The sequence below is a fragment of the Phoenix dactylifera genome, chromosome 3, assembly GCF_051530095.1.
Source record: "Phoenix dactylifera cultivar Ajwa chromosome 3, Ajwa_hap1_PhDact_Kaust_v1.1, whole genome shotgun sequence".
NCBI lineage: Eukaryota > Viridiplantae > Streptophyta > Magnoliopsida > Arecales > Arecaceae > Phoenix > Phoenix dactylifera.
In genome coordinates this window covers 16082298-16226476 of record NC_143192.1, presented here as the reverse complement: position 1 = coordinate 16226476, position 144179 = coordinate 16082298, and the positions used below count along the sequence as shown (strand labels likewise).

At 38.4% G+C, this 144179-nt stretch overlaps 4 protein-coding genes, 1 long non-coding RNA gene and 1 pseudogene across 13 annotated transcripts; all 6 read left to right on the top strand.

Annotated features, from left to right (window-relative positions):
* Positions 1 to 8542: 8542 nt before the first annotated feature.
* LOC120104453 (transcription elongation factor 1 homolog) lies at positions 8543 to 10144 on the top strand. 2 transcript variants are annotated; one of them, XM_089929494.1, is made up of 5 exons: positions 8543 to 9117; positions 9186 to 9352; positions 9472 to 9542; positions 9655 to 9676; positions 9779 to 10144. In XM_089929494.1, exons 2-5 carry the CDS (start codon positions 9240 to 9242, stop codon positions 9855 to 9857), a joined length of 285 nt encoding a protein of 94 aa, XP_089785620.1. In that variant the 5' UTR covers positions 8543 to 9117; positions 9186 to 9239; the 3' UTR covers positions 9858 to 10144. The 2 variants fall into 2 exon arrangements, with proteins under 2 accessions (XP_089785620.1, XP_089785619.1); XM_089929493.1 differs by having other exon boundaries at positions 9206 to 9352; positions 9779 to 10143.
* A 17477-nt stretch (positions 10145 to 27621) lies between these two features.
* On the top strand, positions 27622 to 31085 carry LOC149767931 (transcription elongation factor 1 homolog). 3 transcript variants are annotated; one of them, XM_089929490.1, is made up of 6 exons: positions 27622 to 28498; positions 28826 to 30054; positions 30157 to 30289; positions 30409 to 30479; positions 30592 to 30613; positions 30716 to 31085. In XM_089929490.1, the coding sequence occupies exons 2-6, from the start codon at positions 29820 to 29822 to the stop codon at positions 30792 to 30794; spliced, it is 540 nt and encodes a 179-aa protein (XP_089785616.1). In that variant the 5' UTR covers positions 27622 to 28498; positions 28826 to 29819; the 3' UTR covers positions 30795 to 31085. The 3 variants fall into 3 exon arrangements, with proteins under 3 accessions (XP_089785616.1, XP_089785618.1, XP_089785617.1); XM_089929492.1 differs by lacking the exon at positions 27622 to 28498 and having other exon boundaries at positions 28822 to 30054; positions 30123 to 30289; positions 30716 to 31005; XM_089929491.1 differs by lacking the exon at positions 27622 to 28498 and having other exon boundaries at positions 30143 to 30289; positions 30716 to 30979.
* A 33954-nt stretch (positions 31086 to 65039) lies between these two features.
* On the top strand, positions 65040 to 66652 carry LOC149767930 (transcription elongation factor 1 homolog). Of its 3 annotated transcripts, none has more exons than XM_089929489.1 (5): positions 65040 to 65601; positions 65704 to 65836; positions 65956 to 66026; positions 66139 to 66160; positions 66263 to 66652. In XM_089929489.1, exons 2-5 carry the CDS (start codon positions 65724 to 65726, stop codon positions 66339 to 66341), a joined length of 285 nt encoding a protein of 94 aa, XP_089785615.1. In that variant the 5' UTR covers positions 65040 to 65601; positions 65704 to 65723; the 3' UTR covers positions 66342 to 66652. The 3 variants fall into 3 exon arrangements, with proteins under 3 accessions (XP_089785615.1, XP_089785614.1, XP_089785613.1); XM_089929488.1 differs by having other exon boundaries at positions 65670 to 65836; positions 66263 to 66650; XM_089929487.1 differs by having other exon boundaries at positions 65690 to 65836; positions 66263 to 66649.
* A 14149-nt stretch (positions 66653 to 80801) lies between these two features.
* LOC103724380 (transcription elongation factor 1 homolog) lies at positions 80802 to 83131 on the top strand. 3 transcript variants are annotated; one of them, XM_026800525.4, is made up of 5 exons: positions 80802 to 82126; positions 82229 to 82361; positions 82481 to 82551; positions 82664 to 82685; positions 82788 to 83131. In XM_026800525.4, the coding sequence occupies exons 2-5, from the start codon at positions 82249 to 82251 to the stop codon at positions 82864 to 82866; spliced, it is 285 nt and encodes a 94-aa protein (XP_026656326.4). In that variant the 5' UTR covers positions 80802 to 82126; positions 82229 to 82248; the 3' UTR covers positions 82867 to 83131. The 3 variants fall into 3 exon arrangements, with proteins under 3 accessions (XP_026656326.4, XP_008813834.3, XP_008813833.3); XM_008815612.6 differs by having other exon boundaries at positions 80830 to 82126; positions 82195 to 82361; XM_008815611.6 differs by having other exon boundaries at positions 80831 to 82126; positions 82215 to 82361.
* Positions 83132 to 85187: 2056 nt separating this feature from the next.
* Positions 85188 to 88184, top strand: LOC149767929 (uncharacterized). The gene is made up of 3 exons (XR_016399790.1): positions 85188 to 86926; positions 87582 to 87906; positions 88039 to 88184. It is a non-coding gene; the product is annotated as an uncharacterized LOC149767929 (long non-coding RNA).
* A 19099-nt stretch (positions 88185 to 107283) lies between these two features.
* Positions 107284 to 128637, top strand: LOC103696787 (cysteine-rich receptor-like protein kinase 2; annotated as a pseudogene). The gene is made up of 8 exons (XR_016399789.1): positions 107284 to 108360; positions 108582 to 108707; positions 111818 to 111945; position 113884; positions 114318 to 114530; positions 117223 to 117453; positions 117611 to 117761; positions 128171 to 128637. The product of XR_016399789.1 is annotated as a cysteine-rich receptor-like protein kinase 2 (transcript).
* Positions 128638 to 144179: the final 15542 nt, after the last annotated feature.

Here is a 144179-nt window from a genome sequence, read left to right as displayed (position 1 = left end):
ATATTTTCTTAATAGCTATTTTGTCCATAGGCTTGTAGATTTTAGGATTACAAGATATGTATTTCTGCATATTCTTGTTAAATTTAACAGTCATAGATTTAACATAAGTAGATGATGAATTTTTAATTTTCTGATTTTGTTCATTAGGTTCATTGAATTTATGAAAAACTATTTTAGGATGAGCAAAAGGGATTTTAATTAACTTTTGTTCATCATATTTATAAGAATCTGTTTTAGGATAGGCAACGGAGGATTTAACAACTATATTCTTGAAAGATTTTTGGATGTACCATGGTTGATATCCCAATCCAACTTTGTCAAATTCAGCTCTTTGATTATTTATCATTAGATTCAATTTTTCAGAGCTGAAAGTAAATCTTTCAACAACAGATTTTAATTTGTCAACTTCTTTAGTTAATCTTCTGTTATCTTCTGAAAGTAATTCATTGTTTTTCTTAAATTTATCATGGCTTTCGGTGAGAAGTTGATTTCTTTGATTTAGTTCTTTATTTTCTTTAAATTAAGATTTCAGTTTTATTAGTTAGTTTCAGTTGTTTATCTATTAGGATTTGATTTTCATTCTTTAAGTTCTTGTTCTTACAAATAAGTTTCTTATATTCTAAATACAAATCAGAAAAGGCATCGTGAAGTTCATCAAATGTAAATTTGCTTTCAATTTCAGCATGTACCTCATGTGCCATGAAGCATGAATTTGCAATATGATACTGCTCTTCTTCTACACATGATGTTTCAAATTTGTTAGTGCATTCATATTTGACTTCAAGCATATTCCATATATCTTTAGCAGTTATGCAAGAAGATATGTAATTAAACTCATTTCTATCTAATGCACAATATAATAGGTTCATGGCTTTTGAATTTTGTTGAGCCATTTTCTCATTATGATTAGTGTTTGTGTGTGTTCCATTGACTATAATGCTCCATAAATTATAATCAAGTGATTGTATGAAAACGCGCATGCGTGCTTTCCAATGTGTATAGTTTATGCCATTAAATAGTGGAGGTCTATCAATTAATTGTCCCTCTCCTAGAAAACTATCTATTTGAGTTGTCATGATCTTTGGCTCTTTGACGGTTAGGTCAAAAACACAAGGCAAGAAATTATAGAGCACCTGCTCTGATACCACTTGTTGCCCAGTAGATACAACCCAAGAGGTGTTGGGAACCCGCCCACGCCGCTGATATTTCAAAAATTTTTCAGATGGCAGCGGAATCGGCATGTGCGGGATCGACGTTCATCGCATGAACGTTGTTTCGAGACCTTTCGTAATTAGGTAAGAATTAAAACTTTTAAAACTATTAGAAAGATCAGATCTTCACCTTGCGCGGGTAGATGATCACCGCAAATCTGAATTCGTGGTTTTTGGAAGAGGGTTCGCTTGAAGCCGTTCAGACGTCCGGCCTCTACGGGTATCCACACGAAGCAGGATCCGATCCAAGCTTTCTATCTCACCGGGGTGCTAGCTCCCTTGCAGAGATAACTTTTGATGGCTGATCTCCTCTCTTTCTTTCAACTCATGAATGTACTTGAGAGGAGGAAGAAGAAGGAAGAAGAAGAGGAAGAAGCAAGGCCCCTGCAGCCTACTTTCTTTTCCCTGCGTTGGAAGGAGGAAAGGAGGAAGAGGAGGGCGCCATGGCTTCTTTTTCCCTTCTTCTTGCTGGCGGCTGAACCAAGGGAGGGAGAGGGTGGCCACGTGATGGAGAGGAGGGGGATTCCTATTTCCATTAGGTCAGCCCCCAAGAGTCCTCCTTTTATAACATCTAGGGCTCCTACAAGTTAGGAGCCCTTGATGTATTACCAAGAGGGGCGCCGGCCCCTCTTGTTGCCGCACCAAGAGATCCAAGGAGGAGGGGCGTGAGCCCCTCCCTCTCATGTTGCCCTAATCCTCATCTAATGAGGATTGGGAGGCCCTAATGTGGTTTAGCCTTAATCCAATTAGGCTTAGCCCAAGGGTGAACCAATTTGGATCCAATCTAGGCTAGTCCTAATCCAATTAGGACTTGAATGAACCATGACTCAATTGAACTCTTCAATCCTAATCCAATTAGGAGTCATGTTGATTCATTAGATTAATAATTAATTTAGACTTAAGGAATCCTAATCCAATTAGGATGTATTTAATTTTAGTCCTAATCCAATTAGGACTCTATTTGAATCCGAAGTCCTAATCCAATTAGGATTTCTAGGAATCCTACTCCAAGTAGGAATCCAATTTTAATTCAAAATTCGTAATCTCATTAGGATTGTAGGAATCCTATTCCAAGTAGGAATCCCAGTCCTACTCCAACTAGGATTCCCAGTCCTAATCCAATTAGGACTCCAGGTATCCTACTCGAAGTAGGACTCTTGTTTCAAGTCCAATTAATTAATTCCCTTTGTTCCTTCTTCAACTTCTTATCAATCAAATTGATTACTTGTGATTTCTAATCACGATTTCAACCATCGGATCGGTCAATACTTCTAGTGTGTGTGACCCTATAGGTTCTATTCTGACTGGTAGTGAGATATATTGTGATCTCTATCTCAATATCATTGAAAACTCCTTTCAATGGGTTGGAACGATTCCAACTCAACTCATTAGGGTTTATCGATCATCAAGATAATCCCTATGAGTCCCACCATCCACCAGTGACACCTAGCAGCATGTAGTGGCTACCCAGCAGAATGGAATGATGAACCTCTAGGTGCAGTTAATGTGTGATACAGTCCTACTATCGTGGATCCCTACAGGGCGGAGGTCATGGACAATTCGTCAAACCCCATCGTCTGTCATATGTCAAGATTTATTCGACTTGAGTTCGCTAATGGAAAACTCTTTTTCCACTTTATATTACTGCCCTGGCCAAGGTCTTAGAACTCAGTCTAACAAATCACATAGGATCACTCCTCTTCTATCAAGGTCGATAGATTCCTTATAGGTGCATACCCTACTCCTACAGTGAACTTACTGCAGCCAATCTACACTGCATGGACCCATATGGCTAGAGACCATGTATGTGTGCAGTCAAACTACAATAACCTCACTGTGAGTAGCCGAAGCACCGCAGGTCAAAGGACCAGTCACACTACTGCAACATCAAGCAAGTCACTGACGAGTGGATAGACATCCAAGTGACTTCTTGTCTTGGTCACGCTCAGTACCCTTGTTCTCTAACAAGCACCTGCACTATCACTTCAGTGTCCCTACACTGTGGACTCAAGTCTCGTCCATCCAGAAGGAAAGTGATCTGTGCACTGATCGGATCGATCACCGTCCTCGTGATGATCCATTGATCAGGAGCATTTAGAAATTAATCACCAATGATACATGCCTTAAATTCTCAACTCTTGAGAATATGTATCATCATCTTATTAATTCCTTGGACGATTCATAGACACATAAATAATATGAATGAAAAGATGCCTTTTATTTATTCAATAATAAATAGTCAAGTACAAAATTATGTCCCTAGAATCAACAATGTGTCAGCCAAATTGGCTTCTAGGGCATACATCTAACAAGAGGGGGGGTGAATTGGGTCTTTTAAATACTTTTATACTACTTCTGAAACTTTTTAATTAATTATGCTAAGTTGTATAGATGCACAGTGAAATTTAAACTTAGCAACAGTTTGATGTATTGAATGAGACTTGATTAAGTAAATTGAATATGCTTGCAACTAAAGGATGCGCGGATAAGAGTTAAGCAAGCAATTTATCTAAGTAAGTAAGTGAGTAAGTTAGACAATGACAAGAAGCATTACAAACACAACAAACATATAGTGGTTCGGTGCACCCCAGCACCTACATCCACTCCCCAAGACCTCTTGTAAATTTCACTATAATCTTATAGATTACAGCCGGTTGTTTTACAAGCTCACAACCCAACTTGTTGTTTTGCGAGATTACAACGAACTCGGTCGGTTTTCATAGGCTCACCGACTAGAACCAACCGATTGTTTTTTCGGGTTCACAATCAAACCCAGTTGGTTTTTCCAAAGGCTCACCAACCACAACCTTACAACGATTGTTTTCCGAGTTCACAATCAACCCAGTTGGTTTTTCCAAAGGCTCACTAACCACAACCTTACACCGTTGGTTTTTCTTTTGGCTCACCAACAAACCTTAACCTCTTGATTCAATCCCTTGATTGAATCAAGCTACAAGATATTAGACTAAGAATTTAAAGCAAATACAAGCTTCTTAACTAAACAAATATAGCAAATATAAACAAATAGAGTAAAGAGAAGCCCTCAAACGAGTTTTGAAGATGAAGGAGCTCGGCTTCTTCTTTACTTGACCCTCTTCTGATTTGGCACGAAGTAGAGGATCACCGAGGCAGCACACGGATGGAGAGGAAGCTTTGGGATTCACTCGGATGCTCTTCTTCTCTCTATTTTGCTTTGAATGGCCCTTTTGTGCTCTTGGGAGATTTTTCTTTGAGATCTCTTTTCTAAGTGTTCTCTCCCACTTCCATACCTTCTTTCCTAGCTCTCCTCTTGATTTTATAGCTTTAGATGGCGTGGAAACAAGAATCTAGCCGTTAGAGACAAAAATAGAGCCGTTGGACACAGTCTGTACCTCCTGACAATATTTCCGTTGGGATCGGAGTCGACTCGCACGATCTGGAGTCGACTCGCCTGTTACAGGAGTCGACTTATGCTTGACTGGAGATGACTCGGCCACTGTTCTAAATTTGAATTAATGTGCATGCCTTGTCCTAGAGTCGACTCAGACCAAACTGGAGTCGACTCGCCAATAGCTGGAGACGACTCGGGCACTTGGGGGTCGGCTCATTCTCAGGAATTCAGAGGACATATTTTCTGATTTTCTTCCTCGAGTCGACTCGGATTCTCTTGGAGTCGACTCGGCTCTCAGAGCCCGAAAACTGATCCTCTGTATTTTGGGGTCGCGCTGCCTTGGAGTCGACTCGAACTGTCTTGGATTCGACTCGCCTCTCAGAGACGAAAACACCGTCTTCTGTCTTTGGGGTTGCGCTGTCTTGGAGTCGACTCGGACTTTGCGGGAGTCGACTCGGCTCACAGTGTCCGAAATTTGCTCTCTGACTTTTGCCTTGTTTTTCTCTGGGAGTCGACTCTTGCACAATTAGGAGTCGGCTCGCCTGACTTCGGAGTCGACTCGTGGTCCTCTGGAGTCGGCTCGGTTACAGGGTCTAAAATTCATTGTTCTGTCTGTCCTCTATTACTCTTTTGAGTCGACTCGGAAACGTTGGGAGTCGACTCGGCATGTATCGGGGTCGACTCGAATTTTCGAGGAGTCGACTCGAGAACTATTCTTTTGAATTTTTCTTTAGAATTTGTTCCTCCAACTTGAATACTTTAAACTTGAAACTTGGGCCAATAAATTGTAGCTTTCTTCTAACTTTTCTTGAGAGCTTTGGAGGCCTTCTTGTGCTCTTCCAACTTGCTATGTTCCTTGCAAAATAAATATCTTTCTCCTTGCAACACAAACATTAGTATTTATACTTCAAGGTTTTGTGATCATCAAAATCAATCTTTAAATCAATCTTTGGGTCATCAAGCTTAGGTTAAACCAAATTGAATAAAATTCAATTTGGGCTACATCAGGGTTTGACCTAATTGGATTGGGTTCGATCCGAGTTAATTAAGCTCGACCCAATTAATCAGACTTGACCCAATTGGATTGGGCTTGACCCGGGCCTATTAAAAGTTCTTATTTGATAAGAATTTTAAGTTCAAAAATTCAAAAATTGATAGGAAAAAGAATCCCTAAATTTTAGGACCCTAGCTTTCTTTCTTGGAGAAGAAAGACACCTCATCCTTATCCCTAAAAGCAATGGTGCCTATCCTCTTTATTTTTAGCTAATTTTTGGTGTGAGGAAAGAGAAGGTGTGGGGATATTTTTTAGAAAAATATAACATCTCAAATCTTCCTAAAAAGGTAGGAATTAAATTCCTAATTTGTAGGGACTGTATGGCACATCAAGCAGGGTAGCGTGCAGCTGAAGTTTGAGGTGCAATAACTCCCTAATTTTTAGGGATTCATGGCACAAGATTAAAAGAAAATTTGTTCATCTCTTAGCTACCGATTCACCAGCATTTTTTTGGGAATTTTATCAGCTAAATTCATTGGCCAAAAAAGGTGTGAGGAGTGGGGAGTCTTTTGGCTATAAAATGACCCCCACGCCTAGGGTTTGCATGAGATGGTCTTTAGAAAGGGTTCTAAATTCTAAAAAAAAATTGAAAGATAGCTGCCCTCTCTCCTCCTTCTTCTCCTTCATCTCCATCCTTCATCCTCTCGAAGAAGAATCAAAAGTTGAGTGCTTCGAGGGAGAAAAGTTCAGCCACTGCAGCACCTCTGCACGAGCTAGCATTCCTACAGTTGTGGATCTTTCTAGAGCTTCGTGTGGACTATCCGTAGAGGTCGGACGCGTGTGCGGCTACACAAGGTGATCAAGGCATCATCAAAGTTCTCAAAGCAAAAAGGTATGAGATCTGATCTGATTAGAAATTAGGATTAGAAATCAACTAGGTTGCTGAAATTCTGCATGATTACATGTTAGACATAGAATCATGCATACTTATTTAGGATAAATGTTTAAAGTCCTGAATCTATTTTTGTTGTAGAGATATGATCTCTAGCATGCATAGAAATTAAATAGTTTAATTCATGCTTCCACTGTAAAATCTTTAAAAATATATGCATGCGACCACTAGAGTTTCCAACAGTAGTATCAGAGCTATAGGTTCAAAGATGTTTAAACATTTATGCCTAAAATAAGTTTTCTAATCCTAGTAGTCAAGTAATCCGATTGGAATGATCACCAGGCCGTCCGGTCATAGGAGAAAGAAGGGTTCATAACCCTCTTTTTTCATTCAATGGGATCTCTTATGGTGTGTAGGGGTGCCACTGTGATTCAATCCTTAAAGATGAACCACGAAAAGAAGATTAAAAGTAGTTTTAATCTTTGTAATTAAATCTAAAATCATAGATATGTTTAGATCAGATCTAAAAGAGATTTATGATTGATTTAATTGCTGTTTTTATATGATTAAATAGATCTGAAAAATAGGATGCATGTGATGTATATTCATGTTAGTATATGTGACATAGAGAACATGAATAAATCTGAAATCATAAACTTGATTAGATTAGATCTAAATGAAATTTATGACTTATTTATTTTCTGATTTTGAATAACAAATCAGATCTAAAAACAAATGCATATGATGTATGTTGTTTAAGTTAATCATATTAGTTTGTATATGTGATATATGAACATAAATCATCTAAGATTTAAACATGAATTAAATCTAAATTTTAACATGATTAATTGCAAATCTCATATCTGAAAAATAAATTTTAAGAACTGTAACTTTGTAATTAGTATGTAATTAAAAGAATATACAATGATCTGAAATTTTCATAAGCTTACACTTAATTAAGAATTAAGTGATATGAAAACCTAGATCTAGAATTGTGAACTCAATTAAATGACATTGCATAATTCTTGGGATTTTGGGTTAGCTCAAGTCAAGTTCTATAATTGGGTTAGACCTAGGGTTAGAATCAAACATGGTCTAATAAGAGTTAATTGATCAAATCTAATTAAGTAATAACTAGATTAGGTCAAGGAAACTCTAGGTCAAATACAATAGTTGTAGTTGATCAAATTCCATATCTTTGACTAGACCAAGATGGAACTTGATTGAGACTCAGAGGTTGAGCTCAAGTCATTTGAGTAATCAAATCGAAATTGATTAACCAGTCGGTGTCTAAGATAAGTTTGGCAGACTTGACCGGTGGTTTTAATTGGGAGCTACTGGCACTGATTCGTTTTTGTCGAGTTAATGACATATCCCTTCCACTGATCTCACTTAGTTGATATAGTCAATCACATTTTGATTGGATCTTTAATGATTCGAGTTGTCCCAATCGGCCCAAACTCCAATTGGCCTCCGTGGGCCGTGTTAAGGGCATGTATACCTGTCATATTGGTTTAACAAAATTGCATACTCCAAGGTCTGATTTACAATGCTGGTTGAGCCACAACTCAAATAGAATTTATTATCAATTTCTCAACTCACATTCCAGAATAATTTTTATGTTGAATTCTTTCTTTGCGGATTTTGTAGTAAGGAATTAAGTGACATTGATGAGAAGAAAATCGAGCTGGCCTCTTAGGGTCGGCCTACGGGCCCAAATCATGTGCTAGCTAGTCAATAGACTAGGCTTTCACATTCTTTTCCCCTTAAAAATGTTTCGTCCTCAAAACTTAACCCATTGTCATTCTTAAACAAATATGGATACTTAGTCTACTTCTACTCCACCAAACTTCCATTGCGTAACTCTGATCTAACTCAACTCTTTTATACTTGTCCTATGCCTGACTTTACGAATCATAAGCCAAGCTTATGCTTTACACCGTTACTAGATTTTTAAGCTGTTTTCACTTTCACCAACTTGTTTAACAAGGCCCAGAGTTCATGCACATTAAAACCATCTGAAACCAAGGAAAAGCAAATACTGGGGCTTGACCCAACACTAGCCAAACCAAGGAATCAAGAGAAACAAGAAAACCTTTAGGGAGCACTCAACGGCCCCTGTTATGGTTACAGTAGGGGCAGATGAATTAAGCTTACATCCAGCTTATGTTTTGTCACTTCCATGGAGCTGGCATTGGCTTTGGCTTTGCCCTCATCTTTTCCAGAACCATCCTGAAGAAAGAGAGAGCCTAGATTCACAGAAACAAGCCTGTGAAGTAGCAACCTAGATGAAGGAAAAGAGAGAAGGATGATAGCTTCAGGGTTTTCGGACTCCACTTAACGAGCAGAAGGATGATCGCCCTTGGCTGACATTGACAAGAAGAAAACAGAGGAGTCAGAGTCCTACTAGGGAGACTGGATGCTGGCATTCCATCTCAACCGTCAAATACTACAACTAGCCGGTTTCTCCGGCGGGCCGTTGTACCTTTACGCGTATCTTACCGAGTCTCCAGCGGTCATCCCAGTTCTCCGAGTCAGAATCGAAGTCCTCCTTTTCCTTCTTATAGAGAGAGAGAGAGTGCCGAGAGCAGCGAAGCAATCATCCTTCTCTCCCTGGGCTCAAGACCAACAATCCTTGGCTTCTTGAAAGGTAAAGAATTCTACTCCTCTCATCGTCTCCTTCTCCACTTTATGATTCTTGTCTCTTTAATTTACCAGGCTCTCTTTCTTGAGCGTAGTTTCTGATCTCCTGAAACCCTACGTGTTGAGAAGATGGGTAAGAGGAAGACAAGGCCAAAGGTAGTTCCCAAGAAGCCCCAGCCTAAGCTGGACGTGAGCTTCACCTGCCCTTTCTGCAACCATGACAAGAGCATCGACTGCTCCATGTAAGTGACCTGTCTTGCAGCTCTCCTCATTCCTGGGTTCAGTTTAAATTAATATTGCGGAGGAACTTGGTATCCATATTGAAACTAGAAGAAGCTGATGGGTTTTCTTCGTCGCTCAGGGACATGAAACTGAAGACTGGGGAGGCCTACTGCAGGGCCTGCAAAGCAATCTATATCACCTCCATCAACCGTAAGTTAATCCTGATCACTTTTTCTTCATTCGTTCATTGATCTCAACCACATGTATTGATCCGCATGTAATTCTAACATTATTTAATTTCTTGCCTTGATTTGATTGGCAGATTTAACAGAGCCCATCGATATGTATGTTTTCATGGCACAATTCTTTTCCGATGATTCCATTGTCAATATATTCTTGAAGTTTTCCTAATTTTTGCGGTGGTTTTGTGAATCTTGGCATGACAGATATAGTGAATGGCTCGATGAATGCGAACGGGTCAACGGCAGTGAAGATAACTCGAGAAAGAGGCCTCGCATTGCTTAACTTCACAAGATTTCTATGTTGTCTCTGAATTTGTCAATTATTGAAGCAACCTCGTCTTCTTTTGGTTGATAACCATGTAATTTTTAGATATTTTCTTTCTATTTGTCAGCAACCGGTAAAAGTGCTCGAGATGATCAATTTGGAATACAAAGTGGAAAAGATAGGAATAATTTAACTCAAAAAAAACTCAATGTTGTTGCTGTTTGGAGTCACATAAAGTATATGCTGAATTGATCTCCTTTTTTTTTTTTTGGATGATTTTAACAGCATCCAAGAGGTTGGCAAATTTTATTGCAACATTGTTGTTGGATCAACGTGTTATCTGGGATCTACTGTTGGGATCAACTATATTTGCTAGAATACACAGTGACTTTGAGAACTTATGCAGTACCACTGTTGAATCCTTAATCGTCGGCATCCATGGCTGGTTGAGATGAATCCGGTCACTTTGTAATCAGTCCATCTTTGGAATGAATTTGAAAGCACAAAGCTTAAATCAGGATAATTTCCAGCCGATTTTTGTAATTTTGTAAATCCAGTCACATTCTCCCAAGAATTTCAATCCAGCTGAAATACATCACCAACCCACCTGGAGCTCGGTGCTCTACAGATTCCCATGCTTTGGATCATTCCAATCATATATACATGGAATCAGTTTAAAATCACGGATCCTGTGAAACCATTATAGATGATCTAGGTTTGCATTGGTTTCCAAATAAAACCATGGTGGAAACTTTGTTTGATCTCATCAGAAAAACTTTAGCAACATAAAAAACTTGGTTTCTACTAAGCTCCCAATACATGTTTAGTAATGACCTAATACACACCTCTAGGTAAATCCAGCACACATCTACATAAATTGATAAGTAGTTTTCAGAATATGGTATCCATATTGAAACTGAACTGAAAGAAGCTGACGGGTTTTCCTTGTCGCTTAGGGGCATGAAACTATTATAGAGTCTGCAGAGCAAGCTATACCACCTCCATCAATCGTAAGTTAATCCTGATCACTTTTTTTTTGTTCATTCATTAATGTCAAACTATATGCATTGATCCGCATGTAATCCTGACATTATTTTCTTGACTTGATTTGGTTGGCAGATTTAACAGAGCCCATTGACATGTACATTCTCACAGCACAAGTCTCTTCTAGCCATTGTATTGTTAATAATTCTTGTAATTTTAATAATCTATCATGTCCTAGATCCAGAGCATGACATGGCCGTGCTACCGAGGGGCACAACTTACGATAACATGAAGCCCACATTACATTAGCTTTCAAATCCATCTCAAAAATAATAGAATAAATAGGAATTCAATTTCATTATCCATCAAATAAAACCAATAGTAATTCGAAGCATCTAAATCCAAACATAAATACCAAATCCATAATCCTTACTATTCAGAAATCACCAACTACAATTTTGTAATCAACTGAAGAATTAAAGTTCTACTCTGCTATATAGATAGATCGCCAGGCTTGCTAGTACGAACTCCATGCCTGAACTATCCTTAGTTCCTATCGACCCTATTTGTCTAAAGAGTGAAAAAGAAATAGAGGTATATGAGCGACGCAGCTTAGAAAGTAACCCTTTTACCACCTTACCAGATCAAGCATAAGTATTTTCATGTCAGTGCATCATTTAAGAAAAATAACAGATATTCTAAAATAAGCATTTCATAGTACCATATATTAAAATAAATCATAAGGCAAAACATGCATGCACAAATCATCCATATTTTATAAATATAGTTCCAAGCTCATTCTTCAAATAAATAAATAAATCATTTCTTTGCCATTTAGCCATATCATAGTTCAAACTTTGTTTATAGATATTCGTGCTATAGTCATTTTATACCCATGACAAGGCACATAGATTCATATTTCGTATGCTAACTTTTTCATTGGTGGGGCTAGCATTTATATGGATGCTACCTTTGGGTGTCGATTTTCTCAATGTTAAGAATCATACATAGCTATATGAAAGCATTTAGAAAGCTTATATATTTTTCGTAAACATACATATAAATAGATAAAAAATACTAAATGACATGATCAGACTCAAATTTAATGACAAATCTATTTTTATTAAAACATTCATAGAACTAATTTTCTTAATAAAGCATGATTTTCATAATACATATACTAATCTATAATTCTAATAAAAGCATGATATTTCCACAAGCAAATTTTAGCACGAAAAACATGATCATATGAAAAATAGTAAGTAGTGTAAGGTTGACTTCTAAGTTCATAAAATCAGTAAGGAATATCGGATTTACTTACCTCTTTTATCTTAGACCATCAAACTTTACTAGGCAATTCATTAAACCCTATTAAAAACATTAAAAACAAAATTAATTTCTATTTAATGATTTTAATCGAATTAAATAATAAGTAATTGGGATGCTTAGCCGGATGATAGCGTTTGACCTTTTTGGATGGGTCAGACCTAAGCAATTCGATTAGTAAATCATAGGGCATGGTCTCGATCAGGACCAAAGTCATTTAACGTAGTTCATTATCAGTGAGTTGCATGGACACTTGACACGGCTGAGTAATCAGTCCAGTAGGCGGCCCGGGCACCAAGACAATTTGGGGCCTCCTTTCAGGGTTCAATAAGGGTTCATAGATCAGATCGATGGGACTCAATTCATGGATCCATGGGTCTTCTTTGAGAGAGAAATAGAAAGATGAGAGAGAAGAAAGAGAGAAAATCAGAGAAACAAGAGAGGGATGGCACTCTCTCTCTCTCCTCCTCTTCTTCTTATTCTCCACTTCTTTCTTTCTTTCTTTCTCGGTAAACAGGGGAGGAGGTGGGCTCGTGGCCACCATGGTCATGGTCCAGCAATGTAGAACCAGACGGTGGTGGTGGTCACCAGAGGGTGGCCGGCGATGGCGGGTGGCCGGTCAAATTCAGCCCAAAAATAGAGCCGAACAAGGGGTCATGGCTTGGTCAATCTCGGGTCCCAATTCACTCGCTAGCAGCTGGGGCTCCGGCATTGGCCAGAGGTCAACGAAGGGAAGAGGTCGAGAGTTTCGGCGACGAGTGCCGGCGGCGGCAGTGGTCAAAAAATAGGAGAAAGAGAACTGAAACAGGGGTACCCTATTTTGGATGCAAATTCGGCAATTGACGGTTCCAACTGTGGGATCGGAAGCCCAAAACACAAAGAAAATGAGAGAAAAAGATGGAGAGCTCGTACGTTAGTTCAGTTTGGCTACCCGGTAACTCTTTTGGCGATGAATTGAGGAGGAGACTCAGAGAAGAAAAGCTTGAATAAGAGGATTTCTAGCCTATTCCTCGATGCATGTCAAGGAGGAAGATGGGGGATCTTAAATAGGAAAGAGTCCCTGTTTGATTCGCCTCATGGCGTCAGTTTATCAGGAGCGATAAGGCTCTGCAATTGGAAGGATCGCAATCGGATGAGGGAGGAAGCATACTCTCAACCAAAGTCCACCTCCCCATTTCCCTCACGTGCAGCGCATGTGAGAAATCGGGCTGGCCTCTTAGGGTCGGCCTACGGGCCCAAATCACTTCTGTTGCCCAAGGTGACAACCCAAGAGGGGGGGTGAATTGGGTTTTCTAAAAATTATGTTCCCTAATTTTTACTTTGAATAGAATGCAGCGGAATAATAAGATGTTATTTACTTAAGCTCTAGGCAATTACAAGTAAAGCAGTGGAAGATTAAGCTAGAGCAATTATACTATGGCTTTAGGGTGCAATTGATCTAAAAACAACTTATAGTTGTATGATCAATTTTAATCTATGTGTATGGTAAGAATGGAGTGGAAGCTAAGCAAATCACTTATAACTCTATAGAAATCAAAGCTAGAGATATTACACAATCAAGCATGAATGGAAGGCATGAAATACAAGAGATAAGGCATCACAAACACAAAGATGTATAGTGGTTCGGTGCACCCCAGCACCTACATCCACTCCCCAAGACCTCTTGGGAATTTCACTATAATCCCTTAGATTACAGTCGGTTGTTTTACAAGTTCACAACCCAACTTGTTGTTTTGCGAGATCACAACGAACTCGGTCGGTTTTCACAGGCTCACCAACTAGAACCTACCGATTGTTTTCACGGGCTCACAATCCAACCCAGTTGGTTTTCCCAAAGGCTCACCAACCACAACCTTACAATGATTGTTTTCCGGGTTCACAATCAACCCAGTTGGTTTTTCCCCAAAGGCTCACCAACCACAACCTTACAACGTTGGTTTTCCCTTTGGCTCACCAACAAACCTTAACACCGTTGGTTTTTCCTTTGGCTCACCAACAAACCTTAACACCGTTGGTTTTTCCTTTGGCTCACCAACAAACCTTAACCCCTTGATTCAATCCCTTGATTGAATCAAGTTACAAGATATTAGAACAAGAGTTTAAATCAAATACAAGCTTCTCAAATAAGCAAATATAGCAAATGTAAATAAGTAAAGAAAAGAGAAGAAGCCCTCAAACTAATTTGTAGATGGAGGAACTCGGCTTCTTCTTCACTTGCCCCTCTTCTGATTTTGCACGAAGTAGAGGATCCCCGAGGCAGCACACGGATGGAGAGGAAGCTTTGGGATTCACTTGGATGCTCTTCTTCTCTCTATTTTACTTTGAATGGCCCTTTTGTGCTTATGGGAGATTTTCCTTGTAATCTCTTTCAAATCTCTTCCCTAAATATTTTCTCCCACTTCCATGAGTTCTCCCCTAGCTCTCTTCTTGTTTTTATAGCTTTAGATGGCGTGGAAACAAGAATATAGCCGTTAGAGACAAGAAAAAGAGCCGTTGGACACAGTCTGCATTTCCTGACAATGTTACCGTTGGGATCGGAGTCGACTCGCGCGATCAGGAGTCGGCTCGCCTGTTGCAGGAGTCGGCTCGTGTTTTACCGGAGACGACTCGCCCACTGTTCCAAATTTGAATTAATGTGCTTGCCTCGACTGGGAGTCGACTCGTCTTAACCTGGAGTCGACTCGCCAACTTCTGGAGCTGACTTGGCAATTTCGGAGTCGGCTCATCCACTGAAGTCCGTGGATCCAATTTTGAATTTTGTCCTCTCGAGTCGACTCGACTGTCCTGGGAGTCGACTCGAATCTCAGAGCCCGAACTCTCGATCCTCTGTCTTTTGGCTCGTCCAGTCTTGGAGTCGACTCGAACTTCCTCGGAGTCGACTCGGCTCTCAGTTTCTGAAAGTTGGTCTTCTGCCTTTTGACGTGAAGCTATCGTGGAGTCGACTCGAGCTGTCTGGGAGTCGACTCGAATCTCAGAGGCAGTAACTTGATCTTCTGTCTGTTGATGGTCGCGCAGTCTCAGAGTCGACTCGTGTATTGCGGGAGTCGACTCGAATCTCAGAGTCCATGAAATGCTCTCTGACTTTTTCTTTATGTACCGCTGAGAGTCGACTCTTGCTTTCTTTGGAGTCGACCTGCCAACCATCGGAGTCGACTCGCGTTCCACTGGAGTCGACTCGAATTTCAGACCCGAAAACTGCTCTCTGACTTTTCTGCCTGTGACTCCTAGGAGTCGACTCATACTTCCCCGGAGTCGACTCGGTAAACATTGGAGTCGACTCGAATTCCTCAGGAGTCGACTCGAAGACTATTCTTTCGAATTTTTCCTTTGATTTTACTCCTCCAAATATTTCTTTCCCTTATTGTACTCTGATTTGAATGTTAAATTATTGCAAGGATATGAATCATATAACTTAAGGCAATAATATTGGAATCAGATTAGTGAGCACAGATCAGAGCCAATTAAGATAGTTTTCAAGAAGTTTTCTAAGTTAATACCACAGATAGTTTTCTAATCAAGTGTAGGTGGAATCTTCCTTTGGTTAATTCAAGAAGTACCACAAATGATATTCAAGGAAAAATATGAGTGGAAATCTAACCTCTCTTCACTAAGTATGAAAGCTTGTTCATTTAAGACCTTTTGCCCAATCTATTAAGTATTTTATCAACATGAGAGCAATTTAATTAATTTTCAGAGTAAAAGATCAAAACTTATATATTTGGAAAAATATATCATCATGTTGGATCATTAATTCTTAATGACTTCAAAGTTCTTATATGATAATAAGAGCATTGGGGCACAAATACCAAAATATGAGTTTATGCAATTTTTGATACATCTTTGAGCTCTTTTAAAGACTTTCTTTTATTCCTTTAGAAAATAAGCACAATTTGATACATAAAATAATGAATTTGCACAAAATTGAAGTTCCAAAAAGCAAGCCAATTAGAGCTCATTAGTGAAGTTCCAAAAATAGATTTTCTAAGAGATACTCAAGAAAATTTAACACATTATTCTCCCCCTTTTTCATTAAATTAGAGGCTCTTAAGATTTGCAATTTGGTTCAAGAGTGATGCATGAGATATACTAACCAAATAACACGCCTCAAGGTGTATCATACAGATTTTCAGATTTAAATTTCAGATGATACATATTGGAGAGTATTAGAATCACTTTTCATTTAGTGTTCTTTCTCTCTCATTTAGTTATAGATTTATGCGATTAAGTTCCATAAGACCTCTCCTTCTGAAATTTTCTTTCTCCCCCTCAATTGATCATTCCATTTAAGAGTTTAGAATCCTAAGATAATGTTCAATAAGATTGTCAATCTCAAAAATATATTTCAGCTTATTTTCATAAGACTCAAGGTTTGAGATAAGACAACCTTTATAGAACTCATCTCAAGGAAATTAAAGCATGTCTTGCAATATAAGGAGGTTCATCAAAATCAATCCATAAAATTCAAAGTATGCATCAAAATAAAGTGTCTTTGGGATAGGATACTGAATATCTAAAGCTCCCCCTCAAAAGATGCATTCTTCTTTAATCATTTTAAATTGTTGAATTTCAGATTTTAGTGATAAACGTGAATAACACTGAAATTCTGTAATATCGAGAATGTAGAGTAATCTAGTATTATTCCAAAATTTGTAGTAATTACTCTTTCTAATCCTTTACGAACAAGTTATGCTTTCTCTTAATCTTAGAGAAAATGTATAGAAATATTAATCAGAAAATGATTCATTTGAAGCTCAATTTCTTTCAAAAGCATTTACATTTTCTTTCTTTTAGAGTCATTTGAGTGAACTGAAATATTTCTAGTTTTAAGATCATTCACTCTATTGATGGAAGTCTTTAATAATGTAGGAGAGAAAAACATATAGATGATCATTGAAGTATATCTATTTATAGAACTCAATTTCTTAATTATAGTTTTTCTGCAATGGATACATGAAGCATAATAAATCTTTTTAATATCAAAATAAACTCATATATTTAAAAATATTTGTTTGCAATTAAGATCATTGAAAGACATATCATTTAGACCAATATTAGTATACTTTGAAGATAAGAAATGATATGTTTCGGATGCGTATCGGAGCAATCAACCAAGGCATCAAAATTAATTCTGTTTTTCTTAAATTAAGATTTTATTTAGAAATCATATTGAGTTTAAGCTTTTATACAAAATCAGATTCTGAATTTCATAAAGATTTTCAATAGAGGCTTTTAAAGTCATAATTTGAGATATGGATCTTCCACATTGTAGCTCATCTTAAATCATTATGATTGAAGACACATATTTCACACATATAAGAGGATATTCAGAATATTTGTATTTATGTTTAGCACATTATATACCAAGGTTTGAAGGATAGAACAAACTCAATTCATTTTGCCTAAATAGAAATATCCTTCTCTTCTCCTTTTTACAAATTTATTCACCTTTCAGATTTTAACGATGATTGTGAATGACAAATCTGAAATTTCTTTTTAACAATACAAAAAAAAAAATTATATAGTATTCCAAATATTCAATCAAATTATCCAAGCATGAAGCATTGTAAAACATTGAGAACCCATAAATCAAGACATCATACCATATGCACACTATATTAAGTGTTAAGTCATACATTAAAATAATAAGAACAAGCATGTCAAGGATCAAAATCAATTCTTTTCAAATAAACTCCTTCTATTTCAATATTATCTTGCATTGATTTCATCCTTAAATTATGTTTTCAAGTGATAAAAAAAAACTTGATTCTTCTTATATACTTTCATTTACTTTGTCTTTCATTTTTACTTTCTTATGCTCTATACTCTATTTGCTCCCTATCCGGTGGAGTTGGGAAGGGGCACGAGGTACTACCACTAGCCTCCCTCTTGTGCCGTCCCTAATATGCCCTACACCGAATAGTTGGGTCAAATAGTGCCGGGTACTACCACTAGCCTCCCCATTGGCACCATCCCTATGATGAGCAATATAGAAAGGTTAAAATGTTTACTTCAAAACCTCCCTGTTTAAGTGTAATTAATTATGGATTTTATCCCTTCCAAAAGAATGCTCACACAAGTCTCACAAATGTGTCGAATATATTAAGTTTGTTTTGCTTTTCCTTAAGGTTGAAGTGTTTGCCTCTACTTGAATTTTACTTCTCTTGAATAGTATCCATTTTCTTTTCTTTATCTCTCTCTCTATTTGTTATCAATAAAATATGATTAATTAAAGTTAGATTGAAGTCTTGCACACGGTCACATAATGAGCATACAATCTGGTCTACTAGCTGTATGATAAAATAATTATTCTATCATGCTTCAATACAGCTTTAACACAATAGATCTACTTTGCTCATCTTTTTCAAATTCTACAAGATGGGGTCATAGATATACCTTCTTCATGCCAATCTTCTATAAGAGTTTTCTTGTGGACTAATGTTGGTCAATGAAGATCCCCTTTCCTATTTGTCTTAATTTGGAGTTTGAGAGAAGATGTTAATTCATTCATCATACATATTTCAAACTCACCTTGTATGAGCTTAGTAAAAATATAAATCTTCATTAGTAGAACCAAAAATAATGTCACAAATTCTTCCTTTTGATACATAGATTTATCATTATTACTTTCTATCAAAAAGGTTGCTTAAGCTTTTATATCATGCTTTTGATGCTTGTTTCAAATCATATAATGCTTTATCATATTTGTAATGAGTGTTTTCAAATATGGTGGTTACCTAACATATATAAAGTAAGCACATAGAAGTCCATTCAACACACTCATTTGATAGGATATAACGTTTATAAAGCAAACAAATGATAAAGGTGATTTTTACTTCTAATCATGCAAGAATCTTATCAAGATCTATTTCATCTTTTCTTGATTTAATCTTTTAGTAGTCATCATTAAGTGTATATCTGAAAAATCCAATTTGGTTCTAATTAACAAGTTTTTCAGATTGTTATATGTAAAAGATTTAACCATATAATTTGATTTTAGTATTTTGATAATAGATCATTAGTCTCATAAAGAATAAAATGAATTGATACTTCTACAACTAGAATTTTTCATGAATGTTCTATATGCATTGCTTGATGAATGATATCCAAGGATAGAAATATCTTTATTAAATTTGGCATTATTTTTCAAGAGAACATATCAAGCATAACATGTACGACTGAAAAATATGAAAGATATGCAATGGTTCATTTTCCATTTTTCAGAAGATCAAAAGGAGTTTTCATCAAAAATAGAAATCATATGTATGACAAGCAGTGATGATAGCTTCTAAAAATCATTTGAGTAGATGACTATCATACACAATTGTCTTTTTCATTTCTTCAAGAATTCTATTAACCCTATTTTACTTAAGATGTCCTTGGTGCTGAAATAATTAATTTCTGTATAAACTTTATCAGGATTTTGGTTTTCAACACTGTGCCATTATACTCTTTATCTTCACAATTTGGAAACCTTTATCATTTGAAACACTTTTACAAGATTTAGCAAATACAGAAAATATTTCAATTTTATTTGCCAAGAACAAATCCAATGTAAGCTTTTGAAAACTTAGTGATGGAAACAACATCTTTAGATTTAGAAATTGATTTTTGTTTGTTTTCTTAGTTAGCATGCATAGCAAACTTTGACCTTTCAGAAGATAATCTAAGTAAGCCAATGGCAAGGTCTTTTGAGATTAAGTACATACAAGCATGAGTTGATTTTATATGCCAAAGATGGTTTCTTTAATCTTGGTATTCATAGTGCATATATTCAAAAGCACACCAAGTACACATTATCATATCTATGATTAATAAACAATAATGCCATGGATAAAAACTCTCAATCAAGCATATAGAGAATTCATAGAGTTATTCTTAATAAATTGATTAATCATTTAGCAACTTATCCAATAGTGAGTAAAGTATACTATAAAATGAAATGATTTGATTATATTTCCAAAAGTATTTTCTATATCACAAAATTGATCAATACTTGCAATTCATATCAAATACTAAAGCAAAAATAATGATGAGATGCAAGGATTATTGATTTCATTATTATTATTTTTGTTAATTACTTTTCATAAGTATATTTTAAGTTTCTTTTGTTCCATGGATATCTTGGCACACCTATGTCTACATCCTCATATTTTCATTTTGGGTACCCAAGCTTGCTTGGGTCCTTGAGAGTTAGGACATATGGTTCCTTTTGGAACCCAAATCTGTTTAATAGTAATAACTTTACCATTTGATTTAATTGTGTTAGAACGATGGGAAAAGTTGTTATGCCCATTCTTTTCATGTTTGAAATAAGTTATCTTATTTAATGGTTTGCTTGGTGAATTGATAACCTTTTTCTCTAGAGATTTATTGTTAAGTAAAGGAGTCAAGCCAAGTTTTGATTTATCATAAGCAACATATTGGCTTTCAAACATCATTTTTAATCGTTCTGAACTTACGGTGAATTTGTTAATAAAAGATTTTAATTGATTAATTTCTTTACTTAAGTTTTGATTTTCTTTAATTAAACTCTGATTTTTTTGAATCAATTGTTCTAAATTTAACCTTAAGCTTTCATTTTCAGAATTTAGTTTATCTTGTATCTCATCACTAGAATTTCTTTCTTTTAAAATTTTCAGATTTAGTTTCTTAAGATTTTTATTCTTTATAGCTAATTTTCTACATTCACCATACAAATCATGAAAAGCATTTAATAATTCATCATAAGGGAATTCTTCTTGAGAATCATTTGATGTAAAAGTAGATTCAGATTTTACCTTATCTTCTTGTGCCATAAAGCACAAGTTAGTTACCTTTTGTAGTTTTTTGGAGCTGAACTGCCTCGGAGTCGACTCGGCAAACTTCGGAGTCGACTCGTAACCTTCTGGAGTCGACTCGGTTGCAGGGTCTGAAATACATCGTTCTGTCTTTCTTCTGTTACCCTTAGGAGTCGACTCGAAAATGTCGGGAGTCGACTCGGCAACCATCGGAGTCGACTCGAACCTTTCTGGAGTCGACTCGCTGACAGGGTCTGAAAATCTGAGTCTCTGCCTTTCAGACTGTTTTCCTCTAGGAGTCGACTCGGACAAACTGGGAGTCGACTTGGCTGATAAGGGAGACTCTGCAGTTTCACTGTTAGTATGTAATTGAAGCACATGTGAGCTAATTTGAGATTTATCATAAATAATTTCTAAAGTATTCCAGATTTCTTTAGCAGATAAGCATGCAGAAATCTTATTAAATATAGTTTCATGGATAGCACAATATAGTATGTTCATAGCATTAGCATTCAATTGTGCTAAGTCTTTTTCATTAATAGTTTGAGAGAGTGTGTGAAGGTCATTTATTATGATATTCCATAAGTAATAGTTTTGTGATTGAATAAAAATGCGCATGCGTGCTTTCCAATATATGTAGTCTATGCCATTAAATAGTGGAGGCCTATCAATTAATTGTCCCTCTTCTAGAAGACTATCTATTTGAGTTGTCATGATCTTTGGCTTTTGATCGTGAGATCAATAATTAATCTTAGAGCACCTGCTCTGATACCACTTATTGCCCAAGGTGACAACCCAAGAGGGGGGGTGAATTGGGTTTTCTAAAAATTATGTTCCCTAATTTTTACTTTGAATAGAATGCAGCGGAATAATAAGATGTTATTTACTTAAGCTCTAGGCAATTACAAGTAAAGCAGTGGAAGATTAAGCTAGAGCAATTATACTATGGCTTTAGGGTGCAATTGATCTAAAAACAACTTATAGTTGTATGATCAATTTTAATCTATGTGTATGGTAAGAATGGAGTGGAAGCTAAGCAAATCACTTATAACTCTATAGAAATCAAAGCTAGAGATATTACACAATCAAGCATGAATGGAAGGCATGAAATACAAGAGATAAGGCATCACAAACACAAAGATGTATAGTGGTTCGGTGCACCCCAGCACCTACATCCACTCCCCAAGACCTCTTGGGAATTTCACTATAATCCCTTAGATTACAGTCGGTTGTTTTACAAGTTCACAACCCAACTTGTTGTTTTGCGAGATCACAACGAACTCGGTCGGTTTTCACAGGCTCACCGACTAGAACCTACCGATTGTTTTCACGGGCTCACAATCCAACCCAGTTGGTTTTCCCAAAGGCTCACCAACCACAACCTTACAACGATTGTTTTCCGGGTTCACAATCAACCCAGTTGGTTTTTCCCCAAAGGCTCACCAACCACAACCTTACAACGTTGGTTTTCCCTTTGGCTCACCAACAAACCTTAACACCGTTGGTTTTTCCTTTGGCTCACCAACAAACCTTAACACCGTTGGTTTTTCCTTTGGCTCACCAACAAACCTTAACCCCTTGATTCAATCCCTTGATTGAATCAAGTTACAAGATATTAGAACAAGAGTTTAAATCAAATACAAGCTTCTCAAATAAGCAAATATAGCAAATGTAAATAAGTAAAGAAAAGAGAAGAAGCCCTCAAACTAATTTGTAGATGGAGGAACTCGGCTTCTTCTTCACTTGCCCCTCTTCTGATTTTGCACGAAGTAGAGGATCCCCGAGGCAGCACACGGATGGAGAGGAAGCTTTGGGATTCACTTGGATGCTCTTCTTCTCTCTATTTTACTTTGAATGGCCCTTTTGTGCTTATGGGAGATTTTCCTTGTAATCTCTTTCAAATCTCTTCCCTAAATGTTTTCTCCCACTTCCATGAGTTCTCCCCTAGCTCTCTTCTTGTTTTTATAGCTTTAGATGGCGTGGAAACAAGAATATAGCCGTTAGAGATAAGAAAAAGAGCCGTTGGACACAGTCTGCATTTCCTGACAATGTTACCGTTGGGATCGGAGTCGACTCGCGCGATCAGGAGTCGGCTCGCCTGTTGCAGGAGTCGGCTCGTGTTTTACCGGAGACGACTCGCCCACTGTTCCAAATTTGAATTAATGTGCTTGCCTCGACTGGGAGTCGACTCGTCTTAACCTGGAGTCGACTCGCCAACTTCTGGAGCTGACTTGGCAATTTCGGAGTCGGCTCATCCACTGAAGTCCGTGGATCCAATTTTGAATTTTGTCCTCTCGAGTCGACTCGACTGTCCTGGGAGTCGACTCGAATCTCAGAGCCCGAACTCCCGATCCTCTGTCTTTTGGCTCGTCCAGTCTTGGAGTCGACTCGAACTTCCTCGGAGTCGACTCGGCTCTCAGTTTCTGAAAGTTGGTCTTCTGCCTTTTGACGTGAAGCTATCGTGGAGTCGACTCGAGCTGTCTGGGAGTCGACTCGAATCTCAGAGGCAGTAACTTGATCTTCTGTCTGTTGATGGTCGCGCAGTCTCGGAGTCGACTCGTGTATTGCGGGAGTCGACTCGAATCTCAGAGTCCATGAAATGCTCTCTGACTTTTTCTTTATGTACCGCTGAGAGTCGACTCTTGCTTTCTTTGGAGTCGACCTGCCAACCATCGGAGTCGACTCGCGTTCCACTGGAGTCGACTCGAATTTCAGACCCGAAAACTGCTCTCTGACTTTTCTGCCTGTGACTCCTAGGAGTCGACTCATACTTCCCCGGAGTCGACTCGGTAAACATTGGAGTCGACTCGAATTCCTCAGGAGTCGACTCGAAGACTATTCTTTCGAATTTTTCCTTTGATTTTACTCCTCCAATTTGAACCTTTTGAACTTTAAACTTGGGCCAATGAATTGTAGCTTTCTTCTAACTTTTCTTGAGAGCTTTTGGAGGCCTTCTTGTGTTCTTCCAACTTGCTATGTTCCTTGCAAAATAAATATCTTTCTCCTTGCAACATAAACATTAGTATCTATACTTCAAGGTTTTGTGATCATCAAAATCAATCTATGAATCAATCTTTGGGTCATCAACTTCCTCTCAAAATAATGTGAACCAATATTTGAGTCATTTTTATATGAATGCTGAGGGAAATTAATTGTTTTCCTTTCATAGTCTCGACAGAAAGAATATATATATATATATATATATATTAATTTCAATCTAATTTTCAGTTTCTTCACTAAACACATTCTAAATATGTTTCATTCAGGTCACAGTTAATTGAGGAGCAGGCCATGCAATCAATAAAGCATCCATGAAATCTTTTAGATGCCCCTACCCTAAATTTCTTCTTGTTCTATCTGAAGGTATAGCAGTCAAAGCCAATGCCTGGCTAGAAGAGAGAACTCCCATACTGCTGATTGCTTGGAATATGGATCACTGACTGGTGATCTAATATAATCGCCATTCCAACTCAGATCGTCAAAGTCTGATGATCAGTACCCTGTAACCTTGTCTAACAGAACTCATTAGCCCTCTCACAAGTACTCCAGTTCCAAAGGCTGCATTATAAGATATTCTAGGATGCTATAAAACTATGGATGATCTTCTTTCCTAGGACGTATGGTTATTGGATTCTCTCACACGTAGGCCCACCATATTTGTAGCCTTGAAATGTTTCCTGTAAATCCAATTAGAGCAATTTATCATTCCTGAAGATATAAAGATCAACAAATTCACCATTATCTCAACTTCACTCGATCATCACCTCCTTCATTGATTGGCGAGTTCCAAATTCAAAATGTTCATGACAAATATAAGGCCTGTGATTAGATAAATGTAGTTCTTTAGTTAAAAATCTTATCAAGTGAGAATAAAGCAAATTGAAGTCTGTCTCCAATGTATAGGCCTAATGACTGCTTTTTTTGAACTAATGAACACTTGGAAAGCTTGTCTCCTACGCATACAATTGCTTGGATTCTGAAATCACAGTTCTCAGGCTGGGGCTATTAGAGTGCTATCTAAATGTACAATTGATTGTGATCATGAGGTAAAATGCATAACTAGTAAATGTCTTGTTGTTGTCTGCAGATCACTCTCTGCAATCTGACTCACTCTTCATGAGCTGCCAGCATAGTTATTGCTCCCATTCAATATGCTAATCTAAAATATGGGCGAACAAAAGATTTATTGATCACTCCAAAAAATCTTACATATGGCCATCTATTCTTGCTCATCTATTCTACTATATAATGCTAATTTTGGAGTTTGCATGCATGAAGAACTCGCATTTTCAGCATCTCAACTTTTGCTAGCTGTGACGGTTCCACTTTTTCTCAACTATATCGCATATCTATGTATAGAATCCTTTCCCAACATGAATTCATTTCAGTACTTACCAATGATTCTGCTGTTTACATTCCACCATTTATGTTTTTCAGGTCACACGCATTGAACATGCCATACTCTAGTATTCATAAATTATGGCCTTTGCACTTCATGGACATACTATACTCATGTCCTCTATACAGCCTTTTTATATATTTTTAGATTTGTTTACACTTGGATGGACTGGAATAAGGAATGCTTGATTTTTTCCCCCCTAATTCAAACCTCATACTTGAAAAGATCTCACAAGTCCTAAAACAATAACAGTTGGTTGAGTGCCTAGTTGTTTTTTTTTTCTTGTTGGGTGGGGGGGTGGAGGTGTTGCAATCACTCTTTTCAAATGGATCTAAGCTTACTACCCTTAGGAGAAAACAAAGGGCTCACAGATCTTAAAATGATAGAATTGAGATATGTTGAGAACTTAACTTCTCCCACATGAATAGTAGTTTAAAAGGATGCAAAATCTGGTAGGGTTTTCCTGATTTTTCTTAAGAAAGCATTTCATGATCTTTGTAGGATTTTGATGATTTAGCGGACCATTTCAGCATTTCACTTCTCTTTTGTCTAAAAACAAATGAATGGGACTTGTGTTTTATTTTATTTTATTTTATTTTACTCTTTTTTCTCTCTCTTACCTCATTTCTGGAGTGATTTATGGGTTAAATCTCTAATGTTGATACAAGGTACCTAGAATTGATATTGCTCTTGGTCCAATTTTGATGGGGCTTCAATTCATGTTGATACAAGGTCTATCTAGACTTGGCAAGCCATACCGGATCTTGTTCATTCATAGTTTGAATGGAAAGTGTATTGAGGCAGCTCTTTGGACTACATGTGGGCTTTAAAATTTAGCATTAAATATGTAAAGCACCATTGGCCTTTTAATAAGTGGTACTGTTTAGGAATAAAAGCACCATTGGCCTTTTAATAAGTGGTTGGACAAAGCATTGTAACTATTTTTTGGGTTATTATTTACATTACAATCACGATGAACATAATAATACATCTTGGAGCATAATTAGAAATGTTCTTTTAGATTTTTCCTTTGAAACGATCTATAGCTACACATTTCTTTGTTTAATTGGGATTAGAAACAAAAAGAGTGCACTTTCATCTCTGATAGTCTTTTGCCCATAAGGATTATTCATTCTTTTTCTCATTTTCATCTTCATTTGAGTCATTGAAAATGTCTTTTTCCATCAGGATTCAACAAAATATCATGAGAATGAACAAAATAATATGAACTCTGAAGTTGATTAAACGGTTATTAGAACTGTGGTAAGCAATACAAGAATCAAAAACAAAGTCTATATTTCTCACCCGGCTACTTTATAAGCTGAAAAAAGTTATATTTTGATAAGAAACTGTGTAGAATAAGAAAGGGAATATAGTATATTGCTATGGCACATGAACAAAGCATGGTGAACAAGGAAACATACATGACTATGGGTTGTGATTTGTGAATAATCAAAAGCAACATCGATGGCCATTTGTCCTCCTATCAGTCCTTCACTGATTCTGCAAAATATGCAGAACAAGTTGTTGCTAGATGCCTGCATATAATTCGTACAGAAACCATATCAAAATGGAATGCAAATCATATTCTGTAATACAAAATTCTTCTCTGAAATCTTTTCTGGTATCTCAGTCATTGCTCTTGATATCCATTTAGACATCTTCTTTTCCTACTTCAATCTTTATCAATGACTTTCTGTTCATCATCCATTGTCTTGTCCCTTTCAATCAGCAACATTCCAAATTTTGTTACAATCAAGTTGGAGGAATCCAACTATCTTATGTGGCGATTAATCGAGTTTATTCTTATTAGCACCGACTAGATGGGCTATGTTGATGGGCCAATTACAATACCTCCAAAAACACTCCAGCCTTCAAATCCATCTGAATCAAAGGGAAAAAAAATCCAGAAGCATCGCATGGAGAAGAAATCATCAATTTATGAAAAGCGGCGGCAATGCAAAATTGATGGAAAGTCTTTCTTCTCAACTACTTAGTCTCAAGATTGTGAAAGAAGCTTGTGACACTCTTGGAGAACTTTTCAAACAACAATCAATGATTAGGAAGCCTCTTCTCCCGGAACAGCCGCAAAAAGTCAGCAAGGGCTCTTTATCTGCTATCGACCATACAACAGATCAAATACCCATCAAACTCTCTTGCTGCCATTGAAGAAAAAGTGTCAGATTTTCATCTTGTGACTATGAATGGATTAGGATCAGATGATGCACACTTTGTTACTGTCATTGAAAACTGAGCAAATTCACCCACATTAATGAGCTTGATGCTCCATTACTTACATATAGGCAATGGCTCAATCAGTATCCATCTTCAGTTTGGTCATTCCATGATCTAGCTAACCGCTCTACACTATAATTCTAAATCAAATCAAGCTCAAAAGAGGTCGAAATAGTCACAAAAACAATATCATAATATACTATGTGATGAGCAATGATCATTCAAATCAGTAAAATAGCATGGGTTATCAAGGTGACTGAAGTCGATCTTCCCCAACTTGGACTCCATCATCCAACAATCAGATGAGCAACTAGTGATCTAACACTAATGTGGCAAACAATATTTCTAGTGGAAGTCAAAATCAGTAGTCTGTTCATTGTCTGATCTTTAAAAGGAATGGAGACTCCACAGACAAGATTATTTTAGATATAGTCAAAGTCCCAACAATTTACAGCCAGCATTTGTAGGCATGCAACTCAGTCCTCAACATGTCTCTTATATATATATAGTTAACAACCACCAGACAATCAATCAATGGGTAACTAACTCTGGAGCCACCTGCCACATGACTTTAGGTTCTAGCTTTGCTGCAACAGTCTCAAATTTATACAAGAACGGATCGGGTCTCTATGGGCAGTGTTAAGGGCATGTATACCTCTCATATTGGTTGAATAAAATTGCATACTCCAAGGTCTGATTTAAATTTATTCAATGTGCTGGTTGAGCCACAACTCAAATAGAATTTATTATCAATTTCCCAACTCACATTCGAGAATAATTTTTCTGTTGAATTTTTTTCTTTGGGGACTTTGTAGTAAGGAATTACAGATCAAGGCATCGCTTCTGAAGGGACCAATTGATGAAGATCGGTGCACTCTTCCAATGCAACAAGACATTAGTAAGTGCAAAGAAGATCCACGTAGGAGGCGAAGCACCAGGTGAATCGAAAACATTTTTCTTTAAAGCACAATGAGGCATTAGATTACTCTGAGTTTTTTGATGTTAATAAAGTTTGTGAATCTTGTCAACTTAGAGTATGAAACTTCCTTTGAATGTTTCTATGAGACAATCTCTCTCTCCATTATATTTAGTTCATCGTGATGTGTGGGTGACAGCACCTATACCTTCATTTGGAGGCTTCAAACGTTATGTCCTATTTGTTGATGATTTTGTAGATTTGCATGGAATTATCCAGTGGATTAATTCCAAAATAGATACCTTATCATGTTTTTGACATTTCAAGACATGGCTGAAATATATTACAGGGTAGTCCTTTCCAAGATCTCCTCTTGGCTCTGGCGTTTCATCCCTGAATATAGTTCTCTAGAGGAGATGTAATCTGGATGTGCCTGGCTGCCATCATAAAAGAGAGAACAGAGCCCGTCGTTGCATCGGGGGATTTAAATATCCAACAAGTACTAGATTTGCGATGCTTCAAGCAGTTGTTTAGCATGCTTTGTAGACTGACTGGTTATGGGTGGGAGTCTGTTGCTTTTGGGGTTTTGGATGGCCATCTTTAATCATGGGTCTGTGGATGCCTTCTCAGTGGCTGATTCGTTGATTGTGTTAGTGAGTTTACACTGCCAAGCAGAATGGCAACCACCTTTGTTTTCGGCAAAAAAAAGAGGAAAAAATGAATACAGGCTATTCAGGCTACTTCATTCTCTTAGTTGAGTCTGAGGTCATAATGAGCAAGAATTTGATCAGTTATTTTGAGATAAAAATTATGCCAAGCTCTACTTATTGGCCAGGTATTGGCAGTTGTTAATCCCATTTTTTTAAAATTTATTTTGAACTAGCTGTTTTCACTTCCACCAACTTGTTTAACAAGTCCCAGAGTACATACACATTAAAACCATTTGAAACCAAGGAAAACCAAATACTGGGTTTTGATCCAACATTAGCCAAACCAAGGAATCAAGAGAAACAAGAAAACCTTTAGGGAGCACTCAACGGCCCCTGTTATGGTTACAGTAGGGGCAGATGAATTAAGCTTACATCCAGCTTATGTTTGTCACTTCCATGGAGCTGGCTTTGGCTTTGGCTTTGCCCTCAGCTTTTCCAGAACCATCCTGAAGAAAGAGAGAGCCTAGATTCACAGAAACAAGCCTGTGAAGTAGCAACCCAGATGAAGGAAAAGAGAGAAGGATGATAGCTTCAGGGTTTTCGGACTCCACGTAACGAGCAGAAGGATGATCGCCCTTGGCTGACATTGACAAGAAGAAAACAGAGGAGTCAGAATCCTACTGGGAATACTGGATGCTGGCATTCCATCTCAACCGTCAAATACTACAACTAGCCAGTTTCTCCGGCGGGCCGTTGCACCTTTACGCGTATCTTACCGAGTCTCCAGCGGTCATCCCAGTTCTCCGAGTCAGAATCGAAGTCCTCCTTTTCCTTCTTATAGAGAGAGAGAGAGAGAGTGCCGAGAGCAGCGAAGCAATCATCCTTCTCTCCCTGGGCTCAAGACGAACAATCCTTGGCTTCTTGAAAGGTAAAGAATTCTACTCTTTTCATCGTCTCCTTCTCCACTTTATGATTCTTGTCTCTTTAATTTACCAGGCTCTCTTTCTTGAGCGTAGTTTCTGATCTCCAGAAACCCTACGTGTTGAGAAGATGGGTAAGAGGAAGACAAGGCCAAAGGTAGTTCCCAAGAAGCCCCAGCCTAAGCTGGACGTGAGCTTCACCTGCCCTTTCTGCAACCATGACAAGAGCATCGACTGCTCCATGTAAGTGACCTGTCTTGCAGCTCTCCTCATTCTTGGGTTCAGTTTAAATTAATATTGCGGAGGAACTTGGTATCCATATTGAAACTAGAAGAAGCTGATGGGTTTTCTTCGTCGCTCAGGGACATGAAACTGAAGACTGGGGAGGCCTACTGCAGGGCCTGCAAAGCAATCTATATCACCTCCATCAACCGTAAGTTAATCCTGATCACTTTTTCTTCATTCGTTCATTGATCTCAACTACATGTATTGATCTGCATGTAATTCTAACATTATTTAATTTCTTGTCTTGGTTTGATTGGCAGATTTAACAGAGCCCATCGATATGTATGTTCTCATGGCACAATTCTTTTCCAATGATTCTATTGTCAATATATTCTTGAAGTTTTACTAATTTTTGCAGTGGTTTTGTGAATCTTGGCATGACAGATATAGTGAATGGCTCGATGAATGCGAACGGGTCAACGGCAGTGAAGATAACTCGAGAAAGAGGCCTCGCATTGCTTAAGTTCACAAGATTTCTATGTTGTCTCTGATGGAGCATTTGTCAATTATTGAAACAACCTCGTCTTCTTTTGGTTGATAAGCATGCAATTTTTTGATATTTTCTTTCTATTTGTCAGCAACTGGTAGAAGTGTTCGAGATGATCAATTTGGAATACAAGGTGGAAAGATGGCAATAATTTAACTCAAAAGAAACTCAATGTTGTTGCTGTTTGGAGTCTGCATAAATGTGACTGTGGAAATAGGAAAGTATGCAGAATTAATATCGTTTTTATTTCATTTTCTTTGGGGCGGGGGGAGGATGATTTTAACAGCATCCAAGAAGTTTATCTGGGATCCACTGTTCTGATCAACCATATTTGCTAAAACTCACAGTGAGATTGAGAGCTTATGCAGTATCACTGTTGAATACTTCATTGTCAACAACCATGGGTTAGTCTAGTCCGATCACTTGGTAATCAGTTCATCTATGGAATGAATTTGAAAGCACAGGGTTTGAATCAGGACAATTTCCAGCACGTTTTTGTTGTAATTTTGTAAATCGAGTCACGTTCACCACGAATTTTGAATCCAGCTGAAATACATCACCTATCCAACCAGAGCTTGGTGCTCTACAGATTCCCTTGTGTTGGTTTAAAACCACGGATGCTGTAAAACCATTATAGATGTTCTATGTTTGCTTACTTAGGCATCTAATCTAATGGCTTAGAAATTGAGCAGGTTCATTGATTAAGCTTCCTCACGAGCTATGCCACACTGTATTTCAGCTATGTCTTAGTCGGTCGCAGATTGTGGTGGATTAATGAACATCTTTCTTCTTTTATTCTCTGCTACCTAATAAACACAAACTTCTTTCTATGTCAAAGCATATCCTAGGGATTGCTCAAGATTCAACTATGTTTTAAATTTTCTTGTTATTTATAGCAACCAAATGGAATGGGCTGCTCCAGTATAAAATATACCATTGGTGCTAATAATTGCACATGAATTATATCCTTGGTTGCCTCAGTGCATGCAAATGGGCAGAGGTTCTGATTTCAGACGTAGAAAGTAGTACTTTCACCATATCTTTTTCTTTAAAACAAATTATCATTTTTGTTCTGGATGTAAACTTTGAATTGATCACTGCTCTAGCTTTTAACCTCTTGAAAAGCTACATAGCGTTTACCAGGATGTAAACTGGACATGCCTGCAGATAAAATCAGCTTAAGAACTAAACTATCCATCACTTACCTTAGACTGCCATTTGTAGAAGGTAAATTTAAAAAAAAAACAGAACATTGGTGGTCTGATTGAAAAAGTTGATAAGAAATCATGTGGTTGGAAAGGAAGGACAACTGAAATTGTTAAACTCTGTAATCTCGGCACTACCTACTTATTTACAAAATGATTTATTATTATCGTGGAGCCTTTTATTATAGAATGGAATAAAAGAGGTTGCAGGATTATCATTGCTTATGGACTGAAGGAAGGTTTGTAAATCGAAGGATGAAGGGGGTCAAGGGATCAAAGATATTACTAATATCAAATTGGGATGGCGCTATCTCTAAAGAAAGGATGTTTTAAAAGAAGTGGCATGCTATTATCACAGAAATATATAGCTAAAGCCTTTTGGTAGAAGATAGGCTAACAAGGTCTCCTTCATCTGCAGAGGAATGTGCAAAACACTACCTCCACTTTGGAACAGATTGTGATTTGAAATAGAAAATGTTAAAACCACCAGATTTTGGGAAGATGCATGGCTCAGCGACACTTTATTAGCAACTAATGGACCCAATATCCATATGGCAGTGTAGAAGAGTCAACCCCCTAAAGGATGAAGCTACAAAGCAACAAGGAGTACGAAAGCTCTGCCCTAGGTCATGAGAACTCACACCATGTGGCCGAGCTTGAGAATCTAGGCGGGGCACCCAAACCCGGGACATAAAACCCTGACAACCTCAGGACATGTGATTAGTAAGAATTATAACAATAGGTTATTCTTGACTAGGAAGCAGCACAAACAAGGTTCACCATTTTAGTATCGGATCCGGTACCGGTGCCACACTAGTATAGTATCAGCATGGTACGGTACGCGGTACTTTTGGCATACCGAATGTTGGTACGCCACCGGTACTGGTACATAAAGGTTCGCCGTCTCGGTACTGGATCCCGTACCGGTGCCACACTAGCATAGTATTGGTATGGTACGATATGCGATTCTTTTGGTGTACCAAGTGTTGGTACGCCACTAATACCTACTCGGTACGCCACCGATACCGGTTTTGAACCGATACAGTATCGTATGTTCGGTACCGTCCATTTCAGTACGGTACGGTACGGTATACTATGAGCACAAGTCATGGTTGCTTCAGATGGGTCTTCAAGAGTCGCTATGATGCACTTCATGGATATCTGACTAGGGACACAGCACTGCATCTGATATCTCTGTTAAGTCAATACCCTTTGAACTAAAAGCTGCAAAAGTTGGGAGCCAAAAGGCTTGACATAGTGTTGGGTGGAAGGCTTTACTTTATTCATTTTTATTTAGAAAAAGAGAGAATCCTAGTGCAGGAGGCTCCTGTTATATTCTTTCCTTTGCATGTGAGAGACTGTGTTTAATTAGAACCTATGACATTTTGATCATATAAGCTTTAGACTAACTTTGGAGTAAAGCAGATGCTTTTGTTGTATTTTATTTTATTTGTGTTCAATAGAAAAAGTCATCAATTTATACCATTTAAACTGATATGACCAAAAATTATTTCTCAAATTCAGTTTTCCATGCAATCTCTTATTACAAGAATGCCTCATTGTTGTACCAGGAGATTGTTATTCAGTATAAATTTGTTTAATCAGTTATTTCTTGGCACAGGAGTGTGGTGGATTTGATGAACATATGCTTCCTCCATTATCATCCTTTTAATATTTCTTCTTGTTCATTTGAGTCCTTTGTGGGTTTATGCATCATTTTTTGAAGGATTTATTCTTGCAAACTGCACTATAATTCTAAGTAAGAATTCCAGGTGGGTATGGTTTCTAATAGAATAACCATTTATTCTAATTAAAGGTAAGACCTAAGAAATCCTTAAGGACATAAGAAGATTTAGCCTGTCAACATCGTCTTGAAGTGGAAACACAGTGTAATGGAAGACATAGCGAGCAACTAAATTTAGCAGCTAATTGTTCACTGCTTTATCACAGTTGGGCGCAAAAAGTTGTTTGTGATGACCATGTCAGCATGTTTTGCTCAAAAAAAAAGAAAAAGAATAAAAAAAGAAAAGCTGTTGCCAACAAAGGAATGCAGTTTTTTTTAAAAAAAAAACTTTTTTATTTAACAAGCTGAAAAGAGGGACAAAATAACATTGCACTCAAGTTCTCTCAAAACAAATGCACTCTAACATGTTACCCCTCAAAAACAACGGGATCTTAGATTAAGCCTCAATAGATCACTAGGTTTTATAATCAGAGGTGCCCCTATTTAATTGCTCTCATCAAGCCCAAGGGGATTGTGTTTGTGATTTTTTAATGTCTCTCATTGTCAAAATTTGTGTCTTCTCATTGTCTATGAAGGTTGTGAGGTAGCAATTTCTGAAGGATGATGAGTATGTTTCTTTGATCCATTCCATGGCTAACAGGCTTTTGCCAAATATATCATCATGACCATGCAAGTGATGAAACTTCTCTCAAATCACATCTCTTCTGACCTTGTAAAAGATTGCAGTCAGTCAGTTAAAGTTGTTAGATAACAATAGCTTCTGGTCCCAAACTGAGTATGAGATTGACCATGTCCCTGGAGCTATCACATAATTATCTCCAATTTGAAGATATTTATTAATTACTCAACAATTTTTTGTCAGTTGAATGGTTTGGCAGATCTTTCACCTGAATGATAAAATAAGTGGCAAATCATTCAATGATACCTCCCATTATTCATGGCTTATTCATGAAAAGTATATAATGATTGTTGTTATTTGTTTATGTTATGTTTGTTTCTTTCATACTACGATAATTTTCCAAGAATTTGACATGGATATCTTTTTTTTTTTTTGAGCTATGACATAGTTATCAATATTATTTTCATCCTTTCTTAAAGTTTAGCTGAGTTCTTTAGAAATATAATTATACGTACCTCTCCTTGTAGGAAATGCGAGACATGTTCGACTCCTAGGATTCACATGAGTGCTGGATTAGCACAAATATCTGTTGGGTCTGCTGCTGGTGCTCAGTATGTTATCTCCTATCTGAAGCATTTCTAGGTTATATAGCTTTTCTCAAATCTTTCACAAAATCTAAGGAAACGTATGAAACAAGAATAATATTACTGATGATGATACAAACAAGAAATCACCAAATTAAAAATAAAACATAAAAAAAATGATGGAATCATTAATGTCTTCTTATTCTTTTTTTTTTTTTTTTATGGAAGCTGTTCAGAAGCATCAATCAGAATTCCTAAAATCCGGGTTTCTGCTACATATAAATACAAATGTATCCTAAGAAATGGGTATTCTATTCTTTCTATTATCCCTTCTCATTCCTTTTTCTTCCTCTTGTGCAACAAACACTGAAGATTAGGGTACAAGCGGCAGGTTACTGTCTGTATAGAAAGAAATAAGCTATAGGAGGAATCTTGGAAGGCTTACTTTTTGTTCACATCTTTTGACATCCTGTTGCACTTGCTTCCTGGGTTCTCCAAAGGTGAAGCTCTTGTGGAAGGAGGGTTCCTTGCAGCTCCCTATGGTCGAATCATATGATGGGCAGAGGAAGTAGGCTATGGAATACCACTCCATCTTCCCATTGGTCATTACGTTGTTCTCCATGCTTTTGAAAATGTCATTGCCAAGGTACACCGTACCGGCCCTAGCCGGGCGGTACAGGACGTATCATACCATACCGGTTCGGTACCAGTGCCCGATATGGGTGGCGAACCGATACTCGGTATGTCAAACAAACCCTATACTGTATTGTACCGACAATGTGCTAATGTGGCACCGGTGCGGGGTCTAGTACCGAGACGTCGAATGTTGGTCATTACTCCATGCCTACATTAATCACCAAATTAGACAATAAGTCAACTTCTAATAAAATAAAGCTAGGAATAAAAGAACTAAATGTTTGTGACTTGGTTCCCCCCTCTTAGTGGAAGCTTAATACACATAGCTATCCTTTGATGCGATATATATGGCAAGTCTTTTGTTTGAAACAATGATGCTAGGCATGGGTTCGCTAAGGGTGTTTGCAGGAGAATGAATCAATTGGTTGCACTATTAGCTATGGTAATGCAGCTTGAGTCGGCTCATAATTCATATGGAGAAGGTAAGGTTAGATAATCATGCTTTAATCATGTTCACAAAAGACTAACAACTGGATCTTATGGTGCCTATATATATTAAATCTTTAAAAGTGCAAATGGTGATGTTGTGAGGCTATGATAACCTGAAAGAGGTCTCCAATGTTGACAATGAGTGCATCTGGATTTGGTCTGAGGGCGACCCAGTCAGAATCCTTCATCAATTGCAGTCTGCCAACCTGATCTTGATAGAGGATGGTGAGGAAGTTGCTGTCATTGTGAGGCATCAAACCAAAGGCTTTTGGCGAGAAGGGACATGGGGGTTTATCGATTCAGGCGAAGGTAGCATGTGCTCTTGTTGCAGTTCTCTGGAAGTCCATGTCTGTTTTACCCCAAATTCTGGGCTAGCACACCAGCTAGTGCATGAGCAAGCTCCGACATTGTAGCAGCAAGCTTCTCAATGACCTCCCTAGTAGTAAGCAAGTATACCAGTTTTAATATCGCTACTAGTTTAAAAAGAACTTGAGGGTGGGAAAAAGTAAAATGTTTAAAGTTCCAATAACAACCTTAGAAAAATGACTTGTGTGAGATACGGGGCTGAAGTCGGCAGCCCCAGCCGACTTCAGCCCCGATCCTGATATGGGAGGAACCGGAGAGGATCGCCATCCTCTCCGGCTCCTCCGAGGGACCAAAAGGGGCAAGGACGCCGCGGGTATTCCGCGGCGCCCCCCCTAGCCAATCCGCGGCCAATTCACGGCCGCAGATCTCGCCCGGCCGCCGCGATTTTCGCGGCGGAGGGCCGTTATGGTGGGGACGATAAAAACCCCACCCTTTCTTCCCTAGGGCACCACCAAACCCCCCTCCTCTCCTCCTCCTCCCTCTTCTTCCTATGCTCTTGCCTCCCAAGTGGCTGGCGGGCCGCCGGATCCACCACCATCACCACCCGTGCCCTCCCCTGTTTTGGGATCCACTTCCCTTTCGGAAAGCGTCGTCGTTGCCGTCGCCGCCGCTTGACATCGGACCGAGCCTCCCTCGGCTGAGATCCGCCACCTCCGTCGACCGTCGGTAAGCATCCCTCCTCCTTGCTTTCATGGATTTTGTTCTCCCTGTTTCAGCCCCAAGCAACCGAGTCGGTTGCTTCTCCTTCCCGTCGGCCACAGCAACAGTCGCCGGCTGCCATGGCGGCCGGCTGGCCGTCGACCGAGAGGTGCCCTCCGGCCACCTAGGCCGGCCACCCAGCCAGCCCTTTCCCCTCTCCCCTCTTCCTTCTCTTGCTATCCAACTCCCCTGTCCATGGGGAGTTTGGGGAAGATGAAGGCCCATCGTGGGCCGAACTGGGCCAACTTGGGCCTGGTTCACTAGGGGCCCAACTTGGGCCCAGTTCAATAGTGTTGGGCCCAGATGGGCCATAAACTTTTGTGGGCCCAATTTGCGCCCAGTTCAGCCTAGTTTGGGCCCTATTTGGGTCGTACCCTTTTGTGGGCCCAATCCAAATCCGAAATCCAGTCCAAACCCGAAACCCGTTTCGAACCCGAACCCGAACCCGAAACCCAATAGTATTATTTTTGATTTTTGCTTAGCTCTAAAATTAACAAAGAAATTAATTAAATGTTAACAGGTGAACCTGATCCGCCTACCTGAAGTAGGAATTAAGCGAGAAGAGGTAAGTAACTTAATACTTCAAGTGTGATTTTCAAATAAATAGATTAAATTCTGAAATATGTTTTGTATTTAGTAAAATGGGTCTGGCATGTTAAATTTCATTTGAAAATTATGCTCTGAAATCCGTAAACTATGACTGAAAAATTTATGAAATCTGTTTATATATATATATATATTCTCAGCATGGCTATGATCTGTTCTGTTTTGTTCTGGCCCCGCCAATGGGGATTATACGTTGGACCTGTCGACTTGTAAGCTGTGAGGAACCGGTTTCGACACTGAGGATGATAGTGTTATTTTGATGATTAACAAGCTATTATCTAGAGTATGTTATAAGTTAAATCGATACTACATTCTTAAGTATGTTACTCTCAGTATATTTGTTTAAATTGATATAGATACATTTCATTGTTTATTTAAATGAATCTAACCTTGAGATGCAGCAAAGTGTAGATTGAGTCGACCCAAAGGATGATTGGGTCGACCCCGGCACATCAAGAAATCATTTGGCACACTTCTGCAAAAATGGCACAGATGAACAGTGTGTTGGATCGACCCAAGGAAAGCATGAGTCGACCCAAACATCAAGATCCTCAAAACAACTCAGAAAATGGTTCTCTGGATTTACTGAGAGGGTCGACCCAAGATATAGTTGAGTCGACCCAAGCTTGAGTCGACCCAAACCCTGAGAGGGTCGACCCAAAGGCAAGACAGAACAGAAGACAGAAAAGGTTCTCTGGAAACCCTGTTAGGGTCGACCCAAGAAGAAGTTGAGTCGACCCAACTGAACCTTGAGTCGACCCAAAGAAAAGTTGGGTCGACCCAAGTGAAGGAAGGCTGAATTTCAAAGTTTCTGTGGATTCTGAGAGGGTCGACCCAAGGAATGTTTGAGTCGACCCAAGTGAAAGTTGGGTCGACCTAAGGACAGGTTGAGCCGACCCAAACACGGGCAGAAGCATAACGACTAGTTCTGCAGATGTACTTTTTGTCCTTCCAACAGTGAGTAACGGCTAGTTTTTGAATTCTAACCATTGGGGCTTGTCCAATGGAGGTTGGAAACTATTTAAAGGGGCACTATTCATCAGATAGAACATCTTTTCCAAAGAATATCAAAGAGTACACAAGAAAGAGAAAGTGCCCTAATCTTCTTCATCCAAGTGCTTCATTCAAGAATCAAAGAAAGGGGTTGAGCAGATTCAAAGAGTCATCAAGAGCTCCATCCTCCCTTGAAGAGTGAAGCATCCTTGACAAAGAAGAGAGAAGTCACTACAAGCGATAAATACTTTCTAAACTCTTCTTTGTTGATTATATTGTTTTATTTGCTCATCTAGGAGTTTAAATCTTCCTTCTTTATTTGTTAAACTACTTGTAAAGGTTGGTTGGTTAGCCCGCAAAACCAACGGAATAGGTTGATTGGTAAACCCGGAAAACCAATTGTAAAGGTTCGTTGGTGAGCCCGTAAAACCAACATAGGTTCGTTGGTGAGCCCGTAAAACCAACATAGGTTTTTGGTGAACCCGGAAAACCAAGGTGTAAAGATTTTTGGATTGTGAGCCCGGAAAACAATCCAACTGTAATCCGCGGGATTATAGTGAATTTCCGAGGGGTCGCTTGGGGAGTGGACGTAGGTGCTAAGGAGAGCACCGAACCACTATACTTCTTGTTGTTTGCATTGTGATTTGTTTAAGTTCACTAACACATCATTTAACACAAGTAAGATAGTTAAAATTAAAAGAAACCAATTCACCCCCCTCCTCTTGGCTTGTCACCTTGGGCAACAAGTGGTATCAGAGCAAGGTGCTCCAATAGTACTCATTGATCTCACAATCAAGAGTTAAAGATCATGACAACCCAAGTGGGATGTTCTATGAGTGAGGGGCAATCTACAAATAGACCACCTCTATTTAATGGCACAAACTACACATATTGGAAAGCTAGGATGAGGATATTCATTCAAGCTTCAGATTATGAATTATGGTACATCATTACTAGAGGACCTCACACACCCACACTTAATATAGAGGGCACTATCATACCCAAACCAGAAATGGATTGGAATGAAAGTGATAGACGATTGGCACAGTTAAATGCTAAAGCTATAAATGTATTTTATTGCTCATTAGATGTAAGTGAATTCAATAGAATATCTACTTGCATCTCTGCTAAAGAAATTTGGGACAAACTTGAGGTCACTCATGAAGGGACCAATCAAGTTAAGGAGTCAAAGATAAACATATTAGTACACAAGTATGAATTGTTTAAAATGGAATCTACTGAGTCCATAACTGATATGTTTACTCGTTTTACTGACATTATAAATAGGCTTAAGAGTTTAGGAAAGTCTTACACTAACTCTGAATTGGTGCGAAAAATTCTCAGGTCTCTACCAAGAATTTGGGAGGCCAAGGTAACCGCAATTCAAGAAGCTAAGGACCTCAACACACTGCAATTAGAGGAGCTTCTAGGATCACTCATGACCCATGAGTTGACAATGAGGCAAAATTCAGAAGATGAGGTCAAGAGAAGAAAGCCCATTGCCCTAAAGACTACCACCCCTAAACAACAAACTGAATCGGAAGATTCAGATGATGATGAAGAATTTGATGAAGAAGGGATGGCTATGCTTGGAAGAAAATTCAAAAAATTTATGAGAGGTAAGAATAGATTCTATAAAAAAAAACCCTTCCTCAAAGGTAACTCAAGCAAAGAAAAGGGTAAGGACAAAGAAAAGGAAAAAGAAACTCCCATTTGCTATGAGTGTAACAAACCCGGGCATTATAAGATAGATTGCCCGGATTTGAAATGGATGGCAAGAAAACTGAAAAAGAAGAACTTCATGGCTGAATGGAGTGAAAGTGAGGAATCAAGTTCGGAGGAGGAAGATCATCAAGAGACGGTCCAAATGTGTCATATGGCCAATGACGATGAGGTAGATTCTGAACTTGACTGTGATTTTACTGTTGATGAATTACATGATGCATTCTTAGAACTCATGGAAGAACATAAGAAACTAATTAATAAAAATAAAGTTCTAAAAGAAGAAAATCAATCTCTTATCAAAGATAAGTTAAAATTGTCTCATAACTGTGAAACATTAAGTAGGAAACTTATAAATGAAACCAAGAATCTAATTGCTGAAAATATCAAGCTAAAAGAAGATGCTGAAAAATATAAATCCTTGGTAGATAAATTTACACTTAGTTCTACCAAATTAAATATGATTCTTGATAGTCAAAAAGCTGTATAAGATAAGGCTGGATTAGGATATAAAACAAATAGGAAACAAAAATTCTTAAAGAATATTTTTGTAAAAGCTAAAAGTGAAAATATTACTTGTCATTGCTGCAATAAATTAGGACATAGAGCATATGAATGTAACTATAGAAAGTCCAGTCAAAACAAATTAAGTAATAATCAAAAGATTAAATTCAAGAAAGTTTGGGTTCCAAAAGGAACATCAAGTACTAACCCTAAAGGACCCAACATAGTTTGGGTACCTAAAGCTCTTTCTTGATCTTGATTGCAGGGGTGTCTTGCAGCTGATAAAGTGAAAAAACGATGGTATCTAGATAGCGGCTGTTCAAGACACATGACCGGTGACGTAGATCAATTTGTCACCTTGGAATCAAAGAAGGGTGGAGTAGTAACCTATGGAGACAATGGTAAAGGGCATATCATTGGAAAGGGTAAAATTTTCATTACTCCGTCTATTTTTATAGAAAATGTCTTATTAGTTAAGGGATTGAAACATAACCTGCTTAGCATAAGTCAATTTTGTGATAAAGAGTTTAAAGTCACATTTGAAGCATCTGTATGCATAATCACAAATCCTAAAGATAATAGCATTGTACTTGTAGGACAAAGGCAAAGAAATATTTACTTGGTAGATTTTCATGATTTAGGCAAGAAAAATGGATTATGCTTAATTACTAATGAAGAAAAGAAAAATGAAACAAGTTGGCTTTGGCATCGTAGACTAGGACATGCTAGTATGGAATTAATCTCAAAACTAGTCAAGAAGGAATTAATAAAGGATGTGCCAAAATTGATTTTTGAAAAGGATAAAATCTGTGGACCATGTTCTTTGGGAAAACAAACTAGATCATTTTTCAAATCAAAGAATATAGTATCAACAACTAGGCCTTTTGAACTTATACACATGGATTTATTTGGACCCACTAGAACTGCGAGTCTAGGAGGGAAGAAGTATGGACTAGTTATTGTTGATGATTTTTCAAGATATACATGGGTTTCATTTTTGGCACATAAGAATGAAGCATTTTCAGAATTCTTGAAACTATATAATAATATCATAAATGAAAAGAAACTCACCTTAGTAGCAATTCGAAGTGATCATGGTACTGAATTTGAAAATCAACACTTTGAAGAATTTTGTACTAAAAATGGAATTTCACATCAATTTTCAGCACCTAAAACGCTTCAACAAAATGGGGTTGTTGAAAGAAAAAATAGGACATTGGCAGAAATGGCACGCACGATGTTGTGTGAGTCAAATCTTCCAAAGTACTTTTGGGCTGAAGCTATAAGCACTGCTTGCCATATTCTAAATCGAGTTTTAATATGACCAATAACCAAGAAAACTCCTTTTGAACTTTGGAAGAATAAGAAACCAACAGCTAAATATCTTAAAGTATTTGGATGTAGATGTTTCATCTTAAACAATGGCAAGGAGGATCTAAGTAAATTTGATGCCAAGTCAGATGAAGGTATCTTCTTAGGATACTGCACATCTAGCAGGGCATACAGAGTATTCAATAAAAGAACTCTAGTAGTGGAAGAGTCAGTCAATATTATATTTGATGAGTCTGATAGTGAGTCTGCTAGGAAAGAAAATATTGTTGATGATGATACAGGAATTATTGACTTTGAAAAGTTGAATATTAATGACGTGCCAATTCAAGATAAGGAAGATGATTGCGTGCCACCACAATCTCAAAACTTGCCAAAGGAATGGAGGTATGCATATGGACACCCTAAAGACTTAATCATTGGTGATCCATCTCAAGGGGTAAGAACTCGATCATCTTTTAGAAATTTAAATGATTATCTTGCTTTTGTTTCACAATTAGAACCTAAGACTTATGAAGAAGCTGAAAAAGATACTAATTGGATAAATGCCCATGCAAGAAGAATTAAATCAATTTAAAAGAAATAATGTATGGACATTAACTGAAAGACCAAAGCATAACTCAGTAATTGGAACAAAATGGATATTTAGAAATAAATTAGATGAAAATGGATTAGTTATAAGAAATAAAGCTAGACTTGTAGCTAAGGGATACAATCAAGAAGAAGGAATAGATTTTGATGAAACATTTGCTCCTGTAGCTAGATTAGAGGCTATTAGATTACTTCTAGCATTTGCATGTTTCATGGATTTCAAATTGTATCAAATGGATGTGAAGAGTGCATTCTTAAATGGTTTTATTGAGGAGGAAGTATATGTAGAACAACCTCCTGGTTTTGAGAATCATGAATTGCCAAATCATGTGTTTAAACTACATAAGGCATTATATGGATTAAAGCAAGCTCCTAGGGCTTGGTATGATCGATTAAGCAAATTTCTGCTTAATAATGACTTTAGTAGAGGAAATGTAGACAAAACACTATTTCTCAAAAGAAAGGACAAAAATCTATTAGTGGTTCAAATATATGTAGATGACATAATCTTTGGTGCCACAAATGATACTCTTTGTAAAGAATTTGCTGATTTAATGCATGGAGAATTCGAAATGAGTTTGATGGGAGAACTAAGCTTCTTCCTAGGATTACAAATCAAACAAACTAAGGAAGGCATTTTCATTCATCAAACTAAGTACACAAAGGAAATACTAAAGAAGTTTGGGAATGAAAATCATAAGGGAGTAGGCACTCCAATGAATCCTACTAGTAAGCTAGACAAAGATGAAAAAGGGAAGAGTATTGATATTAAGCTTTATAGAGGACTAATTGGATCCTTGCTCTACCTTACTGCTAGTAGACCAGACATCGTATTTAGTGTAAGAATATGTGCTAGATACCAATCAGATCCTAAGGAGTCACATTTAAGTGCTATTAAAAGAATCCTTAGATATTTAAGAGGAACTACCAATATAGGATTATGGTACTCAAGAGACTCCTGTCTAGATTTACTTGCATATTCAGATGCTAATTTTGCCGGATGCAAATTAGATAGGAAGAGCACAAGTGGCACATGTCAATTCTTAGGAAATAACTTAGTATCATGGTTTAGCAAAAAGCAGAATTCAGTGGCACTGTCCACAGCTGAAGCTGAATATATAGCTGCTGGTAGTTGTTGTGCTCAAGTACTATGGCTTAAGCAACAACTAGAGGACTATGGAGTTAAGCTAGATAATATTCCTGTTAAGTGTGATAATACCAGTGCCATCAATCTTACTAAAAATCCGGTTCAGCACTCTAAAGCCAAACACATAGAAATACGATATCATTTTATTAGGGATCATGTGCAAAATGGAAACATATGTATTGAGCATATATGCACTGAAAAATAATTAGCCGACATATTCACAAAACCATTGAGTGAAGATAGATTCTGCACGCTAAGGAGGGAATTAGGCATATGTGATCCTTTTTATTGAAGAAATATAAAAGGGAGCAAGTAGTCTCATGATACATTCCTCCAATTTCTAAAAACTCATGAAATATGAGTCAAACTTGTTATCTATAGATTCCTTACTCATGTATCATTGTCCCAGAAAGAATTTATAAGGATTGGAAGCAAAGAAAATTTTTAGAAGCAAAAAGGAAGAGAAAAGAAAAATTCTGCACTTGGGTCGACCCAACCCAGAATAGGGTCGACCCAACATTGAGTCGACCCAACGTCGGGACCCCACTGTTAAAGGGGGACCCGAGAGCACTATTAGGGCACTGTTTGCCCTTGTCCTCTTCTGAATACTCTAATCCCCACTCTCCAAACTCCTCCAAACTCCTCCAAACAGTAGATTACCTTAAGATCTTGGAGAAATGGGACCCAAAAGAGCCGTAGCCAAGAGATCTGGAAGAGTCTCACAGATCCAACGTGAGGAAAGGCAACCTACGGAGCCATCTACCGTGTCTCCACAACGTGAGGCACGTGCGGAGCCACCTCCTCCTCCTTCTCCCTCAGTTATACTTGCAAGATTTGCGGGGAGACCGGTTACAATGGGGAGAAGGATCCATTGCGAGTTCTTTGATCAAGAAGGGTTTAGGTTGAGGGAATGGATCCAAAGGCAAGGTTGGGAGTATCTTTGCTCCCTAGATGTGATGATCTACCCCGGATTAGTTCGGAAGTTCTATGCCTTCCTTAAAACTGGAATGGGAGGGCTTGTTTCGGAAGTTCGAGGAGTTAGGGTTCGAGTTTCCGAGGAAAGTTTGAGTGAGCTACTTCATCTACCCTGCGAAGGAGCCACTCCGGAAAAACCAGAAAACAAGATGAGAGCTCTGCAGTTGATTATGGAAAATGAGGGCTTTGACTTCTCAGAAAAGGTAATAGCAAGCTCTTTATCTGCTGAAATGAGATTATTGCTTAGTATCATAAATAGAATTTTATTTCCAAAGAGCGGGAGATTCGATCGCATCACAAAGCAAGATTTAGTAGTGATGGAGTATATTATTCAGGGTATTCCCCTGAATCTCCCGGCCATGATACTGAAGCAGATGAGGAAAGTGATCTGCAACTCCAGAGTATCCCTACCTTATGGTATGATACTCACTTTGGTTTTTCGACAGCACGGCATATCTGTCGAGGGGGAGGTATCCAGGCATCTGCTTCATACTGACACATACACTGCACGGACACTTATACGTATGGGTTATGAGAAACTGAACGGGCAGTGGATTCATACTGGAGCAGGGATTCAGGGTGAGGCACCAGAGGGTGAGGCAGAGGATGATGCACCAGATATTGGAGACCCTATCCCTGAGGATGAGGAGCATATGGATCATCCTACTGTACCTTCCGAGGCTGGACCATCGTCATCTGCTCCTCCGAGAAATACAGATGAGTTCTGGAGTAGGATGACTGAGATTATGACAGCTCAGGCCAGGACCATCACTGACGGGCTGACGAGCAGATTGGATATTATGTCAGCTCAGGCGAGGACTGTCACTGATGGGCTGACGAGCCGACTGGACATCATGACTGCGGAGATCAGTGATCTGAGGCAGCAGATAGGAGCACTCCGGAGAGAGAGAGAGACCCATGGACCATCTGTGCCACAGGCTGCTGAGTCAGAGATATCGGCACAGAGTCATCCAGCTCGTCGTGCTCCACGCCAGACACAGTCTCACCAGGCTCGACCTCCCCTCGCCACATACACTAGGAGGATGAGGACTAGATCCCAGCCATTAGATACTCCCTAGGCTGATATTAGCATTTCTGTTTAGAGCCTAGGCTAGATATCTAGTTCTCATATGTATTTTGCCTTTATCATGTATCTTTAAACTTTGATTAAGGAACATTGTATTTGTTTTTGTTTTTGGGCATGAATGTACTAAAATGTTCCTATTTTGATCAATGAAGTTTGAATGTTTGTTATTTATTGTGTCTTTTCCCATGCATCTATTTGATGATAACAAAAAGGGGGAGAAGTAAAGAAAGAGTAATGTAACAGGGGGAGAAGTAAAGACAGAGTGATAAGAGAAGTAAAAAAAAAAAGGAGAAATAACGAAATAACTTGTAAAACAACTTGAAAATCATATAGGAAAGCATATGCATCCAAGGAGGAGCAATTTGCAACAGTGAAAATGATCAAGTCAAAAATTTCTATCAAATTTTAGAATTTGGCACATAGAATTTCATAATTTGGCACGCACCTTTCACACCTCGATACATAACCTGAAACTAATGTTTTATCTCAAATTTTTGGAGTTTCATCTTTAATGAATTATAAATGAAAGGGGGAGTAATTCAAAAAGTCAAATTGGCAACATTTGAATGATATAGGGGGAGACTTCACTCTTATATATGAAAAGCTGAAATTCAGCAAGTTAAGCCCTTTCAAAAACTGATTTTAAAGACAAGTATCAATAGGCTCATACTCTTTATTTTGCAATCATCAAAAAGGGGGAGATTGAGGATGATAGTGTTATTTTGATGATTAACAAGCAATTATCTAGAGTATGTTATAAGTTAAATCGATACTACATTCTTAAGTCTGTTACTCTCAGTATATTTGTTTAAATTGATATAGATACATTTCATTGTTTATTTGAATGAATCTAACCTTGAGATGCAGCAAAGTGTGGATTGAGTCGACCCAAAGGATGATTGGGTCGACTCCGGCACATCAAGAAATCATTTGGCACACTTCTGCAAAAATGGCACAGATGAACAGTGTGTTGGGTCGACCCAAGGAAAGCATGAGTCGACCCAAACATCAAGATCCTCAAAACAACTCAGAAAATGGTTCTCTGGATTTACTGAGAGGGTCGACCCAAGATATAGTTGAGTCGACCCAAGCTTGAGTCGACCCAAACCCTGAGAGGGTCGACCCAAAGGCAAGACAGAACAGAAGACAGAAAAGGTTCTCTGGAAACTCTGTTAGGGTCGACCCAAGAAGAAGTTGAGTCGACCCAACTGAACCTTGAGTCGACCCAAAGAAAAGTTGGGTCGACCCAAGTGAAGGAAGGCTGAATTTCAAAGTTTCTGTGGATTCTGAGAGGGTCGACCCAAGGAATGTTTGAGTCGACCCAAGTGAAAGTTGGGTCGACCCAAGGACAGGTTGAGCCGACCCAAACATGGGCAGAAGCATAACGGCTAGTTCTGCAGATGTACTTTTTGTCCTTCCAATAGTGAGTAACGGCTAGTTTTTGAATTCTAACCATTGGGGCTTGTCCAATGGAGGTTGGAAACTATTTAAAGGGGCACTATTCATCAGATAGAACATCTTTTCCAAAGAATATCAAAGAGTACACAAGAAAGAGAAAGTGCCCTAATCTTCTTCATCCAAGTGCTTCATTCAAGAATCAAAGAAAGGGGTTGAGCAGATTCAAAGAGTCATCAAGAGCTCCATCCTCCCTTGAAGAGTGAAGCATCCTTGACAAAGAAGAGAGAAGTCACTACAAGCGATAAATACTTTCTAAACTCTTCTTTGTTGATTATATTGTTTTATTTGCTCATCTAGGAGTTTAAATCTTCCTTCTTTATTTGTTAAACTACTTGTAAAGGTTGGTTGGTTAGCCCGCAAAACCAACGGAATAGGTTGATTGGTGAACCCGGAAAACCAATTGTAAAGGTTCGTTGGTGAGCCCGTAAAACCAACATAGGTTCGTTGGTGAGCCCGTAAAACCAACATAGATTTTTGGTGAACCCGGAAAACCAAGGTGTAAAGGTTTTTGGATTGTGAGCCCGGAAAACAATCCAACTGTAATCCGCGGGATTATAGTGAATTCCCAAGGGGTCGCTTGGGGAGTGGACGTAGGTGCTAAGGAGAGCACCGAACCACTATACTTCTTGTTGTTTGCATTGTGATTTGTTTAAGTTCACTAACACATCATTTAACACAAGTAAAATAGTTAAAATTAAAAGAAACCAATTCACCCCCCCCCCCCTCTTGGCTTGTCACCTTGGGCAACAGACACCACGCCACCGGTGATTAGAATAGTGGTTTCTGGACACCGTTTCCACCGGTGACTAACAATAGTGGTTTCTGGCACTCTGTGCAACCCATGCCACTGGGTTACGTGGCCGTAGCCTATCATGTTGAGATTATGATATCAGAGTTTTATAAAAACAAAAATGATATTATTTGTGATTTGTTTCAAACATTGTCCTGTATTTTGATCTGATATGCTCTGACCCCGCTCTGGGATATTTTGTTGCTTACTGGGTTAGTGTAGCTCATTATTCTGTTTTCTCCATTTTTCAGATCCAGAGGCTTGATCGCACGGGATTGGGGAGTGCGTTAGAATTTCCGATGATTCTTCAGTTATTAGCATTTTAGTTAGTTTAGTTTGGACATTTGAATTATGTTGGCATATGTTATTTTGGAATTTTGTAAGACCGCTTTTGAACAATTTAAATAATTATGTTATCTTTGAAAAGCTGTATCTGCTTTGATATGATCTGCTGCCTTGCGCGCCCGTGCGGCCCGCCGTGCGGGCGTGCGGCGTCTGCCGCGCCTCGAGCTCGGAGCGTGACAGATTTGGTGGTATCAAAGCTCAGGTTTAAGATCACTAGGGATTGTAACTGAAACAATTATATTGAGCCTAAGTTTTAGGATTCGTAGGATCCGTCAGAAAGGTTGAGAGATGGGTAGGAACCAAATAAGGGGATAATGTCCATTTATTTTATTAACTATTTCGTATTATTCTGTTTGGATGATTTTATAACATCTATATATTTTTACTGAATCAGAATGCCGCCTCGTCGTGTCCGTAGCCTGAATCGGATGGTCAGGGGCTCTCGGAGAAGAGCCCCTACCAACCAAGCTGGCGAGGCATCGCATAGCTCAGGACCCCAGGGTCAATCAACTTCAGAAACTGCCGCCGAAAATCAAACTCGGGTGCTCGAACTGATCGAGGAGGTCGTCGGGTTAGTACGCCAACAGAGGCAACAACCTCAGCAACCAGTCCAGCAGGATGTTGCTCCTCCTGAGCAAAGAAGGAGTATTGCAGAATTCAAGAGAATGGCACCTTCGGCTTTTAAAGGCACTACTAGTCCTCAAGAGGCCGAAACCTGGATAGATGAAATGGAGAAAGCCTTCAGGGCAATGGAGTGCACCGATGAAGAAAAGGTCAGATTTGCCACCTATATGCTTCAGGACCGAGCTCATCATTGGTGGATGTCTGTGGAGCGCACGTTGGCACCCGAGCAGGAGGCACTTACCTGGCAAAGATTCCGCACCGCATTCTACTCCAAGTATTTTCCCTCCAGTCGCCTGAGGGAGCTAGAGAGGAAATTTCTCAATCTGAATCAAGGAACTATGACTGTGGATGAGTATGAGGCAGAGTTTGACAGGCTATCTCGGTTTGCTCCCACCCTCGTCATGGATGCAGAGTCCCGGATGAGAAGATTTGAAGAAGGATTGAAGCCTCACTTACGTCGGAGTTTGGCCGCAATACACTTGACGAACTATGATGATCTGGTAGATAGGGCTAAGAATCTGGAAATTGTCTGGAAAGAAACATATGATGCCAAAGATAGGAAACAAAAGAAGAGAAGCAGAGATTATGATGCTCGCAGTGGACAGAATTCTAGCAAGACTGCAAAATCTCATAATCAATCTTGGCAATCAGGGAAGCAAGGATCTTATGGAAAAACTATTCAGCAAGAGAAGCATAAGTGTGATGCATGTGGTGGTATGCATAAGACTGAACACTGTAGACGATTATCCGGTGCTTGTTTCAGATGCGGCCAGCAGGGTCATAAGGTAGCTGAGTGTCCTCAACAGGACCTTCGATCAGTTCAGAGGCCTCAAACTACAAGAACCCAGCAAGTGCAAACTTATCATGCTCCAGCTCAGTCAGCTCAACCTTCTTCTCCTAAGCAGCAGAAAGGGGGGAGACCGCACACGCAGGGTCGTATTTATGCACTGACTCAGCAGGATGCTCAGGCATCCAACACTGTGGTGTCAGGTACATTGCCAGTTGCTTCTGTTTATGCTCATACATTATTTGATTCTGGTGCTACGCATTCTTTTGTGTCATCTACATTTGTGCAAAAACATGACCTGCCTTATGTGCAATTAGAGTATGATCTGCATGTTAGCACTCCTGCCGGGAGCGGGATGATTGGTAACCAGGTCTGCAAGACTTGTCCGATTCAGATAGTAGGTAGAGACTTGCCTCCTGATTTGATAGTTATAGATATGCATGACTTTGACATAATCCTCGGTATGGACTGGTTAGCATCACAATTTGCCACCATTAATTGCCATGAGAAACGGGTAAACTTTCAGATCCCCGGAGATACCGAATTCAGCTTCGTAGGGAGTGGTGCTTATACCTCCCCTCGAGTTGTCTCCGCTATGCAAATTAAGCGGCTGCTTAGAAAGGGGAGTATAGTGTATATTGCCACAGTGGTTGATACCAGACAATCAGATCAAAGATTGGAAGATATTCGAGTAGTGAATGAATACCCTGATGTCTTTCCGAAAGACCTTCCTGGCTTGCCACCAGATAGAAAAATTGAATTTGCAATTGATTTAATTCCTGGTACCACACCAATCTCTAAGACCCCCTATAGAATGGCTCCAGCTGAAATGAAGGAATTAAAGGAGCAGTTGCAGGATCTTCTTGATAAGGGTTTCATCAGACCTAGTGTTTCACCTTGGGGAGCTCCAGTCTTATTTGTAAAGAAGAAGGATGGTAGTATGAGATTATGTATTGATTATCGAGAGATAAATAAAGCAACAATAAAGAACAAGTATCCTCTACCAAGAATTGATGACTTATTTGATCAGTTAAAGGGTGCTCAGATATTCTCTAAAATTGATTTTCATTCTGGGTACCATCAATTAAAGATAAGGGCTGAAGATGTGCCTAAAACTGCTTTTCGTACTCGTTATGGGCACTATGAATTTTTGGTCATGCCTTTTGGACTGACAAATGCCCCTGCAGCTTTTATGGATCTGATGAACAGGGTGTTCAGACCCTTTCTGGACAAATTTGTAGTAGTCTTTATTGATGATATCTTGATCTATTCTGGGAGCCAGGCCGAGCACGAGCAACATTTGAGGTTAGTACTGGAAACCCTAAGACAAGAGCAGTTGTATGGTAAGTTGAAGAAAAGTGAATTCTGGCTAGACAGTGTGATGTTCCTAGGGCATGTAATATCTAAAGAGGGTATCTATGTGGATCCAAAGAAGATCGAGGCAGTGGTCAACTGGAGCAGACCCAATAGTGTTACTGAGATTCGCAGCTTCTTAGGCCTAGCAGGATATTATAGACGATTTGTTGAGGATTTTTCCTCTATTGCTGCATCTTTGACTCGACTAACTCGTAAAGGAGTTAAGTTTGAGTGGTCAGATAAATGTGAACAGAGCTTCCAGGAGCTTAAGCAGCGTTTGGTGTCCGCTCCCATCCTTACCCTTCCCTCTAGTGGCGAAGGTTATACCATCTACAGTGATGCCTCAAAGAAAGAATTGGGTTGTGTACTGATGTAGAATGATAAGGTTATTGCATATGCTTCCCGACAATTAAAGTCATATCAGGAGAACTACCCCGTTCATGATCTGGAACTTGCTGCTGTTGTGTTTGCATTAAAAATTTGGAGACATTATTTATATGGTGAATCTTGTAAGGTGTACACTGATCACAAAAGTTTGAAATACCTTTTTACCCAGAAGGAACTAAACATGAGACAGAGAAGATGGTTAGAGTTACTGAAAGATTATGATTTGTCTATTCATTACCATCCGGGAAAAGCTAATGTGGTAGCAGATGCACTGAGCAGAAAATCCACTGGTAGTATTGCTGCCTTACTCACCTCTCAGAGGAAAATTCTGGAAGATCTGAGGAGAGCAGAAATTGAGGTATGTTGGCATGACTCTGATGCACAATTGGCAAACTTACGTGTCCAACCTACCTTGATAGAGAGGATCAGGATTGCTCAAGCAGATGACCCTCAGTTGCAAAAGCTTAGAAGTGATATTGAATCAGGTTCTCAATCAGAATTCAGACTTCATGAGGATGGATCATTGAGATACAGGAACAGAATGTGTATTCCAAAAGACTCCGATTTAAAGAATGAAATTATGAAGGAAGCTCATAATACTGGATATACAGTGCATCCTGGGGGTACTAAGATGTATAAGGATTTGAAAGGTACATTTTGGTGGAATAATATGAAGAGAGATATTGCACAATTTGTGGCTCGGTGTTTGACATGTCAGCAAGTTAAAGCAGAGCATCAAAGACCGGCAGGGTTGTTGCAGCCCCTACCACTTCCTGAATGGAAGTGGGAACACATCACTATGGACTTCGTCTCCGGGTTGCCTCGCACTCTTAAAGGTTATGATGCTATATGGGTGATTGTGGACAGATTGACAAAGTCGGCACACTTTTTGGCATTCAAAGTAGGAATGACCTTGGAAAAGTTTGCAGAGCTCTACATTGAACAAATAGTGAGGTTGCATGGAGTACCCGTATCCATTGTTTCCGATAGGGACTCGCGGTTTGTATCTCACTTTTGGAGTAGTTTGCATAAAGCCTTGGGGACCATTCTGAGCTTCAGCACAGCTTTCCACCCTCAGACTGATGGCCAATCAGAAAGAACCATTCAAACCTTGGAAGATATGCTAAGAGCTTGTGTAATGGATATGAAAGGTTCTTGGGACCGTCACTTGCCTTTGGTTGAGTTTGCATATAATAACAGTTACCAGGCAAGTATTCAAATGGCACCTTATGAGGCTCTATATGGAAGAAAGTGTAGATCACCTATCTGTCGGGATGATGTTGGTGAAAGAAAAATTATGGGCCCCGTGATTGTGCAACAAACAGTAGAGAAGATCCAGCTGATCAGGAAACGCCTCCGGATAGCTCAGAGCAGACAGAAAAGTTATGCAGATAATAGAAATAGGGAATTGGAATTTCAGGTCGGAGATCATGTGTTTCTGAAAGTGTCTCCTACTAAAGGGGTGATGCGATTTGGAATACGCGAAAAACTCAGTCCACGCTATGTCGGCCCCTTTGAGATTCTGGAAAGAGTAGGAGCTGTGGCTTACAAATTGGCACTTCCACCTTCACTGTCAGGAGTTCACAATGTTTTTCATGTTTCTATGTTACGAAAGTATATTCCAGATATGACCCATGTGGTAGAAGTGGCCCCTTTGCAGCTTAGAGAAGATTTGACATATCCTGAGCAGCCTGTACGAGTGGTTGATAGAAAAGAGCAAGTGTTGAGGAGGCGCACGATTCCTTATGTTAAGATCCAGTGGAGCAATCACTCAGAACAAGAGGCCACGTGGGAGCTGGAGGACAAGATGAAGAAAAAATATCCGGACCTTTTTGCAAGCTAAGGTATGTTAAATTTGGAAGACCTAGAGTTTTTTTTTTAAAAAAAATTTCGAGGACGAAATTTTCTTAAGGGGGAGAGAATGTGAGATACGGGGCTGAAGTCGGCAGCCCCAGCCGACTTCAGCCCCGATCCTGATATGGGAGGAACCGGAGAGGATCGCCATCCTCTCCGGCTCCTCCGGGGGACCAAAAGGGGCAAGGACGCCGCGGGTATTCCGCGGCGCCCCCCCTAGCCAATCTGCGGCCAATTCACGGCCGCAGATCTCGCCCGGCCGCCGCGATTTTCGCGGCGGAGGGCCGTTATGGTGGGGACGATAAAAACCCCACCCTTTCTTCCCTAAGGCACCACCGAACCCCCCTCCTCTCCTCCTCCTCCCTCTTCTTCCTCTGCTCTTGCCTCCCAAGTGGCTGGCGGGCCGCCGGATCCACCACCATCACCACCCGTGCCCTCCCCTGTTTTGGGATCCACTTCCCTTTCGGAAAGCGTCGCCGTCGCCGTCGCCGCCGCTTGACATCGGACCGAGCCTCCCTCGGCCGAGATCCGCCACCTCCGTCGACCGTCGGTAAGCATCCCTCCTCCTTGCTTTCATGGATTTTGTTCTCCCTGTTTCAGCCCCAAGCAACCGAGTCGGTTGCTTTTCCTTCCCGTCGGCCACAGCAACAGTCGCCGGCCGCCATGGCGGCCGGCTGGCCGTCGACCGAGAGGTGCCCTCCGGCCACCTAGGCCGGCCACCCAGCCAGCCCTTTCCCCTCTCCCCTCTTCCTTCTCTTGCTATCCAACTCCCCTGTCCATAGGGAGTTTGGGGAAGATGAAGGCCCATCGTGGGCCGAACTGGGCCAACTTGGGCCTGGTTCACTAGGGGCCCAACTTGGGCCCAGTTCAATAGTGTTGGGCCCAGATGGGCCATAAACTTTTGTGGGCCCAATTTGGGCCCAGTTCAGCCTAGTTTGGGCCCTATTTGGGTCGTACCCTTTTGTGGGCCCAATCCAAATCCGAAATCCAGTCCAAACCCGAAATCCGTTTCGAACCCGAACCCGAACCCGAAACCCAATAGTATTATTTTTGATTTTTGCTTAGCTCTGAAATTAACAAAGAAATTAATTAAATGTTAACAGGTGAACCTGATCCGCCTACCTGAAGTAGGAATTAAGCGAGAAGAGGTAAGTAACTTAATACTTCAAGTGTGATTTTCAAATAAATAGATTAAATTCTGAAATATGTTTTGTATTTAGTAAAATGGGTCTGGCATGTTAAATTTCATTTGAAAATTATGCTCTGAAATCCATAAACTATGACTGAAAAATTTATGAAATCTGTTTTTATATATATATATTCTCAGCATGGCTATGATCTGTTCTGTTCTGTTCTGGCCCCGCCAATGGGGATTATACGTTGGACCTGTCGACTTGTAATCTGTGAGGAACCGGTTTCGACACCGCGCCACCGGTGATTAGAATAGTGGTTTCTGGACACCGTTTCCACCGGTGACTAACAATAGTGGTTTCTGGCACTCTGTGCAACCCATGCCACTGGGTTACGTGGCCGTAGCCTATCATGTTGAGATTATGATATCAGAGTTTTATAAAAACAAAAATGATATTATTTGTGATTTGTTTCAAACATTGTCCTGTATTTTGATCTGATATGCTCTGACCCCACTCTGGGGTATTTTGTTGCTTACTGGGCTAGTGTAGCTCATTATTCTATTTTCTCCATTTTTCAGATCCAGAGGCTTGATCGCACGGGATTGGGGAGTGCGTTAGAATTTCAGATGATTCTTCAGTTATTAGCATTTTAGTTAGTTTAGTTTGGACATTTGAATTATGTTGGCATATATTATTTTGGAATTTTGTAAGACCGCTTTTGAACAATTTAAATAATTATGTTATCTTTGAAAAGCTGTATCTGCTTTGATATGATCTGCCGCGCCTCGGGCTCGGGGCGTGACAACTTGAAGGGGTTCTATGATCTGTTTTTGATTGATAATAAAGTACTTTAGAGAACTAAGTTCTCCATAGCAACATTTCTCGCCTGAAATCTTTGCAAGAGGAACATGAAAGGCTTCTGACCATGAAAACTGTTTCACAGAAATGGCTGTTGGAGCTCCCCATCTATAAGAGTCATTCAGTAGCCTGGAGCTGACCATTTTCTCAAAAGGCAGCCTGAACAGCTTCATTTGCTCCTTCAGGCTATGGCTTCTTCACAACTCCAAATTGAAATAAAAAGACAAGAATGCTTGGAAAGAGAACTCCTCTTTATTTGCTAGGATTAGGACTATCTTTTGAGATAATTTGTAGGCCCGATATTCACACTTAAAAGTAGATGGTAGAGCTGAGCATGCCTTTTTTGACAATTGCTGCTATACTAATTTAAAGATTACATTTGAAAAGGTTCCTTTTGACTGGTTAAATACCTGAATAAAATCATACCATCATTCAAAGTGACATGTTACCGTACTTGTGGTGGACTAAGATGCTATGTGTATGTACTTGCATTATATTGAGAATAGTAAAACAATCAGTTTGCTATAACTGTGTTGCCAGTATGCCTAAAGTGAATAAAACATTCATAATTTTTCAATAAACTATCTATCATTCTTCTAATCGCTTTTGAATCTTTAATTTTTTAGATTGTTATTTATATATGAATTCATGTCAAAGACTGGTTTCCTCATGTTATCTGAAAACTGTTTGTTCAGTTTTATTGTATCAAATTACACTACTTCTTAATCAGTCTCGTGTGCATAATTCTTAAGTAATTCTTGCAATTTTATATGAAAATTCACTAAAGGTCAGGTATGGCTGACCAATTAAGATTGTATGTGCATGTACTTGTATCGAGAATCTAACATGTAATTTCCTTTGGCTGTGTTGGCAAAGTGTGGCCTAAGGTGATTAGAACTTGCAAAGATTCCCTCTAAACCCATCATCTATTATTTTTAATCATGGCTTTTGACATCTTGAAGTATTAGTTTGCTATTTATATCTGAGTCAATAGCAAAGACCAGTTAAAGGCCTACATGCCCATTTAGTTTAACAACTCTACCTGCAACTCTGTGAGATTATATTACATTTGTTAGCCTTAGTCCAAATCAGTAAGCCATAATTAACTGTTCATACTTTTTGTTAAATGAAGAAAAACATTATAGTTATACATTCACCGTAGCTAAACCTTTTTGCAGAAAATGCTCCTTGTCAAAGTTTAAACATCTTTGAGATTATTTAATCTATATCCCACTAGACTAAACTTTTATCATTTGAAAAGCTGGACTCTATGGAGCCTATCTGTCTATTTTGTGTGCGAAGACTCATCCTCTCAGATAGCATAAATCCAAGAGTTTTATCCACTTCCTCTCAAAATAATGTGAACCAATATTTGAGTCATTTTTATATGAATGCTGAGGGAAATTAATTGTTTTCCTTTCATAGTCTCGATAGAAAGAATATATATATATATATATATATATATATATATATATATATATATATATATATATATATATATATTAATTTCAATCTAATTTTCAGTTTCTTCACTAAACACATTCTAAATATGTTTCATTCAGGTCACAGTTAATTGAGGAGCAGGCCATGCAATCAATAAAGCATCCATGAAATCTTTTAGATGCCCCTACCCTAAATTTCTTCTTGTTCTATCTGAAGGTATAGCAGTCAAAGCCAATGCCTGGCTAGAAGAGAGAACTCCCATACTGCTGATTGCTTGGAATATGGATCACTGACTGGTGATCTAATATAATCGCCATTCCAACTCAGATCGTCAAAGTCTGATGATCAGTACCCTGTAACCTTGTCTAACAGAACTCATTAGCCCTCTCACAAGTACTCCAGTTCCAAAGGCTGCATTATAAGATATTCTAGGATGCTATAAAACTATGGATGATCTTCTTTCCTAGGACGTATGGTTATTGGATTCTCTCACACGTAGGCCCACCATATTTGTAGCCTTGAAATGTTTCCTGTAAATCCAATTAGAGCAATTTATCATTCCTGAAGATATAAAGATCAACATATTCACCATTATCTCAACTTCACTCGATTATCACCTCCTTCATTGATTGGCGAGTTCCAAATTCAAAATGTTCATGACAAATATAAGGCCTGTGATTAGATAAATGTAGTTCTTTAGTTAAAAATCTTATCAAGTGAGAATAAAGCAAATTGAAGTCTGTCTCCAATGTATAGGCCCAATGACTGCTTTTTTTGAACTAATGAACACTTGGAAAGCTTGTCTCCTACGCATACAATTGCTTGGATTCTGAAATCACAGCTCTCAGGCTGGGGCTATTAGAGTGCTATCTAAATGTACAATTGATTGTGATCATGAGGTAAAATGCATAACTAGTAAATGTCTTGTTGTTGTCTACAGATCACTCTCTGCAATCTGACTCCCTCTTCATGAGCTGCCAGCATAGTTATTGCTCCCATTCAATATGCTAATCTAAAATATGAGCGAACAAAAGATTTATTGATCACTCCAAAAAATCTTACATATGGCCATCTATTCTTGCTCATCTATTCTACTATATAATGCTAATTTTGGAGTTTGCATGCATGAAGAACTCGCATTTTCAGCATCTCAACTTTTGCTAGCTGTGACGGTTCTACTTTTTCTCAACTATATCGCATATCTATGTATAGAATCCTTTCCCAACATGAATTCATTTCAGTACTTACCAATGATTCTGCTGTTTACATTCCACCATTTATGTTTTTCAGGTCACACGCATTGAACATGCCATACTCTAGTATTCATAAATTATGGCCTTTGCACTTCATGGACATACTATACTCATGTCCTCTATACAGCCTTTTTATATCTTTTTAGATTTGTTTACACTTGGATGGACTGGAATAAGGAATGCTTGATTTTTTCCCCCTAATTCAAACCTCATACTTGAAAAGATCTCACAAGTCCTAAAACAATAACAGTTGGTTGAGTGCCTGTTGTTTTTATCTTGTTGGGGGGGGTGGGGGTGGAGGTGTTGCAATCACTCTTTTCAAATGGATCTAAGCTTACTACCCTTAGGAGAAAACAAAGGGCTCACAGATCTTAAAATGATAGAATTGAGATATGTTGAGAACTTAACTTCTCCCACATGAATAGTAGTTTAAAAGGATGCAAAATCTGGTAGGGTTTTCCTGATTTTTCTTAAGAAAGCATTTCATGATCTTTGTAGGATTTTGATGATTTAGCGGACCATTTCAGCATTTCACTTCTCTTTTGTCTAAAAACAAATGAATGGGACTTGTGTATTATTTTATTTTATTTTATTTTACTCTTTTTGCTCTCTCTTACCTCATTTCTGGAGTGATTTATGGGTTAAATCTCTAATGTTGATACAAGGTACCTAGAATTGATATTGCTCTTGGTCCAATTTTGATGGGGCTTCAATTCATGTGGATACAAGGTCTATCTAGACTTGGCAAGCCATACCGGATCTTGTTCATTCATAGTTTGAATGGAAAGTGTATTGAGGCAGCTCTTTGGACTACATGTGGGCTTTTAAATTTAGCATTAAATATGTAAAGCTGGCTAGCAAGCCCCATCTTTTGTTTTCCCCCCTCCTTAATATTTTGCTTGCACCTTTTCCTTATGTATTATATAAGACCTTGCTATTGTTTACTTTTTTTTTTGGAAATTCAAATTTTAGTGGACAAGTAGTTTTTGGCTGATTAAATGAGGTCCGTTGTGATCATGATCTCCGTGGGAGTTGCTTGATTGTGTTAGGGATGGTTATACTTTGAGAGCTTGTTCACTAGAAACATTGCATGAGAACATGCAACAGTAATCCTACATCTTTATCCTAGGCCAGACTTTCTGTTGTACTTCTTTTATTTGATTTATTTATGATGGTTTGGTTTTAATCTATCACTCATAATTTTATTAACAATACTCTAGTGTACTCCAAAAATTCTGCTAGAACATTTAATATATGCAAAATTTTGACAAATATTTATAACACAAGGCCTCCCTAGTGCAAGGAGAGTCCATCCCAAAGTTTGATGTCTTTGTACCGAACTTTGTACTAGTACCACACTAGCATTGTGTCAGTATATTATGGTACGGAATCTTTTCAACATATCGAGTATCGGTACGCCTTCCGTACCAAGTACCGATATCGAACTGGAATGATACGGTATGCTCCTTACCATCTGATTCAGGTCGGTACAGTAAACCATGGTCCATCCTTTATATACCATTCTCGGATTATCTTAAAGAGAACTATAAATTGGAAGCAAATAATAGTTTCTGACTTGTATTATCCTGATTAGAATGGAGTATGCAAATAAGTTATATGATCCTAATCATATATGCTAAATTATGCTTCCATTATCAATAGCTATTATCAGTATGCCAATATATATGGTTGTCTTAAGGTAAAGAATGTTGTTTCCACCTTATTAATGTAACCAACTTGTAATATTAATAGAGTTGCTATCATTCTCGAAGTTTATTATAATTAGACTTATATATACGTCCTATACATACCATTGTATACAAGCAATTCATATATAATTCATTTAAAAAGATTTCATCTTCTCCTTCTTCTATTATTTTTTTTTCCTTAACATGATATTAGAGCCACCACCAGATTATCCTCGTCCACCTAATAAGGTAGGCTGGCTTCGTCGTGCTTTATATGGTCTTAAGCAAGCTTCTTGTGCCTAGTTTGAAAAATTCAGTTTTTTTACTTTATATGGACGATATAATTATAACCGGAGATGATCTCATCTTAATCAAGCATTTGAGATGAAAGACTGAAGAGTATTATGTTACTTCTTGGGTCATGAGGTTACATCTAGCTCTGATGGGCATTATTTATTATAGGCCAAATATGCATTTGATCTCATTTTTAGAGCTGGATTGACATATAGAAAGATTATTTCTACACTTCTTGATACTCATGCTAAATTAACATCCACTGATGGAAGTCCTCTTTGTGATGCTACTCGTTATAGATAGTTAGTTGGTGGTCTTTTATATTTCATAGTTACTCGTCCTGACATAGCTTATGCCATTCATAGCGTCAGTCCTTTTATGATAGTTCCTCGATGCACTCATTATGCTATTGATTTGCACATTCTACGCTATGTCAAGGGTACTTTGTTTTATGGCTTGCATTTTACTACCAATTCCTCGTTGCACCTAAGTGCTTATACTTATGCTGATCGAGCTAGTGTTCGTACCGATAAATGCTCTACTACAAGTTATTGTTTCCTTCAGGCGACTCTCGTATCTCTTGGAGTAGTAAGAAGCAGAGCACTGAAACTGAATACAGGTTATATTGATGCTGATCAAGTTGGTGTTCCTACTAATAAATGCTCCATTACAAGTTATCGTTTCCTTCGGGTGACTCTCCTATCTCTTAGTGTAGTAAGAAGCAGATTTTTGTCTCCAGGTCCAGCACTGAAATTGAATACTTGTCTATTGCTGATGCTACTGATAAACTTCTCTAGCTTAGATGGTTACTAGAGGATATGGAAGTTACTCATCATCATGCTATCAATCTTTATTGTGATAATGAAAGTACTATTCAGATTACTTATAATTATATCTTACATGAGCATACTAAATATATTGAAATTGATTCTCACTTTGTTTATTAACACATTCCTTGTAGTACTGTACAACTTCGTCTATTTCTTCTACTAACCAGATTGCAGGTATCTTCACTAATGTCTATCCACTTGGATGTTTCAAGACTTAGTTTCGAAACTTAAGCTGGCTACCACCATACCATCTTGAATTTAAGGGGGGCATTAATGTAACCAACTTGTAATATTTATAGAGTAGTTATAAAACTCAAAGTTTGTTATTGGTCGGCTTATATATATATACCCCATACATATTATTATAAATAAGCAATTCATATACAATTTAATTGCAAAGATTTCATCTTCTCTTTCTTCCATTGTGTATTTTTTTCTTTTCCTTTAACACTCCTCAAACATCAACTCTTTAAAAAAGTTCAATTTTTAATGATTATGGAGATCCATTGATAATTACATGAGGTGATGATGTGGTACTGTTTAGGAATAAAAGCACCATTGGCCTTTTAATAAGTGGTTGGACAAAGCATTGTAACTATTTTTTGGGTTATTATTTACATTACAATCACGATGAACATAATAATACATCTTGGAGCATAATTAGAAATGTTCTTTTAGATTTTTCCTTTGAAACGATCTATAGCTACGCATTTCTTTGTTTGATTGGGATTAGAAACAAAAAGAGTGCACTTTCATCTCTGATAGTCTTTTGCCCATAAGGATTATTCATTCTTTTTCTCATTTTCATCTTCATTTGAGTCATTGAGAATGTCTTTTTCCATCAGGATTCAACAAAATATCATGAGAATGAACAAAATAACACGAACTCTGAAGTTGATTAAACGGTTATTAGAACTGTGGTAAGCAATACAAGAATCAAAAACAAAGTCCATATTTCTCACCCGGCTACTTTATAAGCTGAAAAAAGTTATATTTTGATAGGAAACTGTGTAGAATAAGAAAGGGAATATAGTATATTGCTATGGCACATGAACAAAGCATGGTAAACAAGGAAACATACATGACTATGGGTTGTGATTTGTGAATAATCAAAAGCAACATCGATGGCCATTTGTCCTCCTATCAGTCCTTCACTGATTCTGCAAAATATGCAGAACAAGTTGTTGCTAGATGCCTGCATATAATTCGTACAGAAACCATAACAAAATGGAATGCAAATCATATTCTCTAACACAAAATTCTTCTCTGAAATCTTTTCTGGTATCTCAGTCATTGCTCTTGATATCCATTTAGACATCTTCTTCTTTTCCTACTTCAATCTTTATCAATGACTTTCTGTTCATCATCCATTGTCTTGTCCCTTTCAATCAGCAACATTCCAAATTTTGTTTCAATCAAGTTGGAGGAATCCAACTATCTTATGTGGCGATTAATCGAGTTTATTCTTATTAGCACCGACTAGATGGGCTATGTTGATGGGCCAATTACAATACCTCCAAAAACACTCCAGCCTTCAAATCCATCTGAATCAAAGGGAAAAAAAATCCAGAAGCATCGCATGGAGAAGAAATCATCAATTTATGAAAAGCGGCGGCAATGCAAAATTGATGGAAAGTCTTTCTTCTCAACTACTTAGTCTCAAGATTGTGAAAGAAGCTTGTGACACTCTTGGAGAACTTTTCAAACAACAATCAATGATTAGGAAGCCTCTTCTCCCGGAACAGCCGCAAAAAGTCAGCAAGGGCTCTTTATCTGCTATCGACCATACAACAGATCAAATACCCATCAAACTCTCTTGCTGCCATTGAAGAAAAAGTGTCAGATTTTCATCTTGTGACTATGAATGGATTAGGATCAGATGATGCACACTTTGTTACTGTCATTGAAAACTGAGCAAATTCACCCACATTAATGAGCTTGATGCTCCATTACTTACATATAGGCAATGGCTCAATCAGTATCCATCTTCAGTTTGGTCATTCCATGATCTAGCTAACCGCTCTACACTATAATTCTAAATCAAATCAAGCTCAAAAGAGGTCGAAATAGTCACAAAAACAATATCATAATATACTATGTGATGAGCAATGATCATTCAAATCAGTAAAATAGCATGGGTTATCAAGGTGACTGAAGTCGATCTTCCCCAACTTGGACTCCATCATCCAACAATCAGATGAGCAACTAGTGATCTAACACTAATGTGGCAAACAATATTTCTAGTGGAAGTCAAAATCAGTAGTCTGTTCATTGTCTGATCTTTAAAAGGAATGGAGACTCCACAGACAAGATTATTTTAGATATAGTCAAAGTCCCAACAATTTACAGCCAGCATTTGTAGGCATGCAACTCAGTCCTCAACATGTCTCTTATATATATATAGTTAACAACCACCAGACAATCAATCAATGGGTAACTAACTCTGGAGCCACCTGCCACATGACTTTAGGTTCTAGCTTTGCTGCAACAGTCTCAAATTTATACAAGAACGGATCGGGTCTCTATGGGCAGTGTTAAGGGCATGTATACCTCTCATATTGGTTGAATAAAATTGCATACTCCAAGGTCTGATTTAAATTTATTCAATGTGCTGGTTGAGCCACAACTCAAATAGAATTTATTATCAATTTCCCAACTCACATTCGAGAATAATTTTTCTGTTGAATTTTTTTCTTTGGGGACTTTGTAGTAAGGAATTACAGATCAAGGCATCGCTTCTGAAGGGACCAATTGATGAAGATCGGTGCACTCTTCCAATGCAACAAGACATTAGTAAGTGCAAAGAAGATCCACGTAGGAGGCGAAGCACCAGGTGAATCGAAAACATTTTTCTTTAAAGCACAATGAGGCATTAGATTACTCTGAGTTTTTTGATGTTAATAAAGTTTGTGAATCTTGTCAACTTAGAGTATGAAACTTCCTTTGAATGTTTCTATGAGACAATCTCTCTCTCCATTATATTTAGTTCATCGTGATGTGTGGGTGACAGCACCTATACCTTCATTTGGAGGCTTCAAACGTTATGTCCTATTTGTTGATGATTTTGTAGATTTGCATGGAATTATCCAGTGGATTAATTCCAAAATAGATACCTTATCATGTTTTTGACATTTCAAGACATGGCTGAAATATATTACAGGGTAGTCCTTTCCAAGATCTCCTCTTGGCTCTGGCGTTTCATCCCTGAATATAGTTCTCTAGAGGAGATGTAATCTGGATGTGCCTGGCTGCCATCATAAAAGAGAGAACAGAGCCCGTCGTTGCATCGGGGGATTTAAATATCCAACAAGTACTAGATTTGCGATGCTTCAAGCAGTTGTTTAGCATGCTTTGTAGACTGACTGGTTATGGGTGGGAGTCTGTTGCTTTTGGGGTTTTGGATGGCCATCTTTAATCATGGGTCTGTGGATGCCTTCTCAGTGGCTGATTCGTTGATTGTGTTAGTGAGTTTACACTGCCAAGCAGAATGGCAACCACCTTTGTTTTCGGCAAAAAAAAGAGGAAAAAATGAATACAGGCTATTCAGGCTACTTCATTCTCTTAGTTGAGTCTGAGGTCATAATGAGCAAGAATTTGATCAGTTATTTTGAGATAAAAATTATGCCAAGCTCTACTTATTGGCCAGGTATTGGCAGTTGTTAATCCCATTTTTTTAAAATTTATTTTGAACTAGCTGTTTTCACTTCCACCAACTTGTTTAACAAGTCCCAGAGTACATACACATTAAAACCATTTGAAACCAAGGAAAACCAAATACTGGGTTTTGATCCAACATTAGCCAAACCAAGGAAGCAAGAGAAACAAGAAAACCTTTAGGGAGCACTCAACGGCCCCTGTTATGGTTACAGTAGGGGCAGATGAATTAAGCTTACATCCAGCTTATGTTTGTCACTTCCATGGAGCTGGCTTTGGCTTTGGCTTTGCCCTCAGCTTTTCCAGAACCATCCTGAAGAAAGAGAGAGCCTAGATTCACAGAAACAAGCCTGTGAAGTAGCAACCCAGATGAAGGAAAAGAGAGAAGGATGATAGCTTCAGGGTTTTCGGACTCCACGTAACGAGCAGAAGGATGATCGCCCTTGGCTGACATTGACAAGAAGAAAACAGAGGAGTCAGAGTCCTACTAGGAAGACTGGATGCTGGCATTCCATCGCAACCGTCAAATGCTACAACTAGCCGGTTTCTCCGGCGGGCCGTTGTACCTTTACGCGTATCTTACCGAGTCTCCAGCGGTCATCCCAGTTCTCCGAGTCAGAATCGAAGTCCTCCTTTTCCTTCTTATAGAGAGAGAGAGAGAGTGCCGAGAGCAGCGAAGCAATAATCCTTCTCTCCCTGGGCTCAAGACCAACAATCCTTGGCTTCTTGAAAGGTAAAGAATTCTACTCCTCTCATCGTCTCCTTCTCCACTTTATGATTATTGTCTCTTTAATTTACCAGGCTCTCTTTCTTGAGCGTAGTTTCTGATCTCCAGAAACCCTACGTGTTGAGAAGATGGGTAAGAGGAAGACAAGGCCAAAGGTAGTTCCCAAGAAGCCCCAGCCTAAGCTGGACGTGAGCTTCACCTGCCCTTTCTGCAACCATGACAAGAGCATCGACTGCTCCATGTAAGTGACCTGTCTTGCAGCTCTCCTCATTCTTGGGTTCAGTTTAAATTAATATTGCGGAGGAACTTGGTATCCATATTGAAACTAGAAGAAGCTGATGGGTTTTCTTCGTCGCTCAGGGACATGAAACTGAAGACTGGGGAGGCCTACTGCAGGGCCTGCAAAGCAATCTATATCACCTCCATCAACCGTAAGTTAATCCTGATCACTTTTTCTTCATTCGTTCATTGATCTCAACTACATGTATTGATCTGCATGTAATTCTAACATTATTTAATTTCTTGTCTTGGTTTGATTGGCAGATTTAACAGAGCCCATCGATATGTATGTTCTCATGGCACAATTCTTTTCCAATGATTCTATTGTCAATATATTCTTGAAGTTTTACTAATTTTTGCAGTGGTTTTGTGAATCTTGGCATGACAGATATAGTGAATGGCTCGATGAATGCGAACGGGTCAACGGCAGTGAAGATAACTCGAGAAAGAGGCCTCGCATTGCTTAAGTTCACAAGATTTCTATGTTGTCTCTGATGGAGCATTTGTCAATTATTGAAACAACCTCGTCTTCTTTTGGTTGATAAGCATGCAATTTTTTGATATTTTCTTTCTATTTGTCAGCAACTGGTAGAAGTGTTCGAGATGATCAATTTGGAATACAAAGTGGAAAGATGGCAATAATTTAACTCAAAAGAAACTCAATGTTGTTGCTGTTTGGAGTCTGCATAAATGTGACTGTGGAAATAGGAAAGTATGCAGAATTAATATCGTTTTTATTTCATTTTCTTTGGGGCGGGGGGAGGATGATTTTAACAGCATCCAAGAAGTTTATCTGGGATCCACTGTTCTGATCAACCATATTTGCTAAAACTCACAGTGAGATTGAGAGCTTATGCAGTATCACTGTTGAATACTTCATTGTCAACAACCATGGGTTAGTCTAGTCCGATCACTTGGTAATCAGTTCATCTATGGAATGAATTTGAAAGCACAGGGTTTGAATCAGGACAATTTCCAGCACGTTTTTGTTGTAATTTTGTAAATCGAGTCACGTTCACCACGAATTTTGAATCCAGCTGAAATACATCACCTATCCAACCAGAGCTTGGTGCTCTACAGATTCCCTTGTGTTGGTTTAAAACCACGGATGCTGTAAAACCATTATAGATGTTCTATGTTTGCTTACTTAGGCATCTAATCTAATGGCTTAGAAATTGAGCAGGTTCATTGATTAAGCTTCCTCACGAGCTATGCCACACTGTATTTCAGCTATGTCTTAGTCGGTCGCAGATTGTGGTGGATTAATGAACATCTTTCTTCTTTTATTCTCTGCTACCTAATAAACACAAACTTCTTTCTATGTCAAAGCATATCCTAGGGATTGCTCAAGATTCAACTATGTTTTAAATTTTCTTGTTATTTATAGCAACCAAATGGAATGGGCTGCTCCAGTATAAAATATACCATTGGTGCTAATAATTGCACATGAATTATATCCTTGGTTGCCTCAGGGCATGCAAATGGGCAGACGTTCTGATTTCAGACGTAGAAAGTAGTACTTTCACCATATCTTTTTCTTTAAAACAAATTATCATTTTTGTTCTGGATGTAAACTTTGAATTGATCGCTGCTCTAGCTTTTAACCTCTTGAAAAGCTACATAGCGTTTACCAGGATGTAAACTGGACATGCCTGCAGATAAAATCAGCTTAAGAACTAAACTATCCATCACTTACCTTAGACTGCCATTTGTAGAAGGTAAATTTAAAAAAAAAACAGAACATTGGTGGTCTGATTGAAAAAGTTGATAAGAAATCATGTGGTTGGAAAGGAAGGACAACTGAAATTGTTAAACTCTGTAATCTCGGCACTACCTACTTATTTACAAAATGATTTATTATTATCGTGGAGCCTTTTATTATAGAATGGAATAAAAGAGGTTGCAGGATTATCATTGCTTATGGACTGAAGGAAGGTTTGTAAATCGAAGGATGAAGGGGGTCAAGGGATCAAAGATATTACTAATATCAAATTGGGATGGCGCTATCTCTAAAGAAAGGATGTTTTAAAAGAAGTGGCATGCTATTATCACAGAAATATATAGCTAAAGCCTTTTGGTAGAAGATAGGCTAACAAGGTCTCCTTCATCTGCAGAGGAATGTGCAAAACACTACCTCCACTTTGGAACAGATTGTGATTTGAAATAGAAAATGTTAAAACCACCAGATTTTGGGAAGATGCATGGCTCAGCGACACTTTATTAGCAACTAATGGACCCAATATCCATATGGCAGTGTAGAAGAGTCAACCCCCTAAAGGATGAAGCTACAAAGCAACAAGGAGTACGAAAGCTCTGCCCTAGGTCATGAGAACTCACACCATGTGGCCGAGCTTGAGAATCTAGGCGGGGCACCCAAACCCGGGACATAAAACCCTGACAACCTCAGGACATGTGATTAGTAAGAATTATAACAATAGGTTATTCTTGACTAGGAAGCAGCACAAACAAGGTTCACCATTTTAGTATCGGATCCGGTACCGGTGCCACACTAGTATAGTATCAGCATGGTACGGTACGCGGTACTTTTGGCATACCGAATGTTGGTACGCCACCGGTACTGGTACATAAAGGTTCGCCGTCTCGGTACTGGATCCCGTACCGGTGCCACACTAGCATAGTATTGGTATGGTACGATATGCGATTCTTTTGGTGTACCAAGTGTTGGTACGCCACTAATACCTACTCGGTACGCCACCGATACCGGTTTTGAACCGATACAGTATCGTATGTTCGGTACCGTCCATTTCAGTACGGTACGGTACGGTATACTATGAGCACAAGTCATGGTTGCTTCAGATGGGTCTTCAAGAGTCGCTATGATGCACTTCATGGATATCTGACTAGGGACACAGCACTGCATCTGATATCTCTGTTAAGTCAATACCCTTTGAACTAAAAGCTGCAAAAGTTGGGAGCCAAAAGGCTTGACATAGTGTTGGGTGGAAGGCTTTACTTTATTCATTTTTATTTAGAAAAAGAGAGAATCCTAGTGCAGGAGGCTCCTGTTATATTCTTTCCTTTGCATGTGAGAGACTGTGTTTAATTAGAACCTATGACATTTTGATCATATAAGCTTTAGACTAACTTTGGAGTAAAGCAGATGCTTTTGTTGTATTTTATTTTATTTGTGTTCAATAGAAAAAGTCATCAATTTATACCATTTAAACTGATATGACCAAAAATTATTTCTCAAATTCAGTTTTCCATGCAATCTCTTATTACAAGAATGCCTCATTGTTGTACCAGGAGATTGTTATTCAGTATAAATTTGTTTAATCAGTTATTTCTTGGCACAGGAGTGTGGTGGATTTGATGAACATATGCTTCCTCCATTATCATCCTTTTAATATTTCTTCTTGTTCATTTGAGTCCTTTGTGGGTTTATGCATCATTTTTTGAAGGATTTATTCTTGCAAACTGCACTATAATTCTAAGTAAGAATTCCAGGTGGGTATGGTTTCTAATAGAATAACCATTTATTCTAATTAAAGGTAAGACCTAAGAAATCCTTAAGGACATAAGAAGATTTAGCCTGTCAACATCGTCTTGAAGTGGAAACACAGTGTAATGGAAGACATAGCGAGCAACTAAATTTAGCAGCTAATTGTTCACTGCTTTATCACAGTTGGGCGCAAAAAGTTGTTTGTGATGACCATGTCAGCATGTTTTGCTCAAAAAAAAAGAAAAAGAATAAAAAAAGAAAAGCTGTTGCCAACAAAGGAATGCAGTTTTTTTTAAAAAAAAAACTTTTTTATTTAACAAGCTGAAAAGAGGGACAAAATAACATTGCACTCAAGTTCTCTCAAAACAAATGCACTCTAACATGTTACCCCTCAAAAACAACGGGATCTTAGATTAAGCCTCAATAGATCACTAGGTTTTATAATCAGAGGTGCCCCTATTTAATTGCTCTCATCAAGCCCAAGGGGATTGTGTTTGTGATTTTTTAATGTCTCTCATTGTCAAAATTTGTGTCTTCTCATTCTCTATGAAGGTTGTGAGGTAGCAATTTCTGAAGGATGATGAGTATGTTTCTTTGATCCATTCCATGGCTAACAGGCTTTTGCCAAATATATCATCATGACCATGCAAGTGATGAAACTTCTCTAAAATCACATCTCTTCTGACCTTGTAAAAGATTGCAGTCAGTCAGTTAAAGTTGTTAGATAACAATAGCTTCTGGTCCCAAACTGAGTATGAGATTGACCATGTCCCTGGAGCTATCACATAATTATCTCCAATTTGAAGATATTTATTAATTACTCAACAATTTTTTGTCAGTTGAATGGTTTGGCAGATCTTTCACCTGAATGATAAAATAAGTGGCAAATCATTCAATGATACCTCCCATTATTCATGGCTTATTCATGAAAAGTATATAATGATTGTTGTTATTTGTTTATGTTATGTTTGTTTCTTTCATACTACGATAATTTTCCAAGAATTTGACATGGATATCTTTTTTTTTTTTTTGAGCTATGACATAGTTATCAATATTATTTTCATCCTTTCTTAAAGTTTAGCTGGGTTCTTTAGAAATATAATTATACATACCTCTCCTTGTAGGAAATGCGAGACATGTTCGACTCCTAGGATTCACATGAGTGCTGGATTAGCACAAATATCTGTTGGGTCTGCTGCTGGTGCTCAGTATGTTGTCTCCTATCTGAAGCATTTCTAGGTTATATAGCTATTCTCAAATCTTTCACAAAATCTAAGGAAACGTATGAAACAAGAATAATATTACTGATGATGATACAAACAAGAAATCACCAAATTAAAAATAAAACATAAAAAAAATGATGGAATCATTAATGTCTTCTTATTCTTTTTTTTTTTTTTTTTATGGAAGCTGTTCAGAAGCATCAATCAGAATTCCTAAAATCCGAGTTTCTGCTACATATAAATACAAATGTATCCTAAGAAATGGGTATTCTATTCTTTCTATTATCCCTTCTCATTCCTTTTTCTTCCTCTTGTGCAACAAACACTGAAGATTAGGATACAAGCGGCAGGTTACTGTCTGTATAGAAAGAAATAAGCTATAGGAGGAATCTTGGAAGGCTTACTTTTTGTTCACATCTTTTGACATCCTGTTGCACTTGCTTCCTGGGTTCTCCAAAGGTGAAGCTCTTGTGGAAGGAGGGTTCCTTGCAGCTCCCTATGGTCGAATCATATGATGGGCAGAGGAAGTAGGCTATGGAATACCACTCCATCTTCCCATTGGTCATTACGTTGTTCTCCATGCTTTTGAAAATGTCATTGCCAAGGTACACCGTACCGGCCCTAGCCGGGCGGTACAGGACGTACCATACCATACCGGTTCGGTACCAGTACCCGATATGGGTGGCGAACCGATACTCGGTATGTCAAACAAACCCTATACTGTATTGTACTGACAATGTGCTAATGTGGCACCGGTGCGGGGTCTAGTACCGAGACGTCGAATGTTGGTCATTGCTCCATGCCTACATTAATCACCAAATTAGACAATAAGTCAACTTCTAATAAAATAAAGCTAGGAATAAAAGAACTAAATGTTTGTGACTTGGTTCCCCCCTCTTAGTGGAAGCTTAATACACATAGCTATCCTTTGATGTGATATATATGGCAAGTCTTTTGTTTGAAACAATGATGCTAGGCATGGATTCGCTAAGGGTGTTTGCAGGAGAATGAATCAATTGGTTGCACTATTAGCTATGGTAATGCAGCTTGAGTCGGCTCATAATTCATATGGAGAAGGTAAGGTTAGATAATCATGCTTTAATCATGTTCACAAAAGACTAACAACTGGATCTTATGGTGCCTATATATATTAAATCTTTAAAAGTGCAAATGGTGATGTTGTGAGGCTATGATAACCTGAAAGAGGTCTCCAATGTTGACAATGAGTGCATCTGGATTTGGTCTGAGGGCGACCCAGTCAGAATCCTTCATCAATTGCAGTCTGCCAACCTGATCTTGATAGAGGATGGTGAGGAAGTTGCTGTCATTGTGAGGCATCAAACCAAAGGCTTTTGGCGAGAAGGGACATGGGGGTTTATCGATTCAGGCGAAGGTAGCATGTGCTCTTGTTGCAGTTCTCTGGAAGTCCATGTCTGTTTTACCCCAAATTCTGGGCTAGCACACCAGCTAGTGCATGAGCAAGCTCCGACATTGTAGCAGCAAGCTTCTCAATGACCTCCCTGGTAGTAAGCAAGTATACCAGTTTTAATATCGCTACTAGTTTAAAAAGAACTTGAGGGTGGGAAAAAGTAAAATGTTTAAAGTTCCAATAACAACCTTAGAAAAATGACTTGAAGGGGTTCTATGATCTGTTTTTGATTGATAATAAAGTACTTTAGAGAACTAAGTTCTCCATAGCAACATTTCTCGCCTGAAATCTTTGCAAGAGGAACATGAAAGGCTTCTGACCATGAAAACTGTTTCACAGAAATGGCTGTTGGAGCTCCCCATCTATAAGAGTCATTCAGTAGCCTGGAGCTGACCATTTTCTCAAAAGGCAGCCTGAACAGCTTCATTTGCTCCTTCAGGCTATGGCTTCTTCACAACTCCAAATTGAAATAAAAAGACAAGAATGCTTGGAAAGAGAACTCCTCTTTATTTGCTAGGATTAGGACTATCTTTTGAGATAATTTGTAGGCCCGATATTCACACTTAAAAGTAGATGGTAGAGCTGAGCATGCCTTTTTTGACAATTGCTGCTATACTAATTTAAAGATTACATTTGAAAAGGTTCCTTTTGACTGGTTAAATACCTGAATAAAATCATACCATCATTCAAAGTGACATGTTACCGTACTTGTGGTGGACTAAGATGCTATGTGTATGTACTTGCATTATATTGAGAATAGTAAAACAATCAGTTTGCTATAACTGTGTTGCCAGTATGCCTAAAGTGAATAAAACATTCATAATTTTTCAATAAACTATCTATCATTCTTCTAATCGCTTTTGAATCTTTAATTTTTTAGATTGTTATTTATATATGAATTCATGTCAAAGACTGGTTTCCTCATGTTATCTGAAAACTGTTTGTTCAGTTTTATTGTATCAAATTACACTACTTCTTAATCAGTCTCGTGTGCATAATTCTTAAGTAATTCTTGCAATTTTATATGAAAATTCACTAAAGGTCAGGTATGGCTGACCAATTAAGATTGTATGTGCATGTACTTGTATCGAGAATCTAACATGTAATTTCCTTTGGCTGTGTTGGCAAAGTGTGGCCTAAGGTGATTAGAACTTGCAAAGATTCCCTCTAAACCCATCATCTATTATTTTTTATCATGGCTTTTGACATCTTGAAGTATTAGTTTGCTATTTATATCTGAGTCAATAGCAAAGACCAGTTAAAGGCCTACATGCCCATTTAGTTTAACAACTCTACCTGCAACTCTGTGAGATTATATTACATTTGTTAGCCTTAGTCCAAATCAGTAAGCCATAATTAACTGTTCATACTTTTTGTTAAATGAAGAAAAACATTATAGTTATACATTCACCGTAGCTAAACCTTTTTGCAGAAAATGCTCCTTGTCAAAGTTTAAACATCTTTGAGATTATTTAATCTATATCCCACTAGACTAAACTTTTATCATTTGAAAAGCTGGACTCTATGGAGCCTATCTGTCTATTTTGTGTGCGAAGACTCATCCTCTCAGATAGCATAAATCCAAGAGTTTTATACACTTCCTCTCAAAATAATGTGAACCAATATTTGAGTCATTTTTATATGAATGCTGAGGGAAATTAATTGTTTTCCTTTCATAGTCTCGGCAGAAAGAATATATATATATATATATATATATATATATATATATATATATATATATATTAATTTCAATCTAATTTTCAGTTTCTTCACTAAACACATTCTAAATATGTTTCATTCAGGTCACAGTTAATTGAGGAGCAGGCCATACAATCAATAAAGCATCCATGAAATCTTTTAGATGCCCCTACCCTAAATTTCTTCTTGTTCTATCTGAAGGTATAGCAGTCAAAGCCAATGCCTGGCTAGAAGAGAGAACTCCCATACTGCTGATTGCTTGGAATATGGATCACTGACTGGTGATCTAATATAATCGCCATTCCAACTCAGATCGTCAAAGTCTGATGATCAGTACCCTGTAACCTTGTCTAACAGAACTCATTAGCCCTCTCACAAGTACTCCAGTTCCAAAGGCTGCATTATAAGATGTTCTAGGATGCTATAAAACTATGGATGATCTTCTTTCCTAGGACGTATGGTTATTGGATTCTCTCACACGTAGGCCCACCATATTTGTAGCCTTGAAATGTTTCCTGTAAATCCAATTAGAGCAATTTATCATTCCTGAAGATATAAAGATCAACAAATTCACCATTATCTCAACTTCACTCGATTATCACCTCCTTCATTGATTGGCGAGTTCCAAATTCAAAATGTTCATGACAAATATAAGGCCTGTGATTAGATAAATGTAGTTCTTTAGTTAAAAATCTTATCAAGTGAGAATAAAGCAAATTGAAGTCTGTCTCCAATGTATAGGCCCAATGACTGCTTTTTTTGAACTAATGAACACTTGGAAAGCTTGTCTCCTACGCATACAATTGCTTGGATTCTGAAATCACAGCTCTCAGGCTGGGGCTATTAGAGTGCTATCTAAATGTACAATTGATTGTGATCATGAGGTAAAATGCATAACTAGTAAATGTCTTGTTGTTGTCTACAGATCACTCTCTGCAATCTGACTCCCTCTTCATGAGCTGCCAGCATAGTTATTGCTCCCATTCAATATGCTAATCTAAAATATGAGCGAACAAAAGATTTATTGATCACTCCAAAAAATCTTACATATGGCCATCTATTCTTGCTCATCTATTCTACTATATAATGCTAATTTTGGAGTTTGCATGCATGAAGAACTCGCATTTTCAGCATCTCAACTTTTGCTAGCTGTGACGGTTCTACTTTTTCTCAACTATATCGCATATCTATGTATAGAATCCTTTCCCAACATGAATTCATTTCAGTACTTACCAATGATTCTGCTGTTTACATTCCACCATTTATGTTTTTCAGGTCACACGCATTGAACATGCCATACTCTAGTATTCATAAATTATGGCCTTTGCACTTCATGGACATACTATACTCATGTCCTCTATACAGCCTTTTTATATCTTTTTAGATTTGTTTACACTTGGATGGACTGGAATAAGGAATGCTTGATTTTTTTCCCCCTAATTCAAACCTCATACTTGAAAAGATCTCACAAGTCCTAAAACAATAACAGTTGGTTGAGTGCCTGTTGTTTTTATCTTGTTGGGGGGGGTGGGGGTGGAGGTGTTGCAATCACTCTTTTCAAATGGATCTAAGCTTACTACCCTTAGGAGAAAACAAAGGGCTCACAGATCTTAAAATGATAGAATTGAGATATGTTGAGAACTTAACTTCTCCCACATGAATAGTAGTTTAAAAGGATGCAAAATCTGGTAGGGTTTTCCTGATTTTTCTTAAGAAAGCATTTCATGATCTTTGTAGGATTTTGATGATTTAGCGGACCATTTCAGCATTTCACTTCTCTTTTGTCTAAAAACAAATGAATGGGACTTGTGTATTATTTTATTTTATTTTATTTTACTCTTTTTGCTCTCTCTTACCTCATTTCTGGAGTGATTTATGGGTTAAATCTCTAATGTTGATACAAGGTACCTAGAATTGATATTGCTCTTGGTCCAATTTTGATGGGGCTTCAATTCATGTGGATACAAGGTCTATCTAGACTTGGCAAGCCATACCGGATCTTGTTCATTCATAGTTTGAATGGAAAGTGTATTGAGGCAGCTCTTTGGACTACATGTGGGCTTTTAAATTTAGCATTAAATATGTAAAGCTGGCTAGCAAGCCCCATCTTTTGTTTTCCCCCCTCCTTAATATTTTGCTTGCACCTTTTCCTTATGTATTATATAAGACCTTGCTATTGTTTACTTTTTTTTTTGGAAATTCAAATTTTAGTGGACAAGTAGTTTTTGGCTGATTAAATGAGGTCCGTTGTGATCATGATCTCCGTGGGAGTTGCTTGATTGTGTTAGGGATGGTTATACTTTGAGAGCTTGTTTACTAGAAACATTGCATGAGAACATGCAACAGTAATCCTACATCTTTATCCTAGGCCAGACTTTCTGTTGTACTTCTTTTATTTGATTTATTTATGATGGTTTGGTTTTAATCTATCACTCATAATTTTATTAACAATACTCTAGTGTACTCCAAAAATTCTGCTAGAACATTTAATATATGCAAAATTTTGACAAATATTTATAACACAAGGCCTCCCTAGTGCAAGGAGAGTCCATCCCAAAGTTTGATGTCTTTGTACCGAACTTTGTACTAGTACCACACTAGCATTGTGTCAGTATATTATGGTACGGAATCTTTTCAGCATATCGAGTATCGGTACGCCTTCCGTACCAAGTACCGATATCGAACTGGAACGATACGGTATGCTCCTTACCATCTGATTCAGGTCGGTACAGTAAACCATGGTCCATCCTTTATATACCATTCTCGGATTATCTTAAAGAGAACTATAAATTGGAAGCAAATAATAGTTTCTGACTTGTATTATCCTGATTAGAATGGAGTATGCAAATAAGTTATATGATCCTAATCATATATGCTAAATTATGCTTCCATTATCAATAGCTATTATCAGTATGCCAATATATATGGTTGTCTTAAGGTAAAGAATGTTGTTTCCACCTTATTAATGTAACCAACTTGTAATATTAATAGAGTTGCTATCATTCTCGAAGTTTATTATAATTAGACTTATATATACGTCCTATACATACCATTGTATACAAGCAATTCATATATAATTCATTTAAAAAGATTTCATCTTCTCCTTCTTCTATTATTTTTTTTTCCTTAACATGATATTAGAGCCACCACCAGATTATCCTCGTCCACCTAATAAGGTAGGCTGGCTTCGTCGTGCTTTATATGGTCTTAAGCAAGCTTCTTGTGCCTAGTTTGAAAAATTCAGTTTTTTTACTTTATATGGACGATATAATTATAACCGGAGATGATCTCATCTTAATCAAGCATTTGAGATGAAAGACTGAAGAGTATTATGTTACTTCTTGGGTCATGAGGTTACATCTAGCTCTGATGGGCATTATTTATTATAGGCCAAATATGCATTTGATCTCATTTTTAGAGCTGGATTGACATATAGAAAGATTATTTCTACACTTCTTGATACTCATGCTAAATTAACATCCACTGATGGAAGTCCTCTTTGTGATGCTACTCGTTATAGATAGTTAGTTGGTGGTCTTTTATATTTCATAGTTACTCGTCCTGACATAGCTTATGCCATTCATAGCGTCAGTCCTTTTATGATAGTTCCTCGATGCACTCATTATGCTATTGATTTGCACATTCTACGCTATGTCAAGGGTACTTTGTTTTATGGCTTGCATTTTACTACCAATTCCTCGTTGCACCTAAGTGCTTATACTTATGCTGATCGAGCTAGTGTTCGTACCGATAAATGCTCTACTACAAGTTATTGTTTCCTTCAGGCGACTCTCGTATCTCTTGGAGTAGTAAGAAGCAGAGCACTGAAACTGAATACAGGTTATATTGATGCTGATCAAGTTGGTGTTCCTACTAATAAATGCTCCATTACAAGTTATCGTTTCCTTCGGGTGACTCTCCTATCTCTTAGTGTAGTAAGAAGCAGATTTTTGTCTCCAGGTCCAGCACTGAAATTGAATACTTGTCTATTGCTGATGCTACTGATAAACTTCTCTAGCTTAGATGGTTACTAGAGGATATGGAAGTTACTCATCATCATGCTATCAATCTTTATTGTGATAATGAAAGTACTATTCAGATTACTTATAATTATATCTTACATGAGCATACTAAATATATTGAAATTGATTCTCACTTTGTTTATTAACACATTCCTTGTAGTACTGTACAACTTCGTCTATTTCTTCTACTAACCAGATTGCAGGTATCTTCACTAATGTCTATCCACTTGGATGTTTCAAGACTTAGTTTCGAAACTTAAGCTGGCTACCACCATACCATCTTGAATTTAAGGGGGGCATTAATGTAACCAACTTGTAATATTTATAGAGTAGTTATAATACTCAAAGTTTGTTATTGGTCGGCTTATATATATATACCCCATACATATTATTATAAATAAGCAATTCATATACAATTTAATTGCAAAGATTTCATCTTCTCTTTCTTCCATTGTGTATTTTTTTCTTTTCCTTTAACACTCCTCAAACATCAACTCTTTAAAAAAGTTCAATTTTTAATGATTATGGAGATCCATTGATAATTACATGAGGTGATGATGTGGTACTGTTTAGGAATAAAAGCACCATTGGCCTTTTAATAAGTGGTTGGACAAAGCATTGTAACTATTTTTTGGGTTATTATTTACATTACAATCACGATGAACATAATAATACATCTTGGAGCATAATTAGAAATGTTCTTTTAGATTTTTCCTTTGAAACGATCTATAGCTACGCATTTCTTTGTTTGATTGGGATTAGAAACAAAAAGAGTGCACTTTCATCTCTGATAGTCTTTTGCCCATAAGGATTATTCATTCTTTTTCTCATTTTCATCTTCATTTGAGTCATTGAGAATGTCTTTTTCCATCAGGATTCAACAAAATATCATGAGAATGAACAAAATAACACGAACTCTGAAGTTGATTAAACGGTTATTAGAACTGTGGTAAGCAATACAAGAATCAAAAACAAAGTCCATATTTCTCACCCGGCTACTTTATAAGCTGAAAAAAGTTATATTTTGATAGGAAACTGTGTAGAATAAGAAAGGGAATATAGTATATTGCTATGGCACATGAACAAAGCATGGTAAACAAGGAAACATACATGACTATGGGTTGTGATTTGTGAATAATCAAAAGCAACATCGATGGCCATTTGTCCTCCTATCAGTCCTTCACTGATTCTGCAAAATATGCAGAACAAGTTGTTGCTAGATGCCTGCATATAATTCGTACAGAAACCATAACAAAATGGAATGCAAATCATATTCTCTAACACAAAATTCTTCTCTGAAATCTTTTCTGGTATCTCAGTCATTGCTCTTGATATCCATTTAGACATCTTCTTCTTTTCCTACTTCAATCTTTATCAATGACTTTCTGTTCATCATCCATTGTCTTGTCCCTTTCAATCAGCAACATTCCAAATTTTGTTTCAATCAAGTTGGAGGAATCCAACTATCTTATGTGGCGATTAATCGAGTTTATTCTTATTAGCACCGACTAGATGGGCTATGTTAATGGGCCAATTAAAATACCTCCAAAAACACTTCAGCCTTCAAATCTATCTGAATCGAAGGAAAAAAAATATCCAGAAGCATCGCATGGAGAAGAAATCATCAATTTATGAAAAGCGGCAGCAATGCAAAATTGATGGAAAGTCTTTCTTCTCAACTACTTAGTCTCAAGATTGTGAAAGAAGCTTGTGACACTCTTGGAGAACTTTTCAAACAACAATCAATGATTAGGAAGCCTCTTCTCCCGGAACAGCCGCAAAAAGTCAGCAAGGGCTCTTTATCTGCTATCGACTATACAACAGATCAAATACCCATCAAACTCTCTTGCTGCCATTGAAGAAAAAGTGTCAGATTTTCATCTTGTGACTATGAATGGATTAGGATCAGATGATGAACACTTTGTTACTGTCATTGAAAACTGAGCAAATTCACCCACATTAATGAGCTTGATGCTCCATTACTTACATATAGGCAATGGCTCAATCAGTATCCATCTTCAGTTTGGTCATTCCATGATCTAGCTGACCGCTCTACACTATAATTCTAACTCAAATCAAGCTCAAAAGAGGTCGAAATAGTGACAAAAACAATATCATAATATACTATGTGATGAGCAATGATCATTCAAATCAGTAAAATAGCATGGGTTATCAAGGTGACTGAAGTCGATCTTCCCCAACTTGGACTCCATCATCCAACAATCAGATGAACAACTAGTGATCTAACACTAATGTGGCAAACAATATTTCTAGTGGAAGTCAAAATCAGTAGTCTGTTCATTGTCTGATCTTTAAAAGGAATGGAGACTCCACAGACAAGATTATTTTAGATATAGTCAAAGTCCCAACAATTTACAGCCAGCATTTGTAGGCATGCAACTCAGTCCTCAACATGTCTCTTATATATATATAGTTAACAACCACCAGACAATCAATCAATGGGTAACTAACTCTGGAGCCACCTGCCACATGACTTTAGGTTCTAGCTTTGCTGCAACAGTCTCAAATTTATACAAGAACGGATCGGGTCTCTATGGGCAGTGTTAAGGGCATGTATACCTCTCATATTGGTTGAATAAAATTGCATACTCCAAGGTCTGATTTAAATTTATTCAATGTGCTGGTTGAGCCACAACTCAAATAGAATTTATTATCAATTTCCCAACTCACATTCGAGAATAATTTTTCTGTTGAATTTTTTTCTTTGGGGACTTTGTAGTAAGGAATTACAGATCAAGGCATCGCTTCTGAAGGGACCAATTGATGAAGATCGGTGCACTCTTCCAATGCAACAAGACATTAGTAAGTGCAAAGAAGATCCACGTAGGAGGCGAAGCACCAGGTGAATCGAAAACATTTTTCTTTAAAGCACAATGAGGCATTAGATTACTCTGAGTTTTTTGATGTTAATAAAGTTTGTGAATCTTGTCAACTTAGAGTATGAAACTTCCTTTGAATGTTTCTATGAGACAATCTCTCTCTCCATTATATTTAGTTCATCGTGATGTGTGGGTGACAGCACCTATACCTTCATTTGGAGGCTTCAAACGTTATGTCCTATTTGTTGATGATTTTGTAGATTTGCATGGAATTATCCAGTGGATTAATTCCAAAATAGATACCTTATCATGTTTTTGACATTTCAAGACATGGCTGAAATATATTACAGGGTAGTCCTTTCCAAGATCTCCTCTTGGCTCTGGCGTTTCATCCCTGAATATAGTTCTCTAGAGGAGATGTAATCTGGATGTGCCTGGCTGCCATCATAAAAGAGAGAACAGAGCCCGTCGTTGCATCGGGGGATTTAAATATCCAACAAGTACTAGATTTGCGATGCTTCAAGCAGTTGTTTAGCATGCTTTGTAGACTGACTGGTTATGGGTGGGAGTCTGTTGCTTTTGGGGTTTTGGATGGCCATCTTTAATCATGGGTCTGTGGATGCCTTCTCAGTGGCTGATTCGTTGATTGTGTTAGTGAGTTTACACTGCCAAGCAGAATGGCAACCACCTTTGTTTTCGGCAAAAAAAAGAGGAAAAAATGAATACAGGCTATTCAGGCTACTTCATTCTCTTAGTTGAGTCTGAGGTCATAATGAGCAAGAATTTGATCAGTTATTTTGAGATAAAAATTATGCCAAGCTCTACTTATTGGCCAGGTATTGGCAGTTGTTAATCCCATTTTTTTAAAATTTATTTTGAACTAGCTGTTTTCACTTCCACCAACTTGTTTAACAAGTCCCAGAGTACATACACATTAAAACCATTTGAAACCAAGGAAAACCAAATACTGGGTTTTGATCCAACATTAGCCAAACCAAGGAATCAAGAGAAACAAGAAAACCTTTAGGGAGCACTCAACGGCCCCTGTTATGGTTACAGTAGGGGCAGATGAATTAAGCTTACATCCAGCTTATGTTTGTCACTTCCATGGAGCTGGCTTTGGCTTTGGCTTTGCCCTCAGCTTTTCCAGAACCATCCTGAAGAAAGAGAGAGCCTAGATTCACAGAAACAAGCCTGTGAAGTAGCAACCCAGATGAAGGAAAAGAGAGAAGGATGATAGCTTCAGGGTTTTCGGACTCCACGTAACGAGCAGAAGGATGATCGCCCTTGGCTGACATTGACAAGAAGAAAACAGAGGAGTCAGAGTCCTACTAGGAAGACTGGATGCTGGCATTCCATCGCAACCGTCAAATGCTACAACTAGCCGGTTTCTCCGGCGGGCCGTTGTACCTTTACGCGTATCTTACCGAGTCTCCAGCGGTCATCCCAGTTCTCCGAGTCAGAATCGAAGTCCTCCTTTTCCTTCTTATAGAGAGAGAGAGAGAGTGCCGAGAGCAGCGAAGCAATAATCCTTCTCTCCCTGGGCTCAAGACCAACAATCCTTGGCTTCTTGAAAGGTAAAGAATTCTACTCCTCTCATCGTCTCCTTCTCCACTTTATGATTCTTGTCTCTTTAATTTACCAGGCTCTCTTTCTTGAGCGTAGTTTCTGATCTCCAGAAACCCTACGTGTTGAGAAGATGGGTAAGAGGAAGACAAGGCCAAAGGTAGTTCCCAAGAAGCCCCAGCCTAAGCTGGACGTGAGCTTCACCTGCCCTTTCTGCAACCATGACAAGAGCATCGACTGCTCCATGTAAGTGACCTGTCTTGCAGCTCTCCTCATTCTTGGGTTCAGTTTAAATTAATATTGCGGAGGAACTTGGTATCCATATTGAAACTAGAAGAAGCTGATGGGTTTTCTTCGTCGCTCAGGGACATGAAACTGAAGACTGGGGAGGCCTACTGCAGGGCCTGCAAAGCAATCTATATCACCTCCATCAACCGTAAGTTAATCCTGATCACTTTTTCTTCATTCGTTCATTGATCTCAACTACATGTATTGATCTGCATGTAATTCTAACATTATTTAATTTCTTGTCTTGGTTTGATTGGCAGATTTAACAGAGCCCATCGATATGTATGTTCTCATGGCACAATTCTTTTCCAATGATTCTATTGTCAATATATTCTTGAAGTTTTACTAATTTTTGCAGTGGTTTTGTGAATCTTGGCATGACAGATATAGTGAATGGCTCGATGAATGCGAACGGGTCAACGGCAGTGAAGATAACTCGAGAAAGAGGCCTCGCAGTGCTTAACTTCACAAGATTTCTATGTTGTCTCTGATGGAGCATTTGTCAATTATTGAACCAACCTCGTCTTCTTTTGGTTGATAAGCATGCAATTTTTTGATATTTTCTTTATATTTGTCAGCAACTGGTAGAAGTGTTCGAGATGTTCAATTTGGAATACAAAGTGGAAAAAATGGGAATAATTTAACTCAAAAGAAACTCAATGTTGTTGCTGTTTGGAGTCTGCATAAATGTGACTGTGGAAGTAGGAAAGTATGCAGAATTAATATCATTTATATTTCATTTTCTTTGGGGCGGGGGGATGATGATTTTAACAGCATCCAAGAAGTTTATCTGGGATCCACTGTTCTGATCAACTATATTTGCTAAAACTCACAGTGAGATTGAGAGCTTATGCAGTATCACTGTTGAATACTTCATTGTCAGCAACCATGGGTTAGTCTAAATGAGTCCGATAACTTGGTAATCAGTTCATCTGTGGAAGGGATTTGAAAGCACAGGGTTTGAATCAGGACAATTTCCAACACGTTTTGTTGTAATTTTGTAAATCGAGTCACCTTCGCCACGAATTTTGAATCCAGCTGAAATACATCACCTATCCAACCAGAGCTTGGTGCTCTACAGATTCTCTTGTGTTGGTTTAAAACCACGGATGCTGTAAAACCAATATAGATGTTCTATGTTTGCTTACTTAGGCATCTAATCTAATGGCTTACTTAGAAATTGAGCTGGTTCTTTGATTAAGCTTCCTCATGAGCTATGCCACACTTTATTTCAGCTGTCTTAGTCGGTCGCGGATTTTGGCGGATTATTGAACCTCATGAGCTAGGAACTGCTCAAGATTCTGCTATGTTTTAAATTTTCTAGTTATTTATAGCAACCAAATGGAATGGGCTGCTCCAGTATAAAATATACCATTGGTGCTAGTAACTGCACATGAATCAGTAAGTGATTTGTATTTTCAGAACTAGCACCACAAGAAAGATATGGGCGATGACTGCCTAGTCTTCCAGCTCGTGTTTGAAAGTATTTCAAGTGTATGAAATATATCCTTGGTTGCCTCAGTGCATGCAAATGGGCAGAGGTTCTGATTTCAGACGTAGAAAGTAGTACTTTCACCATATCTTTTTCTTTAAGACACATTATCATTTTTGTTAAGGATATAAACTTTGAATTGATCGCTGGTCTAGCTTTTAACCTCTTGAAAAACTACATAGCGTTTACTAGGACGTAAACTAGACAATGCCTGCAGATAAAATCAGCTTAAGAACTGAGCTATCCATCACTTACCTTAGACTGCCATTTGTAGAAGGCAGATTTTTTTTAAAAAAAACGAAGATTGGTGTCTCATCGAAAAAGTTGATAAGAAAACGTGTGCTTGGAAAGGAAGGACGACTGAAATTGTTAAACTCTGTAATCTCGGCACTACCTACTTATTTACAGAACGATTTATTATTATCGTGGAGCTTTTTACGATAGAATGGAATAAAAGAGGTCGCAGATCATTGCTTATGGACTGAAGGAAGGTTTGTAAATCAAAGGATGAAAGGGGTCAAGGGATCAAAGATATTACTAATATCAAATTGGGATGGCCCTATCTCTAAGGAGAAGATGTTTTAAAGGAAGTAGCATGCTATTATCCCATAAATATGTAGCTAAAGCCTTTTGGAAGAAGATCTCTTTCATCTGCAGAGGAATGTGCAAAACATTACCACAACTTTGGAACATATTGTGATTTGAGATAGAAAACGCTAAAACCACCAGATTTTGGGAAGATGCATGGCTCAGCAACACTTTATTAGCAACTAATGGACCCAATATCCATATGGCAGCGCGGAAGACACAAGTCACAAAAAAAATGCATGCCTAGAAATTCAATCTTAGTAAAATTAGATATTTAGTGGCATGCCAAGAAATTCAACCATACTAAAATTCAGTTTTTAATAGTAGGAAAAAAGGTAAAAAATTGCGTGCCCATATAAAAAATGGATAGGAGAGAGAAAAATCAACTTCACTCTGAAATTCAAAAAAATAAAAGAAAAATCTTCAAAAATATGCACATTACGCAGATATCATTCTTGTAAAATATTTTTTCATAAAAAAAAAAAAACAAGCCCATTTAACATACAGAGTTGGCAACTGTAGATGAGGTGATGGCAACCAATTGTTGGCAAGGGGTCAGTCACAGTGAGGGAGCAGGAATAAGAGGATGAGAGAGAGCATGAGATCGAAATGAGCTTGTTTGACTTTTTTTAATTATTTTATTTAGTGGACATGTGATAGGTTACCGTTGCTTTAATCTATATCTGAGCTGGTAGATCAGATCTAGGGATTAATTTCTCCTCACTACATTCCCCGATCCTCTTCTCTTTATCATCTTCCTTATCCACTTCTCGGATCCTCTTCCTCCTCTTCATCATATTCTTAATGAATTACATATAGTTTCTCCCCTATAAGGACTTGGAAGGACCACTTATGCTTGGTGAGAAGCTAAAGTGCCGCCATGGATTGCTTTTACTTAAGGATGGAAGATGACGAAGAAACCTTTTGGATTGAGGAGCTTAAAGAAAGCATCTCGGTCATCTTTTTGTGACAGGGACTTCATCTTGCTTCAAAAGTGCAGGCAGATGGATGCCATGCTCCATATACTATTCAGATACCATGCTTTAGATCAGGTGATTGGGGGAAGTGGATGGTCCCAGGGAGAGCCTATTAGGCATGAAGGCATATTTGGAGCATTGAAGAATCTTTTATTTGTAAGGGGACAATGCCACCTTTTATCATCACCTTCACTGAATTTGATCAAATGCGATTAGGATTTGGCTTTGGGATCTGTTGGGGGTTTTGATTTCTTCCATTGATCCCCAATTCTTTGATCCGAGGAGGAAAGAGATAGAACAAGAATTATGAGGAGATGAAAGTTAGAAGTAGTCCTCTCTCTCAATCGGTCGCAATTGCTCCAAGCCCTCCTTGCCCTAGCATTTCTCTATGCTGCTGTCGTCTTCTTCTATAAGTTTTCCTTCCTCTCCCATCAGATTGCCACCTTCGTTGCCGATGGTTAGTGGTAGGTTCATTGATGGTGGTGATATTATGATGTATAGGGTCTGGTCCATTGACCAGCTTATAAGCGCGCACAAATTTTAGCTTGGGATCGAAGGAGGAAAAATTTTTGAATCTCACATGGCTCGTACATGAGACGGAAAAAGTAGACTCTAGAAAGGAGTTTGTCTCATTCCCTGAAGGCATCCTACTCCTAAACCCCGATCAACTACCGGCAAAACCCCTCAAATCTCTCTTGATTTTTCATTTAGCGTGCATGGCGAACCACCATTGATTCGCCATCGGAACGAGATAATCCACCCCCAACCCCTCTTCTATACCTATCTTCGAGTTTCTCAATCGTTGTTGACGGCTCCATTAGTTCGATTATTGTTGAAAAGTCACTGAATTTCTTTTGAAATAGTGTCTCCCCTATTTCTTTTTCTTCCACACCGCCGCTAGCCACCGGCCGTGGCTTGTCATCTAGGTTGTCATTGTTACTGCTGCTGCTGCTTTCTGGAGGTCACCACTATAGGGGTGGTTGGCCCTAGAGGCCCCTTCCTTTCTCTCTTTTGAGAAGAGAACCATGGGTTTCTCCCTATCTTGCCTTGTCTCTCTTTCTCTCTCTTGCTCTCTCCTCTCTTTCCTCTCTCTTCTCCACTCTTTCTCTCTCTGCTTTCTCTCTTTCTCTCACTAAATATCTTATGGACCAATGGAGGATCCAAATATCTAGGTAAACCCAAGTTGACAAGTGACCCTTGGAGGGGTCCTTGGCCAACATCATGCGATGAAGGGCATCGAGTCGGTATTGTGTAAGCACGAGTCTCGAGCCGATATTGTGCAACCATGTATTTATCCATCTATAATATTCAATATTAACCATGGTTATTTATGATTAATCTGAGGATGAGACTTGATCCTCTAGGGGATCTAGGCAAGATGCTGCTAAACTGGACACCCTGCCTTCGAGTTCATAAATCAAAAGGTGGATTGATGTTCGTTGTACTTGAGTCTAAGATTGGTACAGGTAAGAATTTATGTATACAATCACCTATATGAATATAAATTCTTTTGTAACATGTATCGATGACTGAATTTTTGCATCATTTGCTATGTAATTGTTGATTGATTTTTGATCTAAATATATAAATGTATATTTATTTATTGTATAGACATATCAAATATCGATGATTAGTTGCTTGGAATATATTTTGGTTGTTTGGAATATGATAATGGATATTTTTGAATTTGGCCAAAATATAATATAAAATTATATTTTCTTTAGCATGGATGAAATTGAATAATTTGAATGCTGAATGAAAGAATTTGGACTAGACATGTTATGGATTGCTAGTTATGGGCCAAATCATGACATATTCACCACCACGGGCTGAATTGTAGATATTATGGTTTTCCACCATCGGCCGAAGCATGGATGTTTTGGTTACTATAGGCCGAAACACAAATATTATGGTTTGCCACTATAGGCCGAAATATAGATATTATTGTTTGTCACCATAGGCCGAAGCATGAAATTATGGAGCCTTATCCACTGTAGTGGAGGCCGAGGATATACATCATAGTGCATATATTGTGAAGATATTTTATTGTTTTTTTGCACCAATACATAATTTTCATATTGTATGATCAATGCTTACTACATAAATGCTTGTTTGTATCAGGTGGGTGGCTGATGTTGAGCACGAGAAGGAAGCTAGCGCCACCAAATATGTGTCCTCCTTTTGCAAGCGAGTGATGTTGGGAGCACATGAGAGAAGACCTACAGAGAAGGCAAAGGCCATATCATGGCTTCACAAGTGATATAAACATGCAAAAAAGAAACAATAGGTCAGGAAGATAGGTGAAGCAAGTATGGCCCATGCCATTACCAAAGAGGACTCGCATGCTCAGTCATCTTATTTGATGGAGCTTACTACATCTACACTTATGGAGCTCCACAAGTCAGTTCCAATACAAAAAGATTTGTCCACTCTCCCTCTCAGAGAGGTATAGAAATTTGTCATATAATTATTATGTTTCCCTATGCATTTTGGTAATTTTGTATCGTGTGCTTGTAATATCCACTAATCCTGTACTTCGCTAACTATAAATGTTTTCTTATACTTGTGTCACTCTTAGCATATCAGAGATTCCACTATATTCATAGATGTTGAGAGATCGGTGACATCAGAGAGGCCAAGACAAATGTTACAGAAGCAAAAAGATATACTCACTTCGTGCTCTAAAGCAACAACTGATTTCCTCCTTGATGAAGATCACTTTGTGTAAGTTAATTGTATATAGATTTGTATTTCTTATTCTTAACAATACATTGTTCTTTTAATAGATGAATTCATTATGCAGCAACACCATCTGGAAGGATGTAGATACCTCCAATCCTTTGTGCACTAGTGATGCCACTAGATCAGCTCCTTCACAATGGGCCACTACGTAATGATGTATGTAAATTAATAGCCTCTATCACATTTAGTCTTATCTTTTATTATCTTAACATGTTCGAGAAATCAATCCAATCTACATATGCATAGTCAAAACCAGTCCAATCTAAGCCTAAATTTTGATGTGGAGGACAAGCATGCATCATGAATAAACCACAAAGCTGGAGAAACAACTTTGTATCAGACTATACCAGGAGATATTCAGGCGTCCTAGTGAACCAATGCTAGAATAGCCGATCTCATGTGCGGTGATGCACAGACGAAACAAGTCCAACCTAAGCCTAAATTTTGACATGGACAATGAGCACGCATTACAAATAAACTACAAAGCCAAAGAAACAGCTCTGTATCGTAATGTATCGGGAGATATTTGAGTGTGGCAGCAAAATGATGCCATATATAGCTGATCTCATATACGGTGATGCATAGTTGAACCAGTCTAGTCTAAGCCTAAAGTCCAACATGGGCGATGAGAATGCATCACAAATAAACCACAAAGCCAAAGACATAGCTCTATATCAATGCGTACCGAGAGATATTCGAGCGTGCCACCGATGCCCGAGATAGCCAATCTCGTGTACGGGGATGTATAGCCAAAACCAATCCAATCTAACCCTAAATTCTAATATGGACGACAAGCACATATGACAAATAAACTATAAAGCTTGAGAAATAACTCCGTATCAGAAGATATTCGAGCATGCTGGTGGTAAATTATCTGTATACTGTGGTCTCTTAACTGTGTACTATGGTAAATTATCCGTGTATGGTGGTATCTTAACTATGTACAGTAGTCTCTTAACTGTGTACTATGATAAATTATCTGTGTATTGAGGTCTCTTAATTGTGAATTATGGTCTCTTAACTATGTATTATGGTAAATTATCTATATGATGTGGTCTCTTAACTGTGTATTATGGTCTCTTAACTATGTATTATGATAAATTGAATTATATGACCACATTCTCCTCAATGCTATTTGTGAAGTATATGTTAAATAGAAACTTAAATTGTATACTATTTAACAAAAAAGTAATCATTAACATATTATGCACATATACTATGTCATTCTCTTCTGAAAATTTAATAATGCAATTCACTATATCAGAAAATGAAGCCTTTAACTTACAATGTAAAGCACATGAATAACAAAAAATTGGAGATATTTTCAGCTTAAATTGAAATTTCACACCATTTGAATAATTTATTGTGCACATCATATCTACAAATCTACTTCTTAGAAAACAACTATTTCCATATTATTTACTCGATAACCTTATTACGAGTCTTTCTATTGTGTCAAAGCTTTTTGCACTTGCCCACATTTCATATGTCGTAATGACTCCACAGGTGAAGATCTTCTCTTCCTTCTAAGCCTATATGGACGAGTTTTTTTGATAGGAGATAGAATATGAATCTTGTCTAAGGCATTTTAGGGATCCTCGATATTAGGAATTGGATTAATATCTTCATTACATGCTACTCTGTACATTTCAGCCTAGAACCAATTATCAATGAAGTGGTATAACAATCTATTGGTCTTCTCAATGCATGCACATACATGCTTGCATAGCATGTGGAAGATTCGCCACTCGCCATAAGAGCAAGTACATTCCTGGAGACCAACCATGCATGAGTAGTTTGTATCCTTTATGTCATATATCATGATGCTTGACGTAAACATTGATAACCTCTACCTGCCTTCTGCATTTTTTTGCAAGACTTTCTTAGGATTGGGGCATAGATGGGCTTGACTACTGTAATCTCGATTCCGCCATTCATGCATTAATTGCATTATTTGGAGCTTAATATGGTCAACCATATAAGGTACGAAAAGATATCGACCCCTATAATCCAACTATTAAAACACTCTGCCACATTAGATGTCATATTTCAGAATGGAACCGGAGGGGCTGCATTTGCCCAACGCTCTAGTTTTGCATGCACGAGAAAGTTTTTGTGAGAACCCGCCCATGCCGCAGAAAATTTAAAAAAATTCAGATGGCAACGGAATAGGCATAAGCGGGATCAATCGTTCATCCTATGAACGTTGTTCAATAACCGTTCGTAGATAGATTAGAATTAAAAACTTTTAAACTAATTATGAAGATCAGATCTTCACCTTGTGCGGGTAGATGATCACCGCAAACTGAAGTTCGTGGTTTAGGATGAAGGTTCGCTTGAAGTCGTTCACGTGTCCGGCCTCTAAGGGTATCCACACGAAGCAAAAATCGATCCTAGCTTCTTTGTCTCCCCGGGGTGCTAGCTTCCTTGCAGAGACAACTTTAATGGCTGATCTCCTCTCTTTCTTTCAACTCTTGAATGTGCTTGAAAGGAGGAAGAAGAAAGAGGGATAGAGGAAGAGGAACGAAGCCCCTGCAGCCTTCTTTTTCTTCCCTACGTTGGAACCAAGGAAGGAGGCCAAGAAGAGGAGCACGCCTCCTCTTCTTTTCTTTTTGCTGATGGCGGCTGAAAACCCAAGAGAAAGAGGTGGCTCACGGCTGGAAAAGGAGGAAAAAGAATGCCCTAGGGGTTGGCCCTTTACAACACATGGAGCTCCTACATTTTAGGAGCTTCATGTTTTTCCTTTTGGAGCCATGAAGAGGGGCGCACGCCCCTCTTCTTTTCTCTTTGATTTCGGCCAAGGGAGGGGGTTCTCCTCATCACGCATGCCCTAGTTGATCCAATCAACTAGGGTGTGGGGTCTAATGTAAGGTGGTCTAGTCCTGTTCCAAAAAGGATTAGGTGCACCTATTTGCTTTCCCTTCAAATCCTAATCTAATTAGGATTTGATTGAACCATAACTCAATTGAATCCTTCAATCCTAATCAAATTAGGAGTCATCATAATTCATTAGATTAATAATTAATTAGGACTTAAAAAATCCTAATCCAATTAGGACTTATTTAATTTTAGTCCTAATCCAATTAGGACTCTAATTTGAATCCGAAGTCCTAATCTGATTAGGACTCTAGAAATCCTACTCCAAGTAAGAATTCAATTTTAATTCAAAACTCCTAATCTAATTAGGATTGTAGGAATCCTATTCAAGTAGGAATCCCAGTCCTACTCCAAATAGAATTTTCAGTCCTAATCCAATTAGGACTCTAGGAATCCTACTCGAAGTAGGATTTGTGTTTAAGTCCAATTAATTAATTCCATTGTTCCTTCTTCAACTGATTATCAATCGAATTGATTACTTGTGATTCCTAATCACGATTCAACCATCGGATTGGTCAATGCCTCTAGTGTGTGTGACCCCATAGGTTCTATTCTGACTAGTAGTGAGATATATTGTGATCTCTATCACAATAACTCCTTTCAATGGGTCGGAACGATTCCAACTCTACTCATTAGGATTTATCGATCATCGAGATAATCCCTGTGAGTCCCACCATCCACCAGTGACACCTAGCAGCATGTAGTAGCTACCCAGCAGAATAGAATGATGAACATCTAGGTGCAGTTATCGTGTGATACTCCTTCTATCGTGGATCCCTACTGGGCAGAGGTCATGGACAACTCGTCAAACCCCATCGCCTGTCATATGTCAAGATTTATTCGACTTAAGTTCGAGAGTGGAAAACTCTTTCTCCACTGTACAATCTGCCCCGGCCGAGGTCTTACGAACTCAGTCTTATAAATTACATAGGATCTCTCTTTATTTATCAAGGTCGATAGATTCCTTATAGGTACATACCCTACTCCTATAGTGAACCTACTGCAGCCAATCTACACTGCATGGACCCATATGGCTAGAGACTATGTATGTGTGATAAGTGCTTAATAATCTATAATTTAGTTATCTTTCCATAGCACTTATCAATGTTTTTAAACTGATAAATATATATTTTACCATAAAATTAAATAAACATTGAAATGAATTTAAAATATGGTAAGAGGTAAATAATTCTTTTCTCAAAACAGACTCTAAACTTGTCTCTCTCCTGATTATAATCTTTCATGAAAACATATAAGGAGGAGATTGTGTTGACCCGATTTGGTAACCTAATGGAGTTGTAATCAAGCTAAGGCTATAATTAAATGGGTTTTTGGTCCTGATTCGATCGAAAGTTATAATTAATTATAAATGGGGCAAAGGTTTGATTAACCCTTTTTATTAGGTCACGGTCCGGTTTTTAGTCTTATCTGGTCGAGTTCGATCTGAAGCAGCTTAGCAAGAATTAAATGACAATGAGCTCAAGGACAAGTCAACCATCATGACCCACCTCAAACCCAAAGTCAATTCCCAACCAATTCGTTATCTGCCTTCATATAAAATTTATAATAATAATAACTAAAAATTTACGATTCACTGTTCATATAAACAGTGTCTCGTTAAAACACTGTTCATATGAACAGTGTTATAAAAAAAAAATAAATTAAAATGCCGAGAACACTGTTCATATGAACAGTGTTCCGTAAAAACACTGTTCATGTGAACAGTGTTCCGTAAAAACACTGTTCATGTGAACAGTGTTAGAGAAAAAATAAATAATACATAATAAATAAATAAATAACAATAAAAAAATAATAAAAAAAAGGCTTGGCCACTGTTTATCTTCTTCCCCCCTCCCCCGCAGTGCATCCGGGCCATTCCCCTTCTTCCCGTCGATTCCGCCTCGTCCTCTGCCTGTGACGCAGCCCGCAGCCGAGATCCAGCTCCGCCATCAAGCCGCGTCGAAATCCCGGCGTCTCCCCGTTGATCCCGCGGCCACCCACCATTCGGAGCGATCCTCCCAGCCGCATCAACCGCGTGCCATCCGCCGCCCGTTCCACCTCCCAGCAGCCGGAAGTCACTCCTCCGTGATCAACGCTCACAGCAGCCTCCTCCGCCTCAGCCCGCAGTAGCCTTCATTGTCATCCATCGCACCATCCCGCGATCCGCCTAGCCGATTCAAGGAGTGTCCTCAGCTGTCCAAATCCGGATCCACCTCCCGCAATGCAGTCCGAAAATGCCTCCTCTCAGCCCGCGCCTCCTTCATTCCGCGATCGATCCCGGAGCTCCAGCGATCCCACCAATGCAGCCTCCGCGTCCGGACATCCCGCGACCACATACCCCGGCTCCTCCAGTGATCCAAGCCGTCCGGATTCGAGGCATACTCAGCGGCTGCCCTCCCCCTCTACCGCGTCCGCCCTCTCCTTCCGCCCATAATCCAGCCATCCACGCAAGCTCAGGCGATCTATAAGAGAGGGGAGGAAGGGAAGAAAGGGGGAGCTCGGTTTGAAGAACAGGGGAACCCCTGTTTCGGTGAAGGAAAGGAAGAAGAAAACCGAGCAGGAGAGATAAAAAAATATAAAAAAAAGAGAAAGGAGGGGGGAAAGAGAAGAGTTTGTGATATTTTGGGAAGAATGAGAGGTGCTCAATTTCATTTGAAGATGGGAGGTCGTCTGGAAGCCATGCTCGGCTAAACATCTAGTCTAGGGCTGGATGAAGCCCTAGCAATGTATCAGGGCAATTGTAGTTCTTACTTTTTTTTATTATTTTGGAGCTTGTTTAAATTCTTATTTTCAATGAAATATTTCTTTATGATATTTAAATTTCGAGCATGCTAGTTACTAATCATGTTTGCTAAAGTAGTCTAAGATGATCCATGCCTAGGAAGATGAAGTGTGCTGCATCCTAGATTAGCATACTTAGGTAGACACTTCATGCTACACCGAAGATGGATCTTCCTAACACTCTTTATGCTTTTATTTTAAAAGGCTTGTAGCCAAAATTGCATGCCTCTCCAAAAGACAAAAATTAAGAACACAATTCTTGATGCAATGCTATGTGTGGACTCGAGTCTCGTCCATCCGTAATGAAAGTGATGTGTATACTGATCTCATCGGGTCGATCACCGTCCTCGTGATGATCCATCGATCAGGAGCATTTAGAAATTAATCACCAATGATACATAGCTCAAATTCTCAACTCTTAAGAATATGCATCATCATCTTATTAATTCCTTGGACGATTCATAGACACATAAACAATATGAATGAAAAAGATGCCTTTTATTTATTCAATAATAAATAATCAAGTACAAAATTATGTCCCAGAATTAATAATGTGTCAGCCTTATTGGCTTCTAGGGCATATATCTAACAATTTTCCACTTGCACTAAAGCCAATCAGTCATATATCTAAGCCCCATCTTCTCAAGGTGGGCTTCAGTCTTCTGCTGACTCAGCTGCTTAGTGAACGGGTCTGCCACGTTATCCGTGGAGTCTACTCTCTGCACCTCAACATATTTCTTCTCAACGTATTCGCGTATGAGGTGATAGCGCCGCTCTATGTGCTTCGACTTCTGATGAGACCTTGGTTCCTTAGCAAGAGCTATGGCGTCATTATTATCGCAGTAGAGTGTTATGGCATCTGATGTCATCACATCCAATTCTGCAATGAATTTCTTGTACCAGAAGCCTTCCTTAGCAGCTTCAGATGCGGCGATGTATTCAGCTTCCATAGTAGAGTCAGCAATGATCGGTTGTTTAGAACTCTTCCAATTCACCGTACCACCATTGCATAAGAACACATATCCGGACGTAAACTTTCTATCATCGACATCTGTCATGAAGTCTGAATCTGTGTATCTTTCTACCTTTAATTCTGATGCTCCTCCAAAGACCAAGAACAAATCTTTAGTTCTTCTTAAGTACTTAAGAATGTTCTTCACAGCAGTCCAGTGCTCCTCGCCTGGATTTGACTGATATCTGCTAGTGACACTCACTGCAAGTGCTATATCAGGTCGTGTACACAGCATGGCATACATGAGGCTTCCTATTGCTGAAGCATATGGAATCTTGCTCATGCGTTGGATCTCCTCAGATGTGTTGGGGCACATCTTCTTTGAGAGATGAATTCCATGCCTAAGGGGTAAGAGACCCCTCTTGGAGTTTTCCATGTTGAACCTCTTCAGTACCTCCTCTATGTACATCTTCTGTGATAGACCAAGCATCCTTTTAGATCTATCTCTATAGACCTTAATCCCCAAAATATAGGATGCTTCTCTAAGGTCTTTCATGGAGAACTCTTTTGACAACCAGACCTTGACCGAGGTTAGCATGGGAATATCATTCTCAATCAGGAGAATGTCATCTACGTACAGTACGAGAAAAACGACAGCACTCCCACTAACATTTTTATAAACACACGGTTCCTCTTCGTTTTTGATGAAATCAAACGTTTTGATTGCATCATTGAAACGAGTGTTCCAACTCCAAGATGCTTGCTTTAGTCCATAAATGGACCTTTGCAGCTTGCAGACCTTGTGATCTCCATCACTGAAAGTGAAACCCAAAGGTTGTTCCATATAGATATCTTCATTAAGATATCCATTCAGGAAAGCAGTTTTCACATCCATCTGCCAAATTTCATAATCATGAAATGTTGCAATGGCAAGCAGTGTACGGATGGATTTTAGCATGGCTACAGGTGAAAAAGTCTCCTGATAGTCAATGCCTTTGCGCTGACTATACCCTTTCGCCACAAGCCTTGCCTTATAGGTCTCTACCTTTCCATCCGAATCTATTTTTCTTTTGTAGATCTATTTACATCCAATAGGTACAATACCTTCTGGTGGATCTACTAAGGTCCAGATATGGTTGGAATGCATGGAGTCTAACTCTGACTTCATGGTTTCCAGCCATTTCTCGAAATCGATATCTGATATCGCCTCATCGTAGGTTTTGGGATCTTGTATTTGTTCCCTATCTCCCATGAGAAACATTTCCTCAGTATCCTCTTCAAGCATACCTAAGTATCTATCAGGAGGATGGGAGACCCTACTTGATCTACTAGGTGGAGGGGGGATAATGTGTACTGGCTCTATATGAATGGGTTCTATAGGATCCATGACTCGTTGCTTTTTAGAAACTTTCTCTTCAAGCTCAATTTTTCTCCAACTGCCTCTATCAAGGATAAATTGTTTTTCCAAGAAGATGGCATGTCGGCTCACAAAAATATTGTGATCCTCTGAGACGTAAAAATTGTATCCTAAGGATTCTTTAGGATATCCAATAAAACGAGCATTTATGGTCCCTCTAACTTGTCTGCCTGTAGTCGCTTGACATGGGCCGGACATTCCCAAATCTTGAGATGATCAAGACTTGGTTTCTTACTATGCCATATCTCATACGGGATGGTAGGAACGGATTTAGAAGAAACTCTATTCAATAAATAAATTGCTGTGAGTAAGGCATCTCCCCAAAGAAACATAGGTAAATTAGTGAAGCTCATCATGGACCTGACCATATCCAATAGAGTCTGATTCCTCTTCTCTGACACCCCGTTGAGTTGAGGTGTACCAGGAGGTGTCCATTGTGAGACTATGCCATTTTCTTTGAGATAGTCCCAAAATTTTCCACTAAGGTATTCTCCTCCTCGATCTGATCGAAGAGCCTTAAGAGATTTTCCAGTTTGTTTTTCTACTTCATTTTTGAACTCTTTGAACTTTTCAAAAGATTCAGACTTGTGTCTCATAAGATACACATACACATATCGTGAATAATCATCGGTAAAGGTAATGAAGTATGAATAACGTTTCCTTGCTAGCACATCGAATGGGCCACACACATCTGTGTGTACTAGGGTAAGTATTTCGGTGGTCCTCTCCCCATGTCCTACAAAGGATAATCTAGCCATTTTTTCTTGAAGACAGAACTCGCAAACTGGATATGACTCGAAAATCAATGAGCCGATAAGCCCATCTTTCTCCATTTTTTTCATTCTGTCTTCTCCAATATGGCCAAACCTGAGGTGCCACAAATACTTTTGGTTTATCTCATCCCTGGATCTCTTGGATCCTTTGGCATTCACTTCTTGCTCAGAAACATTCACAAACTCATCCATATGTAAATGATAGAGACTGTCAATCATAAAACCACGTGCGACTATTTTATTTCTGAAATAAATAGAACAATAGTCTTTGTCAAAAGTAAAAATATGACCATCCTATGCTAGACACGAAATAGAAATCAAATTTCTGCTAGCAGCAGGTACATAATAACAGTCTTTAAGTAATAAACTAAAACCAGACAGTAGTCGCAGAGGATAGGTGCCCACGGCCACAGCAGTAACTTTTGCTCCATTGCCAACTCAAAGGATTACCGCACCTTCTGCCAGCCTTCTACTTTCCTTTAGATCCTGCATGGTAGTGCATAAATGAGCACTAGAACCAGAATCTATAACCCAACTAGAAGTAGAAGAAACCGTTAGATTAGTTTCAATTACGAGCAAGTCTATACCTTCTGAATATGTATCTCCCTTCTTGTTCTTCAAGCTCTCAAGATATGAAGGACAGTTTCTTTTCCAGTAGCCATCGACATTGCAGTGGAAACATTTTCCTTTGTCATTAGCCTTTTTCTTTTGAACTTCCTTCTTTGGCTTCTTGTCTTTCTTCTGCTTCTTTGCAGGCTTCTTTTTCTTCCAAGTAGACTTTCTCTTGGAACCAGAAGTTAGCTCAGCAGCAAGAACATTGCCCCTTGAACCTTTCAAGGCTCTCTCAGCAGTTACCAACATGTTTAACAGCTCAGTCTTAGTGCATTCAATCTTATTCATGTGGTAGTTTACTATAAACTGTCCAAATGAATCAGGAAGGGATTGAAGGATCAGATCTACTTGCAATTCCTTGTGCATGTTCATACTGAGCTTCTCAAGCTCTTCTAGGTCCTTGATCATAGTCAGACCGTGATCATGGACAGACTGCCCTTCGCGCATCTTTGCTTTGAAGAGCCTCTTGGACACTTCAAAACGAGCTGTGCGACTCTGCTCACCATACAACTCTTGCAAGTGTGCCAGTATGTCCCTAGCAGTCTTCATATTCTCATGCTGGCATTGGAGTTCATTGGACATGGATGCCATGATGTAGCACTTGACTCTAATGTCATCATCCGTCCATTTTTGATGCGTCTCACGCTGATCATCAGTAGGACATGCTGGTAGTCTGAGAATATCTGTTTTGAGTATGTAGCCTAATTTCTCACAGTTCAAAACAATTTTGAGGTTTCTAAGCCAGTCCTTGTAATTGGTTCCAGTCAATCGGTTGGTCTCAAGTATACGGGTCAAAGGATTTGAAGCTGACATTGCGATCTGCAGAGAGTAAAGATTCTAGTTAGACTTTGTACTTGATCTAAATTTGTTCTAAGGTCTTTTAGAACAAATGTTCCTCCCACTATTTTTTCGAATCCCTTACACTCTCCCGATAGGAAAACGAAAAACCTTCGCGACTAGGATTTCTAGTGGGTACTACAGTCCCACCGATTTATATGGCACCTCACCTAACAGTTATTGGTGACACATAAATAGATGAGTGTACAACTCTTGTACAATGCTTCTCAAGCATATTGCAGTGCTACTTGGTCTCTAAGCCATGAAGACCTCACCTAACAGTTATTGGTCCCATTTTATAGTTAAGTCAGACCCACCGTATAACCGTAGAAATAAAGTCGTCATTGGGTCCTCACCTAACAGTTATTAGTGCCCAACCCCACCTTTACCCTACAACATCTTATGTCTATAGAGAGGTCCAGCCCCCTGATGCAACTTGCCTACTGTGTCCAGCCGAGACAAATCAACATCAGAAAGACCTTAGCAGCTCTACTACAGTGAAAGACCTATTGACTTAATATTGGTTAATCATGTTTTAGTGTTTGCAACCTTGAGCTCTTCATAAGAGGTAATCGAATAATTGGCCAGGTAAGCAGGTGGGAGGCTCCCCTTACTCAGAGAGTAAGATCCTAATTAAGTAACCACCTTTTATGCTTTCCTAGACACCAATTAGATCAATTAATCTAATATGACTTGCTCAGGTTGGTTCATTCTTGACTTGATTGAGGAGGTTTTAGTTTAGGTCTCATTGGGTTTGCTACATCACATGTAAACCTATCTACCCCGCTTTCATTCACATCACATGCAAACGGCACATCGCAGGCAGTTATAATCGCAGCAATAAATAAAGCTAAACTTTAAATAGGTGATGATCATGGATTCTAATTAGGTCATATTACAAGCACATGCACGTCAATCGATCAGCTGGTCTTCAACTCTTGAATTGGTTCCAAGCCTCCTTGATTCGATCCTTGACCAACTCTTGATCCAATCGCCATCAACCGCTTAGATCACCGTTCATCTCATGCACTATCTTCGACTTGATCGTTGACGTACATCACATCACAGAAATACAACCAGATATAAAATAAAAATAATAATAAATTATATTTCCTTTTAGTAGGCACACAGGCCTCTCAAAACATCAAATAAGATGCATGCAAGCATCTGAAAAATTACATGACATTACAGATCACATCGTAGGTCATTACATTTGATACCAAAAGGGTTTGAATCCTATGATCATCACCACATGCAGCAATTATACTTTTTATATCTGAAACTTAATTCATTATGTTATGACTTAGGTTGCTGATCATGCTAATCATGATTCTAAATTTTGTAATCCCATTAACAATGCAATTAGAATCATCAATTTATCACATAAAAATCAGCATGCAAAAATCAGCAACCCTGAAAAATCTGCATGCAGAAATTTTTTAGCATGCATAACCTTTTAAATTTCAGATCTATCAAGCCTGTTTATAATTAATTCTAACCTTAATCTACAAGGCCTAGGCTCTGATACCACTGTGAGAACCCGCCCATGCTGCAGAAAATTTAAAAAAATTCAGATGGCAGCGGAATAAGCATAAGCGGGATCAATCGTTCATCATATGAACGTTGTTCAATAACCATTCGTAGATAGATTAGAATTAAAAATTTTTAAACTAATTATGAAGATCAGATCTTCACCTTGTGCGGATAGATGATCACCGCAAACTGAAGTTCGTGGTTTATGATGAAGGTTCGCTTGAAGCCGTTCACGTGTCCGGCCTCTACGGATATCCACACGAAGCAAAAATCGATCCTAGCTTCTTTGTCTCCCCGGGGTGCTAGCTTCCTTGCAGAGATAACTTTAATGGCTGATCTCCTCTCTTTCTTTCAACTCTTGAATGTGCTTGAAAGGAGGAAGAAGAAGGAGGGATAGAGGAAGAGGAACGAAGCCCCTGCAGTCTTCTTTTTCTTCCCTGCATTGGAACCAAGGAAGGAGGCCAAAAAGAGGTGCACGCCTCCTCTTCTTTTCCCTTTGCTGATGGTGGCTGAAAACCCAAGAGAAAGAGGTGGCTCACGGCTGGAAGAGGAGGAAAAAGAATGCCCTAGGGGTTGGCCCTTTACCTCCTTACAAAGACACATGGAGCTCCAACATCTTAGGAGCTTCATGTTTTTCCTTTTGGAGCCATGAAGAGGGGCGCACGCCCCTCTTCTTTTCTCTTTGATTTCGGCCAAGGGAGGGGGTTCTCCTCATCACGCATGCCCTAGTTGATCCAATCAACTAGGGCGTGGGGTCTAATGTAAGGTGGTCTAGTCCTCTTCCAAAAAGGATTAGGTGCACCTATTTGCTTTCCCTTCAAATCCTAATCTAATTAGGATTTGATTGAACCATGACTCAATTGATTCCTTCAATCCTAATCAAATTAGGAGTCATCATAATTCATTAGATTAATAATTAATTAGGACTTAAGAAACCCTAATCCAATTAGGACTCTAATTTGAATCCGAAGTCCTAATCTGATTAGGACTCTGGGAATCCTACTCCAAGTAGGAATCCAATTTTAATTCAAAACTTCTAATCTAATTAGGATTGTAGGAATCCTACTCCAAGTAGGAATCTCAGTCCTACTCCAAATAGGATTCCCAGTCCTAATCCAATTAGGACTCTAGGTATCCTACTCGAAGTAGGATTTGTGTTTAAGTCCAATTAATTAATTCCATTATTCCTTCTTCAACTGATTATCAATCGAATTGATTACTTGTGATTCCTAATCACGATTCAACCATCGGATTGGTCAATGCCTCTAGTGTGTGTGACCCCATAGGTTCTATTCTGACTGGTAGTGAGATATATTGTGATCTCTATCACAATATCATTTAAAACTCCTTTCAATGGGTCGGAACGATTCCAACTCTACTCATTAGGGTTTATCGATCATCAAGATAATCCCTGTGAGTCACACCATCCACCAGTGACACCTAGCAGCGTGTAGTGGCTACCCAGCAGAATAGAATGATGAACCTCTAGGTGCAGTTATCGTGTGATACAGTCCTTCTATCGTGGATCCCTACAGGGCGGAGGTTATGGACAACTTGTTAAACCCCATCACCTGTCATATGTCAAGCTTTACTCGACTTAAGTTCGAGAGTGGAAAACTCTTTCTCCACTGTACAATCTGCCCCGGCCGAGGTCTTACGAACTCAGTCTTATAAATCACATAGGATCTCTCTTTATCTATCAAGGTCGATAGATTCCTTATAGGTGCATACCCTACTTCTACAGTGAACCTACTGCAGCCAATCTACACTGCATGGATCCATATGGCTAGAGACCATGTATGTGTGCTGTCAAACTACAATAACCTCACTGTGAGAGTAGCCGAAGCATCGCAGGTCAAAGGACCAGTCACACTACTGCAACATCAAGCAAGTCACTGACGAGTGGATAGACATCCAAGTGATTTCTTGTCTTGGTCACGCTCAGTACTCTTGTTCTTTAACAAGCACCTGCACTATCACTTCAGTGTCCCTACACTGTGGACTCGAGTCTCGTCCATCCGTAATGAAAGTGATGTGTGCACTGATCTCATCGGGTCGATCACCGTCCTCGTGATGATCCATCGATCAGGAGCATTTAGAAATTAATCACCAATGATACATAGCTCAAATTCTCAACTCTTGAGAATATGCATCATCATCTTATTAATTCCTTGGATGATTCATAGACACATAAATAATATGAATGAAAAAGATGCCTTTTATTTATTCAATAATAAATAGTCAAGTACAAAATTATGTCTCAGAATTAATAATGTGTCAGCCTTATTGGCTTCTAGGGCATATATCTAACAGTTTCTTGTTCCGGAGGCTTCTAATATAAACTTGCTAATTAGCTTCTGGAAAACATTCAGCCTTGCAGTCTATGCAGCAATGTTGAATAATCAAGTAGCCTCTTCCTCTCAGCTACACGATAATGGATAAGGACCTGCATTGACAATTATAAAAAGATCATATATGGGGCCAACAATATCATAGTAAACTTAATTATTAAGATTGTAGCTTAAAATTTAGAAAAATGATGCTGCAAACCTGATTTTGAAGTTGTCTTTCATGTGATGGATACAATATGAGTGGTAACTGCCAAAAAAGTACTTAAACACTATGATAAGTTCATGATGTCTATTTGTCTTAATCATAAACTGCTGACCATAATAGTCACTATAAGTATGAATAACTTTCTCCAGAATTTGATAAAGCCACTTTCAATTGTCATTAGTCTCTGCATCCACCACACCGTAAGCTATGGAGAGCATATCATCATTCGTTTCTTTGCAAGTGGCGTCAAGTAGTACACCTCCATCCTTATGCTTTATAAATATTTCATCCATGAAAATTAGAGGCCTCCTGTCACGACCCCCGCCCCGCTTCCGGCGGGCCGCCGCGACGGTCCTAGGGTGCGGGTAGGCATAAGGCCACCAGCCACCACGTAGAACCCTACTACCTATCAATCATCAATAAATTCTGAAAAATTTTGGCATGATCCATGCACAAAATGATCACCTTTCCTATAGTGATCTGTCATGATTATCTCAATACATACAACAACACTACCTGTCAGAGCAGCAATCACATAATCTGTCACATAATGAACCTGGACAATGTATATCAATACATCATCACAGGCATATAACTCATCTGTATAAAAATCTGGTTTCCATTCCATCCATGGTCAAACCCATATCCACAATAGGATCTATGACTGTTACTATACACTACATACAACAGAAAGTTTATAATACACCAAAAGGTATAAACCTCTATCTACAGTATACTATGGAGCGGCACAACTAGCAGGCAACTACTAATCCTGCTCATCTCTATACAATACCTGCCCTGCAATCAAAAACACCAAACTGAAGAGTGAGTATATAAATACTCAGTGAGTGGAGTAGTGAGTACTATGCATATGAGATAGAATATAATCATGGCTCGAGATGAAATCTCAAGATCAATAATAAGATGAACATGAACTCAACATAGAGAATATGGAGTAAATCATCAATATCACCACAATCACAATTAACTCATCTGGAGCACATATGGAATAATCAAGTAAACACATATGCTACTCATAAATTGCTCGACAGATCATAATGCTCGAACATACAAATCAGGTGTCAATATGCTGAAACATTGATAAATAGCTATCGGAAGGTGGATCTTACGCTCCAGACGAACCACAATAACTCCCTACTGCCATATGCATGCATAAAATATGACACCACACCAATATGTAAATCAAGGTATCAATATGCGAAGTCATCACTAAACAGCTGTCGGAAGGTGGGTTTTACGCCCCAGACGAACTACAACTACTCCTTACTGTCACATGCATATGCTGGATAAGATACCACACTGATCATGTAAATGCTGGCTAGTATCCAGAACAGAAATCTATAGAAACATCTCACATCTATATACTAAACGGCACCTCGCATGAATTCTACATCCACGAAAAGCCATACTGCACCTTGCGGGGTCTTACTATGCCCGGCGGCAAGCAGAATTTAAGTCGTAGGACCGACCGATCCTACGCCTAGGGTCGTGTCCCCCCTAGGAAGGGACTGGGCTCCGCCCACCCAGAAGGCTACTATGTGCACACAGGCCGATATTCAACCCCATCGACTATAGGTGTTCTGTAGATACTGCCAAGCCATGCATGAATGCCATAATGCACCCTCCCAATACTCTACTAAAAATGAGCATAATCAAGACTACCACTCACTCGGCCACGACCCAATCATAACTAACATCAGGGTTGGGAGTGAGGAATTCGCCGAAGTTGAAACTTCGACACAATTTTTCCGCAGTACCGGAAAAACTTGTCGAAATCCAATTCTTCCTCTTTTAACCACCTCTACAACCCTTATCCGACCCCTCTAGACTACATCCACCCTTTGTATAGTCTAATTTCATCAAAATACTAGGTAGGGATGGGTATTTACCTTTTTCTCTTTGGAAAATCGAGGTCTTTGTGTATAGGGGAAGGAGACCTATGTCTTTTCCTTCAGCTGGCAGCGCAACCGGGACTCCTCCCTTTCCTTCTCTTCTTTTTTCTTTCGGACTCTCCCTCTCCTTCTCTTCTTCTCTCTTTTCTTCTTTTTTTCTCTCATTTTCCTTCTCTTCTTCTCTCTTTTTCCTTCTTCTTTTCCTTCCTTTCTTTTCTCTCTGTGATTCTTCTTCTCTGTCGCCTAAGACTCCCTTCCTCTCTCTCTGTTTCATTCCACGTCTGAGACCAACTCAAAACCCTCCAATTAAGTCACATCAAGTACTATTCACCCTTTGTTTAATATTATTAAATTTTCATTTTACCCCTAACACTTCAACATATCTACTGTTATGCCATTAACTTTTGACTTCTTCCAATTTTACCCCTTATATCAATTTTTAAGGACTATTCTATCCTTTTTTATATATAAAAATTTTTTTTGGGGTTATTACACCTCCATCTTTCTATGAAACCCATGATTGAAGCATGAAATGAAATGAATAGGCATGTAAATCGATCTTCATTGGTTTCATACTCAATTATGCTGTCGGGATTGGTCTGAAGAATAACATCGCAATACCAGCATATCTGGTCATAAGATAGTGACCTATAGCCATAAAGCTTCTTCATAGCCACCTCTTTTCCATGCCAAGCTTGATGATATGGCAATTCCACACTACATTTTCAACAAATATCCTTTACCATATCAATCAGCCTATATAATGGCATATTTTAAAATTTTTCTTTAATAATATTTGAAACCCAATGTTTTAAAGTCTTAGAATGAGACTGAACTTGCAACCCTCTTCTGCATGTATGCTCACTGTTCATTATTTTAATTACAAACTTTTCTTGATTCCCAAGTCGAGAAGCATGAATACACCATCCACATTCTTCATATGCACATTCCATGGTCACTTGTTAATGATTATTCTTCACAAATACAAAATCTCTCCAATTTGCAATGTTGAAGTTGTGAATTATGTCACAAAAGGTTTCTACATCCTTGAACTCCTCACAAACACCCTCTATAGTGCTTTTCCAAGCATCCAAAGTATTTTTTTGACTTGGTTCCTATTTGATTGTGGCTTTTGTTTCTTTGACAACTCGACTGAAATTACTTGAGCTGCCAAAAAAGATAAAATGCAAGGAGCTACTCTTTAAATCATTTTTGCAATGGCATGTACACTCAATATTCTGGGATGGGCCGCTATCCTTGCAATATAAAAAAAATTAATATATTAGCAATCAATTTTGCACTTAAAATAGATTACACATACGCAGATCATAATTTGTATGCATGTACAAGATTTACTAGATATGCACAACAATATTAATTAAAACTAAGAATACCAAAATAAAAAGGAATACAAAGATCTCGTGCATTACCTCATATCGATTACCACATTAGTAGCTTCAATCAAGCATGAAGAATGACTAATAACCATCTCAATCATAGCAATATTTAACTTAACATGTATTTGATGCATATATTTAACATTCTTATCGCCCATGAGCATAACAATCATTCTGAAATTATTTGGAATATAAAGCTTTACTTCTATCATCATAAGAGATAGATGCTTCCATCTTTCCACTATTTTATTGTAAATATGATCAAGATTTATATCTTCAGAGATGAAAATAATATGGGCTTAACTACCATAAAAGTAAACAACCATAAAAATCGGGCAACTTGTATTTTTTGAAGACATGATAGTTTAAATAGTAGGGATGAAGAGATGCCACATATATATTTTTTTGAATATTTGATGTGAAGAGAATGATGAAATAAAATGGAGGAGGATTCATCTTTATAGACCCCTTTTATGTATTAATGGACTAAGAAGAGGGATTCTTTTCCGTTGATTGTTTGAAGAAAGGAAGTAATCAAATGAGGAAGAAGAGATTTGGCAAACGGGGAAGAAGAGATTTGGGGCAAGTGTGCATGATGAAAGATAAGATTTGGGGTGTACATGTGTGTAGGGATGATTTTTTTTTTAGGGATCTCTTTTATGCATTAATGGACTAAGAAGAGGGATTGTTTTCAGTTGATTGTTTGAAGAAAGGAAGTAACCAAATGGGAAATAAGAGATTTGGGGCAGGCGTGCATAAAGAAAGATGAGATTTGGGGTCGGCGTGCGTGTGGGGATAATTCTTTTTTAAGAATGACTTTTATGCATTAATAGAATAAAAAGATGGATTTTTTTGGAGTTGACGGTTTAAAGAAAGAAAGTAGCCAAACGCCGGGGAAGAAGAGGTTTGGCATGCGTGTACGAAGAAAGAATAGTTTTGGCATGAACGTGCGTGAAGAATTTACTTAACAGAATGCACTCATATCGTGTGGACAGGGAATCAATGCACTATAAACCAAACCAGTGGAGATGGGCTATCTTTGGAATTTTTAATTAATGAAATTGTTATTAGGGATAGGGAATAACAAGACGCATATTCTGTGGACCAGAAATAGAAGTTCTCATCAACAGAAATTATTTGTTATACCGCAATCATGGAAGGATCAAAAATTAATTACTATTAATTACTATTATTTGTTATACCGAAGCTTGATTTAAAAGATTGTTCGGGTTATTTGAGTTTAACACGAGCCCTATAATAATCAAATTAAGCTGAATTTAGATCCAAAAACGATGAATCAAGCGCCCAGGCCCGCTGCCTGGCTCTTTTGCACCCCAACCAGCAAGTAGTCGAGTTCAATTGTCTCTTCCTCACCCTGACGTCACCACCATTCCTCCCGCTCTCAAAACATTCTCATCCCGAGCGGACGCCCTGGCCGCTTAACGCTCTGCATCCCCCAAGAAACGCTTCACCACTTTCTCCCCCCAAAAAAACTTCACCACCTTTCATCCGCAGCCTTACGTGAAGCCGCCAATTCCATCCGCGGATAATACTTTACCGAAAAAATGAGAGAAAAATTGGGAAGCCGAAAGGAAAAAAAAAAAAAGGAAAGCCGAAAGCTTATAAAAACCAACAAATGTTTTTTTCAAGAAATAAACACCAAAAAATGTTACCCTGCGGCCTTTTCTCCCTACTACTGCCTCTCCTCTTCCTCCTCCGATCCACCACGATCTCCACCTCCGGTGACCGCACCTGTATCTCACTCCACATGTACCGCTACCTCCTCCTTTCCTCCCTATTAGTTTTAACATGGAGTCCGAGTCCGGTCACCGGTGCGCCCCAGGCCAACCTCTTAAACTTCGGCTGCAGCCAGTACAACGTCTCCGACTCCGCCGTCTTCTTCGCCAACCTCAACGCCAGCTACGCCGACCTTCGCGCGCAGATCTCCAACTCCTCCTCCTCCTCCTCCTTCGCCACCGCCCAGCACCCGCGCGCCTCCGACCCCGTCTACGTCCTCTTCCAGTGCCGCCCCTACCTCTCCCGCGCCGACTGCCTCGCCTGCCTCGCGGCGGCGGAGGCCCGGATCCACAACTGCTCCGCCGCCAACGGCGCCCGCGTCACCCTCGACGGCTGCTTCCTCCGCTGCGAGAGCTCCCTCTTCTTCGACCAGGGCACCCTCCCCGGCAACGTCGGGATTTGCAGCGGCCGAACCACGCCGAACGCGGCGGCGGCCGTGGGGCTGGTGCGCAACCTCGTCGTCGCCACGCCGCGGATCGCCGGGTTCTTCGCCGCGGCGGAGAGGGGCGGGGTATACGGGGCGGCGCAGTGCGTGGAGACGGTGAACAAGAGAGGGTGCTCGCAGTGTCTTCAGGTGGCGCTCAAGAATATCCAGGGGTGCCCGCCGGACTCCGACGGGAGGGCGGTGGATGCAGGGTGCTTTCTGAGGTACTCCAACGCCGCCTTCTTCCCGGCCAATGAGACGGTAGATCTTGCTCCCTTCTTGGATTCAGGTGATCAAACGCTAAAAGATTATAACATTTCCTTTAATTTACTGGAGATTTCTCATAATCGCTAGTGGGAACCGCCTGGGAAACGACTAGAGGTCTCATCCTCATCGTTTTCCATTTGAATGCGTTCCCCATGGACACCTGGTTGTCATGGGGAAAAGCTATACTACAAGCTACATATAGTACATCTCAGAGCTATTGACTTGGGTGCGATGGTGGAGTAGGGGTGTTGAACAAACTGGAAGCCATCATTGGAGGAGTTGTAGGTGGAGTTGCGGGTCTGATGCTTCTAGGTCTGGTGGCATTCATGTGGGTCAGACAGTCAAAAAGGCCCGAGAAGGCTCAAAAAGGTGAGAAAGTCCGAACCATACTGTCATCATGCGTTTGTCAATAGGAATCTTACTATATTACTTGCCATGTTTTTTTAGCCTAATTTATAATTTAGACATGTTCTTCTCCTTTGTCAGGAAGGTGTTGTATCATATTTGCGCACTTTATGATTCTTTGGCATATTTTTTATTTCAAAAATATAAAAAAGACAAAAAGAGAAGAAATCTTCGACACATTTGCTTTTGAGAAGAAGACTGGGAGCTTCACCAATTATTTATTTCATAGAAATGATGCAAGAATTACTCATGACAAAGTCAAACGCTCACAGCCAGTCGAAAAGAAGTTGTAGGTGGTATTTCTTTGCAGTTGAATGACCATGAGAGGAGAATATGCTCTTTACTTTGAGTTTGGCTAAAGTAGAGCCGATTGTTTAGTCTTCTTTGGTCATATTTTTGGATTTTTATGGGATCAGAATGGATATGGCCCGGTTGAGGTTGGGCTCTTTGCCTTTTTTATTTTGTCCTCTTCTTTTGGAAACTTATCTAGACTCCGTTGAACTTATTTTATCTAAAATCTAAGAGAGAGAAAGAAAAAGAACCTAGACTTAATTTTGCTCATAAGCAGGAGCAAATACTATCTAATAAAAACTAAGTTATCTTTATCAAATAGTAAGCATTTAATCTAATAAATTTTCTTGGTTGACTTGATTCACGTACTTGAGGTATGAAGTGAGTACCGTGTATGCCATGATCCTTGTAAAGACATGATTTTATCATGATGAAAATCCATTTGCTAATAATTGTTTGCAGATGGGATTTCATTGTCATTACCTACAAGCAAGGATTCAAGTCCCGGTGGGACACCAGGATGGGGTCCTATCCTATGTGTCGGGATACGACCGTCCCGCCATTGTCCCAGCATTCCGATCGGCATGTCTTGGGGCATTCCCTATCCCAAGCATCGGGATGGGGCGGCACGGCGGCACATTCTATTCCATGGAAAAACCGGGATAGCCCTGTCCCATGGGATTTAAAACCTTGCTTGCAGGATAATGTACCAATAATGTAGAAGGTGTTTATCAACCAGAGGCCTCTACTATGATGAGAGTTATCATGCTTTCCATTCTCTCCAATGCAGTACTCATACTCAAAAATACTTTTAATAAGTCTAGGAGATGAAGAATTCAGTCTTTTATGGATTTGGAAATATACACTAATTAATTATACTCCATTATCTTTATTTTAAAAAGTTGGAGTATTGTAAGTATGGTAGAACCTGCAGGTTTTATCTTCTTTGATCATACTTTTGGGTTTTCACTAGACCCAATTGAATGTCACCCAACTGAGGTTGGATTCTGCATAATTGTCTTTGGGAACTTGTTCTTACTTTGTTAAACTTGTTTCTGTCAAACTAGAGAGACAGGAATAAACTGAGAACCATGCTTTGTTGTGCTCAAACAAGGGAGCAATGAAAATAAGTGAAAATTGTGCCACCACATTCAAGTATGCTCCTTTTTAGGGAAAAAAGACCTACAAATATTTATGTCCTTTTCAGTAAATGCTAGGTTTAGCTTACAATAGTTTCTTCACATGGCAAAGAATGATAACATGAAAATTTCTTCTTCCTTTTTTGTTGCCCGATTCACCTTTAATTTTGTTACACAATTGGTTTAAAAAGCATCAACTGGCAAGATCAACAGAAGTTGGGGTCATTTGGGGAAACCGAAAATAATTTAGGGTCTCTTAGCATTTGATTTCCTGTTAATCAGGGCAACCAGCTCATCATCTGGGTTCATCAATGGAATTAGTCGTATTATTAAGTAATGAGTCTAAGAAATCCAACTGGCCAGCTATTTAGTTTCCATTCTTCCTTTTTATGCAAAGTTACTCTATGGGTAGAAGATACATTTCTTTTTTGTTTGTTATCTATAAACATATGCTTTTTTCTTACGATTTATAGATAGTAAGAATCCCTAAACAATTTGATCACATTTAATATTAGTTGTGTGCCACTTTTTAGGGAGGTTACCAACTCTTAGTGGGGGAAACAAGTTTTTGATTTTTCTCTCTTCCCTATTTGCTTAATTACTGTTTTTTCTCTTACTTCTAGCCTTTTTTTTAATCCTCTTTTCCTCTTTTACTTCTTTCTGAAGATAAATCAATCAATCATTTCATAGTCGACTAATATTTCATAAAACAACTCAAAATCTATTCCAAATATTATTTTTAGAACCAAATATCCATTCTTATCTCCAGCAACCATGGAATGATCTGAAATTTATCTTTTATTCCTTTCCAAATTTTCTGAGGAAAGCTGAAACTGGATCCTAGAAGCCCAAGAACAGTTGTCTATACACATTAATCAAATTATTATACTCTATTATAAACTGCAGTAGGCACCAAATCCCTGATTATTAGATGCTTTCCTCCTATTGTCTTGTCTTAAAAGATTACTCCCACTTCAACACTATTTTCTTATTCAAACACTAATCAGAAATTGCATCTGTCGAGAACTTTAGGCAGTTATTCAAAGGCTTAAAAACATGGAACAAGGTTTGACGAAAGAGCTTTAGACTAACCTGAATCAAATTGAATGGTACTTGGACAAACAGAGACCAAAATTAATGTCCATAATAACATATGGTAATATTAAGAGGAGGAGCTAAAGAATTGTTGCACATGATGATATAAAAGTGATGTAACTTGGTTTTGGCTAGCATAAAGTTGACTAACCCAACCTATAGAGTGGGTCCTTTAGGGTCATGTACCTTTTGCTTGTTTAGGACTTACTGTGTTATCATCATACCATACATGAATATTCAACTGGACTGCCCTTATAGTTCATTGAGTTGCATTCTTACAAATCCACCAATCTTGCTTTAGCTTTCAATGCTACATGCCTATATCTTACATCATATATTGCCACTTTTCAGTCATCCAAGGGTTCATGCTCATCTTGGTATATTATTTCATCTTCCTACTTATTATTATCTTTTTAAAACTGGTGCCATGTCCTGAGTAATCTAATTGGATGATTAAATCAGATGGTTTACTGAGATTAGCTTTGTTATTCTTATAATAATTTCTCATGAAATTTATTTTCCTGTTATGTAACATAATTGCTCGCGCAGGAGACATATTAGGGGAAACAGGACTCCAGGTTCCATTGAACTTTCATTACAAGGATCTGAAAACTGCAACAAAGAATTTCAGCGAGGAAAATAAGCTGGGAGAAGGAGGGTTTGGAGAGGTATACAAGGTGAGAGGACTTAGAAATTCTATAGTAGCTTCTGTAGAATTTACAGTATGATTTCAGACCTGATATGCAGGTCAGCTCATTAGTTCCTAAGGAACAATGGAAATAGTTGTTCCCTATATAAAAAGTCACTTCATCGGTTCATCCCCTTATAAAGGTTGCTGTTCATGGGTGATGGCAATTTGGAACCACCGTATCTCGTATAATGAGAGAAAATATCATAAGATTTTGCAGATCTGTTTCTTTAAAGCCCAGAATTTCTGGGAGACACTCCCTTTTCCCCTTTTCCTTTTCCCTTCTTCCTCTCATTCATCATCTGTATCTATTGACTTCATCATTCAAAATGGGTCTCGTCAAGAATCTGAAGTTGGGTACTTGTAACTTTCTTTCTCCACTGTAAGATTCCTCTCTCTTGCTTATTTGGATCATATAAACTAGGATTCTTGGGTGGCCCAAATCATTATTTTTTTCAAAAACAAAAATCTTGTGAATCAATTGGTTATGCATATCACCATATTAGTGTCTGTGCCAGATGAAACTGGTGACCCCCAGTAGTTTCGCTTAGTTCATTCTTCCCTATTAAATTTTTTAAAATATTTTTATCGAACATAAATTTTGTGGAAAGTGGAATTTTTTAGGTTGAAGATGGAGAAATAATATGCTGTCAAATGATATTTTCTCTTAATTTATAGTGATGGCTCTCTGCTATATTGGAAAGTTAAATTCCAAAAATTCTTTCCTGTAAAGTATACTATGATGTTCTCCGTATATTGACATCCCAAACTAAAGCTTTCTTCTTATAACAAACGACAAAACAAGTGTATGAACTGTATGAGGCAAAAACCCAAACTAGGTATTTGGATGCTTGTTTGACTTGATTGCCTTTAGGCAAAGAAAGAGGGACCAAATGGAAAACCAAATCCATGTGCATCTGATATTAAAACTATACAATAACAGTTGCTTGTCATGGATGCCAGGAGCTCAGGTATGATTATGTTTATAAGTGGGTATTCAAGATTACCTTAACAAGTAAAGTTTATAGATGGCACAGCATGTTTTAGTCTCTGTAGAGCAGAGTCCCACGTGTATGACGAGATGGTTTAAGTCTTGCATTCTGCTTTGGGCAAACTATCTTTGCTTCCCATGAGCTTAAATCAATCACCTACGGCATCATCTAAGAGTGGATGTATTGAATAGTATTACTCCTAGAAAGATTCACTAATGCTTGGATGCTTGTGTTCAACTCCATTGAAAACTAAACTTTTTCCATCATAATGAACTTGTACATGACCACCTTCTAGTTCTTGATTGTGAGAAGGGCTTGATACACGTATGCACTTCCTGGACACCACATTTTTCACTTCAAAATAGAGAAGAGTGCAACTTACCTGCTGTTGAGACAGTTCCTAGATACTAGGTATCAACATGCCACAATCTCATTGCCTTGGAAGTTCTAAATATCACATTCATGGTGATACTGGATAACTCAGGTACCATAATGTTTCTACACTTCAAAATAGAGAAGAGTGCAACTTACCTGCTGTTGAGACAGTTCCTAGATACTAGGTATCAACATGCCACAATCTCATTGCCTTGGAAGTTCTAAATATCACATTCATGGTGATACTGGATAACTCAGGTACCATAATGTTTCTACCATTCTGACAGAAGGTTGAACTTAGATGGCGCAAAATATGAGCAAATTGCTAAACACTCAGATTTCTTTGATACGGTCTTACATTCCTTCAATGCACAGAACTCTTTCATAAATGTAAAACATAATGAATATAATTTAGCATTTTCTAGGGGTTTCCCATCATCTCCATCTGCTAGGAAGATTATATGGATGTCAAGAAATTTTTGTTATCATGGTTTCAGATATCAGTGATAGGAGATGGGAGGTGAGGATGGTAGCCAATGGGAGGAGCAAGGAGACATAAGGGTTTCTGGTTAGCAGATGTAGCAGGGTTTGGGAGGTTGGGGACCGCTGGAGAGTTGTACTTGGAAGGCGGAGGGAAGAGTGCTTGGTGGTGGGAGGAAGGTTGAAAGGAATGCGGTGGTGTCTGGTGGTCTAAAAGTAACATGCTAGTGGAATGGTGTAAGGATAGAAGTAGGGAAAGAAAAAGTCTCTTCGAAGCCCTAAAATCTTTATGATTCTTCAGTTTAAATCTCATGAGAAATAAAATAACAAACATGAGATGAAACTATCGTCCAAAATACCAGAATGCCCATGGTAAATTTTGTAATTTTGCACATTGGGAACTAACATGCCATCCCCAAATATGCAATGTATCTATCTATTTGTATATGTGAATCTTGTTTTTTAGTATTTCACACTATTATTTTGGGTGCTTTAAATTGTTGATCCATGGCAGGGGGTACTGAAAATGGCAAAATAGTTGCGGTGAAAAAACTGGCAATTGCTAGAACCAGCAGGGCAAAGGCTGATTTCCAGAGTGAGGTGAAGCTTATAAGCATTGTTCATCACCGAAATCTGGTTCGTCTTCTTGGATGTTCTAGTGAAGGCCCTGATCTGCTGCTTGTTTATGTGTACATGGCCAATAGCAGCCTTGATAAGTTCCTATTTGGTACTAAACTTTCCAGCTTTAACTACAAACTTAATCATATATTGTTTTTCAGTTTTATTTTCTAGGTTGGGGTATAATTAGGCTATTCTCAAATAAAATCCGAACATTCTAGTTTGTCTGAAAATGCCTCGCATGCAGTTTACTAGCATGCTAATTCCAAACAACACTTGTAGATGTTTTCTTTTCCATTTTTAACTTGGTAAAAATTTGAAAACAATGAAGCATGTTTTGCAGAGAGATGTCATGGCAGACCATCTTATGCCTCATTTATTAAGAGGCTTTGTGATGTCTTATGCTTTCTTATCACTTTACCACTTAATGAGAAATGCTCTGTTTCCTAATTTCCTTTGGATTATTAGCATCACATCTTAAGCTTGATTTTATTTAAACTCTGCATGGCATGACATGCAGAACTATATGTTGGGGAGTACTGGCTTATACCAACATCTAAAGTACACCTATTTGCGAAATTATATTCTAAAATACTTTAAGACAAATTAGAAAATCTTTTTTTAAAATAAATGTAGTCAACTTAAATTTTATATAACTAGAAATATGAATGTGAAGTGCGAGGTTAGAATGGTGTTTCTAAAGTATTAATTAAGAAATAGTGTACACCATTTTTTGGGACTGAAGTGTGGAAATGACTGTTCTATAGTTTCATAGAAATTCAGTTACTAGATTATTTGCACTTGTTACGTGTCACTGCATGATCAACTGGTTTCATGAAGTCAGTATAGACTTTCAGATAAATGAAACGCTAAAGAAAGCAGGAAGAAATGTCAAAGGAAAAAAAGAAAATATAAATATGAATACGTCAAAATAAAAGAAGCTTCATCTCTTTCTTTATGTCGTTCATTCAGGTTGGCTTTTTAGAGAAAAACAGAAGTACAAATTAAAGAACTAATAGAAAATTAGGAGCCCTTTAGGTCTTGATGCATGATAACGTAATCCAGACCTATTGAACAATGAGAGGCCCAAAAAACAAAATTTTACAATGGAATGTGTTTGATAAGTGAAAGTATACTCATTTATCTTTGGTGCTTGGTGGCCTAGACTCTGACCTATTCAAACGTGATATGGGCAACCATGAAGAGATGACTTTAGGAAATTTTGATATTGGATAAGCAAGTCATCATCTTTAAGATCAACATGGTATCATTATACATGTAAAGTGATCAAACAATGCCCCCATTATAAATATTAAGAAAATTAGAATATTCTATTATTAACTTACACCGTGTAGTAGTGTCTTTTGGAATTCAATATTTGCTTAGTGATGGCTAGCTAAAACCCATAAAGATCCAAAAATAAATTTGGTTAGGTTAGGACTATGGTTTTTTGGGTTCATGCGGAGGCACGTTGATATGATTATGGTGTGGGATAATTGGGGCTGTGACTGAGGATTGTTAAAAAAATTTAGGTGCACTTCTGTTTGGTGCAAATATAGAAATTATAAAATTTTATTTTATTTAGAAATTAGAGAATTTTGATTTTATGTGGACTTTAGTATTTTATTTTTATGTGCACTTTTATTAAGATTTTGGGTTGTCTATATAAAACTCATTACTATGTTAATGAGAATATAGTTTGTATTATTGAGATATGAGAATATAGAATATTGATATTTTAGAAGGCTAGGAACCTGTACCACCATATCTAGTTGCCAACAAGCAAGAAAATAGAAAACATAGAAAGAGGAAAAGTTAATAGGCAAAAATAACAGAGAAAACTGAAAATAAAAGTGAAACAGGAATCCTGGCCTAATGAAGAAGAGACAGTAACAGAAGAGAAATATAAAAAAGGAGATAGTGGAAAAAGGAGTGGAGGATGAGAAAACAGGGGATGATCTGGTTATTCATAGGAAGTAACAGAAGACAAAGAAAAGCAACAAAACATGAGGAGAAAGAAAGAGAAGAAAGAAGTTGAAATTTAACTCTATGAAGAACAAAGAAAGTAAAGAAAGAAAGAAGAGACAAAACACATCTGGCAATGTCACTGGTTACTGTTGTCAGCTCCACCACCCATCACCACTAGTTGGACCACAAGCGGCTTTTGATAGATTGTTTTCCTACCTGATTGGTAGTATTCTCGACTGAATCAAGATTTTAAATCTCAGTCTTAGACTAGGTATTGGTCAGGGATTATGTTGGATGGTACCATCCAAACAATTGCAATAGGTTGGCATCTCAGTGATTCACGTAGATGCCTTCTTTGTATTGTTTTCTGTGCTTTTAATGATTGTTCAGGGGGCTTTTGGTATTTATTTATCAAAATTTAGGATCAGGGTAGGTTATGGGAGCTGATGGTTGGGTTTATGATGCCGGTATCGAAACTGAGTTCTTCCTCTTTCCTTCGTCCTCTCCTCTCTCCTCTCTCTTTTCCTCTTTCTGCCGGGTGCAAAATTAGGCGAACAAGAAAGGAAGAGCTTATTTTAATAGGGTTCTGAACCTGTGTCAGTTTGTACTAGCTTATGCAGTCACTAACATGGGCAAGACCTACTGAAATAGACTTGTATGCCCCAATTTACGAGGACCGAGTGTCCCATAGTCATGATCGGCACTTGACACATTGATATAAACAGCCCAAGTTAAAAAATTTCTGCACTGTACAATTCTTTATCTTTTTGACAATATTCTGCATATTCCTCTTACATGTGATGTCAATTACATTGGTGGTATCTTCTTGACAGGTGACAGACATGAAACCCTCAATGGAAACAAAGATTTGATATAATTGTTGGCATGGCTCGAGGTCTCACATATCTGCATCAGGAATTCCATGTCCGTATCATACACCGTGATATAAAGTCTAGTAATATACTACTTGATGAGGATTTTCAGCCCAAAATTGCAGATTTTGGCCTGGCAAGGCTTCTTCCAAGCGATCAGAGTCATCTCAGCACCAAATTTGCAGGAACCTTGTATGGGTGAAAGTTTTATTTAGTTGCATTGGTTGTGCTATTCATTGTCCTTCGCATTTTGTTGATAGTGGTAACTTGTATATGTTTCCTGTTTTGTAGACAGAATGGTAACCTAGCAATTTTTTGGCTTTCATTTTTCTACATAATTCTGTAACAGGGGTTATACAGCACCTGAGTATGCAATTCATGGACAGCTATCTGAGAAAGTTGATACATACAGCTATGGAGTTGTTGTCCTTGAAATAGTTAGTGGTCGGAAGAGCAATGACATAAAGCTTGAGCCTGAGACTCAGTACCTTCTTGAATGGGTAATATTATTCAAAACCTCTTTTTAGCTGCAGCACATTTACTTTCTAAACAAAAAGCCAGTGATTTCACCTGGCAATATGGAACTATGCCTTAAAACAATTTTTTACTATTTATGCTTTATATTTCTCTCTAGGGGATTCTTTTTGAACATATAATTTGTCTTGTTGGTTGCGGTCTTCATCCCATGCTTTATAAAATCATGCAACTTGATGATAGTTTCACATAAAACGGGTCAATAATAAGGTCACTGGATCTTTTAAGGCTTTCTGGACCTGAACTTCATCCAAATTCCATAAGTACTAGAATCTGACTCCAAATTCAATTGTCCATATGATTGAACTATATATCATTAACTATTTTTTTGTATCATGTAAGACAAATGTAGCAATAATTTTTGAACCTCGTTTGATGTCGTGCCTGGTGTCTCAAACTGCTGGAGAAAGCAAAAGCTGATATTCCTTGTGTGATGTAATACTGAAATTGCCTTTGAGGCCTTTGGTTATAAAAGTTTAAAAAATATGAGGGCAAGTTATTGCGGTTGTACAAACCAAGATCAAGTCTATGATAAATAGAGCTTCAATCTAGCTATCTATATCTGAAATTAAATTCACTATAACTTGATTTATTTGGTCAAGTAGTCCTTGAATCCAAAATATGTACCGGAATAGATTGCAGAAACCTAAACAACCTAATGAGAAGTGGGTTCTGTTAAGCAATAGAAGTTTGAGCAAATGATCTTTGTACCTAATTTGTATTTGGAGACATTGGGTTCCAACATCCTAAGTAGCCAAACTTTTGTATAGGCTACAGAAGGAACAAAAAAAAAAATCGAAAGCTGTTGTTTAAAGCACTGTTACTCGTGTCGACCCGCTGACAAGTCCCCCAAGTCCTATGACAGATTGGGTCATGCAGCAATTGATATGTTTGAAAAACCATTCAACCTAGCGAGTTGGGCATCTGAACTGCTTGACCTGTGTGAGTCCAACAAGATTCCACCTGGCTGGTTCCTTGATGTTAAAATTTGCAAATGGAAAAAAAGAGAAATGGGGAATGATGCAGGACCAATTGGGGATGGCCTGCGATGCGTTGGAGGGCCTAGGGAATGGATTACATTAGGGTTTGTGTCAACAAGCTTCCTAGCTGTCCTATCACAGAAAACAGGGCAGAAAAGGTATTTCCTAGAAACTATAAGATTCAAGAAAACCAAAAACAAATGTTTTCTTTTAGAGGAGTTATAGGTCATAGGTCATGTTTCTAATTGTAATCCTTCAATCGGTGAAGGTCAATAATTAACTTGTAGGAAAATTCAAATTTGAGGCATGAGAAAATAGCACAGCTATGTATTAGATTATAGTAGAAATAGAGAAAAGAGATAGTACTCAAGAGAATAATAAATAGAGAAGAAGAAGAAGATGAACAAGATGAAGAAGAGAGAGAGAGAGAGAGAGAGAGAGAGAGAGAGAGAGAGAGAGGGGAGGGCTGAACCTAGTATAAAGAAGTCCTTTTTGTATTCAAAACAAATCATGTAAAATGCTTTTTAATTCAACCCTAATAGACCTTTTATAAACTTTACATGACTTGCTTTCCAAGCAAACTAGCACTCTTAATTGGCAAATGGCTGATCCCCAAAATATTTTCTGAAAAAAATCGAATTAACACATGACCCTATAAAAGAAATAATTAAAACAACCAAAAATCAAATTCTAATTATTTCATGACCTGTCCAACTCAACATATACCTAATATAAGACTCTTTTACACCAATTTCATTTAAAATAGGACTTTAAAACTAATTCTAAAAATTACCTAAATAAAAGTTCCGAAATAAAAAAACCCTTAAGCTACACTTTTTGTATTCATTAGGAAAGCTGCCTTATTTTAGGGCTCAACATTCTAACTGAGAAGAGGTCATGCTAGGAATATGCCAATTTTGCAATTCGAGAGGAAGGAGAATCCTACTGTTGTCGAACCCATGGGAGCGAGATCTTTCATTGCCTGATTTGTGACAAAGGAGCTCTTTGTTATTAGATTCATGGTTAGTAAGTTCATTGTGTCTGGATTTGTGGCATAGGAGCGCATCATATTAGATCCAAAGCAGAGGGTACTCTTCCACACCGAATTCAAGGAGGATGACTCCCACTCTAGGCTCATGGTGGAGGGCACACTTTGACACCGAATCTGTGGAGGAGGCGAGTCGCATAGGATTCAGGAGTCGTGTAGGATTTGAGAGTTGCATAGGATTTGGGAGTCGCGTAGAATCCTATTCCTCCACCTTCCTCTCTTTTTCTTCCTCTGACATAGAAACGATAGTAAATTAGATGTCCCAACCCATCAGGAAACATATGTAGGTAAGAAGAATTAAGCGACAATCTCAAACTATAGCTGAGCTACTTTTGGATCTGTCCCAACCTGGCCATAATAGCAGGTTGGAACTGGTCAGTGACCCAGTGGGTTGGGTTGGCTCATTGACCTTAGCAGGTCCAAATCACTAGTCTAAAGTTTAAAACTCATAAAAGAACAAGATTTCGGCACCTCATGCTATCCTTTTTTGACTATAGATGGATAGGCATGTAGGCAGCAATATTTTATCTGAATCAAAATAATACCATATTTAAGGACTTATAAGTCCAACTCCTTTTGGAAATGTGATGATTGTTGACAACTTAAAGATGTAAACATCATTAGAGATGAGCAACTTTCTTGGCAGAGTCAAGTTGTCTTAAATATATGGGTTTATTTAGTAGATTGCCTAACTTATGGGAATAAGACTAAATATTCCAAGCAAGGTTCACCATCTCGATATCGAAGCCCATACGGGTATCATCCTATTATAGTGTTGGTACATAGTGCGCTACGAGATGGCAAGGCGTATTAAGTGTCGGTACGACACGAGACTGCATACTGGTTTGGTACCGGTATGGTATGATACATCCGGTACAGTATAGTACCGATCAATACAATGAACCTTGATTCCAAGTTTGGGGCATAAAATTCAGGTTAAAGGCAAGAATTCCAAATGACAGGAATAATTTGAGTTGCGCCGAAGCCACCGGAAAAATGCCAAGCACTTCAAAAGAAAGTGGGTTAGCCTTGTAGGAAAAAGCAAAAATACTAATTTGATACAAAGCTAGCCTCGTAAGAACAAGGCTAAATTTTAAATGTTGGATGTAATTAGGTTTAGACCTACCTCATAGGAAGAAGGCCAAGCATTTATAAATTTTTAAGTAAATCCTTTAGGATGATTCCCAAAATAGTATTTATTAAGGCTAATCCCATATAGAGAAGGCCTTTTTAAGTGTTGGAAATAATTAGAATAGGAACCAATCCAGCATGGAGATTGCCAAAATTCTAAATATTGAGGATAGTTAGAATAAGGCCTATCTCATATGAAGAAGGCTTTGTGGACATGCTTGGAGATAGGGCCATGACATGATTTGGGGAAGGTTTGGAGTCGCCGTCAGTTCTTTTAGGAGAAAAACCAAAAACTAAAAGGGAAAAGGGTATATAAGGCTGGATGAATGGAACTTGAGCTTTAGGTAAGGCTTGAGGGTAGTATCAGGGAAGGCTTGATGATTAAGATTCCCCGCCTAACCCTAGATACAAAGACACTGGCCCGTACTCATCTATGTAGCCTAATAAGGGCGTCTATGCCATATGCCTATCCACTAGGCGCATGGTGGCTAGGTCAATAAATAAAAAGTTCTAGTCCCTAACCAAGCCCTTGGATACTTTGATCTAGAGTGGATCTAGTGCTTGGGGACCTCTGTCGAGATAGATTAAAGGGCCTTACATTCTATTCTCCCATCTAGATGCCCAACTTTGGAAAGAAAAGAAAGATACAAGCTACTAACTAGAATTGCAGAAAACAAGCAAAAACAAAAAAGAGGCAAGCTTTCTTATCGTCAAGGAGAAAATTTACTATATCAAGCAGAAATTACATGTTAGATATCTAGGTTACAAGATTTAAGAAAAAACAAACAAAAAAAAAACGAAGAGAATTCTTCTCCAATGGTGTCTCAGCATGTTTGGCACAATGTCCTCCTTGGAGGAGACTCCAAATGGGATCTCCCCGAGTTTGTTCTCCTTCTAGCTCTTAGCCTCCTTGGATCTGAAATAGAAGCAATGCTTCTTGGCTAGGTTGCATCAAGATTTAGATCAATTCTATGGAAAAGGAGCTTGATGGAAGAAATGGAGAGAGAGATCTTTAAGAGAACTTAAGAGAACTATAGGCCTACAGAAAGGGATTCTTTTCTCTTGGAGCTATTTATAAAGGTTAGGAGGGTGGAGCTAAGGTTTTAAATCCCATAGGACGGGGCTTTCCGGGCTTGCCTATGGAATGAGACAAGCTGCCGTCTTGCCCCGTCCCACACATGGGATAGGGGATGTTTGAAAACATGCCAATCGAGATACTAGGACAATGGTGGGATGGTTCCATCCTAACACTTGTGATGGTACCCTACCAGGTGTCCCGCTGGACATCCTACCGAGATGTGAGACCATGGGTGGAGCAATTGCTAGTATTTAAATTTTTGGATTTGGAGAAAAGTTGAGATGATACCAAGTGACATCCCATTATTGATCTTTGGAGAACCATGCATGATAATTCAAATTCTAAAAGTTGAATAACTTAGATGCTCTCTCATAGGTCTAATGGCTAGGTACTCTTTTTTCCAATTTGCTTGTAGAGGAAGAGTTAGAGTCCAAAAATTTTAAATCTATTTGATATTCTCGCTTCTTTTCCATTTCTTTTGAATTTTCCAGTGGATTTTGGGGTGATTTCGATTGAGGGGTTATAGTGCCCAAAGTTTATGAAATTAAATCCAGGACACGGGGGGATGTCACAATTCAAATGAGCCTTATTTAAGCTCATTGGATAGAATTTCAAAAGTAGTCTAAATTAGACTCAATCGAGTCTAATTGAATTGAAATTGCAGGTATTCGATCCAATTGAGAATATTTAAGTATAATCCAATCAAAATACACTAACTGGGATGGATGGAAGGGGGAAATGATGGCTAATTAAAAAAGAATTGCAGTGGGGTTAGTGAACCGGGCTAAGGAAATTGGGGGAAGTAACAGGGTTTTAAAGGGTTGGATTTAGGTTGGAGAGGAGATGAATTAGATTTTGATTTGGAGTGAAATGGAGTGAATTAGATTGGAGAGTTGAAATTTGGGCTCAAAAATTGGGGAATCAATCAATTTATTAATTGGGCTCAATTGGGTGCAATTAAGTGTCCAATTAATCAATTGAAAGTGGAATTGCATGTGCATTTGACCAATTTGAAGCTTGAAGCATGGAGGTAGGTCAAATGAAGATCCATAAAAGCCATGGAGCAAAGTTTAAGCATGTGACCACTTATTGATTTAGGCTTAAGAGCCTCGACTGGGATGTCCGGGGGTGTCTACAGGCTGAAATTCTAATTGCTGGGATAGTTGGAATAATGCCAACCGCATTGAAAGAAGACGAAAATTCTAATTTCATACTTTATTAGAATCAAACCAACCCTATAGAAGAAAGCCAATCAAGTTTTAGGACATGATTATAATGAGGCCAGCCTTGTTCGAAGAATGCCAAATTCTTAGTTTTGAGACCATTAGAATGAAGCCAAGTCTACAAGATAAAGACCATCATATGCAAAACATGCCTTCATCTGATTTATGCAAATATACAAAATGAAGTCCTTTTACTCTTGGCAAGTTGATAAAAAGGTCTGGGATAACAATGTAAATAATTCATGACTTCAGTCGGCTTATGACTAATCAAGGCTTTGCAAGATGTGACACTGACTATTTGCTAAAATGGCTAATTCCTAGATGGGAATCTGTTCGTGTTTTAAGGTTTCAAAACTTGGGTTCTCATATTCAGTCTCCCACAGAATTTTGTCCGTTTTTTCCATTCCGTTTGAGTTTTGAAGTCTCATAAAAATCAAAAAGATTGAAGGAAAAAAATCAGGGCAAGTTATTTTGAACCATTTTGTTGTTTTTTGACTTTTGAACTATATAATCATAATTTGTGTAGTTTTATGCTAAAGTTGTACTTATTGAAGTTATTGCATTAAACTAACACAAGTATACAAGGGTATAAAATTAATTGCATATACCCATTAAATAGCACATTCAATGATCAAAAGAAGAAAAGCGGAAGATATTGAGTTGTTGTTACTAGCCCCCCATGTCTTCCACAATTCTGCAAAATAATATAACATCCCTATCTGCCAAAACAGCCCGTTGTTAAGCCATAAAAGCATAAGCATCTTTTCATGTTTCAATGATCTTTATAGCTTAATGATGGGCGTCACACAAATGTCTTGATACCTTGATGGATTAAAATGTAGTTCACTCACTATAATAAATTAATAACAAAGCTTAGAGAAAAAAATAACTTAAATAAATGTGTGATTTAGTAGATATTGATGGAATTTATAAAGAAAAAAAAATCTTCACTTGTTAAAACAAAAAAGAGATAGCTTAAGTTAAGGTCTCTGTGCTGCTTGTCATTCATTTTCTTTTTTTTAATTGCCCTGTACATCTCTGGTTTCTTCATCCTCAAATATGTTACCATATTTTTTATCTTACAAACAAAAAAAAGGTGACCTTATGTTTACCCTATTATTTCACTTGATTTAAAAGTCTTGTCATATCACTGAGCATTAATGTGGTACTTTCTTAGTAGATCGTGATTGTTTTTTTCACAAATTTCAGGTGTTCTATGTCCTTAAACCAAGAGATTATTGACTCATGTTAGATCTATAGCAAAGTGGAATATCACTCCAAACATCTTTAAATTCACTTAGCGTTCTCTAGACTTCATTTTATCTCAAGTTATTTGTGAACTACCAGTAATGCTAGTTCGTGATATTCTTGAGCAACTAAGAGTATGTGCTAGATGTCATGAGTACAAGATTTTATATCAATGTTATATTAAGTTTTAGCTGATGAATGTTTGGTTTAAGTTTTGGATGAAGCTCCAAAAGTGAAACTAAAAAAGAAAGGTGGTACTGTCCCAAACCATCTGGTTCGGGGCATATGAAGCTTGTACTGGGGGTGGATTGGCACAATTCGACCCCTTTGTTTGAGAAATCGGCGAGGGAGGAGGAGATGGAGAAGGAAAGAGAGGAAGAGAGAGAGATAGAGGAAAGAGGGACAGGGAGGGGCGAGAAAGAGGCCGAGAGAGGGAGAGGGCTTTCGAGGCCCCTCTCCTCCAGATGTTGCGTAACAAAGGCGGAGCCTCTATTTTGAAACTGCTGATTTCACTTTAAAGAAAAGTTCAAAATAAAAAGGGGTCAGAGCCCCTATTACACAACGGCCGGAGGATAGGAGGCTTGAAAGCCCTCTCTCTCTCTCTCTTCCTATCTCAACTTCTGTCTCTCTCCTTCTCGCTTTCTCTCTCCCATCTTCTTCCTCTTCCTTTCCTCCACCTCTCTCTCACTCTCTCTTCCTCTCTTTTCTTCTTCCTCTCCCCTTTCTTGTCTGGCTCCCCTTTGTTGGTATGTCGTGAGTCAGTACAAGTACTGTACCATACTGCTAGGCAACCGGTATGGATTTCGGTAGCGGTTCTGCTGACCTTGCTAAAAAACACTATTGTTTTCATTAAAACAAAAAAAGATCATTGCCATTTCAGTGTTTCGACTAATATTCACTTATAGGATCAAAATTTATTTTATCTCTGCGTATGTGAACAATTTTCATGTTCTTCATTTCTTCGAATTCTTAGAAGTGATCATCAAAACTAATTTTGCAAGTTTTAAGAATGGCTTTAAAAATATTTTAGTTTTAATTTTCACTTTTCTTGGCATAGATTTGGCTATATTCACAATGTGAATTCTCCAGATACTTGGATGTCACGATGAGATTCTTATTGAACAATAAATTATATATGATAGTTCTAAATGATGTGAATCATGAATTTTAGCTTTTATTTTTTGAAAAATATTGTTTTAGCATGAAACCACTGAAACAATTGACACAAAAATTTCAAGCAGTGAACATATTGCTAAATGATGCCTAATTTACTCTCTTGATTTAATTTAATTTGTTTTCTTGTTTTATAATATCACTAATATTTTGATAGATATAGACTTCTTGCTTTTGGCTGAAACTAGTAAAAATGAAGATTCGAGGTTCGCCGAACCGGTACCGGAACCCGTACTGATCGGCAGACGGGTTGGTATGGTATCGGTTTGGTACTGTACCAACATGGTATGCTTGGACGTGCCGGTACCGGCATGCCTAAATTTTTTTTGAAGTTTTTCACGTTGATTTACTATCGGCACGCTCAATTTCTTTTAGAGTTTTTCACATTGATTTAATTAATAATTAATCTTTTTGAACTTTTTCAATAATTTTAAGTCTAATTTGATATTTTGTTGATTTTTTTTATATTTATATGATTCCGGTTTAATCTAAATGATACATCTTATTATTTTAAATGATACAAAATATAAAATGATTAGTGAGATGTTGCATGCTACAAGAAGCAATATGAAATATCTTCAAATCAAATAGTAAGATAAAAAATATAAAATAATATAATTAATTATATATATTTAAAGTGTAACATATATATCGATATCTAAAATCTCGTCGAGTGGCGATGTCTTTCGTAAATATCCGAATTATTAGTATAGTCAGGAGGCACATCAGCCCACCTCTCTAACCCAGCGGTATTGTAGTCTTATATGTCCATCCCATAAAGAGCGCGCTTCGGGTTATAAGCACTCTTAGATCTCTAGCCGAAGCTTTGGCTTTGAGAGGTGTGCTCTACCTGATAAACTAGCTAATAAAATGGTTATGAGGAGTCCATCTGAATAAGCCGGCAGCAAAATTCGACTTGTAAGATGCTCCAGACTGCATAGTGTAGTAGCCATTGGTAGATGTCTTAGACGCACCATATCTATATCCGTATCCGTATGGGTCATAGGCTGCCTATGGATGCGGTCATGCAGATAATAGGATCTATTATACGACTCGGAATCTGATACGTTTATGGATCTTACTCCACGTGCGAGGTCATCTGCAGTTGTATCGTGTCCTTCTAAATGACCTCGAGGAGCTTGTCTCCTATATGCAATCGGATTCTTGTGGGCTCCACTATATCTTGCACCGTGGTCCCTATCCTGTGTAGCATACATAAACTGCGACTCACCAGTGAATTGAAGATCATCCTGTGGTTGTCTCATAAACGATAGTCCTATGTCCTCCACTCCCTCCCTAGCCAGCAGATCTATGACCACCAGAACTGTTGCTCCTAGTCTCTAAATTTAAATGAACTGCTTTCTCCTCTTCACTCTCTATTGGGGCTGCAAGTACCTTTTGTTTTTCCTTTTTGGTGTGCTGGGTAGCTGCTTCTTGTTTTTCGTGCCACTTGCTGCCTGCTTACCCTTCGTGCCACTCGCTGCCTGCTTCTCTTAGAGAGAGGAAGCACATCTTATTTAGGCTTAGATCTTTCTTCAATCGCGCTGAATCAGTGTGATTTTGCAAATTGGGGAGAAGGGGGAGTCGTTTAGCCATCGACTAAATGAACTTCCAAAATAAAGTGTTGGGAAGGCCTTTGTTTTTAACAAAAGAAGCTGAAGGGGAGGGTGCCTAGTTCCGAACCGAGTCACAGAACTGGCCAGTTCCAGGCTAGTTCTGGCTTGTTTGGTTCGATTCAGCCTATCCTGCCTAGAACTATTTCAATCGCCAAAGCAAACTACTTTTGCCAAACCAATTTTTTAGGACCATAAATGGCATCAACTTTGGTTGTGCTCTCATGTTATGATGGACCGATTGTCCTCTTCAGTATCTTATTCAATGAGCAGCTTTTTGCATTTCTTTTGTATGCCTCTCTTTATAGAAGTTTTTATGCATGTATAAAGTGTCCAAGTAATAAATTAGATAGTATTAATAGTTTTACCAGTTTTTCAAGTGGAGGATTTCTCTTGTTAACTAGAAGGATGTGTTATTTTGCATTATGAAATTATCTTCTCACTTGAGTGAGAAATATGTGCTGCTTCTGGGGTTAGCTTTTATGTTTCTTTATCCGATGTTTTCTTACACCTCGAGTGTTTTGTTTCATATTTTGGTTTGAGCAGTGAAGCCAAAGATCATGTACTCTGTAAAATGCATAAAACATATTCATTGTTAGCAAGTCCCATGGCTTGACTGGGAGCAGGGTTTACTTAAAATCTTATAAGAGCTATCTCACTTGCTAAGACTACCAGTCTTCTCCCACAAGTACTTGAGAGTCTTCTTAAAAGAGATTCCTTGTAAACCACTTTAGTCATTGTATTGCATATGTTTGTCACTCTAATCATGTCAAGCTCACTTACCGGAAATCCAGTAGGGGCGTAAACCCAATGGTATTGCACATACTTCTTGTAACTTGCTTTTATCCCATTGATTTTAGATTAATATCATTGGTTAACAGGCTTGGAAACTATATGAAAATGGGAAGTTGATCGATCTGGTGGATGGAACCTTGGATCCAAATGGATATAGGCCAGAAGAAGTTAAGAGAGTTATTGAGATAGCTCTGCTTTGCACCCAGTCCACAGTGGCTGCAAGGCCCACCATGTCTGAGGTCGTTATTTTGCTGCTGAGCAATGGCGAACCTTTGCTGCAGCCTACAAGCCCTACCTTCATAGATGCAACAAGTAGGGTTCGTGGAGACACATTCTCCTCCACTGGCTTATCTTCTTCATACAACGCGACTGCTTCCATATCACAACTTTCAGCCCGATGAGGTTACTATCATGAATTAGAAATGATTCTCAGGTAAACAATAAGGAGGACTATTAGAAGCTGGAGCATGCAGAGGACATGTAAATAGCTGGAGCATGGAATCTTTGCAATGTAATATGAAAGGTGATTTTAGTTTCAAATTTGTGGATTGCTTGGTCAGCATACGAAGCAGTGTATTACATTGTCATGCGTGACATTGTGCAGCTCCAAGGATAAGTGTTTGCAGTAAATAAGTCTTCAGATTGGCTATAAACATGTTAGATGATTGTGTCCTCTATTCTCTGAGAAAAGGCCTGGAATTTTAGCAGTTGGAGCAAATTTTAGAATCACCACTGAGCATTTTGAGTATTGGATGATTGGCCTTGAGGATTTGTTCCATGGTTTAAAACACCAGCTTTTGAAGGTCCCTTGTTACATTACATGTACATGATGGGTATTTGAATTTTGATTATTTAGCCATCATCCTATTACAGTGGCCATTGTATTGTAAGAATAATTGTTTTAAATTTTTACTGCACATCTGATAATATTATTTGAATGCAAATGTTTGAGGAAATTCAGAAAACAACTTTTGATCTTATGGCAAGTACATAATTGCATATATTTTACCATTATTCTTATTTTCTGTTACTATGGTTATTAAAGAAACCAACCAGAGTTTTGACCAGGCAAATGAGTGCAACTGTTATAAGAGAAAAATTTTGGTTTAATGGTGTTCTGCCATTAATGGATACTAGTGTTACTGAGCAAAAGATTTGGAGGGGTGATAATTTTGTCTTTCTTTATAGTTTTACCAGTTCATACTTCAAATAATTCTGGCACTGCAGGCTTCATAAAAAGTTATCTGTAGATTTATTGACACTAAGTCGACAATTTAGGTCTAACAATACGTGTTCTTTAAGTTTAATTGTCAAGGCTCAAACATTTCAACTTTCTTTGAGAGCAACATGCTAAGAGAATGCGTCAATTATCAATCTCTTGATGATTCTTTCGGACTGCAACAACTTCTTGTTGTGGGGGTTGACATCTGGGGTTTCTTCACAAGCTTCTTTAAACGACTGCATTATAGTCTCCATTCTTGTTTTATTTTCTTTTTTCTTAAGTTGAGATTATAGGGATTGATAGAGATATTATATATTTTTTGTGTTTTCAGATCTAATATTAATACTAAATGCTAAAAGTTTTTGTCAATCCAATTTGTTTGGGATCTCTTCGGATTGTTCTACTCTCATCACCGTGATCTATTTGCTAATTGACAAGGGATCAATCTATTTTGATAATGAAGGTGGGTCATTAAACACTCGAGATGTTAACTGCAATCGATGCTAGATTAACTTCGTTCTTCTTAGTTACTTGCAAGAACATGCCAGAAGAGCTGACTTAATTAATCTTGGATATATAAACAAAATATAGGGGTTTGCAAATGATTAGTTGAATAATGATTTGGTGGTTCTTGTCTGCTAAAACTGAAAAGGATAAGCTTGATATGGACAAAATACCTAATCTGATCTCAAATCCCCTTTTTTATCAGTATATGGAGTTTTCATTTAATCTGTAGTCTAGATTATAATCCTACGTAGGAACAAGATAGAAATCATATCATATTCTTAATCAAGATTATTCTTTTTCTTATGAATCTAGCATGGAATAAGATGCTTGTTTAAGGTAAAACTCCCAAGTCTCCTATAATTAAAATTGACCTATGCTGCAGGCACATGTTGTTATGAATTACGCAGCGACAACAAACTTGTGCTTTGATGTCAGAAAATTATAACGTTGGAAGACCTTAATGTGATTTATATTGTTTTTCATTTGTATATCAAAGAGTATACTTTTTCTCTAGGAAGATTTTGATTTGATAAAGAAAGATGGAGGGGTAAAGCTAAATCATCATGCGAAGGATCTGATTTTACGTAGTGGATACTATTTAATCCATTCGTAGTCATGAAAATTTTTCTTCACCTTTCACCAAAAGGTGGTATCGGAAGCAACAAAACTTGGACCAAGTGAAATGGCCCCATGAAATATATATGTGTATTTTTGTAAGTGTGATGTTATGAATCATGATTCAATAATAAACATTCAAGTGGGCTCTACTTCAACCGATTCCCCTGTATCGAAATCTTTACCGTATTTTCAGACAAATTGAACTAGTCAGAAGGAAAGGTATAGGTTTCCTTTGTGGATTTTCCTTTTGGAATGATAACAGACATGTAATTTGGCTCTCTTCTGTCCCTTGAGACAATATACAGTGGCAACAATCTTCCTTTCTCCCTTTGTGTCAATATTACAATGTAGTCATGGGCATGGTGTCCCTGTGCTCATAGGTAGGAAGCATGTATATATTTGGATCTTAGCAGCTGCACCACTATGTGCAATCAAAGCCTAAATGTTGAAGAAACAAATGGCAAGGAATTGACAGAGAATTATGCACTCAAATTAAATGGAATGCTATTGTTGTTGAATAGTATGAGAACACAGTGTCGAAAAGATCGGCTTTGGGGGGAAGGATGACTCAAGTTTATAACCTAGTCATTTAATACTCCTGTATTCCAGGATCTATTAACAAGCTTTGAGTTGGCTATAATATTAAATATCTTCTCTCCTAAACTTTTCTCTCCTCCAATTTTGCATGTTCAACTGGAAACCTTACATGACATGATTAGATTTATTTATTTATTTATTTATTTGAAAGCATAATCCTATAAGTGTAACACTCACGAGATCTCGCAGCTCGAATCGACAGAGGGTCTCCATATTATCTTCAATCTCTTATGCAAATTTTATGGGTACTTCCCTGTGTCCGAGACGGTTGCACAAGATTTCGAATCCTGATAGATGATGCCTTGCTACTGCTAGAGGTCCCATGCAAGCTATGATCCATACAATTATAGTACCTTTGGATCCCTGAGCAGTACTCAGATAAAACAAATACCTCTACTTGTTGGGCCAACACAGATCCTGTTGGTCTCCAAGAAAGGATTTCATCTTACCCACAATTTGGATAGCTCTGACATTGCATCCTCATGTGCCTCATCCTCAACATTTCAGGCTCCAGGAATGACCTCGAGTGGTGCAAGTTGCAAACGGTTCTTTGTTTTAGCATCCATCATGTCATGTCCATCAGCCATGGGTTCAAAGGTTGCAGATTAGATAGGCGTGGAGGCGAAGGTGGAGGTGGGGGTCCATCGACGGTGTAACACAGTTGTCTCGGTGTATGGGCGGCTTCGCATGCTTATGTCCACCACCGAGAGCACAAGATTATCCATCAATGAATAATCTTATAAATGAATTATACATCAATGTTTTTGAGAGGGTTGAAGACTTGAATGCAATCTACTCTTGACATTTTGTTTGACAAGATATTGGCTAAAACTACAAAGGGGACAATTAAGTAATGTGGTGAAAAAAGAGACTGATGAATAAAGAAATTGATTGATTTCTTATTGGCTATGTTAAATGTATAAACTTATCTTTTTATACTTCAGTGCATGTCTGCACACGTGCATCACTTTGTCAATCATGTAACAGAAGCTGAGCATGGATCCACATTCAAGGTTGGTTAGTATGAATCATGTCTTCAGCTTCTTCTATTCTTCGTAAAACCCTTCGCTCGTTCTCGATGTGGTATAACTTATACTCATCTAAATCATCTCAAAGTCACAGGGCCCTTTCTATCAAATTGTCTTCCCTTCTCTAGTTACTCATTCTATATTTCATTTTCCCATATTCTCTTGTCAAACATCACTGTGATTTTTTTAATACTTTTATAATAAATTGGGAGAAGTTTCTGGCTTCCTCCACTTTCTATATAAAAAATAAAAGTGTGTCTAAGACAAGATATCATTTCTTTGAGGAGGGTTGAAGTGGAAGATACCTAGCAAATATATTTGAAAGCATGTTTGCAAAAGGGGGAATGGAAGACCTTTTCAAAACATCAAATATACTGGTCATAATTTATGTATTCTGATATCCAAGTATTTAGTGATTTGGGTGTCTCTCTCTAGCCCACCATAGAATATAATTAGTCATAGAAGGGGATCAGTATCGGCTGAAGTATTTTATGAGAGGCTCAAAGGACCAAACAAGGAATAAGACTGCTTCTAGGTTGGTAAAGATGACCTATGCCTAAAGCTCTTCATTTCATAAGTTGGCAAAGTGGAAAGCCTGGCCAAACTGGCAAGAGAGGAAGAGTCCAAAAAAGAATTAATACAAAGGAAAAGATAGAGGCAATCTAGACAACTAAGCCTGATATAAGATAACAACCAACCATCCGAATAAAGCAAAGCAACAAGACAGGACAGCAGCATCTAATGAAATGTTGCACTTATGTTTTATCCTAAAGCAAGTGGGGGAAGGCTGCTCCCCTGGCCAGTTAAGACTCCCTCTCATAGACTGTTTCATTTGGAGTTTATCCAGCTCTCTCTCCCTAGAATATTCTGTGATTATTTGAAAACAAAAACTTGAGTGATCAAAAGAATATTAATGAGAGCCCATAAGAATGGTTGCTTTATCTTCTTGCTTTATGATAAAAATATTTAGAAATTGCGAACTACATTTCTCACTATAACCAAAATCAAATTTAACATTAAGAAGTAGTCATCCAGCTCATCTTTGTCCCCATTAAGCAATGAACTCGCATGCATGCAGGGAGAGAGCCCATAAGACCTATCCTAAATTAAGCAAGTTGTTGATTTAAAAATTATTATAAACAAGATAATAACTTCAAGAAGAAAATGCTGAACTATAAGGTTAGAAGTGTTACAACTTATGATCTCATTCGAAAAAACGAGTTAAGAAGATATTATTTAAGTTTCTTAATTCTATATAAGTACCTAAGATCTTTCCAACGAATTACCAACGTGGTACTAAATGCACGTCCGTACGGATCCTCACATATTCTTTTCTATTTGAGCTCTAGCATCTTTGTCAAGCTAAGGATTCAAATCTATTCAAATCAAGTTGCAAACACCACGATCAAGTCGTAGTCAATCCAAACGAGCTTGTGCTGCAATATCCCTAGTCCACATGGATTATGGGTTAGGCTTGGTCTGATACCATTTGTTGTAATCCAAAATCTCATCTATAAAGCCTAACCGAAAAAATATTATTTGGGTTGCTTAATCTGTATAAGAACCCAAGATCTTCGCAGTGATGAAGCACTAACTGGCGATCGCCGACTTTAGGCTCTTTGGTGATGCATTCTCCAGCATCTCTGATGATGATATGAGGCTCTTGGCCAGGACCCAAGCCACAAGTCCAGCAACTCTCCGCTGTAGTTGCCATCAGTAATACTCCAAGGAGTTGGGAGTAGTGGTTGGTACGAGGGAGTTGCATGCAGCCAGGACATTTAGACCGAGTCTAAATTGCTGACATTGCTAGAAGCCCAAGTTGGCAACAATTCAACAAAAAATCTATTTGGATGCTGGGAGGAAGGAAAGCAAAAGACGGATGATAGAGTAATGCGAGAGAGTGCTAGGGTTCTTCAAAGCATCAAGACTCGGTTTCTTCGAGGCATGGAAGCTCCAACGATTGGATGACCAGTGGCGAACAAATCAACTTCTCATGACGATCACGTTGGAGTTGGTGGATTGATGAGCTCGAGAGGAGTGACTAATCATCTAAGAAATTTCCATTGATCCAAATCTAGGGTAGTTGAGGAAATAATAGATCCTCGATAGTAGATCCTCAACTCAAGTAGCCCTCCGGAGATGTCATAGTTGAAGCTGGAGAAGTTGGAGGAGCCAACTTCTTACTTTTTTTTAATTTTATAAATCAATATTAAGGATATTTTCATTATTTGATCCAGTTTGTTAACTATGTCAAGGGCTAATTGAATGACTAGATCATATGGATATAGAAAAATATTTTCAAATGGCTAATCGAAATTTTTAAATTTTTTACCACCAAAGTATTTCTTGTCCAAAATTGAAGAGGTGCCACTCTATTTTTTTCTTGTAAAAGTAACTTAGCCTAACTTTTTTTTCAAATATGAGTATCCTTAGTCAAACATATATTTGCATTTATCCTTAGTCCCACAGATACGCACATAAATATATACATTTATAACAAACAAATGCATTTAACTGTGAGTAAACATAAAGCTGGAACGTACCGACAGTTGCTAAGAGCAAGCCATTGTATGGAAGCATCCAAATCTTTGAAAGCTAAGTAAACCCTACATGAAATAAGATAAAATTAACTAGGGAGGCTGCTTTTTGCAAGATCTCCAAAAGGAGTAGATGAAAGTGGTGAATAGAGGAGGTGGACCAATGACAAGAAGCTAAAGCACTTTAACGTTCATGCTGGCAAGTTGCCCTCCATTTGATGGCATATCACACTTGTTCTGATGAGAAAGAAATTAAATATTTTCCATTTTGCATGCACTCTATCTACTCCCTACTCACATGCACTTTCTTGGTCCTTAAACACCTATTAGTCAGGGTATTTTAGTATCCATCTTATCTTTTGTTAATTAGAAAGTGAGGTCATGTCATCAGCCCAAGATCTTGCAAGTGAGCTGCTTTGCACTAGGGTTGTTGGGGTAATTGAGTATAGCTAGGAATACCTATCTATCATTTGATCTCAATGAGAAGAATTCACTACCATGTGTCTCAATGAAGTCATTATTATTAATGTGATCATTAACTAGATTCAGCTAATGAGCTTTCTCTGGTGACAGAAGAACAAACAATCATGGAAAGAAAAAAGTGCCTTTATGTGGACTGATGATATCAGCATGTGATCTACTTATAAAGGAGCATTAAATTGACATGACTGATGCCATCAGATAAATGGCATCTCCAATCTCCCACCTCTTAGTTGTGGTATTATTCAAACAGGATGAGCACATGGAGGATAGAAACTTTTCCAACTCTATAATTTCTATAAAAATTGAGAAAATAATGCCACTAAAAAAAAATGTTGGTGTTGCATGGTAGTGGATCTTCCATTGCAATATTTAAGCTGCTTAAAGTGTGTCTATCAGCAAAGTCACTGAAGCAGTTCAGAGGATTGAATCATAAATTCTGTGTTTGTAATTTGTGGTATGTAAATTTAAAAAATTGACCTGAATTTTTGAAGTCTGAAGTGTGCTCAACTTTCAGACTTCATATAAGATTTATGTATGAAATATAACTAATAGTTCTTAAATTTTCTTTTTTACTTTTCATGAGAATTGGTACAGGAGGAAATCAGGTAATAATACATCAGATGATGATAGGATTCAAACACAGATCATTGGCACCCTTGAATGGCCATTAAAAGTATAGTGTTTCATTAAGTTGGCAAAGATGCCAAAGAAACAAAGAACAACTGTAATCAAATAAGAGTGTTTGGATGAACTAAGCATCTCAGACTATGAGGACCTTATCATCTTAACACTGATCAATCTTTATTAGTCTGTGATATGCAAAGTTGTGTTAACTATCATTAAAATATGGACATCTTGCCTTACACTCAAGGAGATAAAGCAAAGAATTTGTCCATATGATCTGCAAACTGCTTGCATAGGAAAGGAATAGACTCACGCAATAGTTTTTTGGATTATTCTCCCAACAACTACCATGGTGTTCCCCATCCAAATTAAAAGGACAACGAAACTAATGGGATGGTACTGCATAGTTAATTTAACCAGGTCTTGCAGGTTAATACTAGTAGGTTGAGGACCACCATTACATCTCCATCAGTTTGAGTGGCTAATGTGTGGTATGCTATAAAAGTCTGAATCTTCTTGGGCCCAACGTAAAGGTTTTGATAGTCCCACTTTTGAATAGTTCCGAAAAAAAAAAAAAAAAAAGGTGTGAAAAGGCCATGCTTACTCATTTTATATGGCTGGTGATTTCCTATGACAGAAGATCTGATAGCATCTTTAGGTCTTAAAAGGGGCAGGGAAAGAGAGGATCCAATGAAGAGTAGTTAGACCCACTTCTCCAAGGTGCCAGCCTTAGCTTATTTGAAGACTTGCATGGGGTTAAAAGAACCCACTAAAGGTGACCAAGAGACCTTCAAATCCATAAGCGGATCATTGTGTGTTTTTCCCTGCCGCTCATTTCAACAGGTGTTTGAGATATGTCTTTTAAGAAAAATAATTATTTTTATACATATACGGAAAATAAATATCATTTAACACATAAATCAGAATATTATCCCATTTCATTAGACATACCCATTTAATTTTATACTGACTATGATGCATGAGTGGATGTAATGTTATTCCTAAGCTTCATCAGTGGTATAAATCGCTGTCAATAGTTTGAATCTTAAATTTGGTGCATCCATCACTAATTATGAGTATTAAAATTTTTTATCAAAAATTTAAGAACAAGTATATAGTACTCAACTTAGCTAAATCTTAATCTCAAACTTGTTGGTGTCTGCTACATGAATCTTTTTTCACTATTCTAATATACTTGGTTTTGAGAGTGTATAGTCAAACTTAAAATGCATATTTTACTTCTTTTGAATTTTTTCTAATTCCATATGAATTATAAGTGTATTTATTTTCATGTTTCCTTTTCGCTAGGATAAGTGTAGACTTGCTAAGACTGGGAAGTGGTTGCTCGAATTGAATTAGTAGGAGGTTAAGTGAGTGAAGTTTAGGTATGCAAAACATCAAGGCACGCCATACAAAAGTGCATTAGGTACGACATGATCGGTGACATCAGCTTTACAATTTGATTGGATTATGACATATATGAGTGCAAGTTGTCCCGCCCTAAATTCGGAACATAATACGACTGTGCTACAGAAAGGTACAACCCATAATAACACGAAACCAAACATTTCATTTAACTTCCAAATTCACCTCAAACAAAATATAATAAATAAAAATTTAATTTTATTATCCATTAAATGCAATCAATACTGGTCCAGAGCGTCTAAATCCAGACATAAATACCAAACCCATAATAGATGCATTTAATAGATAATAAAATTAGACTTTTATTTATTATGTTTTATTTAGGATGAATTTGGAAGTTAAATGAAATGTTTGACTTTGTGTTATTATGGGTTGTACCCCTCGGTAGCACAGTCGTGTTATGTTCCGAATTTGGGGCATGACAAAATCTATAAGTACTGTTTTAATTGAAAGTATGGATAAATGGTAAATATTTGACAATTATGAATATTTTAAATTATACTTTTAACTTTATGAACTTGCATGATTCGTATATACATGATTAGTTTGCTATGACACAATTTATTATTATATTTATGAAATGTTTATTTTTACGATATAACTTTACTTTTCAAATGATGAATTGAATTATGTAAAAACTTATGCTTATGTGAGGACTCATGCGAGTGTGCGTTTAGTCCCGCATCGGTTATTCATTGGATAGATCTTGGGTACTTATACAAGACCAAGAAATACAAATAATACCATCCAGCTAGCCCTTTTGGGTGAAGTTTTGAGTTGTTACAAATGGTATCATAGCAGACCCGACCCATAATATGTGTGGACTAGGGCATACTGTTGAGGTCGAAAGCACTCACCACTACGATTGTACTATTTTCTTTTCTGGATCCAAACTGTGGAAAGACGAATCGAGAAGAAGAAGTAGTAGAGAATAAAATCAAACAATCACAAAGAACATAATTTTACGTGGTTCACCCCAATACGGGTTACGTCTACGGAGGCCACAACATAGATTCAATATATTCAGCAAGGGTTACAACGATCTCTCTTCTCCATTGGAGATTGCACAACTAGGGCTTATAAGAGAGATCTAAACCTTCTAGAGTTTACAAGAGAGATAGGACTCAAAAACCTACGCTAAGGTTCACAAAAGATCCCTATTTATAGGTTTCCAACACATAGGAAACTTTCCTACAAAATCCTAAGTCAAAAGCTCATCTTGTCATCCGTTTGAATCAAGTCCACGATCAGGAGTCGACTCTTCACTTTCAAGGGTCGACTCTTCACTTTCAAGGGTCGACTCCTGATAAGTTCGAGTCGACTCGAAAATCCTCGGGTCAGCTCAACAAACCGGCACTGAGAATGGCACGCTCTATCTTCCTGAGAGAGTTGACTCCTTTAATCTTGGAGTCGACTCCTGCAAGCAACCCAAAAAATACCTCTCTGTCTTTCTCTGCGGCACTTAGTGAGTCGACTCCCTTAGTCTAGGAGTCGACTCCAGGCAAGCATGAGGTCGACTCCTACAACCTCAGAATTTTGCAGCTCTTTGTTTGTTCACTGTGGTACATAGCGAGTCGACCCTCTTATCCCTGGGGTCGACTCAAGCTTCACATGAGTCAACTCCTAGATGCTAAGGGTCGACTCCATTCAGCTAGCACAGACTTTTTCAAACAAACTTGAGCCAAAATTCAACTGCGGTCATTTCGAGTTTCGAAGCATTTTTTTTCAACAATCTCCCACTTTCCGAGAAACAAGCCTGAAGCAACCGTAACCCCATTAGCAACATGATCTCCAATAATCCTCCATGTGTGTGAACCTCTTTGTCTTCACTTCTAGCTGCGAAGACTAACAGAAGATGCACAAATGTGTAACTTCTCAAGAGCGACCACCTTTGTCGACATATGTGCTGGATTGTCCATTGTACGTATCTTCTCTAGCTAGAAAAGATCTTTTTCGAGGAGTGACCGAATAAAGTGATAACTGATATCAATGTGTTTGGTCGTTGAGTGAAAAGCAGTATTCTTTGCCAAATGTATAGCACTCTGGCTATCGCTATACAACTTCGCATCGCCTTGCTCCATGTCAAGCTCTTTCATCAAATCTTGTAACCTAACCATCTCCTTGCTCGCTTCAGTAAGAGCAACGTATTCGGCCTCGATTGTAGACAATGCTACAATCTTCTGCAGTTTCGAAACCCATGAAATTGCAGCACTTCCCAGCATGAACACATATCCGGTAGTACTCTTTCTGCCATCAATATCTCCAGCCATGTCAGAATCCACAAAACCATGTAAGCAAACAACAGAACTACCATAGCATAGTACTAAATCTCTGGTTTCCTTCAGATACTTCAATATCCACTTCACAGCTCTCCAATGCTCCTGGCCTGGATCGCTCATGTATCTGCTCACCACTTCTACTGCATGGGCAATATCCAGTCTCGTGCAAACTATGGCATATATAAGGCTCTCGACTGCTGATGAGTAGGGTATATACTTTATCTTATCTCGATTATCCTACATAGTAGGACACTCTTGCTTGATAACTTGAAGTGTGTGCCCAGCGGAGTACTTACAGCTTTAGCCCCGTCCATATTAAACCGCTTTAGCATCTTATCAATGTACTCTGCTTGAGACAACTTCAACGTTTTAAGCTTTCTATCTCTGCTGATACGTATCCCAAGATCTTTCGTGGCTTCACCCAAGTTCTTCATTGAAAACTCTTGGGACGGTTATTCCTTCAGTTTCACAATCTCTACCATGTTGGCACTTGCCACCAACATATCATCTACATACAGAAGTAGAATGATATATGAGCTCTTCAATTCCTTGAAGTAGCAGCAATGATCACCATTACACCTCTGAAAATCATTCTTCAGCATAAACTAATCAAACTTCAAATACCACTGGCGAGATGCTTGTTTCAACCCGTACAGACTTTTCTGAAGTCGACACACCCAATCTTTTTTCCCCTTTACTACATATCCTTTTGGCTGTTTCGTGTAGATTTTCTCTTCAAGATCACCATGTAAAAATGTAGTATTGATGTCAAGCTACTCAAGATGTAGGTCTTTGGTTGCCACTATACTCAGCACCATCCGGATGGTAGATATTTTCACAACTGGGAAGAAGATCTCATCAAAATCAATGCCCTCCTTTTGCTGAAAGCCTTTGACAACAAGTCTCGCTTTGACCCTCTCAAAACCATCTGGTTCAAGCTTTAGTTTGTATACCCACTTATTGTGCAAAGTTCTCTTCCCTTTCGGAAGTGGAACCAAATCCCACGTCCTGTTGGATGATAGAAAATTCATTTCATCTTCCATAACAAGCTTCCACTTGTCACTGGCTTCGACTTGCAAAGCCTCCTTGTAACTTTCTGGCTCAGCACCATCCATAAGCAACAAGTACTATAGGAAGTCAGCATACCTAGACAGAGTTTTCTTGTTTCTTTTATCCTTGCGCAAGCAATCGGAATATCAGCTGGCGGTTCTTCTTCTTGTTTTGCTTCTTCCACTGGCTCAACAATTTCTTCATCGTCTCGAGACATTATTTCATCATCCAGCTCTGCGTATTCTGACTTCACAGCTTTGACGCCTTGGCCTGTCTGTTGCTGCAGGTTCTTGTACAAAATCTCTTTATTGAATACAATATTTCCGCTCCTGATGACTTTCCGATCTATCGCATCTCAGAACCGGTATCCAAAGTCATCACCACCATACCCAATGAATGTGCACTTCTTTGACTTTACATCCAGCTTGGTTCAATTATCTGCAGTATCAAGCATGTAAGAGATGCAACCAAAGGTACGCAAATGAGATAGTTTCACCTCTTTTCCAGTCTATGCTTCCTCTGGCAGTCCAAGCTCCAATGCAACTAAAGGCCCTCTGTTGATCAGATACACTGTTGTACTGACCGCTTCTGCCCAATAAATCTTCAGCAACCTTGCATGAAGCCTCATGCACTGTGCCCGCTCGTTGATAATGTGGTTCATGCATTCTGCAACGCCATTTTGCTGTGGCGTTTCTGAAACTATTTTCAGTCTTTGAATTCCAGCTGAGGCACAATAAGCCTCAAACTCATCACTACAGTATTCGCCCCCATTGTCTCATTCTCCTTTTGAAAAACTGACCTTCTTCTGCTTCGACAGTACACAATCTTCACAGAATTTCAAATCCACAGTTTTCAGGTCTCCCAGTTTTTCTTTGGACATCATCACCTTCATCCCTTTCTGACTCATGTGATCGAGTCTCATGTGCCATGTCTTTGCATCAACAGTCGGATTTGCAGCACTGACGGTGGAATCAGTATCAGCTGTCATGTATAGTGCTCCCGACCTTACGCCTCGAGCAATCACCAAGGCTCCCTTAGTAATCTTCCAAGCATCATCATTGAAGGTGGTCACAAACCCCAAATCCAACAATTGACTTACCGAAATCAGATTTCGAGCCAGTTTGGGTACATGTCGCACATCTCTCAAAGTTAAAGTCATCCCACTTGATGTCTTTATCTGAGCATCTTCCTTTCCTACGATGTTGCAACTATTTCCATCACCAAGATACACCTTGCCGTGATCAACTGCAACATAGTTTGAAATAATTGCCTTATTCTCAGTAGCGTGGAACGAGGCACCTGAGTTGACTATCCATGACTTCGGATGAACATCACAGGAAAGTATCAGGGCATCGTCTTCACTTGCAATTCGGCTAGATTAGCACTTGCTTTAGTATCAGAACCACCGTTATTCTTCGGCACTTTGCAGTCTTTCCTCAAGTGAACCTTCTGCCCACAATTCCAGCACTTTTCAAGAGGTCTACACTTATTTCTAGACTTAGATCGTCCACCCCTATTTTTGTCTCCTTTCTTTGAAGTCCTACTACGTTCTTCAAAAGCCAGCGCATTTTCAGATGAACTCGCTGATGGATCTAGAATTTTTCTTCGAGTCTCTTCACTCAGAATAAGAGCCACCACTTCATCAAACCTCGCTGTAGTCTTCTCTGAAGAATTACTAACAGCCGTAATGAAGCCTTCCCAACTTTCAGACATCTAACCTAGAAGAGCCGACGCCTTTACCTCATCAGTGAATGTGATCTTTATAGATTCTAATTGGGCACATAGGGTGTTAAATTCACTCAAATGTGAATAAACACTCCCACTGTCTCTCATCTTCAAGGTGAACAATCGTCGAATCAGGAATACTTTGTTCGCTCCTGTTGGCTCATCATACATGGAAGCCAGTGTGTCCATCAAATCTTTTACAGTCTTCACCTTGGATATATTGGCGAGGATCTCCGATGCCAAGAACAAATGGATAGTGGCGAGCGCCTTCTTATCAAGATGCTCCCACTTCTCCGTCGGCATGTCTTTCGGCTTTGTTTCTTCTCCGCCTAGTGGTAAATCCAGATCCTTTGAGAGCAAGTAATCCTCCATCTGCATTTTCCATACACCAAAGTTCTGTCCGTTAAATTTTTCTATCCTCAATCTTCCTTTGTCAACCATTAGAACACAGGGAACATTGCTCTGATACCAGTTGTTGAGGTCGAAAGCACACACTACTACGATCATACTATTTTCTTTCCTGGATCCAAACTGCGGAAAGACGAATCGAGAAGAAGTAGTAAAGAATAAAATCAAACAAGCACAAAGACAACAATTTTACGTGGTTCACCCCAATACGGGTTACGTTCACGGAGGCCACACACACAGATTCAATATATTCAGCAAGGGTTACAACGATCTCTCTTCTTCGTTGGAGATTGCACAACTTGGGTTTACAAGAGAGATCCAAACCTTTTAGGGTTTACAAGAGAGATAGGACTCAAAAACCTACGCTAGGGTTCACAAAAGACCCCTATTTATAGGTTTCCAACACATAGGTAACTTTCCTACGAAACCCTAAGTCCAAAGCCCATCTTGATATCCATTTGAATCAATTCCACGATCAGGAATCGACTCTTCACTTTCAGGGGTCGACTCCTGATAAGTTCGAGTCGACTCGGAAATCCTCGGATCGGCTCAACAAACCGGCACCGAGAATGGCACGCTCTATCTTCCTGAGAGAGTTGACTCCTTCAATCTTGGAGTTGACTCGAGCAGACCTCGAGTCGACTCCCACAAGGCTGGAGTCGACTCCTACAAGCAACCCGAAAAATATCTCTTTGTCTTTTTCTGCGGCACTTAGCGAGTTGACTCTCTTAGTCTAGGAGTCGACTCTAGAAAACCTGGAGTCGACTCGACCAAACGTGAAGTCGACTCCTGTAGCCTTAAAACATTGCAGCTCTCTGTTTCTTCACTGTTGCACATAGCGGGTCGACCCTCTCATCCCTGGGGTCGACTCAAGCTTCACATGAGTCGACTCCTAGATGCTAGGGATCGACTCCATTCAGCTGGCACAGACTTTTTCAAGCAAACTTGAGCCAAAATTCAACTGCAGTCGTTTCGAGTTTCGAGGCACCTTTTCTCAACACATACTACAGCACGGATCCATTGGGACTAACTACAGACCGATCGTGGTATTTGTGATTATATTTGAATAGATTTGAAGACTTAGCATGACGATGAGTTAGGGCTCAAATGGGGAAAGTATGTGAGGACTCATACGGGTATGTGTTTAGTCCCATATCGGGTATTCACTGTGTAGAACTTGGATACTTATACAGGATCAAAGAATCCAAATACTACCTTCTGGCTAGCTGTTTGGTGAGGTTCTGGGTTGTTGCACAAGCAAATTTCACTTTACAACTTCAGTTCTTTAAATCTAGTCCCTATTGATGAAGGGTTGAACAACAACCAATACCTAGCTACCATCTACCACTAACAAATTGGCATACATCAAAGCAATCTTACTATTTCAAAATGCTACTATGTTACAATCTTACTATTTCAAAATGCTACTGTGTTACAATCTTACATCGTATTAAACTTCAGGCTCTCACCATTTTATACAATCAAGAAGCAAAGAAATTTTTCACTGATCTAACGGTTAGCCATGTTCTTCTTGATGAACTTTGGACCTATGGCTTCTCTCCGAAACAAAACAAAAGCATTATAAAACAAAA

Coding starts and splice junctions, on each gene's coding strand:
- LOC120104453 (XM_089929494.1), top strand. CDS start 9,240: ATGGGTAAGAGGAAGACAAGGCCAAAGGTAGTTCCCAAGAAGCCCCAG. Junction 9,543..9,654: donor CTATATCACCTCCATCAACC/GTAAGTTAATCC, acceptor TTTGATTGGCAG/ATTTAACAGAGCCCATCGAT. Junction 9,677..9,778: donor TTAACAGAGCCCATCGATAT/GTATGTTTTCAT, acceptor TTGGCATGACAG/ATATAGTGAATGGCTCGATG.
- LOC149767931 (XM_089929490.1), top strand. CDS start 29,820: ATGCTGGCATTCCATCTCAACCGTCAAATACTACAACTAGCCAGTTTC. Junction 30,480..30,591: donor CTATATCACCTCCATCAACC/GTAAGTTAATCC, acceptor TTTGATTGGCAG/ATTTAACAGAGCCCATCGAT. Junction 30,614..30,715: donor TTAACAGAGCCCATCGATAT/GTATGTTCTCAT, acceptor TTGGCATGACAG/ATATAGTGAATGGCTCGATG.
- LOC149767930 (XM_089929489.1), top strand. CDS start 65,724: ATGGGTAAGAGGAAGACAAGGCCAAAGGTAGTTCCCAAGAAGCCCCAG. Junction 65,837..65,955: donor AAGAGCATCGACTGCTCCAT/GTAAGTGACCTG, acceptor TTCGTCGCTCAG/GGACATGAAACTGAAGACTG. Junction 66,161..66,262: donor TTAACAGAGCCCATCGATAT/GTATGTTCTCAT, acceptor TTGGCATGACAG/ATATAGTGAATGGCTCGATG.
- LOC103724380 (XM_026800525.4), top strand. CDS start 82,249: ATGGGTAAGAGGAAGACAAGGCCAAAGGTAGTTCCCAAGAAGCCCCAG. Junction 82,552..82,663: donor CTATATCACCTCCATCAACC/GTAAGTTAATCC, acceptor TTTGATTGGCAG/ATTTAACAGAGCCCATCGAT. Junction 82,686..82,787: donor TTAACAGAGCCCATCGATAT/GTATGTTCTCAT, acceptor TTGGCATGACAG/ATATAGTGAATGGCTCGATG.